General features: G+C 37.7%; 1 protein-coding gene and 1 long non-coding RNA gene across 3 annotated transcripts; one reads left to right on the plus strand and one right to left on the minus strand.

The window, feature by feature from the left end:
• The first annotated feature begins 13,010 nt into the window (after positions 1 to 13,010).
• On the plus strand, positions 13,011 to 24,834 carry LOC145996756 (uncharacterized). The gene is made up of 3 exons (XM_083133285.1): positions 13,011 to 13,098; positions 19,084 to 22,362; positions 24,434 to 24,834. Exons 1-3 carry the CDS (start codon positions 13,011 to 13,013, stop codon positions 24,832 to 24,834), a joined length of 3,768 nt encoding a protein of 1,255 aa, XP_082989411.1.
• A 36,064-nt stretch (positions 24,835 to 60,898) lies between these two features.
• On the minus strand, positions 60,899 to 68,387 carry LOC145996926 (uncharacterized). Of its 2 annotated transcripts, none has more exons than XR_014442836.1 (3): positions 68,258 to 68,387; positions 65,683 to 65,877; positions 60,899 to 61,026 (listed from the first exon to the last, which is right to left on the minus strand). It is a non-coding gene; the product is annotated as an uncharacterized LOC145996926 (long non-coding RNA). The 2 variants fall into 2 exon arrangements; XR_014442837.1 differs by lacking the exon at positions 60,899 to 61,026 and adding an exon at positions 64,801 to 64,879.
• Positions 68,388 to 105,982: the final 37,595 nt, after the last annotated feature.

Genomic DNA, 105,982 nt, shown 5'->3' on the forward strand with positions numbered 1-105,982 from the left:
TTTGAAAGTGTGCGCCGCGGCGCCCTAGGCGCCGTAGCTGGCTTACAGGGGCGCCGCGAAGTGTTCCAATTTTTTTTTTTACTAAAATGACACTTTTTCCAAATATGTGCTTATTTGGTACTTTTTACATGTAAAATGTGTCTGAATTTGAAATATGTGTTTATTGTTTAACTTAAGGCTAGCAACCTAACCACACTAAAAGCATTGCAAGCGTTATACGGCGTACGGTTTTAGAAGCGATATCGGGCGGGTTCACGCAGATCTTGTCCTTGGCGACCAGCCTATGGCAGGAGTGCACCGCTGTATACAGGGTGGCTCAATAAGTCATATAACACCCCCAGTACAAGGCCACTGCAGCGCGCAACATGGAAACGGTGATGACCAATCGTTATCGGGCAAAGGGGGAACCACATTGACGCCACCCACACGGTCGGCGGCCATCTTGAATTCAACTTCAGAATTTTAAATGGGAAGGGGGTCGTGCGACATATCAAAATGGGCTAGAATTTCACGAGAAATGCAATAGTGAAGGTGTTTTCGACGTATCTTTAACCAGTAAAAAGTTATGACTGAATTCTTGTACCAATTTGCTCCTTTTCGAGGTGTTAGAAAAATGCCTTAAAATTTGTTTAGCGCTTCGGTAATGCATCGAGATCAAAGTGACGTCTATGGAGAGACGTTCGCATTCCATTGCACATTATTTTAATCGGATACATCCATGAAGAGCTGTGCATTATGAATGGTTGTCGCGAACAATTTACAGTGTGACGCTTCCATTGAATGAAAAGTCCTTCACAGTGACAAGGCTAATGTTTATGTTCATAAGGCAGTTTATAAACAGAATATGTGACCCTTGTCATCTGATAACTAACTTTGGACAAAAACTGGTTCATAACGTTCCCATAAGTGTTCTGGTGTTCTTCCCTATTGAAAAAACTCTGTAAAAAGTACCTACTTCCATAAGCAAGGATGAAAAAAACTGTTTATTTAACAAATCCAAGTAGCCCTAAGCATTTAAGGTTCCGTTGATGGAAAATTGACTAACCAATCGTGTTCCACACAGCACGCCACACTATTAACTTACCAACACTAACCATTCAGCTTTGATCTGTCAAAAATGGGTTATCAGATAAAAATCATCGAATATTCTGTTTATAAACTTCCTTATGAACATAAACATTAGCCTTGTCACTGTGAAGGACTTTTCATTCAATGGAAGCGTCACACTGTAAATTGTTCGCGACAACCATTCATAATGCACAGCTCTTCATGGATGTATCCGATTAAAATAATGTGCAATGGAATGCGAACGTCTCTCCATAGACGTCACTTTGATCTCGATGCATTACCGAAGCGCTAAACAAATTTTAAGGCATTTTTCTAACACCTCGAAAAGGAGCAAATTGGTACAATAATTCAGTCATAACTTTTTACTGGTTAAAGATACGTCGAAAACACCTTCACCATTGCATTTCTCGTGAAATTCTAGCCCATTTTGATATGTCGCACGACCCCCTTCCCATTTAAAATTCTGAAGTTGAATTCAAGATGGCGGACATCAAGATGGCCGCCTACCGTGTGGGTAACGTCAATGTGGTTCTACCTTGGCCTGATAACGATTGGTCATCGCCAATTTCAAATTCCATGCCGCAGTGGCCTTGTACTGAGGGTGTTAAGTGACTTATTGAGCCACCCTGTAGTTAGGAAATTGTGGCGCACATGTTAAACTCCATGTTCTGTATTCTCCTTGGCCGCAAGAAGTTTTCATAAAACTCGCCACTTCAAGGTTCATCATAAGATGGGGCACGACATTTTTTTTAACATGACTGTCCAAGTCCCATAAATTTACGTCGCCTACAACCAGAGTTATAGTTTCTTGAAGAAACACTGGACAACAACACGTCTCAACACACACATATATTTAATTACAACTTCATTTTCATTTCGTGTTTTTTTTTCGTTGCCACCGTTTTAAGCCGCTGAGTTGCGTCTTCGAAAGGCTATGGGTGTTAAATTCGGCTGAATATACACAATGACCCTTCATTGTCGTGGGCGTTCACGAACATTGCGAGTCTGAGTCAGTTTTAGTTCAGCGTTTTCTTAGCAAGGGCGGTGTAAAATTATTTTACTCGTACTCCACGAAGAACAGTTGTGAGAGGATTCAATAGAGCCCTTATTTATTATTATTATTATTATTTTGATAGGCCTATATTCTGACTTGAAACTCTAAGGATGCTGTGAAGCTAGATTTCCCCAATCATATCTCGCAACAATGCATGTTAATTACGCTCTTTCATACATAGTGAAATAAATGTGAATTGGGTTTAAGCTCGTTTTACATCAAGTTTTGTCCCTCAAAGGTAAAATTCATCGACAGGCCACACACTGGATTCAGTAACCGGGCTGGGAAAGTGGCGAAAAATTACATTATTTTGTTCATAATTTCATTGCATGCACTTGTACATGTAGTTTTTATCACATTATGAGTTTGTAACTGAAAGGAGTGTTCTTTTCTGGTTTAGAGTTATTAAATACTTTTCTTGGTTTGCGAGATTTTTGCAACTTACAGATGTATTTAAACGATTGGATTAAGATCAATGTCTTGTACGGAAACTTTCTAAATGCACGTGGAATAACCAATTCTTTGTAGATTTTGCATATGACAAAATAACCGCAAAATAACAATTAACGTAGAAAATCTGTTAGGGATTGGAGTTATTATTTACTAATTTGCTATTCGCCCACTAAAATAGTCCGAAGTCTTGGTCTCCGGTTCGATGGAAACTTCCATAGTAAATAAGGTAGCCTAACAAGTAGTATACATTTCGTAGAAAGCAATATGGACACAAGAGTTCTAGTTTTTGTTTTAAGTCCACTTTATGCACAACTGGAGACCGGACCTACAATTTAAAGTGGGATCCGAATCCCTTCAGGATATGGAACCTGTGACCCCTTGATTTCAAGGCGACGACGATACCATTCGGCCATCGGGGAGAACATGGACACAAGAAATTCATTAAAGTTGATCATCTGAGCTACTCGTAAGTTCCTCTCTTTTTCACAGATTACTTGGGCTGTATATTTTATCAACACTCAATTGTCATCCTCCTTCCCGCACACCCAGTGGATCGGATCTCACGTTACCAGTCCCAAATAGCATTACTGTGCATAAAGTGAACTTAAAACTCCAACTCAATCAATCAATCTTTCCCGCGCAGTACTGCATTCTTGCAGGCCAACGAGTCTGGCGCCTGGAAAGACAGTCAAGATAATTCTCTGTGTTTGTGTTTAGGCGATGTATATTTCTTCCTTCATCACTTTCATCTAATCATTCAATCTCATCGTCCCCTCAGGGCCTACCCCGTAGTGTAGTGGCAGCGTCGTCGCCTTGTAATCAAGGAGTCCCGGGTTCGGTACCCGGTGGAGGCACGTAGTTGTTCGGATCCCACTTTAAATCCAGTTTCGATTAGCCTTACTGTGCATAAAGTAGACTTAAAACACTAAATCAACAAAATCGTCGTCCCCTCAGTCAGGATTAGCAGAAATGCGACGTAAAACATGACACATCAATCAAATCAGACACAGTTTACTTTTCCACAAATTTTATTTCACTACTTCATAGCACTTTGGAACTTGAAGTAATAATTTCAATTTCACAATATTTAATTTTTGGATCAAGGCATCTACTAACTACGTTGTATTCTGTAAGTCTCAGATATTTGACTGTAAGTGAACAAAGGATTTAATCCTCAGGCAATTCAATTCTCCTCTCAAATATACCCATCTTCTGTTATGATGAAATGACACTGTTTCTGTGAGTTTAGTCTGTATATTTTCTCTCCGATAACATAAGCTGTCGTTTTGTAATGAAGGAGCTCCGGGTTCAATCTCAGTTGAAGAAAAATGCAAACCGATTATACCCCCACTTTAAAGTGTGGCCTATCTGAGCATTATAATGGACTTTAAGAACCGAAAACGTTTTCTGATTCTTCTGTGAGATATTTGATTTTTTCTTTCTACTTCAATTGTATGTTCAAATATTGTTCAATTCTTTTCCTGAATTTCTGATGCTTGTAAAATCTAAACACTTCTAACCGTGCCTGATTAAAGTCTCTAACGCCTCCGGCTAAATATTTCCTTTCACCCCCTCACTCCTTTGAATTCTATGTAAGTTAATCGCAAGAAAATCACATAAATGCGTAACTGGCAGGGAGAACTTGTGTGTAGAAAGATAACTTCTAAAGAAGTTAGCCACTCTTTATCGACTCAATAATTCTACAGTTCCCTTTCACACCTATATCTGTTCTAACTGTTGAATCAAAATTTAATACCCTTCTTACCCCTCTATATGTAGTTTCAGTTTTAACTTTTAGGTCCAATGATTAGTTTTACTCTTCATAATTTTAAAATATTCCAAGTATCCCCTTTTTATTATGTGTCCTTTTCAAAGTATTTTTTTCTCCAGTGGAGGCTTGGAGCTGAAGCCCTTAGACCCTTAAATCCGGACCTTATGATACCGAACATAATTTTGCTACTTCTATCAAACTGACGCCTGGCTACATCCTATTAATCATCGAAGTTCATTAGATCACAATTTTTGTTTCAAGCCCTCTTTTGCTTTCCAATAACAAAGTTAAAGGAAGATGAAAGAAAAGTTTAAATTAATTTAATTGAACAGGATATTTATTCCAACTTTCGTAAAGTTATTCACTAAACAAATATTTGACTAAAGGACAGCTACGCTTGTGGTGGGATGATAAGTTGTTATGATGGGATGAGAAGTTGTTATTATTTCAAGGACCGAAAATATTCAAAAGCAAAATATTAACAAGGAAAACACCAGAATTCCACATTCTGATTTTCATAGTGTTTATGTTTATTAGATTTGATCGGGTGGCCAAATGGGTGAGCAGAGCAATCTTTGGGTGGGCGGCCCACCCCTGTCGTCGTCTCTGTTTCAGTGCTACGAACGTTCAAGAGAGGCTGTTTTGCCAACCTAACATTTATGATGTTGCTTCCTGTGGTGAAATCGTGCGTGCCAGTTTGCAAGGAACACACAATCATACCTCGAATATTATGTTTCTTACCTTTACAGATGAAGAGAAATAACAAGTTAGGTCCTTATGTATTTTTTAAGGCTTTCAGGATTTTTATATCTCACACATAGGTATTTGCTTGGTTTCGTCGAAAAGTGTTCCATGACTTAACGGCTTAACGTGTTAGAAGAATACTTTCTGTCGATTCCATGATGTTATTTGAAAGCTCCAAACAAACCGAAATGTCTGGCGCCACTGTTACGTGCTCGGTCCAAAGTGCAAACTTTTGATCCGAATGGCCCGTGCTCACTTTTGCGTCATTTGGTCTTTGTGGCATCCACGTCTTGCCAAGTAACGTTTGAGCATTCAAATTTGCACCATTGACTAATGATTTTGTTGAAAGATCATTTTCAGCAAATAAGGTGGATAACATGAAAAAGATTGTTATGTATTCACGGTGCCACTATAGGATCACGAAAAGCATCAACTATAATTCTCGGTTTTGAAGGCTCGAAATAGACCGGAGGGAACCGGTACGGTTTTCCGGTTAGTGAATATCTGTAAACTTTCCGTCCCGTCTTGTCAGGTATTGCAAGGGGCCGTTCCGGCTTTCTCCAATTGAACATTCATCAAGGCTTTGCCCAACTTAATCAGAAGATCTGCTCACGCCTAGAGTCAATTCTAAATCGAATACATTTTTGGGGGACATAATTAACAACTAGACAATCAATTCAACAGATTGTTATTGCCAACACTGATAATAAAAACACAAATGTAAGGTTGTTTTACTGCAGTTAAGCCTACAGCAATTTAACCCATAGTAATATATTTCCAACATATCACACTCAAAATTCTAGAATTGTGGTGTGAATCTTTGTCTGAAGAAGACCCTGTTATAGGATGGAAAAGTTACGTTTATAGTGTATCTTTTACAATAAATTTTGCCATGATCAGCGTTTGACTGTTTTATTAAACATTGAAACAAGGCTTAACAGTGTTACCATATTTTCAAGGTCAAGTCTTCTTAAAATCATCAGTTGTTGCAGTTGCCCTATAGATGGCGACGGTCCTGTCCAGTCGATACGAGCCACATTTCGTTTATTTCCTCTAATCATTGGCGGCGATTGGGTTCCAAAACCGGGGAGCAATGTGTCAAAACTGGGGAGGGAGGGAAGACAGTATATTTCCATTTGTAGATAAGGTTTAGCATAAGGCAAAACTCGCCCCCTCTAATCGTCGCCACTGTCTCTAATCATAAAAAGCCGTTGGAGTTATTGTTTCTCTTCAGGGTGAGCAAAACCGCTTAATAGTGTTTTATTTTGTATCTGTTTTCCAACCGGTACTGAGAAGCAGGAGCGCCGAAACGGGGGGGGGAGCAGGGAGCCCCCCCAAAAAAAACTTCGCTTGCAACTGAACCTGTAAGGGGCCCAATGTTTCATTTTGGAACAACGCATTGTTTGGGTGATGAAAATTTCATAAAATAACAGGATTCTGTGTGAGAACATTTTTGTTCCTTATTTTCATAAGTTTTCCAATTCGAATTATTTATTCTATTTATGATCGTAAAACTTTTGCACACAGGAACTTTGCAAAGAGGCGGTAAATTATGCAGGATTTTCATCTGAAATGGGTAAGTCAACAATGTTGAGTCTATCAGCCAGCTGAGTCTTTATAGTGTCCAGCATGCCTGTGCATTTACTCTATTTCTGTATTTCATGTTTCGAGTACACAGTCAATGTAGGGAAAAAACGCATGGTACGTATATTATTTTGATTTAAACTTTGAAAATATAGTATCCACTTCTTGTGGAGGCCCTTCATCCAATATTAAACCTTTTTGGCCCAACAAGATACCTAGCTCTTGCTTCGTCAATTTCAAGGACAATACAGTAATAGGGACTTGTTCTCTCTGCTCTTGAACTTACGAAGAAAGATGGCAGCAGAATGGCTTGTGGACTATTTAAATGTTTCACAAAAGAAAACACTATTCTCAGCCTGGGAATTTCTTATTTATATTAAACTCCAAAAAGAATAGTAGTAATCGATCAATCTCTTTATAGTGTCAATCAAAAGTTACATATTGTGTTGAATAATTATGCAATCAAAATACAGTTAATTTTTGTCCAGCTAATAAAGTTTCATGTACCATGATATATATGTTTTATTTTCAGAGTGAGTTAATAGTAATTGCAATTTCTTTAAATATTTTTCTCAAGTGTGTCCCTACTACTGTAAAAAAAACTTTCCCCCACCCCCGCGCTGCAAAGGGAAAAAGTCTGTATTTATGCTCTGCTCAGCTTTGGGCCTCCGCAAATATCGGAAGAAATCGGCACCTATGCTAAGAAGGCGAACAGCGCCGAAATCTTGCCCGCTCCACTCCACCCTTCTCAACCTCCTTTTCGCGCAGGTTGGTGTGTAGACCAGGGGTTCCATTACTTTCTAGCTCAGGGACGGCGACAGGGATGGGCACGGGTGGGCGAGCGCCCACCCAAAAATTCCTGTGCCCACCCGCTTGCCCACTTGGGATATGTGAATGTTTCAATAAATAAGTGTATTCTGGTATTCATTACACGTATATTTTACTCATGAATATTATCTATACTAGAAATGTTCACATATCATCATCCCATAAAAAGCTGTCTTAACTTTATCATTAGAAAGCAAAAGGAATTACTAGAGATTTTGAAACAAAAAAGCTGTGATCATTTGAATACTTCTATGATTAGAAGCAGCTACTAGGTTAGGAGGTGCAAAATTATGCAGGGTATGATCATGATGAGGTCAGGATTTAGGTGACTTTGAGGGCTGCATCTCTGGGCCTTCACTGGGAAAAAAATGCTTGGAAAAGTACCACATAAAGAAAAAAATGAGGTACTTCGGATGTGATGAAGAAATGTAGAAATACGTATAACTAACCACCTCATGTAGCTTGGCGAAAAGTTATAACTGAAACTGTGGAGGGGATTGGGGTGGGGTCTTGGTGTTGTAAGCTCCGGGCCTTCACATAGCCTATATAAATTCCGGCCTGCGTATGATTAAAATAATCTCTAAATAAACAAATAAAACCCCATCTTACCGTTGCTTCCTCCAGCAACACAATAAATTATTTCGACTTTTTAATTAGGTCTACATTGAAATTCCAGAAGTGTATTTTTTTTTATTTCATTACAATTTTTACTTACATGTCATCTTCAAATATCTACATGGTTTACAAAATAACAACTTTGGACCGAAGTGTATAAATTTTGATGTAACAGTTATCTGGGTATGGGAAAATCTGCAGAATTATTGAATTAATAATGGGTGGCTACTTCTATTTAGAAATCTTCGTTCCTCACATAAATTTAACCTATCAGTTACGTAATCATGCGATTTTTCTTGTGATGAGCTTACGTAGAATTAAAAGAAGAAGAAGTTGGTAGGAAAGCTTTGTTTTGAGGGCGTCAGAGAACTAACCAATCACGATGATAATGGTTTAAACTGTAGAAGCATCAGATGTTCAGCCGAAAAGGTCAACAGAATCTGTAGATGAAGATGAAGTAAAGAAAAAAGGTAATATCACGAAGTATCTAATATAACATTTTGTTTCTTTGTTCTTAAATCCACTTTTATGTTCGGATAGGCTAATCGGGACTGTTTAAAGTTTAAAGTTTAAAGTGGAGTCCGATCCACCAGGGGAGGGGGCAGTTCAACCCAGAACTTCTTTATTTATTTATTTATTTATTTATTTGTCTCTTATTTATTGTTATTTATTTATTTTCTCATTTCATGTGAAAGTGCATTCCAGTCCCTAACCACTGATACAGTAAAAGAGTTACTAAAAATTCAGTTTTGTGAGTTTTAATTGTCAGAAGATTGGAACTTTGGGATCTTTTGTATGATAACTCTGGGTTTCCTTAGGGAAGCAATCTGCCTGTGAGATATAAAGGACTTACTGTATAAAGTATTTTATTTTCTTCCGTTGACCCTTGATTAAAAGAGCATTATAAGGCGAAAACATTATGCCAGTGAAGAAAAAATATATACAGAAAGAACTCAAGGGGAAGGTGTCATCTTATCACCACAGAAGATGCTTTCATTTAAGAGGGTGTATTGCCAGAGGGAAGCATTTAAGACTTTCGGAAAACAACGTTATTGTTCACGGAGATAGCTGCCTTGATCCAACAATATAACACTGTGAAATTGAAACTACCACCTAAACTTTGGAAGGGGTATGAACTAATGCAACTCCACTTTTGTAAGAGTAAATTGTTGCTGATTCGCCTGATTTGTTCATGTGAAGTCACTTTTCTGCTAATTTTGGCTAAGGGCGGCGATGAGGTTCAATGGTGATTAGATGAAAGTGACGAAGGGCGAAAACAAATACACGCAGACACTGAAAATACAACACCCCACAAGTTATTATTTTTAGTGTGGTTTCAGGCGCCAGAGACTCGTTCGCCTGCAAGATTAAAGTTTCCAGGGTATACTGGGTAGGATAGAGGTTGACATTTGAGTGTGTTCGAAAAGGTCGCGCCATACAACCCAAGTCGTCTGTGAAAAAGAGATGAATTACCGGGTAAAGTGATCAATTTCGATGAATTCCTTGTGTCGAAAATCACATTCTACAAATGTAAACTATTTGTTACCAGTGGCGAAGCGTGACATTTTTACGTAGCTAGTCATCGCAAGATTTGCCAAATTGCAAGAAAATTTTATGAAATATATTTTTATTTCCATAAAGTTTAAAATCTAGGGGGAGAATTGCCCCCTTGCATGTGCTGGAAAAAAAATGCAAGAAATATATGAAAAATAATTCCATCATGAGTATCATTTTGTCCTGCTACTCTTACATTTTGCTAGCTTTGCGTTTTTTACTTCAATGTTTAACCCACTAGATTGGTTTCCGTCCAGGATTGGGGGCAATGCCTCCCCTGCCCTCCTGTGGTTGCCCCACTGTTTTCGGAGATATATATATATAAAACAAGAAACTGACATCTACTTATGACTTGATTACCCAACGAGATTGTTCACCTTGCTGGTCTGCTGATGTGTGCTTCACATTCCCCTCAACATGTTTACATGTAATCGGATACCATGAGCAAGTGGTAGCAGTGCAGAGAATAGTTCAAACCGAAAAACATCGGCTGAAATTATATTTCCCCGCCATAATGTAATCACAGTTACCTCCTCCATAGACATAACACTAAGACATAGTGGATTTTTAAGCCATAATATAGTGGAAAAGGCTAGGATTGGATTCCAACAGTCTAAGCTTCTGCTATGTTTGAATTGAATTGAATTGTTGTTATAAGTCCACTTTATGCACAGAATGGCTAATCGGGACTGGACCTAAAGTTTAAAGTTTGATCCGAACCACTGTGTCATGTGCCTCCACCGTCTGCTATGTTTGGTTTTACTTGGACGGAACTGTCACAAAATTCAAAGAAACGTACTTTAAGCACACATAAGCTAATCGGGACTCGACCTACAGTTTAAAGTGGGATCCGAACAACCATGTGCTTTCACCAGGTATCAGACTGACTGACTAATATTTCAAAGGTTGTCTGTGACAAGTAGTTCAATAGTTATTTTTAAAGTTTTTTTTTGGGGGGAGGGGTATTAAAACGTTTTTTCGTTATGTTACAAAAGCTTATATACGTAGTTCGAATCCAGAGAGGGGGCCGCGAGGCGGTGCTTGTGCACCCCTTAATTTTCTTCCGCACCCCCTACATCAACTGAACAACTGAAAACACTAACCCTTCGAGTTTCATATTATGTCATATCATATTGAGCGCCGAATGTTAGGTACTGAAGTAAACCATTATTATTGTATGGAACAGGCAAGCACTGAAAGAGATGCCGATGTACATACTTTCCTGTACTGGTGGCAGCCTCTATAAAAAATAAAAATCAGCGGCCTTTTTTTTCTTTTGTCAGCATTGTTGTTATGAATTTTTTCTTCTTTTATTTCTTAAAGTGGTCTGTTCGTGGTTTTTGATAATGCCTATAGCTTAATGTGAGTTATGTTGATTTTTCTTCTTTCTTGCATTGTTGATAAACGGTTTATTTTTCGCATACTTGTTCTTGCTCACACTGGACCAAGAATGTCAGCTGCATTCAAGTCAGTGTGCAATGTGCGTTTTGTCCTGAAGTGGCATACAATGTACTATGTATTTTGTACCTCCAATGGTTACATTGAAAAGGTTTACAAATTGTGTTTTTAGAGGCAAGGATGATTTTATTTTGTATTTCACTACTTGCGTAGTTCAATAAGAGACTGCTAAGTGTATCTGATTGTTTACACTTTATGACCATTTTCTTGGAATATAAGACTTTGTACATATCATCATGGACGTCCAGGGGGAGGGCAAGGGTAAATGAATGTCAATCTAAAGTTATATTTATATTTTGTATATTTATATTTGTATATATATATATATATATATATATATATATATATATATATATATTTACATTTATGTATATTTTACACATACAATTTAATTTCAGTCAGTAATTTATGTTAATTAGTGGCGGTGATTGGGGGTGCAGTTACTTTTATTACAACTTACTTACATTGGTGATAATTTTTAGGGTAAAATGTTAAGAAATATAATGATTCGTTTGGAGAAGAAGGTGGTAAGAAGACGACGGTCGCCGACGTATACGGCTACATGATGATATAATGGTTAAAATTAATTTATTTCATTGTTTGTTTGGTTTACTAGTAATGACTATATCTACTCGACAACGCACACCTAAAAGTGAGTTGAATACTCAGTTATTGCAGATCCAGTGGCCTTATATTAATTAATCTTAGTACAAAATCAAGCAGAAAATGAATAACACATAATAAAATAAAATATTCCTTTGGGGTAATTCTACACGTACGTGTATTTTCATAATTTTATGTCTTGTCCCCCAATTATTATGATTTTTTTTTCGCTCAATGAATTGGGAATAGGGCTGCAGCAGCTTCCCCCCCCCCCCACCCGGTGGACCTTGACTATATCCTCCGGATTCACTCTCGTAAAGAAAAAAAATATTTTTTAATGGTAGATAGTAGGGAATTCCCAATTTCTCACCCCTCTCCCTCCAAATACATGCACATTTTATTGTCATATCGAATACCTATGCTCACTGCCAAACGGAAACCTTACTTCTACATTTGATGAAAAATTAGCGTCTGAATATTTTTCCCATCTTTTTCTTTATATATGAACTGAAAAAAATTACGTATATGTTCAAAAATTTCGATGGTGCGGTTGAACCACGTTACTCCGCTGTGGACACTCTTGACAGCCTGTGCGCGGGTGTTCAACGGGAAATCCTTGTAAAAGGTAAAGGTAAAGTGCTCCCCTGTGCATAGCACCATGCCATGAAGGCATATAGGGGGTGTGATTGTAACGCCCCACACTTTCTTGATCCGGTCGTGAGTGGGGGTGATGTGATCAGCATCACGCCCCTGACCGCCTTTACCCCCCAGGGTTTCCCTCAGGTACCCATGTTATTCGACGCTGGGTGGGCGCCGGGGCCGCTTCCATCCCGGATTTGAACCGGCCGGGGATCGAACCCGGGACCTTTAGCATGGTAGTCAGACGCGTTACCGACTGAGGCACCGCGGCCACCTTGTACTACTAACAAATATAATAAATATATTGTGAACAATGCATTTTTGCTTGTTGTAACACTGACGTCTTAACACAGCAGAAACTTTCTTCTCTGTCAATTGTGGAAATCGAGTATTAAATGTTCATGTAGTTGGCAACATGTAATTCGTGGGAGGTAAGGCGGGTTTTTTAAACCGCCAAATATTTTGCGCGCACTATTGAGTCCATTGCTTCGGTGAGAGGGCAGTCGTGCCGTGTGTGTGATAGGTGAAGTTGCAAACATGAGACAAAATAATAAACGGAACTTCAAGGTAATGAAGCCTATTTCAGTGCGATTCAAAGAAGATGGTGTTATTTACAAATGTACTGCAGCGAGAGTTAAGATGAAGAATAAGAAGTTGTCTGTTGGTGAAGTGCATGATGTTCGCTGGATCGACGGACAGTTCTATAAAGCTACAATTTTGGAGATAGGTAAGTGTCTTGTTCTTTTCACTGTTTTTATATTAATTCTTTAATTTTTAGCAATAATAACACATAACACGAGCATATCTGGGTTAATATAATTATAATTTTCAGTGGGTCAGAACTTATGACTATTTGCAGTTGCGCCTTATAACTATTTACAGAAAAAAAACTTGTTTGGAATCAAGTTGTCATCCTTGAATAGCATTTGTTCGACTGGGCCTAGGTTATTTTATTAATCAAGTTGACATATGACTGTCGTTTTATTGCAGAGGCTATGGAAATAGCGAGTGGTGTTGCACCCAGAGAAGGAATTTCGTTTAGTTCCCTGACAATTGGGGTCGAAACGTGACCAGGATGAGAATAATACAAAATTGTGTATGCGGGAGGCAAGGGGGGTGGGGGGGGGGCAACTACTGGTCAAAGTTAAAGGTTATGCTGATTATATTCATACTTTTAAAGCGTTAAAAATCCTAGGCATAGATTTACCTCTGTTAGGTTAAATTATAACCCGTGAAGAAATATGGCTGATAAGGCAGGTACAAACTGCAGTTTGTTAACGTAAAGGCTGAGGGAGTTCATGTGATTTTGGCTGATTAAAATAAAAGAAGGGAAATGTTTGAAACGTTTTAATAGTATTGTAAAAAGTAGCCCTTTTCAAAATTACATTACGAATTTTCTTAAGCACGCTTACAAACTCGGCACATAGAGTGCGAAAGGTTGTCACAAATTATTAAAAATATTTGCTTTCAATTTAGAATCTCGACGTTGAAACCCTGTTGACAGGTATATTGGAATATTTTCTTCCACTAGATAGAAAGGCAATTCTATTTTTTGGATACGTAATTTTAAGGAATTGGGTCCATATTGGAGTTTCTCATTGGGAAAATTGATTAACGAACGTTTAACCGAATACATGGGTAGAAGAGTATCATGTTTTCCAGTAGACGTTGCTCTTCCTTTGTGAAACAGAGTTTAGAAAAATAAAGCTGTTTTGTGATGAAATGCAAGTGCTTGTAACCCTGAAGGGACCAATCTCAAGCTGTCATAATTTTCTCGGTTATGTCTCACGTTTATAAACAACAGCTGACTGCTTGGGTATTGCTTTCATTTTTGACCTTGACAAAGACGCAACAGAAAACTCTCGATATTCCTGTCTGCGTTCTAATGCTACGCTATCCACCGAAGAATACTTCTCTAACATTTTTTTTTTTTTTAATGTTAACCGGTCATTTTTGTTTCACATGTCAAGAAATGCTCTTTTCACCTTTCATCTGCCTTGCTTGCAGTATTGTACAGTCACTAGCAAATATAAGAACAGGCGGATTGTCAAGCACTATTGTCGTTCTTTTTTCTTCTTTATAGCATGCTTTTTAACGAATGGGATTGTGCTGTTGCTGCAGCAGATATTGCATTCTGTCTATTGTTTTTTTTTTTAACTTCAAATTGCGACAAATTGCTAATGAACATGATGGTTGATAATATGGGTAGTACATCCTTTGTCACAAAAGTTCCAGGACTGAGCTCGTAAAAAATAATTGATTCAACTTACGGACTAATGGTCCTAGGTCTTGTCAAATCTTGTCGGCTATCTATGCACAGCCGCTCCCGTTTCTGGAGGTCAAGGAAGCAAGCAGAGAAAGCTTCATCTGGAATGCTTCTCAGCACATCTGTCACAGCCGTTTGGATTGCTGCAATATCTTCATCTTGACGCTTCCATTTGAGCGGCGTTTTCACACTGGGAACGGGCCTCCCCGATGACGCAGTGGTAGCGTCGTCACCTTTCAATCAAAGGATCCCGGGTTCGATACCTGGTGGAGGTACATAGTGGTTCGGATTCCACTTTAAACTATAGGTCCAGTCCCGATTAGCTTAATGTGTATAAAGAGGGCTTAAAACGCCAACTTAATCAATCAATCACACGGCCAAACAAAAGAAATCACACGGCGACAGTACGGGTTAATATGGGTGATGTGGTAGAGGAGGAATACGATGATTGGCCAGATATTCCTGGACTGATAAAGCAGTATGGGCCCTGCATTGTTGCGCAATAAGAACCACTGCCCTGATGTGCACAAATCAGGCCGGATTGCTGGACGCAAAACGTTTCAGGACGTCAATATAAACGTCTTGGTTTATCTTTTGTCCTTCATGCAGATATTCATGATGCACCAAACCTTTAACATCAAAAAATGCGATAGCTTCTGTAGCTTTCTGATAATCCCACCTTCCTCCCAAACAAGTTTAACACCGTAATGGTATTTCCAAGGTTTTTTTCCATAACAAATTTCAAAACTTTCCAAAAAAGAAAATAAGATCAATAAATAGCCACTAGTTATATTTATTACTATCATCCAGAAATATGGACAATTAATTCTACATCTGAAAAGCACGCATTTGTTCATCATATTCTCTTCTTTTGACAAAATTTGCAGAATTGTTGTTCAAGGAGTTTCTATCTGAATGTTTTTCTTTCATGTACGAAGTTCTAGAAATTTGATACAAATGAATCAATACAAATTCGGAACAAGTGAATCCATAGAGGTCGTTCTGGGCCCATTTCCAATTGGATAGATTGGAAAAATTAGACGAGATCTAAAAAGAATATAACATTAAAATGTGTTTGGATACCTGATTTAATTAACGTTTTTCAGTTATACCGTTAGGTTAACCGCGATAGTGGACGTGCGTATGATAGCCAGGGAAGAGGCAAGGTTATGTGTAGTACGTTAGTGTAATTACATACAGAGAATAAAATATAACTTGGAAAATCAGAGTTTACATCCTTGTAGTTCAGTTGTAGGAGAGTTGAAGAGGGTTGAGCAAGTGACTCAACAACGGCTGCATTTGTAGCGGCCACAGCTTTTATACTTTTCGTGAATCGCAAATTGAAAGAACGACATCAATAACTACAAGCCCTCTAAGTTACATATTCGCCTACACATCGGACAGCAAGAGTTTCGTGAATTGTTCTGCAAGTCCAATTCTAATTTTGCCAGTATCGATCAGCTTTAGTGCAGAAACTGAAGCAATTAAGAGCCAAGAAAACGACGGATCATCCGTTATTTAGTGCTACATTTAATTCAATAAATCTATTTGGAATGAGTCCTTCCAATGTCTCTAGGTTTACGTCTTGTTTACAGAAGAAATTAAAAAGAATATGAAACAGAAGTATCACACCTACGTATTTTGTTAATAGGGCTTAGTTTGTTTGTTGGAAGTACAACGGTTCAGAAAAAAAAAACAGAGGAGGATATGAAGAACAGATGCGTGTTCCACAGACGTTGAACCTATTTATATGAATGGTGAAGTTAGTACCCTCCAAATCAAAACACGTTCATGAGCTGTTGTTCAGAATCACCACAAAGCTTTAGCTTTATGTTTGAGCATGATGTAAATTGTGTAACTGAGAAAAGTGAGAGGCTTCCGTGACGTCATAATTGATAATATCTCAAGGATGTCAGCTGCTTTTGAGAAACGAAAAACTAGACCTGTTAAAAATTAACTTCGTTCTGGGACATGGGGCTGTTCGCTGCTACGGTATGGGATTAATTCCTTAAGTACCTCTAGTACAAATACTGCAATTTTGAACATTGACGATACAGTTTGAATAAAATATGCCATATAATATTTTATACTAGAAGTATGTAGTTTCTACAAATTTTGTTAGAATATTCGGAGGTTAACGTTTTTCGTATTTTGTTCTGAACCATATTTATATAATCTTATCATCACTAACTTGTTTAGAAATGTGTATTCCACTCCCTTTACGAAACCGTATTTAATTGTACGATGTTTCACTCATTTTGAACAATTTTCTCAAAACGTTTTCAGAGAGACATATCATTCCAACAGACAAAGTAACAGTAATAGGTTTAGTAGGGTGGGTGGAAAATGTTAGACAAAATAACGCGAGGATATTTCATCGGCTGCTTCTTTACATTTCTTTCTTAGGTACTCTTGTACCCCCCCCCCCCTTCCCAGTTCTTCACACTGATTCTGAATGATTTACGGAGCATTTTTCATGTTTCCGAGAACTCTTCTTTTTCTAACATCCTTTATCTTTATACTTAATTACGTAGTTGAGCATACTTACCATCGTCCTCTGTGGCCTTTGTAGGGAGGCTATAATAGAGGCGATGTGATCACACCAGATTCCAGATTCCCCGCAGGTACCCATTAATGAGAAACTGGATGATTGATTGATTGAGTTGGTGTTTTAAGTCCACTTTGTGCACAGTAAGGCTAATCGGGACTGGACCTACAGTTTAAAGTGGGATCCGAACCACTATGTGCCTCGACCGGGAATCGAACCCGAGACCCCTTGGAGAAACTGGATGAGTCCCAGAGCCACTCGTGCTGGGAGTTAGCTAGAAAATTCGCATCTGAAATCACCCATGCTGGGAATAAATCCCGGCTTTCCTACGTGGCAGCCAGACACCCTTCCGACTGAGCCACCGAGTCGAATTTGCAAGAAAGAACAGAAGTTAATAATAAAGCAAGCACTGCAAAAATAATAGTATTTTCGGTCATTTACAATATATTGCCATTCAGACCTCCATACAAATACGTTAAACTGTGATTTTACTTGTACAGGAGCATAAAATCAACAACGACGCCAGGGAAAAGTGACAAGAGAAGCAGCAGGCGCAAAGACGGAGGGGGGTTACGCTTGAAATTGCATTTTATATACTTCTAAATATCACTTGTATTAAGGTTAAAAATTCACTTTGGAAATATGAAAACCCCAAAGAAAATTGGGTTTTCTACTGAGGGGCTCCACCCACAGCTTTTTTCCAGGCGCCGTCACTGCATAAAGCAAATTTTACACTTTAAAGCAGTGCTTTATTTTGAGTACTAATCAGTGAAGCTGAGGAGAAGTTTCCCACTGCGTATTCTTCCGCCTGCCTGTCTGCCAGTCCGTGTCAACTAGCCGTATCTCAGAAATTACCAGAGCTCCAAATACGAAACTTGATAGGTTGATAAACCTAAGAAATACCAGCAAAAAGCATCATAGATCATCTCGATCCGAGCACCGTCTTTCCGTGAGGGACAATCGAAGTCACGTTACGTGCCGATATCTCAGAAACTGTTAATGCTACGTAATAAAATGTAATAGATCATCTCGATATAAGTTATCTGAATCGACATATCCGTCTGTCTGTGGTAGCAAATAAATCGAAAGTCAACAATCTATATATTTTTAACATTACGATATCACCGGAATTATTAGAGCTAGAAATTTGAAACTTGGTAAAAACTGAAACATCTTGGAAATACGCACCTGATGTAGTATATACGTTCTCGATTGGGCTATCCATTTGATTTTTGTAGTCAACAGTCGAAACCGATTGATAAATATATGGTAGTCAGAAAAATTATTGGAAATGAAAATAGAATTTGATGCACTGGCAGACCTACTCAATACTACTCTGAAGTGACATAAATAATATGAAGGTCCACGTATATAAGGGGGAAGGGGAGGGTCAAACAATTGAAACTCAACAATCAATATATATTTGACCGTTGAGATCCTGGAATTACTGAAACATGTAATACGTGCAATTTTGTGTTCTGAAGGCCATGTTGAACAGTCACTTCTTTCGTGAAAATGTTCTCTATTGATCCGCCCATTATCCGTTCTATTTAACAATCAAACTAACCGATATCTCTTTATTAGAGATACAAATAGAGTAGTCTGACTGTTTATAAGTTTAACCGTGGATATAACATGTTCTGATTAGTACCCATTAAGCACATCACGGTAAGATTGTGAATGCTGCTCCAACTTGATTTAAGTATTTAACAAAGTTCTCTTCGGAAAGGAAATCTGATAAAATTGGGGAATATAACCCTCCCGGTATCCCTCTCTGGTTACGCTTGTTTTCTATTTTACATAATATATAATGTTATACAATATCGCATAGAAATATTAATTACGAAGAGAAAGACGTAGTCATTTCTCAAGAAATGTTGATTTCATTAGTTTCTAAGGTGAACAAATTGTTAATATTTTTACAGGACCATCTCTGGATGACGGTGAAGAAGAAGACTCTGCCAGCAGACAGCATGCTCAAGTGACATTGGAAAGTACTGTGAAGCAAACATCTAAGAAGAGAAAATTCGAAAACATACAAATGTCACAGACAGTGAACAATTCTCCTGTAGAAGAGAGAACTGAAATATCTAGTACTGAACATGTAGTAAATGGAATTGAAAATTCTTACCAACAAAGGCAATCTTGTAAAGCAACTGCGTGTGATGAGGTGAAACGTCCGAATTATCAACCGGATTTGACAGAGATAAGCAAAGCAAAACATTTAGATAATAACCACAGAGTGGAAAATGCAATTATTTCATGTTCAAGGGAAACTGAGTGGCGTGAATGTCAAACAGACGTATATACATCCAATGCAAACAACGTACCATCTGTGAATGAAGATAAAGAAGAAGAATGGATCAACAGAAATGCTCAAGAGGCATTACAAACGTCTAAGAAGAGAAAATTGGAAGATATGCAATTGCCACATGTGGAGACAGTGAACAATTCTCCTTTACAAGATAAAACTGAAATATCTAGTACTGAACATGAAAATTCCTACCAACAAAGGCAATCTTGTAAAGCAACTGCGTGTGATGGGGTAAAACGTCCGAATTATCAACCGGATTTGACAGAGAAAAGCAAAGTAACACATTTAGCTAATAACCACAGAGTGGAAAATGCAATTATTTTATGTTCAAGGGAAACTGAGTGGTGTGAATGGCAAGAAAATATAAAGGTATCAAATTCTAACAGTATACCTATTGCAAATAATCAGTTTGAAATGGAAGACTACTCAAAGTGTTCTGATAGAAACAAAGAATATGCAAAGAAAAATATAATTGGAAACATTTCATCAAGAATAGAGAAGGATAAAACAAGGATGGTAGAAAGAATGCAACAAAATCGCAAAACAAGTAAAATTCAACAAATAAATAGATCTTTGAGACAAAAACATTTATCGTCGTCCGTGGGAAAATTTAAGAAGAGCAGTACTAATAAACACAACGGAAAAAAGGTAGAAGTGTGTACAACAATCAAGCAAAGGTCAGGCAAATCAGAGAGACTTAATTTTAATGATCAGAAATCTACATGCAGAGAGACAGCTCCATCCTTTCCAAAATTATCGGAATTTAGAAAAACAGCTATATATAAGAAAGGAAACATGGTGGTGGATGTGCTTTCTGTGGAAAATACAACAACAAACGAAGCTGGGTCATCCCTTCATGATGACTTACAATTGCAAGGAAGAGAACATGTTCAATCAACCAATCGTGTCTTGGAAAGTAACGAGGTCGAGGAAGATTCTTCAATAGACTTAACTCCTTCAGAATCTGAATATCTTCCAGACACAGATAATTCTGATACTGAAATTGAAAATTGTCTTGAATCAACTAAGAAAAATAAAGCCTTGGCGTCAGTTAATTCTGATAAGGAGAGTAAAAAGTGTAGTTATAGCGATACTTGTAATAGATCAAAGAGGATTAATGAAGAAGACACTTTGTCTTCCAGTAGTGACACGTTGGAAGTAGATATTACGAGAAAGAATGGAACTAAAAGAATATTTAATAAGAGACAACATTGTTTTTACTGTGGAGATACAATGATAAAACTTTCACGGCACCTACACAGAAAGCACATAGATGAATTAGACGTCAAGGCAGCTTTTGCATTTCCTAAGAACTCAAAGGAACGAAAGGAAGCCTTAACATTACTTAGGAACCGTGGAAATTATACTCACAATGTTGAAGTTGTGAAAAATAAGAAAGGAAAACTCATTGTTAATAGAAGGCCATATATCCAATTAGCAACACCAGAATATTTGCCATGCGAATATTGCTTCACATTGCTTGTAAAATCTAATATCTGGAGACACAAGAAAATTTGTAAATTTGCTCCGAAAAATGGACCACCTTCCAAGTATCGCCACCAAGCACGCGCTTCGCTACTGATGCCCATTTCATCAGTAGCCACTGAAGGTCTGAAGGAGAATGTTCTTGGTAGGATGGTTCAGGACAGAGTATCTCTAGTGGTTCGAAATGATGAATTGATTCTCAAATTAGGAAGCCGACTGCACAATATCCATGGTCACCTAAAACATATGCACAGTACCATCAGTAGCAAAATGAGAGAACTCGGAAGGTTTTTGATAGAAATTAGAAAACTTGACAATACAATAATCACACTACGAGACTGTATTTCACCTGCAAAATTTAAAAGTGTGATTCAAGCTGTACGTATTCTTTGTGGTTTCCAGGGAGAATCTAATACATATAAAGCTCCCTCCTTAGCACTGAAAATTGGCAATTCCCTATCTGAGACGGCAAAGATAATGAAGGCCGACGCTATAATAACTCATGATATACAAATGAAGGAGAATGCAGATGATTTCCTTCATTTGATGACATCTGAATGGAATGTTGAAATTTCAAGGAATGCCTTGAAAACTTTGGAGGAAAAGAAATGGAATACGGATGTTTTGCTGCCACTAAGAGACGATCTGCTAAAACTACAGTCGTATCTTAAGAAGGCCAAACAGGACCTCACACAGAAGATGAAAGACAATCCCGATGAATATACATGGACTTCGCTCTGTCAGGTTGTGTTAACGTACCTCATATTATTCAATCGGAGAAGAGTTGGTGAAGTTCAAAGACTGTTAACAGAAACTTACACTAAGCACAGGGTAAATAATAAATTTAATGAAGATGTATTCAACAGCTTAACTGATCTGGAAAAGAAATTGTGTCAGTCTTTAATAAGAATAGAAATACGTGGGAAGAGAGGCCGAGGCGTTCCTTTATTTCTAACACCTGGCATTGACGAATGCATGCAAATATTAATCCATACTAGAACAGTTGGAAACATCCGTGAAAGTAATCCGTATTTCTTTGCCATTCCTTCAACCCAAGATAGTTGTGTGAGGGCACACGATTGCCTAAGAAAGTTTTCTCAGGAATGTGGAGCAAAGAACCCAGCTGCATTAAGATCTACACGTTTAAGGAAACATATTGCAACCATGTCCCAATTGCTTAATCTGAAGGACTGTGAACTGGACCAAATCGCGAGACATATGGGACACGATATTCAGATCCACAGAGAATATTACAGATTGCCAGAGTCAACTGTGCAGCTCGCCAGTGTCAGCAAATTACTCCTTACATTGGATCAGAGAGGAGGACTAGAAGAGTGCAGGGGCAAATCACTGAGCGAGCTTGATGTTCAACTCCCAGGTATGAATACCACATTTATAATATATTTCACTTATGTTATATTTGTAGCATGGACTAAGTTTCCACTCGCAATATACTCACAATTCCATATTATTTTACTATCATCGTACCTTCAACAACATAAAACTTATGCATGCCTTTAAGTTCTAGATGCTAATTTTGGTTATTTTACTACACTTTGCAGCCACTTGGGGTAATCGCGATGATAAAGGAATGAAATAGATGACGGGACAAACACACACTCATGTATTGACCAGGATTTGAATCTGGAACCCCTTACGTCATAGCGCGATATGTACACCATTTCGCCACGGGCGCGGAACATGTTAGATGATGTCACATTCATTGATTACATTGATTCAGTCAGGTTTGGCAACGATAAAAAGAACGAATGACTATAGCCACTATTCTTAAAAAGAACTATTTCTATTCTTACGTTACACGAATGTAATTCCAAGAACACATGTTTGAAAACCTGAGTGTTGATCATACGTATTCCTTTCCTTTGTTACAATCAATAGGTAACACTTTGAGAGCCTTGCCCAACTCACCGACTGCTGTTCATACTTCCACTTGCTCTCAGCAGAGGTGGGAGTCACGTGTGGTCAGTACGACGAACCCCCCAGCCTGTGCAGGCTTCCGTGATCGGATTAGGCTACTCATCCATAGTTCGCCTGTTTGACACCGGTCTCATTCTGTTAATGACTCTGTTTCACAATATTAATTGAAAGTTATTGTTATTTTCAGACTTCGAGGGGGGAGGTTATCATCTTTGTAGCATAATTTACTTAAAATGAAAATCGAGACCAACTTTTATTTATAATATATACATACAAAATATCAAGTAATTATACGTTGAATGCAGGGATATCAAATATGTAAATGATTTTCGTTTTTACAAATAATCGTTACTTTATACAATGATCAGAGTACCATTTCTCAAAATTCTTATTCTGTATCAGACATATATATACATGCACATGCACACACTCCCATAATTTTGGTTTGCAAGTCATTGGTAAAAATTTAGATTATTTTTAGGCAATATATCTAATAATTTCAAATTCATCTTTTCCTTTGAATCTTCTAAATCACGCGACAGTGTTCCATTTTCGGATGATTAGGAAACCTCGATTCATGTACTCTTCAATGAATATTTCCTTTCATATAGTGTAGAAAGATTTACAATTTTCCAAATTACCACATAAATTTATAAACCCATGGAATGGGTATATTTAGGGCTGGTTTTTTTGTATTATTTTTTCAAGAATTTCGTGAAAAATATATGAAATATCGTGTTTATAGTTAAAAATATGGCAGTAATTTCGTGAAAATTTCGTGGTAATTTTTAATGCCATGCACTTATACATAATGTTACTAAATCAATGAATTATTAATTTATACAAGGCTTAATGTTTGCAACATTTATGGGAAAATAAGCTTAAAAATAGTAAATAATAAATTTCACCTTCTGAAAATCAGCCTTACTCAGTTATATTTATATTTTAGAAAAAGTGGAATGTACAAAACAATCTGTCTCTCATTTACTTTCATTCATAAAACAACATAAAAAATAATAAACTTTCAGGTTACTGTGCCTTTCCAAATGATTTCTCATTCCTTTGCAGCCAACATCTTCAAATCGAATATATTTCTTAAAAAGAAATTTGTAAAAAATGCCATTTTTTCGTTTTTATCGTAAAAATGAAAATGTTCGCAGAAACGGTAAATTTTCGCTAAAATTCGCGACAAAATTACAGCCGTGAATCAGTCACATTTGTTATAAATCGTGCATATACTACTTGCTGCGTCTCTCCGTTACATTTCGGGTTTATCGCTAATAACAAAAAAAAAAAAAAAACCCTGGGCGTATTGTTATTTTTGGAGCAGGAATACATGTGTTGAAATTTCAATGAAATTATGTTTATAATTTATAGTCATTCATTACGCTGACGTTGATTTTATATCATACACGTCCCGTCCTATGGTATCTTAAATTCAATTTTCAGTTAGAAAATTGTTACCTTTCTTACATGTACACAATTAATAAAAATCACTTTTCATTTGACAGATATGGTCAGCAATGAAAGATTTGAGGAACTACAAGGCAATATTTGCAATAGCGTTGAAGAACGTTTATCTGAAACAAGTGAGGAACATACAGATATGCATACATTTGCCGAAAGTCATCCTGAAATAGAAAACATTTTTAAAAAGAAGAGAAAGCCATCTAAAAAGAAGTGGTGGTCAAGAGAGGAAGTAGAAGTAGTGTCGAACTTTTTCAAGAGGCATTTAGTTAGGGAAATAATTCCCAAGAAGGATGAGTGTGAGAGGTGTATTCAAGAAAGTAATGGGATCCTAAAAGATAGAGAATGGAAGGGTGTCAAGTATTTTATTTATTCCAGAATAACTCAGAACAAGAAATTTAAACTCAAACAATTCTCAAGTAAATCTGAATTTGAAAGAAACTAGAAAGTATTTTCATGTTTTATTAAAAGAATCAGTTAACAATGAATCTCTCATGTGATTGATGCATTTTATACACAAGTTTAAGGAATAAATTGAGAGTAAATATAATGTTTATATTGTCCGACGCATAGTCAGAAAGAGAATAACATAATGCTCAATTGCACAGTTTTCTAAAATTATAGAAAGAAAAATTATTTTAAAATAGCAAATAATTAATGGTTGTTTTTGTAGAGTGTGAACAACTACTTCTGATCTTTGTTAGAATTGTGATAAGAAAAAAAATATTTGCAGTCACCAAATTTTTATTTCGTTAATTTTAATATTTATTGTCACAAATATCACGTGCTTGAATGCAAACGTTCATACATGGTTGCAGTTGCAATTGTAGAAAATTGCTAAATATTGACAAGCAACACCAACTGCAGTGAATGGAGGAGTTAAGAACTCTTGCAGAAGAAATAAAAACTATTAGAGTTTCTCTCTCACATGAAGCTAGTGTTCTTTTTGCATTAAATTGAGAACTTTCTATACGCACAAGCGATATTTCTATAGGAGTGTAATATTAAATTATTAAAACAAATGTTTAAATTCTTTTTTATGTCCATAGTTCATTAATCTTCAATCCAACATGAAACTGTAAATTAATATCATATGGCAGAGAATTTTGTGTAAACACATAGAAGAATATCTTGTGTTGCTATGATAAATAAGTGTGCATTTTGGTACAATAAGATTCACCATTCTGCGCCATAAAAAGTAAAAAATACTCCTCATTGTAGCTTTTGTTAGGAATAATTTATTCCTAATTTGTTTGCAATTAGTTATTTCTATAATGTGTGTAAAAAAACTTGCTTTGAGTAAAGCGTTTCTAAAGCAAATATTCATAGCTACATGTATTCATATAACTTAGTATTTTTTAAATGTTAATTCATCAGATATTTATAAATATAATAAAAGCCTGCCTATTAATAATGTTTTCCCTTTCAAATTTGAGATGTAAGGTACGTAATGTTAAGTAATTCACTAGAAGTGAAGAGGGAATTACAATATTACTATATCCTATTAGTCAACCAATGCAATAGAGCGCTCTATAGTCCGATATTAATAGTTAAACGCAGCATGGGGTTCTACGCGAATGTCACAGTCACAGATTTTCTTTAATTTTAACTTATGTTTTGGGACAATAAGTATTTACCTTCAAAATGTGAGTCTTGATGTTGTGAAATAAGAATAATCACGAACTGCTACAACATCTAAAAACCTCGTGGTAATAATTAGTTTTCAATTGCTTAGTTTATGTAAGTGTGTTTACAAAATGTCTTACTCCAAATACAGAATTTATTGGGGCAAATATTCATTCATCCGTTCACATAATTTTGTAACTTTTTATATTGTGTTCGCAAGGTGATTTTTTAAAAATATAAACGTGTATGTTACTTACAAGTGTCATAGTCTACCTACATCTGATCTTGTCATACAATGTTTACATAATATCTCTACTTTGAATGATGATAGAAGTTACTAGAAATTGATACGTGTGTATCGGAAGTGTCGATTTTAGAAAATATACAGGGTGGCTCAAAAAGTCATTTAACACTCCCGGTACAAGGCCACTGTAGCGCGCAACTTGGAAATGGTGATGACCAATCGTTATCAGGCCAAGGGGGAACCACATTGACGCTACCCACGTGGTCGGCGGCCATTTTGATGTCTTCCATCTTGAATTCAACTTCAGAATTTTAAATGGGAAGGGGGTGATATGATATATCAAAGCAGGCTAGAATTTCACGAGAAATGCAATGGTGAAGGTTTTTTCGATGTATCTTTAACCAGTAAAAAGTTATGACTGAATTCTTGTACCAATTTACTCCTTTTCGAGGTGTTAGAAAAATGCCTTAAAATTTGTTTATAATGCATCAAGATCAAAGTGATGTCTAGGGAGAAAAGTTCACATGCCATTGCACAAGATTTTAATCGGATACATCCACATAGAGCTGCGTATTATGAATGGTTGTCGCGAACAATTTACAGTGTGACGCTTCCATTAAATGAAAAGTCCTTCACAGTGACAAGGCTAATGTTTATGATCATAAGGAAGTTCATAAACTGAATATTCGACCCTTGTCATCTGATAACTAACGTTGGACAGAAACTGCTTCACAACGTTCCCATAGTGTTCTGGTGTTCCTCGCTATTGAAAAAAAACCCTGTAAAAAGTACCTTCTTCCATAAGCAAGGATGAAAAAACCTGTTTATTTAACAATTCCAAGTAGCCCTAAGCACTTAAGGTTCCGTTGATAGAAAATTGACTAACCAGTCGTGTTCCACACAGCACGGCACACCATTAACTTACCAGCACTAACCATTCAGCTTTGATCTGTCGAAAATGGGTTATCAGATAAAAAAGCATCGAATATTCTGTTTATGAACTTCCTTATGAACATAAACATTAGCCTTGTCACTGTGAAGGACTTTTCATTTAATGGAAGCGTCACACTGTAATTCTTCGCGACAACCATTCATAATGCACAGCTCATCATGGATGTATCCGATTAAAATCTTGTGCAGTGGCATGCGAACTTCTCTCCCTAGACGTCTCTTTGATCTCGATGCATTACCGATGAGCTAAACAAATTTTAAGGCATTTTTCTAACACCTCGAAAAGGAGTAAATTGGTACCAAAATTCAGTCATAACTTTTTACTTGTTAAAGATCCATAAAAAAAAAACCTCCACCATTGCATTTCTCGTGAAATTCTAGCCTGATTTGATATATCATATCACCCCCTTCCCATTTAAAATTCTGAAGTTGAATTCAAGATGTCGAACATCAAGATGGCCGCCGACCATGCGGGTGGTGTCAATGTGGTACCCTCTTGGCTTGATAACGATTGGTCATCACCATTTTCATGTTGCGCGCTGCAGTGGCTTTGTACCGAGGGTGTTAAGTGACTTTTTGAGACACCCTGTATATGATTCGTAGTGATATTGAAAAGATGTAATATTACATAAAGAAACTAGCAATATTGTATAATTTGTTGAAAGGTACAATTTCAAAATGAAAGGTAGACATTATTCTGTATTTGCTCTATGTATATGCCATATATGTAACATTCAATCACTTAAATAAGTGTTTATTGTGCATTCTGATATTAATAGTTTAACAATGTTCTACATAATATGTAAATTAACTTCAGAGCTAGCATTAAAAAAATCCTATGGAATATACACGGAATTAAATTCCTTAAGGAAATTATGGGTTTTATTGCACAATGGATATCACTATACCTTGCTTTAACAATTTGTGAAACCTTTGAAGTAGAGTAGTGCTGGAAGAGGGTTTCTCTCGAGCGCCAAATAGTTCGTACGGACGACGCTGGATAGCGTACGGAATTGAGATCAGCTTCGCTCGAGCTAATAACTCTAAAAACGAGTGATATAACCATATATTTGTAGTAGTGGACCCTTAAATATGCATCGTAAGGTGAGAGACGCATTGAAATTGAAACGTAAGTAAACATTGTAATTATCTCCTTGATAAAATGTATATGGTATTTGAAAATGAAACATATGGTTATGGGCTGAAACTGAAAGCACAGTTATTTTACATACATGTGTCTACGTTTATTGTCAGATTAAAATGTTATTCCATTGTAAACACTCGAGCGTGGGAGCCTCGAACAAGTACGAGCGAGAGAAAGTAGTTCCCACAGTACTCTACACTCGACCCTGCAGTATGGCTGTGGGATTTGTTGAACTTAAAGATGTCCAAAATACCAACCAACATGACGTATTATTGCATTTTAGTTTGGACATAGAAACTATGTAAGATAGAAAAATCGCAATGCCTACCTAATAGAAGTATGTAGCAGCATACAGCGTAAAGGATGTCGATATCCATTTGTGTATTAGTATCAAACAATCCATGGGCAACCATTGAAATCTCATTAATTTTTGATATCTTTGATAATTTTTTATCTCACATTTGAAGACACAGATTGAGCGAGACATAAAATATGTTATAATACCATATCATGTAATACAACTTTCAGTACACAAAATGTTATATTTGAATGTCCAACAGTTTCCGATCAAATAGAAGGAATTTATTGTTTGGATAATTGACTAACGGAAGGAACCAAAAGAGAACATTTTGACGAGAGAAATTTATGTTCAACGCGTCCTCTCGCACACCAAATTACACGTTTTGGGACTTTATTGAATTCCAATACACAAAAGATTAAACATCTTTCGTTTTGTCGATTCTAATAGAGAAGAGGACACATAGAATGAAGTCCCTACAGACCTACTTCTCGATAACACCAATGCTACCTTCTATTCACAAAATTAATCAGGTGAAATTCATGATATTGATATGTTGTTTTTTAAGTCCACTTTATGCACAGTAAGGCTAATCGGGACTGGACGTACAGTTTAAAGTGGGATCCGAACCACTTGTGCCTCCACCGGGTATCGAACCCGGGACCCCTTGATTACAAGGCGACGACGATACCACTGCACCATGGGGAGGCCCTGTGAAATTCATGAGAATGTTAGAAAGTTGCCGCATTGATTGATTGATTGATTTGCTTTATTTTACTTCGCTTTTTGTGCCACTGTTAGCTCATTTGCAAAGATGGGAATGAGTGATGATATGATGAAATGGATGAATGGACACTCACAAACATTCATGTCCAGGCCCGGAATTCGAAACCCGCGACCCATGGCGTCGTAGCGCGATGTGCTAACCACTCCGCCACTGGGGTCGGCTAATTGAATAAAAGTAATGGCATCTGTATGATAGTATAATAGCTGCGGTTGCTAAGCTAGCGTCTCATTACTATGCGAGAGACTCGGTCCGATCTCCGGCGGGGAAACCGGGATTTTATCCACCTGTTCAAGCGGCTCCGGCACACACCCAGCGTCGTATAAAGTGGGTATCTGTAGGAAACTCTGTGGAGTAAAGGCGGATAGGGGTGTGGTGCTGATCACATCAGCCCCACCTTCGGCCATGATCAAGAAAGTGTGGGGTCCTAACTCCACACCCTGTATACGCCTTCATGGCGTTGTGCAAAGCACAGGGGAACACTTTATATTTTGTGTTAGTAATAAAACGAAGGTTGGGGGGATGTTTTAAGACAGGGGGTAAAGAGTGGAATTTTATACAGGGGGGAAAAAGAGTGGAATTTTATGAAGGTTTTTAAATGAGTTTCGGAGTGTGCGAATTAACGGGGGTGGTGAGGATGCCGGGGATTTCTCCGCCGCAATAAATTTTATACCCTGCAAAAGAAAGTTGTTATTATCCATGCCAGGGTGTTTTTTATCCTTCTAAATGAAAATGGAATTGAAAGAATATATGTAGTATTCCTTGTCCAATATATAACGTTATATAGCCCCAATCCCACTGACTCACTGACATAAATGTTCTCCATGAAGGAAGCCCCGGAGGCAAAAAATGCCCGATTACGACCACCCATGAAATCGTCCCAAAAGGCCGAGAAAATTAAGAAATCGCTCAATCGGCCCTTCCTTAAGGGTGAAAATGCCCTTTTTTCACGTCCTTAGCAACCGTTGCCACGGGCATTTTTTGCAGCACACATTGTTTCCTTCAATTCTTAATTGTCGAGATACATTATATTTCTCACAGATCTACAACACACAGATGAATCAACTCCTGGCTTTGAAAAAGTGGCTCAAACAAGGTTGGCGTCTACACAAGAAGAAGTTTCAGCCCAGACACAATTACGTATGCATTGTTATACTCAATGCGAGAATATCTACATCGCGCTTGTTTTAACTAAATGTTTAGGAGTATAATAACACAATACTTTATAGTTTGCCGTGCCTGATGTTGTCCAAGGAAACGGTCGTTGTTAGAGAACTTAAAAGAAAGTTTATTTTTACTCCAAAAACTACTGTAAGGGAATTATGCTAGACTTTTCAAATTTCAAAATACGAGCGTCAGAATTTATTACAGATGCAAGGTAGGAATTTGAGGGGAATGAAGGAAAACAATTATTATCCAATTACCTTTAAAAATGTGAAAATGACAAAAGACGTAAATATTGCATTTTCAATTTAGTGTCGCTAATGAATTCGTTTATGCAAAACATCCAACTAATTATCTTGAAACGGCTATTACTTACTCATTTTATTATTAAGAAATTAAACAATACAATTTTGAATATTTGTACCTTATTAGAGCCCATACACACATAAAGTTACTTTCTAAACTTTTCAAATTAGCGAACATATACACTTGTTCCCTTCATCCAATACAACATGCAGACATTTTGCCCCATCTACTAGCATAATAAGATTACGCCCACAACGTGGCCGAAGGTCACGCATGTGAGCGTACAAGACGTGGCCAAAGGCCACGTCGAAAGTACTCTAGTCTTAGCTATATAACAGACACGATTGAAAAATCATTTGTCCATTAATGGTCCAGTCATAAGATTTTTCTGGCCAAAAGTATGTAGCTTTGTGGATTAAGGAAGGACACCATTCTGAAACTGACAACCTCACCGTGCCGAGACAACAGAAGGCTGTTTTCCACTCAAGTTTTCATGGCATAGTCCTGATATTTTACACGTATTAAAGTGTTCACAAGAAACTTGTAGGTAGGTAAGACTGGCATTAAGTATGAACTTGGCATTATAAATTTGGTCACGTTTTCGGTGTTACTAATTCGATAGCTTTCTTCGTGTATGAGTTTGGGTTTACTTAGAATCAGGAGCGCTGCCAGGATCCACTGCAGCACCCTTGTTCAAAACCCATGATGAAAACCCATGATGAACCATTGCCTCCCCGATGGCGCAGTGGTAGCGTCCTCTCCTTGTAATCGATACCCGGTGGAGGCACAAGTGGTTCGGATCCCACTTTAAACTGTAGGTCCAGTCCCAATTAGCCTTACTGTGCATAAAGTGGACTTAAAACAACAAATCAACCAACCAACCATGATGAACCGAACTCTTATTGTTACGAATACGAACCCATATATTACATTATTACTTGTTAAACCATGTCATATTCAGCGTAGAACACTTTCGAAGTGAGACATACAACAGGTAAGCAAGCCATTAATCCTAATGTGACATTAAAGCCACATTTACTTTAGTGTTGGCAGCGGTCTCTACAAAGATCAGCAACTGTTGTGCTTCTTTCGTCATTATTGTTTTAAGAATTGTTTCCACTTATGTCAATTCAGCTTCTGGCCCTTGTGTGTTTTTCATAATTAATTAACTACTACAGCTTATCATTATTTTGAAATTCGAACAAAGTGAGGTAGTTATATTTTTTGTTTCGCTTACTTACCATGCGAGAGACCCGGGTTCGATCCCCGGGGAGGGAGAAACGTGATTTTTTTCCACCTGTTCAAACCGCTAATGCGCCCACCCAGCGTCGTACAAAGTGGGTACCTGGAGGAAACTCTGGAGGGTAAAGGCGGCCAGGGGTGTGATGCTGATCAGTATCACATCACCCCCACCTTCGACCGTGACCAAGAAAGTGTGGGACTCTAACCCCACACCCCCTATACGCCTTCGTGGCGTGGTGCATAGCACAGGGTTGCACTTTACATTTTTTGTTCCTTTTTTTATATCTTGAAGAATGTCGTGAGAAATGAATATTGTGCAATTTCATACCCTAAAACAATTTTCCCTCCCGTATAGAAAATGTCAAAATTCAAGGTATCACAGTTCATTTTTCGTGAAAGTGAAGCATGGTAAGTTCGGAGTACTATATCTTTTGGAAAGCAACAACAACCTGAACTTCTATTTTGATATAGTACATACATTCAAGCGTTTTGATGGGGCATTGTTGCTTTCCATTGTTATGTGGCAACAAAGAGAGTCCAAAATACAGTTTTTGACTGATTTCGGCCCTTAATATCTTGGTTAAGCAACACTACCCAAAATTTTGTTTACTAGACATAGAAGCTTACTATTAGAACAAGATTCCTGAAATAGTAAATTACTTCGATATTGACGCTGTTAGCAGATATAACCCTTTAAATACAAAAGATTTGCAAAATCGGAAACTTTAGAATTAGAGTTATCTCAAAACAGCAAAAGGGAAGGAGAAAACTCGGTATAACATCTTGTAGCTGAATGTATGTACTAACACATGAGAATGAAAAGTCAATATGGTCTTCTCCCATTTTTGAGAAAATGTTTTTCAAAATGTTAAGAAATAAATGTCAATGTAAATTATCACACTTCCTCCCATATCGGAAAGAGGAACTGCCCTTTCTCCTCTCCCTCTTTGTTCCAAATGGAACAGTTCGTGTCTGGGACAGTTTTTCTTTCTTTGATGGGTAGCGTAGTATTAATGCCACCTCTTTCTAATCAACGGGTCCCGGATTTGATGCAAGGTGGAGGTACAAGTTGTTCGGATTCCACTTTAAAGTGCAAGTCACCAGTCTCGATAAGCCTTTATGTGCATAAAGAGGGTTTAAAAACTAAACTCTACCTAACTCTACATACAGTGGCGTACCAAGAACTCTGAAATGGGGGAGGGGGACATGTGCATTTTTTAATAGTCAGCCATCATTTTGCCACCTTTTCCTGCCTTTGACATTCTTTTTACTGGGCAAAAGGGGGCTATGATATCCTCCACCAACCATTTTTGGCACGCCACTGTATATATATATTTTTTGGAATTTATGCGATAAGAGTATGTTTGTAAAAGATTCTGTATTATTGTACCAAACAAAAGAGAACTTTCTTGTAAAAGTCTGTACTTGTAACACTATACTGTGTGCGAGATTCCCAAAATAAACCAATTTCAATTCACGGAAGGCCTTGAAGCGGACCTTCGTGGCGGAGTGGTTACCACAATACGTTACGACACCAGGGGTCCCGGGCAAGAATTACGCTCTGGTCCTTGTGATGATTTATCATTGTGAGTGTATCTTCATCAATTTCATAAAATCATCACTCATACTCATTCTCGAGATTAGCCAAAAGTGGAAAAACGTTGTAAAATAGCCTATTATCAAGCAATCAATCTCAAATAGGCCTAGGAAAAACAGGGTTAGGATATTTCTATCATCTTATTGTTACTGCAAATAATGGTCATGGCCATTTTTGCAAAGAAATGTTAAACATCTGACACATATTTATATTTTCGAGTGCTTTACCTTGCAAGTATGATGGCGTACTCCAGATGTGCTTGGCTTTCTTTGGATTCTGGTGTGGACAAGCCATCAAAAAGTGATCCGTTCTCCCGTCTGACAGAATTCGATCTTGCAATCGTGTTATTTTTATTCACCATTCAACTATTGACTCACTGTGACTCTTAAATACCAGAGAACGCAGATTAACCCGGGATCCCTCGATTACAACGGGATGCACGCACTTTACACTTTAGAAATGCCAGAAAGTTAGTTAATATCTTCTAATTACTTTCACTTTCAAAACTTAAAGTTCAACTCATCTCGACTTCTGTGGTATAAAAGGCAGAGGCATTTGTGTCAAGAAGTGTAACTCAAATGGTAATGTGGGTCCGAGGGACGCCAAGACAATTTAGACTCACTGTAGCTCATTAAATTTCACTCGGGTCTGTCAGAACCCATGTTAACTTTTAAAGTCTAAGAAAACGGACTCATTTTTTGAAATAATCCGTTGTAATTACACGAGTTAAGCTTAACGCCTAATGAGAAGCTTGTAAACGGCAGCAGAACGCAACAGACGCGTTTCCGGCGTGTCAGTGGGCGTGAGTCTTTAAGATAACCTGCAGACTTCTGGTACGGAAATTCCCGCTTCGGTTCCGCGTGTTTCCCTGTAGTGGGCGTTCCACCATTTGATTTCAATAGAAGCAGACAACAGAAGATCTGTTTCCGCGTCTCAGTGGACGTTAACTATATGTTTCTCCGTGACTTTCCACCGTCACTTGAGACAAACGCTTCTCATTTTCTTATCACTTTCTCCATCACTCTCTTAGTTTGCCGCCACGGTTAACCACCTGGTACACATTATCAATTTAAGTTGAATGCATTGAGCAAGGAAGAAGCAAACTGCTACATGTGAAACTTGTTTGAATTGTGTTACATCATAATTTAGCATCGACATTCACTTGTTCGAGAAGTTGTTTAATGTAAAATTGTAAGTTGAGACATCTTGGAAATAGGGTCATTAAGTTGGCTATTAAATAGTTGTTGTTATGAATCCTCATGATAATATTTAATTCGGCTTCCTCGATGGCGCAGTGGTAGGGTCGTTGTCTTGTAATCAAGGGGTCCCTGGTTCGATACCCGGTGGAGGCACACACAGTGGTGCGGGTCACACTTTTCAGCTGTAGGTTCAATTCCGATTAGCCTTATTGTGCATAAAGTGGACTTAAAACACCAAATCAACCATAATAATTAATTCATGAAGTATTTACACGTGTGCATAATTGAACCTCTACGTACACACAACAAGTGATTCTGGTTGCCATCAACTTCATTGCTAGTTGATACTTCACACCTACACATCAGCTAAGTTAGAGTAAGGATATCCTTTTCCCTGACGTAATCAGTCCCAAACACTCCTATCAAAAAGAGAGCGCTTACATCATAGGTGACAGGTCAGCAGTTCACGTTTCGCTGCACACACTCACGCGACCCTGAATCTGTCGACCTTGACTTTATTTGTCGACATTAACTGATCAGCAACGAAAGATCGCGAATGCAGCTCACCTGTCGCCACTTTCATTCCAATGGGTTTCTTTCTGAGTTCGATCCACGTACAATTTTTTCAGGTGTTTTGAATTCAGATATTTAATACCAGTAATGCATCCAACGAGTTCCTTTTTTCCAATCACAATTACATTGTCAATAATGAAATATGTAATCATCCCCGCAGCTAGATATTCTGGCACCTTACCCACGGTTACCCTCCCCCGAGCGCCGGCATTTTGCGTGCGTTCTTCGATATTTTCTTCTTATGAGATGGTTTGTGATATTAACATAAAAGGCCGTCCCCAAGATTTTTTCCTCAGGGGGAGCAGCAGTGCTCAAAGTGAGGAAACATACAGTAATGCTATCCTCAGTTAAGATAATTCTCACAAAGCACCCACTACAGGGATAATTTACATAGGCATTCCTCCACCTTCAGCATTTCTCAGAATTGCTCCATACAACTACAAGCATCCCCAAACTGGGCAAAGCATTTTTATTTCGAGCACTAAGGGGCAGGGTAAGATTTCATATCTTGCCCGTCAGTCATACAAAATCACCTTTACATTTATTATTATTATTATTATTATTATTATTATTATTATTATTATTGTCGTTGTTTTACAAATCATAAAATTTAAATTGAATTGAAAATACGGTGGTGTTGTTGCTAAGTTCAGACTTGAGTCCAATATTTAGATAGAAACTGGTTTCGACTTGCTTCCTTTCCATACACATCTATCAATTTTTTTATGAACAGTTCAGCGTCTATTTGTATTTCTTCACGATGCTCATGTCGGAGACTAGGGCCTACCCTATGGCTTAGTGGTAATGGCATGTCCTTGTAATGAAGGTGATTCGGGTTCGGTAGTCAGCGTAGGCACACAATGCTTCGGATCCCACTAAAAACTGTCGGTCAAGTTCCGATTAGCCTATCTGTTCATAAAGTGGGCTTAAAACAAAAACTCAAATATTAGAGACCACCAACTCTGGGTCTTGAAGACACACCTTGTCCATGTTTTCACGCAACAATTTCACTATTGAAATTATATTAAGTGTTCCCAGACATCTCAGGTAGTGCTCCCCTGCTCCCCTGCGATCCTCCCTCCCTTCCCCAATTGGTACGGGACGGGATCGAGACGGTAAGGAAAACTATTCCACATTCAGGACAGAAAATTTCACGTATTTCCAAACCAAATCAGGAAATTTTAGGGATGGGCAATGTTCAGAATTTCCAGACACTCCTGAAATTATTGAGTTCGACGAACATTTTGTCCCCAAATATATTCTTTTTGGGATTGTGATGCCATTTCTAGATTTCCCTTACTTGCAGTAAAGAACACTCTGATATATCCCGAATTCTTACATCGCGATCATTTCAAATTCCTAACCTATCGGAAATCCCGAAAGAAGGGAAATCATTTCCCGAAGTTTGGACCGGGACAGGATTTCTGGATCCCGCAAACTGTAGCCTGCTTTCCGTTGGGTTACCACACGTTTCTCTTGATAAGTTAAAAAATCATTTTGCGGCTGGTAGTATGTCAGAGATCCCATTTTCGAACCCTCGTCATTGTGTTTGTTCAATCACCATGTTCCTGAGTTCGTCAGTCATCCCCGTCATTATAATTAAACCGTAACGTCGAATGACGTGGAATTTAATAAACAAACAGCGTATCCGACGCAGAGGCCGGCCGATTAATGTCTGTGCATAAATTGGACTTGAAACTAGGAATCGACGTTATCGTAAATTTGATATCCCGATATATTGTCAATAAAATATAGTCACAGAGGATACGATACGATATTTGTCGGTATCGTCTACCTCTCGAACTATATATATCGCAAAAATATCGTGACGTAATATCGTGTAGTTGATATCGTCTGGACAATAGTATTTTCAAAATTGCGGTATTATCGTCTGGGCGATATGTCGCCAAACACTACTTGAAACAATTAAAATGTCGGTTCTGCTAACCGAAGGCTCGATGTTCTGATCACGTTGTTGTTTTTTTTTGTCAGAATATGTGTTACTTGCACCACTAGCACGCGCGGTTTCAACACAGAAAGCAATGTCATAAAAGCGGCCTCTTTTGAATGTTCGTAGTGCCGAATGGACGAACCGAAGACAAAAATGGCATTTGCATTAAAAAAAAATCATTGTAACCTGCTTTCGACTCGATTACCCACGAGATCTTTCACTGTGGCTGAACTTCCTTCTTCATCTGTGATATGTGGCGCCGTTCTTTCCCTTCAACATGTTTACACGTAATCGGATATCATGAGTAAGCAGTTGCAGTGGAAGGAATGTTTCAAAGCGTAAACAACGATATTGGTTAAAATCATGATTGTTTCACCTCCATAATTAATTCACAGTTGCCTTATCCTTAGATATAACACTGACATAGCGGATTTTTGTAGCCAGAATATATGTGGAAAAGGCTACACACAGAAAAATAAATGTATCATAGTAATTCATGCACCAGAACGCATCAGGTCTTTGCGAAGAATAAGATTCATATTTGATGCAATTGGTTAAAATATATTTTTTAATCGTAAAAGAGACACACCACAAATGCATCACATGACGCAAGTGGAGCAAAACTGTGCATCGCGTCAGAGAAGGGCAGGCCCGTAGCTAGAGGGGTAGGTGAGGCAACTGCCCTACCTGAGAACTGGCTTTGCCCCCCCCCCCCTGTGAAAAATATCGAATACATTCCTACTATATATTCTCACTGATCTTTACAATTTTATCCTAAATTGCTCTAGCAATGTAACAAAGACACTTATTGATTTGTTGATTTATAAAGATGTGCGTGATTCCGCAATACCATACCAGTGTTGGGGGAAAAATCCCTTGAGATCCAGATTTCGGGATGGCTTCCCGATTTTCGGTACCTCAGTTGGTACATATTTTAATGGTCTTGCTCTGATTGGATTCAATTGTCAGAAGTATTCTAATAGTAAGTACAATGTTCCGCAAATTATCAATGATTTCAAATTTCCTTCAATTTTCTTATAGCAGTACCGTCGAACAGCCATGATAATTCTATGATTAGAATGGCCCCATGGCGCCTCTCCTGGATACCGGTCTGTTAAGGAAGATTTGTTTTTTTCATAATGTAAAGGCATACAAAATGTCCATGAAACTTAATATAAAACCATTGGTTAATCACGGGGATCCTATTTCTTTGTCCTACGTCACACAAATGTATTTCAATAACAAAATAATACTTTTCTAATAATGTACACAATATCTTGCAAAAAGACAACCATACCCAGCAGGCCTACATTGCCAGTACTGATGAAAGAGTCTCCCTTTGTAGGGAAAAGGATCTGAATTAGACTAAGAAACCCATATTTCAGCGAGGACAAAAAAAGAATGCATTACATATTTTCATAGTATTCATCCAAGTATAAGTAACGTAACCATTGTTATTTAAATTGTGTTATTGGATTTCTAATTAGATTTGGGGTGTAAAGGTTGACCTTTTGAGAAGGCACCCATATGTCAGCCTCACTTCCACGTAGTACAGTCGTGGAAATAAATACTTCCGCCACATGCCTATTGGTAATAAGGCTGTATGGGGAAGTATTTTCTACATGACTGTACACCCGGGTAACTGTAATGTTGCAGGCCAACGAGGGTCTGGCGTCTGGACCTACGGCCAGTATAATCATCAGTGCGGGTGTGTTTTTCTATGTTTTGCCCATATATGCGCTGAGTTACAGCCCCAACGTTTAACTAAGAAAGATGATCTTTTAATTTGAATTTAAATTTTTTGGCTGCGTCAGCACTTAGGCTATTTTGCACCCCTCATACTGTAACAAATATGAAACCGTGTTTGAAGACTAAAATATCCTTACCTGGACACTCAGCATATACAAGGACGAATCACAGGAAACACACACACACACTCCTAAGAGGATTATATTGGCCGTAGGTCCAGACGCCAGAGCCTCGTTAGTCTGCAAAATGCAGTCCAGGGTGCACAACGTGGAAGTGAGGTTGACAATTGGGTGTACTACGTGGAAGGTTCACCCCTTACGCCCAAAGAAGATTTTAGTTCTCAGAGACTACGGTAAGGGGCTAGACCCCGTATAATGTAACGGGCTAAATAGCCTAAGTGCTGACGCAATAACAATTTTAATTGCAATCAATCAGGTTGTTATTAGATTTACTTATGTGTAAGAATATTACGTACTAAAAAATAAAGGGGAAAAATTATGAAAATCGATTTATAAAGGGTTCCCTTAATCAGTTATGTGCAAAAATGCTGATGTGTATTAACGCTATATATAAAGTAACATTATCGATCTGTAATCAAGATGCCTCAGATTGAGATTCGATTTTCAGTGGAGACACATTTAATTTCGAAATAGAACCTGTTCCGAGTAGCCTATTCATGTTAAACTTTTTCGTTGTATTCCTTGACAGTCCGATAAATGTTAATATCAAACCCTTTTTTTTTCGATCTTGCTTGGGCTCTTTCGTTCGCTGGAGTTTCACGATATCACCCCTTTCTGGTTACTTGTCACTTGGATGGAGGGGGTGGCACTACAGGGCTGTAGCCGAAGGTATACTTTATTCATTAGGATCTACCTTTTCTACAGTGCGTATTTCATCTACTTTCGTTTAATTTACTTATTTAATGTAACTTGGCCATTACTCCAGTGAGATTATGACTGTCAAATTGCTATTTCTGCTTTCTCATGATCATGAACATAATGTCGAGAAAGTCAACCATCGATCAGTTATAGCCTCGGAAATAAATGTTTAATTGATTAAGTGATTGAATTAAAATTTTTGGGTGCGTTGGCACATTAGGCCGTTTTTCAACCTTCAATGTATGGGGAAATATCACCTTATCTAACATTCAGAAATAAATGAAGATATGGCTAATTCAATTCAAGAGTTTGTGCAAATCGTTAGTGACAAATGTTGAAATGTATCAAAACATACATTTTTTAGGTATACAAACAGTTCTAGAATATCACTTTGTTGCGTAATGTAGCCAATGCGGTCTTCAGATGATTGTTTTCAAGTTTTAATTTTTTTAGTGCTGTTCTTATTGATTTGTTTTATTTTACTTCGCTTTTGTGCCACTCTTGGCGAGTTTGCGTATATGGGGATAAGTGATGATATGATGGAATAGATGGATGGACACTTAGAAACATCCATTCCCAGGCCGGGATTTGAACCCGGAACCCCTGGCGTCGTAGTGCGATGTGGTAACCTCTCCGCCACGGGGCCGGCTTTTTTAGTATTGTTAGAAGTATAATTAAAGTTATTAACAGTAAACAAAAAGGCAGTTCACAAAAGCAATATCAACAAGAAAATAAAACACAATAACATGTAGCACTGCATCCCTTACTTTCTCTGGCGTAAGACTCGTCCGAAATTATGAGAAATCGACATTTCCAAATGAACGCCGTAAAGAACTCAGGGAAAAACCGAACTCTTTATAAATGACCCCAGATTGCCATTTCTGTCATTGAACAACTGTCAAATCGAAGGTTAAAAATTTTAATTACGGAACATTTGATTGTGTATTCCGTTCCTACTAGAAAGCAGCCCCCTCCTAAAGAAATATCTATGTATGCCAGTGCTTTAATTCAATCATTGAAATACGCATTTCGTATTTTTAAAATGCCTCCTCTTCTCTTCTACTCCTCATTTATGCCAATTCAATTACGTGTATATCATCATTAATATTCCATCATCAACAGCATTTTTTATCTTGCCCTAGCGTTTGGCTAAAATTAGCGTATACTCTCTGAAAATGTTGGGACTATAGCACTGGGGGGGGGGGGAGGATGGTTACGTATCCACATACCTTCCGCTAAATTCACCAATCCAACACCATATATTAAAAATTTTCCCCCTCTTGGATTAAGTTTGCATCCCCCCTTCCCCTTCTAAGAATTCCTGGCTAAGGGCGTAGAGAACAATAAAAATCCAGTGGGTAGAAAGAAGCAGTACACGCTGCTATGAAGACTGGTAACGACAGACTGTCTTCCCTCTCACGCAATGCCATTTCCTCTCACCTGTTCATTGGTGGAGCCGTCTAGCGTCACCACTTGCGCAGACACTTGCTTTCCTTCGCTTGCTCCAGAGATTATAGAGCACATAAAGTAAATTGATCAAATTTGTGAGAAGTAGATAATGCATGCAACAATAAAATATTATCACATCATCACTCATCCCCATTTTCGTAATTAGCCAAAGTTGCAGAAAAGCGAAGTGAAATAAACAAAATCAATAGTATATTAGCATAAATAAGTAATATGCAATAAATGTTACAATTACTATTATTTTGACATATAAAGTTACATTTCAGCTTCCTCACTAAAATATTGATTATGCACATGAGTTATGTTCCCCTCCTTCTTTGTTGGAAAAAATTTAAGCGCTCCTATATTATTTGAGCGCACACTATAATTCTTCAACGAAGGCAGCAACCTTGTGTGCGTTGGGACGACGCTACTCACTTTTGCATGAGAAGTAATAAACCTTGTGAGGACATCATACACTTCTTCAACAGAAGATAACAACCTTGTGGGGACACTACTCGCTTTGCATCAGAAGTAATAAACCTTGTGAGGACATCATACACTTCTTCAACAGAAGATAACAACCTTGTGGGGACACTACTCGCTTTGCACCAGAAGTAATAAACCTTGTGAGGACATCATACACTTCTTCAACAGAAGGTAACAACCTTGTGGGGACACTACTCACTTTGCATCAGAAGTAATAAACCTTGTGAGGACATCATATCACTTCTTCAACAGAATATAGTAACCTTATGGGGACACTACTCATTTTGTATCGGAAGTAATAAGCCTTGTGAGGACATCATACACTTCTTCAACAGAAGGTAACAACCTTGTGGGGACACTACTCACTTTTGCATCAGAAGTAATAAACCTTGTGAGGACATCATAAAATTGTTCAACAGAAGATAACAACCTTGTGGGGACACTACTCACCTTTGCATCAGAAGTAATAAACCTTGTGAGGACATCATACACTTCTTCAACAGAAGATTACAAACTTGTAGGAACATTACTCACTTTTGCATTGGCACTAATAAACTACAACAAAAATATAAGCTTGTGGGCTAAAAGTTTCTTAAACGTCTATAGAATTTCTATCGCAAATCAAAGCCATGACCTCGTTATTTCAAAACAAGCGAGCACATAAAGTAAATTGATGAAATTTGTGGGAAGTAAATAATGCATAAAAAAATAATATATTATCATAAATTAGTAATGTGTATATTATAATACAATAATAATAATAACAGTTACTTTTGATAATTTTATGACTTGTAAAGTTACATTTTAGCTTCTTTGATTAAAATTTGTCAATTTATATTGACATTGCTCATGTTGTTCCCCTCCTCCTTCTCCTTGGAAAATGTCTGACCGCTTCTATACCTTTGAGAGCGCTATATATTTCTGCAATGGAAGATAACGTTGTAGGGACACTACTCGTTTTTCCATCAGAAGTTATATCCCTTGTGAAAACACTTTTTAAATGATTAATTTAATGTAGGTATAAAATAACATTCGACTTAAAGGAAAGCATGATTTGAAATGTATATAAATTAAACACAAATAATGTGTGAGAAGAATTCAAGATACTTTGTTTATATATCACATTTTGAATCGTATTTTTCTGCCTATTTTGGCTAATCGTGACGATTAGATAACATTGATGAAGGGACACTTAAGAAAATACTCGAACCCAGAACTTTCGTGAATCGATCACAACCGTGCTCGTCACTTAGGCGCTAAATTCAAGTCCTACATCTCTCTGTATGATGCTGAATTTCCACACAAAATGATATTATTATTATTTATCCGCGTGCTATGTAGCTTTTCACTTTTTGTCTTCACTTTACAAAACAAGAATATTTATTTTCTACCCAAAATAGCACAACACTCGTTATTATAATTATTTTCGTAACTTTCTTTATCAGTCATTTAATTTCATCCAAATAATTTTATCACTGCTCTTGTGTCCGTTAAATATCTCCTATTTCATGTAATATCTGTTTCTCTTTTCTAGTGGTTTATTCTCTGCAGGACAAGTATTTACGATTTTGTTTGTGAAAAATATCATATCCGACAAAAACTGCAAAAATCCACACCGACTAAAAGTATTTTCTATCTTTTATTGTGAAGTACCAACAAGGTAGCATTTTCAAACTTATTTACACATCGGTCCCCACAGCGTCTGTACAGAATCAATCGTGTGTATGGAGTGTATGTGCAAATTTTCATGAATCTAATGGACCTTGTGGGGACCCGAGGCCACCTGATTTCACAGGCCTTGTGGGTACTGGTGTCCCCACAAGGATAGGAAACGTTTTTCTTGTATAATTTGCTCACAATGTAGGTTACCTCTAATTTTCGGGAGTTTATAGTTTTACTGTGTTATTTGTCACATAATTTCAAGAAACACATCAGACTACAACTGTGCTTTACCCCGGTCCCCACAGTGTATGTGCACTAACAGAGTCCCCACAAGGTAGCATATGCACGTATGTGTGTGTGTGTGTGTGTTTAGCACTGGTAGCGTCGTCGCCTTGTAATCAAGGGGTCCCGGGTTAGATACCTGGTGGAGGCACATAGTGGTTCGCATCCCACTTTAAACTGTAGGTCCAGTTCCTATTAGCCGTACTGTGCATAAAGTGAACTTGAAACACATCATTCATTCATTCCTTCATATATATTTTTAATGGGGGCATGCATTTTGAGCGTGTAGTTTTCCACATCTTTTAGACACTACACTAAACTCAGCATACCTAATATGAATTAAGCCTGTGAATTTTACCCCAAAATAGTTAGATCTCGTTTCCTCATTTGTTTAATGTAGTAATGGTGCACCGAATGTAGGTGAAAATTTACTTCGAACATTTCATACTTCTGAGACATCCTGTATATGATGAGATGTCTATCTAGTTTTCATAATTGAAATAAAATTTGCCGACATCTTACTTGGGTAATATACCTCGAACTACATGTGACATTCTCAATAAATAGAAACGCAATTTTATGTTGCAGAATCTGTACAATAATTATTTTCATTAACTGATAACTCGTATTCTGCTCTTCAACTGCCTATTAGATTGCCGTGAATAATCAAGGAGGTAGAGAAGCGATGTTACGTAACACTGAATGCGGTACAATATCTTCTTTCGTACACTTGGTTGTTACTGTATTATCATTTTGCTAATTGTCTTTCCTTTCCGATGTTTTTTTTAAAATTCCTAGTTGAATTTCTCAGTGATGCCAACCTTTGAAAAACATTAGGTGGGGTCAAACACTTGAGTTATAAGTTCTCAAAAGGAAAAAAAATCTTAAATCGTCCTCTCCATGTGTATTATGATACTAATGCACATCAACAATGCATCGTTGCGTATTTTTAAATAAAAATATGTTATTTACTCGATCCCTACTTGCCCAAGTAAGTTGGCGTTACTGGTACAGTAACTTGCTTATGAAAGCAAGCAATAAATGACAGCATTTTGTAAAACTAGAAGCTATAATGTATAGGTTGGAAACCATGTTCACCCATTGTGTAGGGATTGTCAGGCGGGACTGCATTATACAGATACAAACAATTGAATACATTCGTTGGTTATTGCCATTTTTTGTGTTGCGCAACAATAGCAGGGGAATATTCGATGTTATCCACTCTTGTGGATCATTGTTCTGTTATTCGTAAAGTTAGCGAGAGATGGCACTGCTTACCGTAGATGTTAAAACTCGACTTACAACCCAAGGATTGCTTCGTGTGAATAAACTAATGGCAAAGGATATTTCCATTATTGTATTCCTGTATACTTCATCTTTCATAATTTTAGGGAGCCAGTGTTAGTTCCTTGCATTTGTAAGTTACTACTTTACACAGTAGTTGCTGGAACACAAAATGATTATGTAAAGTCCGCTTATATGCAATACAGTGTGTATCAAGAGTAACATAAAATCCTTAACGGATATCTACATCGGGTTTTTCTGCATTATAAAGTCTCATCTGTTGAGATATTTGTCAATGCTTTACACTATCGGCTTACTCTAAGGTCCGTTGACTTGTTTGCCGCCTGCTTTGGAAGGTCTGTTCATAACGGCCCTTTTGTGCAGGCCAAGGTGGTTGTAATGACAGATCGCTGGGGAAAGTTTGGTATCCGCTAGTTTTAGCAAGGGAAACTTGTTTCTCTGTTCTTTCCTTGCACTTATATTCGTGTATTTCCAGTATTTTTTTTATGGGTTTCATATTGTAGTGTCTGGGTGACAATATATAATGTCTCACTGTGCTGCAAGTGCATAAATACGACTACATAAAAAAAAACGAAAAATTCCTCAATTGATTACCGTATATTTCCGTCCGATGAAAAGTTCCGAGCAAATGCTATTGAAAGACAAATTTCAGGTTGCTATTTTTCTTTTTATACCAGTGTGTTACGAATGTGATTTATAATCCGAATTAGTAGGAATTATAGCAAAGAATAGTCTGAAGATAGGCGCCGTTCCTACAGTGATAATCCCAGTTACACTAGCTTAGTGACGATAACATTGTTCTTGCAAGACGTGTGAAGTTGGGGTTGCCAGATGCGAACTTTTTCTTTTTACGGAGTATATGGTCTGACTACCATTCTGGAGACTCGGGTTCGATCCCCGGTGTGAAAACTGGGATTCTTTGCACATGTTCAAGCGGCTCCGGCGCCCAGCCAGCATCGTATAAAGTTGGTACTTGGAGGAAACTCTGGGGGATAAAAGCGACCAGGGGAGTGGTGCTGATCACATCACCCCCACCTTCGGTTAGGACAAGATAGTGTGGAGTCCTAACTCCACCTTCCCCCCATACGCCTTCATGGTGTTGTGTAAAGCACATGGGAGCACTTTAATTTTACTTAAGGAGTATAAGATTGTGACATGAGCAAGACGATACTTAAAGTGCAGCACATTGAGAGCTTTGTTAATAAATTTGACCTGAAAAATGGAAAGTGGTTATATATAAATCTCCATCCCCGAAATTCAAATAGCAAAATTTCCGAATCGAGATTTTAGATTTTTCGGAATCTGGATATTTTTGGCCATCCTTAGTGTGAAGGCAAGGTTGCTAGCAAAAATGTTCTGAGTAAGTGTGTCTGTCAGATCGAGAACAAGAATCTTGATTACTCTATGATTCGTCTGTTCAATACAGACACGTATCTAGAAATATGTTTCGGGGGATCCAAACCAAGTGTCTCAGGATAATAATAATGTTTTAATTAAAATAATTATATTAAATCAAATTTATACTAATTACAATACATAAATTAATATTATATTATTATTATACGAGTAGATAAAAAGACTGTATAAGAATATAGATATAACAGCGCATATTCATTACGTAGCTTACCTGTAGTTAAGATCGGAATAATTTACATAAAAGCAAGTGCCCTGGAAATGAAATTAATGTCAAATAGATGAAGAATTGAATATTTATTGAATAACAAAAATGATGTTACATGTAGTGGGAGAAAAGGAAGTTTCTGATTAATATTTTATGCATATTATATTGGGTAATAATGTACATACATTTTCCTTTGAATGTAATTGAATGCCGTATGATCCCAATATAATCCTTGTCTTCTAAAAAGTTCAAAGGGAATTAATAACCATCGATTATGCAACAAATGCTAATATTTTAATTGCTTAATTTTTGTACTTAATAAGTCTTTTGGGTGGGAAGGGGGGTTCGTAACCTCCTAAATACGTCCTTCCTGTCCTTCAAAGTCGTATGATCCCAATATTGTCTTCCAATAAGTTCAGAGGATATTATACAACAAAGGCTAAACGAGTAGGCTATATTTTCATTTATTTTCGTACTTCATTAGTCTTTCGGGTGGGGAGGGGGGTCCGTACCCCATAAATACGTTCTTCCTGCTCTGATTAAATTAAGTTTCTGATTAATATCTTATGCATATGTTGAGTAGTAGTGTATATTAATCTTCTTTGTAATGTCCTTCAAAGCCGTATGATTCCAATATAATCCATGGCTTCCAATAAGTTCAGAGGAAATTATACAACAAAGGCTAAAGGAATATATTTTTCATTATCTAATTTTACTACTTGACAATTCTTTTGGGGGGGTCCGGACCCCTCTAAATATGTCCTTTGTTTAATACAAAACGAAAAATATCGTAAATACAAAACAACAGAAAGTATTTCGTGTTTTTTCAAGGAAGAACATTATTTTTTTCCGAATTCTATATTTGAACCGCAGGATCCAAAAATTAAAAAGAAAAATACCATAAAGCAAAAACAATGTGCTGCTCTTTTTCCAATTCCTTCCAGCACTAACCGTGAGAAAATTTGTGATTTTGCTTACTTATAATTTTTTTCTATGCACCATCACATTCATGTATTCTGTGTAAGTTGTGTTGCGATGCTCTTCAATATGTGTTTTTCTCTTAAAAACAAGAACATTGAATGCTTTACAGTGTTGGAAATAGCAGACACTCGAAGTTTCATCCTGATGACGTCACAGAGACCCTGTCGGGGCTGTAAACATGGGGGCTGAAAAAAAGGCGAGTTATGACCAGACCTTCAAGAGCGTGGGAAACTAGCTGTCTACGGACCTTGGGTTTACTCCATACATAAATTTCTATTAGTTTAATACCAGGTGGAAATCAACGTTAATCCCCACCCCCAGTAGCGCTTGTCAGCGGAAACAATATAAGGTAGGTGAACCAAAGGTGGCTCTAGTTAACCTTCTAGGATAATTTACAAATTTCTAATCAGAGAAAAATTTCTGAAATTAAAATAAATAACTCCTATAACTAATCATCAACGTGTAGTAAATGAAAATTTTGTAACATTGTTTGTAACTTTAAAAAAAAATTACAAAATCGTTACACTTGTTCCCAAGGTGGCCCACGGTTTATAGATGGCTAAAAAAAGAATGATTCTTGTGCTCAAGAAAACATATTTATTCATGTATATTCACGTTTCTACATCTTATTAGAGAAAATTGTTGATACCAAACTTTTGATTGTTGACATGCATTATATACATTAACGACGAATAGCCGACCTCCGTGGAGGAGTGGTCTGCACAGTTCCTACGACGCAAGGGGTTACACAATAACTTAAATAAAATTACTGCTGGCAGCCCGAAACAGTTCGTTTTCTGCATCGTGCGCCTGAGGGAACTGGGTTTATTAATGTAGTGTCATTTGTTAACTGTGTTAAATACTAATATGATTCGTAAACAAAGTCTCGAATGAGATCGAGAGTCTCAGTAGGTCTCGTTCTCGTCACAATCTTGAATTTCGAAATGAGACGGGGCGGGCGACACCCGAACTGTGAAGTAGCTGAAATTTACCAATTTCGTCGTAAAATCAATAATTTTAACAGCTGGCCCATTTAATACAAGGTGGTCACGTACTAATAAAGTTCTAACTTTAATACATAGTGCATTTTGGTTACTTGTGGTCACAATTAAGGGGGCCAAAGTCAAAACAGAACGAATAGTGCCTTGTAATCAAGGGGTCCGTGATCGATTCCCGGTGAAGGCATATAGTGGTTCGGATCCCACTTTAAATTATAAGTCCAGTCCCGATTAGCCTTACTGTGCATAAAGTGGACTTAAAACACCAACTCAATCAGAACGAATAGTAACTCTATAATTTAGTTTTCAGATATGAAAGTATGAAAGCGATAAATGCGATAACGAGATTTGTACTTGAATACTTTTGTCTATACAGGATGCTAAATTTTCAAATTTTTATTTTTCTCAAAATTTCGAAGTCTAAGATATATTTTGGGAAACATGAAATGGTCATATTTTCTGTCGGGTTGTTACTACTAAATAAACAGTAAATATCCTGAGTTGCAGACCCAATTAGGGAATGATGTAGGTGGGTAGAAATGTGAAAAAATATTAACGGAATTGTCAACACTGAAGTATATCATTTCAAAAGAAAATACTGTGATGAATAGAAAATATAAGCTAAAATAAATACACTTTGTTAACAGTTATGGTAATGTAGTAGCTAGATAAATAAGAATAAGGCATATTATTTTAATTAACTTGTAGCTAATTAGCTAATTCAATAGATATAATTTAAATCTCGCCTTGCCTTTAGATGCCTTTCCACAGATTGTTCCAGATTTGAATCATGGCATGAACATGGTGAGGGTTACTTCACTCATCACCATTTACCATCATCGTACAACATCTAATCGAAATTCCAACTCTGTCCACATGCTCCGTAGCATATCCCTGTCCATAGGCGTAACTTGGCGGGGGCAAGGGGGGCGCTTGTCCCTCCAAAATTTTAAGGTTTATTAAAATTTGTAAGTTAGGTGACCTGAGGATCAAAGTAATGAAGAGAAATATTTATGATTTCACAAACGTCGCAGTTATTTAGCAAATAATCCTGGACGCTGTTTTTATTGGATGGAAAACTTTTTCGAATCTCTTCCCCAAACTTAAATCCCAAGTTTGATTTTATCACCTCATAATTTGACCTCAAATCTGATTCTGTCCCCTCAAAATTAGGCCTAGTTTGATTCTGCCCCCTCAAAATTAGGTCCCAAATCTGATTCTGTCCCCTCAAAATTAGGCCCAGTCTGATTCTACCCCCTCAAAATTAGGTCCCAAATCTGATTCTGCCCCCTCAAAATTAGGACCAGTCTGATTCTGCCCCCTCAAAATTATGCCCCAAATCTGATTCTGCCCCCCTCAAAATTAGGCCCCAAATCTGATTCTGTCCCCTCAAAATTAGGTCCCAAATCTGATTCTGCCCCCTCAAAATTAGGCCCCAAATCTGATTCTGTCCCCTCAAAATTAGGCCCACTCTGATTCTGCCTCCTCAAAATTATGCCCCAAATCTGATTCTGCCCCCTCAAAATTAGGACCAGTCTGATTCTACCCCCTCAAAATTATGCCCCAAATCTGATTCTGCCCCCTCAAAATTAGGCCCAGTCTGATTCTGCCCCCTGAAAATTAGGTCCCAAATCTGATTCTGCCCCCTCAAAATTAGGCCCCAAATCTGATTCTGCCCCCTCAAAATTAGGCCCACTCTGATTCTGCCTCCTCAAAATTGGGTCCCCAATCTGATTCTGCCCCCTCAAAATTAGGACCCAAATCTGATTCTGCCCCCTCAAAATTAAGCCCTAGTTTAATTCTGCCATCACAAAATTAGGTTCCAAGTTACGCCTATGTCCGTGTCAATGTGCTAATAGCAGCTCTTATTCTGGCCTTCAAATCATCGAGATCAATGACAGAAGAGCTGTACACTGTGTCTTTGATGTAGCCTCACAAAATGGAGTTCCAGGGTGTAATGTCAGGGGATCTAGAAGGCCAAGCAATTGGACCATCTCTTCAAATTCAACATGCTGGAAATGTCCAGAGACCTGCACAAGACCCGGAAAAAACCCGTCTGCGAGGAGGCGCGCCTACAATAATATGCAACACGCACGTCAAGCCCAGGTGTTCGACATCGCGCAAGCGAGCTTCACGTCACAGTTGTGCACAGGCATCGATGCCTGCCAGGTTTTTCTATTACCCGGGTCTTAAGAAGACCCGTGAGACTCGATGTACGTTCTTGCAAGTAGAAGCGAGCACTCCTGTCAGTGTTGCCAACGGCCATTATATTTCACTACGCATGGAAATATTTGAATTTCTGCTAGGCGCAGCGCAGGTGCCTTGAGGTTGTATAACCATTGGCGTAGCAAGGGGTGGGTGAAGTGGGCGACCACCCTGGGCCTTGCGCATGTAGGGGCCTCCCGTCCCATGAGGTTGATACGAAAAACGTAATAAATGGAAGTGAGAAATATAGAAAAGGCTAATTTTTGTGGGCAATAAAATTAAGACCTTTTTATCTGGCTTTATATTCTAGTTTAACGTTATAATTTGAATGAATACTTCAAATCAGAGGCGGGCCGGAGCTCTAACCATAAGGGACCATGGTTTGTGACATTTACATCCTACAAACTTTGAAATGAGGAAACAAAGTAGGACTCATTAAGTAATATATAGGTTATATTTCAAGATTCTTACTTTGTACTTCTGATTTTTTTTAAAAAAAGTGTAGCACATTTAAGGATATTTCAGTTGTCTTACTGCCTAAAGAACATCGGGACTGGACCTATAGTTTAAAGTGGGATCCAAACCACCATGTGCTTCCACCGAGTATCGAACCCGGTACCCCTTGATTACAAGGCGACGACACTACCACTGCACCATAGTGGAGGACCCCCCCCCCCCCAAAAGTAAAATGTAGAACCACCACAGTCACACAAAGTTCCAATATATTTACGATGGCACTTTTTGCGAGACTTGGTTCGTACTCCTTTACAGGTGACAGCAGTGGCAGCCATTAGGGGCGGAACCGAGAGAGTGCAGTTGCCCCCCTCCCCCCACTTTTTGCCACTTTTGCACCACGCTAACCTCATATACCAAGGGAAATTAAACTGGCCTTGCCCCTCTACTTTTGCACGTTGGCCCCCTAGTTTTGGAACCCAATCGCCGCCACTGGGTGTGAGTGATACAAATGTTTTCTAGTAAGGAATAAATGTCAAATTGATAAAAGTGATGAACATTTTAAGTGCTCCTTGATCATTTTAGAATCTAAAAGTTGGCAACGGTGACTGCGTGACTCATGTATCTGGAGACGGTGTAAAACCGGAATGAGCGTTCCCTGAAGATAAGCGAGCTTCGTCTTGCAAAGCCTTCCAGTTACCCGTGGGCTTTCGATGCTTGACGGGTCAAAACTCAGGTATATAGTTTTAATCGCCCGCCCGACCAGCCAGGCGGGCCTAGTAAGCGATTCTGGCCGCTGTGCAGCCCTCTGGAAATGTCCTGTCCAGGACATTTCTCAAGTTTAAGGCTCTAAGGGTCCCAGGTTCGAATCCCGGTCTGGGCATGGATGTTTGTGAGCGTCCATTCATCAATTTCATCACATCATCACTCATCCCCAAAAGTGGCACAAAAAACGAAGTAAAATAAAGCAAATCAAACAAGCAAACGTCTAAGGCTCAGTGAGGTGGTGAACCATCTTATTCAATTCCTGACACAAAAACCTTTAGGCGTTGGTGAATCATCTACAACAAAGTATATTCCTCTATGTCAATTACAAGTTGTGTTGTAAGACTTCGAAGTTGTAGAGTACCTTTTGGGACACGGTGTATATATGGAATTCCGTATGATTTTTCCACGGGGGTTGGTGTGGAGGGACAAACGAGGCATATATCCCTCCAGAAGAAAAACATTCCTTCAGTTTGAAGTTATCATGTTCCTGCAACATCCTTATTAAGTAACGTAAATTACTGTGACAAATGAAGTTACATGTGGCTCGAAAGTTTATGACCTAAAATGATCTATGGAATGACCTTAAAATAATTATTAAAAAATGACCTAAACATAATTTTCTCTCCTAAACAAAAGCTTGATTTTTCATAAATTGCAAGAGAATGCTTGAATAAATCGATAAAAAATCATTTGTTGTTTGGTGGTTTAAACTACCGAAGCAGAGAGAAAGAGCAACTAAGTGCTTTTCTTTAGTTTTATTTCAAAGTTAGATAAAATACACTCAAAGTCATTCTCCTCCATTCAGAGTGGACCTTGCACTATACAATAGTCGGTAAGCATTTATGTTTCTTGTGCATCAGATTAACCTTTTAGTGATTAATTTTACTTTAAAACCACACATTAAAGCGAGAACCTCACAGTAGACTTCACCAAACGTATTTTAAGTTTTCTGGGAGAAAAATGAATTTACAATTATTTATTTAATCCATTGTCAAAGATGTCAGTTAAAAATAATATTAAGGAATTTAAATATATAAATTGGGCTATGTGAATTTAAAGTTCACGAAACAGGGAAGGAGCGAAAATAAACCTAAAAACTATTTTAAAATGCACCAAGGCCCGGGAAAGAAGATGATTTTTCATCAACTTCCTAGCCCTACTCAGGGGTGTCCATCCCCCCCCACCAAGGTCTATGACGCACTCACTCAAAAAGGTAGAACATCCCCCCCCCCCTTTTATACCGAATTATTTTCTCAAATTATTTTGATCGGAGGAAATTTACGGAACAATATAACACAGACATATTTAAGCAATATATGCTTACTTTACGTATTGTTTACAACACAGACATTTACATATATATTGTATTTTACTTTGACATTGATCAAAATAACATTTTACATAAATGATAATAACTTCTGATGTTGCAAAGTTGTTGCAGCATATTTATTGGTATTTTTCTCAATTGGCTCCACTTGTGAAAAATATCGGACTCACAGGGTGGAATGAAGCATTAACCACTCATCAGCCATACACGGACGTATTCTGTTTTTAATAATTCTTACGACACACACTCATTGTGCGTTCTGCATACGGAGATCAGAATTTTATACAATATAGTCGACGCGCTAGCTACGTTAACCAGCGGCTGGCTTTGAAGTCGAAGGAGCACGCCCTCAAGCTCCAACGATACATTCACAGCACGGTTGAGACTCCCCGTGGACTAGACGAGCGTAATGACAGCTGCGCCCATTGGCTCAAGGACTCCACGTGAAGTGGACAAGCAGTGTTGCCACATGAAGGGAAATTTCCCTTTTTCAGGGAAATTCGGACAGAAATTTTAGTCAAAAGGGAAAAGGGAATTTTGATGAAAAAAACCACAATTTCAGGGAAATTTTAAGACAACTGACTATACACAATTACAGTTTTATGTTAATTTACAATTTCATATCCACATTTTAATATACTTTTAATATTTTTTTTCTGTTTCTTCTCATTCTGATCCCTTGAATAGAAGCCTGTATCTATTTCTGTTAAGTTTATTGTACGATTTAATGGTTGTTGACCAGGATTCAAATCTGGGACATCTGGCAAAGAAAGCGATGAAGCTGACATGTAGGCCTATGTGAAAATTTTGTTTAATATATTTTATTTATTCGAAATTGACCAACGTAAATACTACTACTACTGCTACCACCACGAGCACTAATACTAATAATAATAATAATAATAATAATAATTGCAACTGCTGCTGCTACAAGTTTTTTATTATTGTTATTATTATTATTTGATATTTTTGGGTGAAGGGAAAAATTAGTCGGAAAAGGGAAATTTTAACTCTTAGAAAGGGAAATTGTGCCCTCATATTGTGGCAACACTGTGGACAAGCAGAATGATAATTGCACCCATTGGCTGAAAGTCGAGTGTGATTGGACGAAAACAACTCGCCCGCTGTTTATACCCACCCACGTTCGTGGCGGCATCTCGCTTCACATCTTAACCAAGAAAACGCGTCAACTATACCTGCAAATTTGGCAAGGTCGAAAACTGGACAACCAGACAGTGATTTAAGATAACCAAAAAGTTAGGTTTAAACGTTAGTGCTTCCATCAAAACTACGGATTCCGTTAATCATCTCACAGCATTCGTACGGTACAGCTGATCGTTTGTTTGCCAGAACTGCATGAACTCACGTGCTAACTACCCTCAGTACAATGGGCAGATGACGTCAAATTGAATACCATCCACTTCTTCCAGTCTTCTCAATCCCATATTCCCCGTTCTGATTATCCACAAGGTAAAAAAGCTACATTAAATACCTCAAGGTGAATAATGTTTCCCATTGCAAAGCTTCAGAAACACTTTACATCATGTGAACAGTTTAAAAAGTTTTTTACAATAATTACCTGTCATGTTTCTCGTGGCTCACATCATTAGGCTAATTTTGTTCACCTGGTCCTGAACCTATACCTGAAGCACTTTCATCATTGGTGTGATTTTTCAAAGGTCCACTTCCACAATTTTGTACTTTATGGGAAGATTATTTTAAGTTTCATGTACATGATTAAGATCACAGTGTTTATTCCACTTATCCTGGCGATGAATGGTATTACACATGTACTGCATACAGCTGTGTTTGAACTGCCTTGTAAGACTTTTTGGCATGACTGTTCCTTTTCAAATTGCATAGTCAACAATCGCAAGTTTTAGACAAGGCTTACAATTATCCAGTCAGTCGTAGACAATAGCTGAGATGTCGACAAACGAAAGGCGCATGACATTCGAAACCTTTCATTGCAGTTCAAATTAAAATATTATAGAAAAGAAAAAAGCACGGCTCACTTTCATGTTTGCTAAAATAAAACGTGCAAAACTGCTCAGTCTCATTGCCATTGTTAGTGAGAACTTTATTCACAAAGTTTGTCTGCTTGACTACTGTATAAATGCGTGCACTACGTCCTCCTCACCTGTCCAAACCGATTCTAAAGGCATAAGGGGTGGTGTTTCATTTAAACCCCATAAACGAGATCACAAACAGGTAGGTAGAAAAACTACATAATAAAAATAATTAAAAATCAATAAGAATTCAATCAAATGAAACGATCCCCCCATTTCTGTGTGAAGGTATATTGAATTGGTAGCTAAATTATATAATTTTGTCCCCCCAAAAAATTCCCATGATGCAGATGCGTCATGAATCCCCACTGTGAGCAAACCTGGCCTTATTGATATATATTCTTTTGGGTTGACATTCATTTTTCAGATGAGGGACCCGGCCGCATATTTCACATGTGCACATTGAAATAGAGATTGGGGGCGTGGTTTGTGTACGAATGCTCCCTATTGGCTAGCAGACTGCCTCAATGATATAGGATAGGATACTGGCATTTATTTCATTGACTTGTGCGAACACTTTCTGTAAACCACAGACTACAAGCAGAACGATCTAGTGGAAAAAATACAACGCAATCGGATAGTAATCAATACTCGAAAAGCGAATAGACTTTCTTATTGGAAATAAAAGAGGCAATAATTTTTAAAATGTTGCGTTGGATAAAAATTCTTATACAATTATTTAATATATTTGGTTATTTTCCGCTTTTCGCCAGATGCAAACAAGGAGCATTTTTAATTCTTACTTTAAAAATCTGTCAAAACCTTAATTTCGACTATAGATATAAGCGCGTGGCTATTTGTTTTGTAAAAAGTTGTTACAAACCAGATATTACATACTGGAAACAATAACACAAGATGAAAAGAGAGGAGCTTCAAAAAAGAAAAGTAGATGGCAGGACAAGGTGAAATAATATAAATAAATCTCTGGAGAATAACTGTGGATTTAGTGAAAGTGAACTACAATAAAAAGATGTAGAAAAGATCAATGCAATGTATAAAAAGTAGAAATAGATGGAAAAGAAAAATGTAAGTGGTTTACATCATTCAACAAGTTCAAGCCTGTAGTCAATTGTTAGGCACGCCATAGAAGTACTCAATAAAGAAAAAATAGACCAGCCAACCAGAAACGTCTCCATTACAAGCCACGCCCCCAATCTCTATTTCAATGTGCATATGTGAAATACGCGACCCGGCCCCATTGCTCCCCTTCTGAACGTCAGTAATTTTGCTTAGCCTATATAATACAGTTCAGCTATGGTTAATTGCGAGGTGAATGTAAATTTGTGCATTCTTTCCGACCTTCGGCGCCAGGGGCATGGGTTCGAAACCAATTGTTCTTTGTGAGTGTCCCTTCATCAATTCAATATATCATCAGTTCATCCTCACCATCATGATTAGCAAAAAAAAAGAGTGTAAAAAACTGTCAGTACGGAGACAAAAGTCTTAAACTAATCAAACCGAATCCTCTTCGTGCTGTTCTGTTTTTTTTAGTAGACTGCCCGACACCATTAATATACGTGCTGTGAAACAAATATGCCTTATGGAACGAAAATTCTTTACATATGAGATCAATTAAAATTAATTGTATCTCCAAGAATTACTTTTTATTACTACAGTAAATTTTTCTATTATAAATTCAGTTGTAAAAGAGCAACATTGTTATGCTATAATATCTTTTATGGTAGTGCCATCTTACGTCATTCTTTAAAATGATTTTCCTGCAGACGTAATTTCTTTTCTGGAAATTACACATAATTTGATAAACTCATACATTAATCAATGAAAACCAACGCCCTACTGCAGTCAATATTACTGGACAATTGGGTCATGTTCAGAAAACGAGGAAAAAAAGTAAAAATTAATAACTGAGATCCTGCGAAGGTCATCAGCCTTGAAATCAGCAATGACCTTGAAGGTCATCGAGACCTGTTCTTTTTTTCCTCCCCCAAGGTAGCTTGTATCCTTCCTTTCAATGGAATACCTTACGTAACGCGTCTAAAACACATTTTCGTCCTTCGACACTGATCTTAAGTGTCCTGCCTCACGTGTTTGTTCACTTTTATCATTCATTCTAGCTTTTTTGCTTGCTTACTTCTGAGTGCTTACTTACCGTAATAATAGGCATTGCGTTTTAGCTTCGCAAGAACCCGTAAGTCGCCGAAGCAATTCCGGTTTATCGTCCACCCCTTCCCCCTTTTCATGCGTGGTTCTCTTAGACATGACTCTGTAAATAATTTGCCACATGTCGCTAGCCAAGTACCAAATGTTGTATTGGGTTCATAGAGATCAGATTTTCTGATTGTCTACCCGGACGTCCTAATTGCTGCTCATTCATGTTTAGAGACGAACCAGCAACGCACCGGATCCAGTGTTGAATTCAGCCACTTTCCTCCGGGTGAGGAGGGGGGGTATCAAACTTCCCGGCGAAGTTTCATTACTATATATAATACTAATAAAAGCAATTCTAACGTTAATAAATTGTCCCTTACTTCTGATATGTAATGAAATTAAATAAATTGTAAATTTCGAAAAGACTTCACAAGCACGTCACAGCAAACTGTTGACAATTGATACCTACATCAGCCCTACTGCTATGCACGTGCCCATTGCTATAATTTAAATTCTTTCATTATTTTGACTTTGAATTACAGTAAAACCTATGAAAGTTGATCACCCAAGGTACTGAAGGAAACTGGTCAGGAAACGGAACATACCGATGCTTGGAAATCTGATACCCCGAGCTCCTTTGCGAAATGTTTAGCAATCTCTTGGATCATTGGCCCAAAGATACGGACGTTAACTGCCCATATTTGTTTGAATCAACATAACTTGGCTTCTTTAACTTCATCTAGCGAAGATTTTTCTCGTTTTCCGTTGCGGAAATTTCCGTTTTTTTATTCAAGTATTCATCCTCACGTTCTTGGATGCTGCTTGTTTCGCTGTCTGATCTTTCAGGTATTTAATTCTCGTTTTCCTATCCTCAAAAGGTCCCTCCTCCCATGATGCACCGCCCGTTGCGTCACCATGCGAGGAATTGAAAAATTTCCAAACACCGTTTGTTTGTACATAGTGTTTTTATCGTAATATTATTTAAGGGGTGAATCTTTTGTGATTTGATTTGCTTTATTTTACTTCGCTTTTTGTGCCACTTTTTGGCTAATTTGCGAAGATGGGGATGAGTGATGATGTGATGAAATTTGATGAATGGACACTCACAAATATCCATGCCCAGCCCAGGATTCGAACCCGAGACCCCTGGCGTCGTAGAACGGGTGAATCTTAATTTATTATATTAATACATATTGTTTTTATACAAATTCTCTTTGCTTCGTTATTTCGTTATTACGATATGTTAGCATTCTCAGAACGCAGTTTCGTGCAGTGTTGAATTCAGCCACTTTTCTCCGGGGGGGACATAAAACCTCAAGGAGAATGTCACGGGCTTCAAATTATAATACTAATTAAACAGTACTAATATTTTAAAATTGCTCCTTGCCTCTGATAGATTGTCTGTCATCTCAAGACTATTCAGCACTTCCTTCAGGTTAACTTGAGCATGGCTAGGAAATAATTCATTCTTCGCTAGAATAACCGAATATACACCAAGTAATTTGCAATCACTAGCACTTATTTCAATAGGGGAGTGGAGTGGACATAGAATTTTATTATACACTAGCTGATTGCCCGGCGTTGCCCGGGTATTTATTTATCCCAATCTTGTATTTGACAGGAAAATAATGAATTGTAACTATAGTGTAAAATGTAACTAATTTTAAATGTGATCGTGAATGTCACCAATTAGCTTAGCGACTCCGAAAACTATGGATTCGACACTAATCTAAGTAATTTGTGATATTCTATTTTTCACCCCGATAGGTGATGAACTTGAAGTTGAACCGCATTGGAAGTGTCACGAAAACTATGGATTCCATTCGCAACACAGCCTGAATGTTAGACAACCCGAGAAACACTATCGTTGTGCGGATTGCATAGAGTCACGGATGTCTGTGCGGAATTTAATATCGGTGGTTCTCGATTATTTTTACATATCACCCCTTCCCACCCCACCCCTAGGGGTGTCTTACCCACAGTCTCTTTCCAGGTTGCAAGTGCTACGTGTACCAAGTTTTGTTGATATCGCTCCAGGCGTTCGAGAGTTATTGCTGAACAAACAAACACACACATATACACACATACATCCATTTCTATATATATATTGTAGCGTGACGTCGGGTAAGGTACGGGATCGAGTCACGCCGGGACGTAGCTCAGATAAATACAATAGGTCTTAAGTTTGACTTGGCTAACCACCTCTACCCTTAAGGAGGCTGATGAAGGATTGTTGGGAGCCTGTGTTGTTGAACGCTACTCACCCCTTGCTGTTGGTCTGGCCCTCGGCTTCTGGCGTCGGCGACGGTGACAGGTGTCCGCTGGAGAGATCGAAGATGACGATAAGAGACGGCAGGCAATTCGGCGACTTGTTTTATTCTTGCAGATTCTTCGGTTGGCTTAATCCGGACTGCTTATGGACTTCTCGCTTGTTGCCGCCTCGTAACGTAGGGATCTCTCAGCAGGCCGTCGTCGTCTTCCCGTCGATCAGTTTGGTGGTGATATTGGAGCGAAGTGAGAGATCGAAGATGACGATAAGAGACGGCAGGCAATTCGGCGACTTGTTTTATTCTTGCAGATTCTTCGGTTGGCTTAATCCGGACTGCTATGGACTACAAAGGGTAGGTGGAGAGGAAATGAAACAAAATTCGTACTTGGTATAGCTTCATATGTGAGAAATGAAAGAAATCACATGAGGTGCTGGAAAGGTCCTCTCCCAGTGTCTAAACACTTTTGAACACGAGTTGCAAGTTTGTGTATGTGTCTGCCAGAACATCGGGTGTCACTGCCTGGATTTCACGGCGGATGATCTTCCGTAACTCATGGAGGGTGCGTGGTTTGTCGCGATACACCTTGCCTTTCAGGTGACCCCACAGGTAAAAGACTGGTGGGGGCAAATCTGGAGACCTGGGAAGCCATAATCCTCTTGAAGTGACTCTGTCAGAACGTGTTTCGGGATAGTCCACTTTCTTGCGATAAGTGTCGAAGAGATTTTGTGGGAGATGCCAACATCGTCCACCACTGATTCTTCCGACAATTTTGGGCGGCCCCTGCCGTGCTGATCCAGCACTGTTCCACTGGTTTCCAGCTTCTTCACTAGCATTTGTATGCATCGTTTAGACGGCGGGTGTCTACCACCAAACTGTTCCAGAAACACTCGCTGACATGTCTTAATGGATTCACTAACCCAATAGTGTTTCACAAGAAACACGTGCCCTTTAACAGAATAGATCGGACTTCAAAACAAGCAAGCACTTCACAATACTTCCCACATCACACCTGTCAGCAAGCAAAGCAAATTACAGAATTTTTATTGCCCCTCCCTTGCTTCAACCTTCATTCATATTTAGGCCTGGATTTATGGCACTTACTCGCTACTGCAGGTCAACCTCGCCCCTATGTTTGGTGTTTACCCCCTGAAGAAACGGTGTCCATTGTTCAAAGCGAAACCTCTGTCAGTGAGGAACGGCGAAAAATAGTCTCGGAATACACCCAGGCCGTAAACAGGCTCCCGCCACCCTGACATTGGTGTCAGCTTCCCTCTGAAGTTTGATAAAACTACTTTGTGAAATTTGTTTAGTAACGATTGAAAATGTAGACAGTAGATACTACATGTATTTTGCTCATAAACTTGAAGGCTAAATTCACAGAATAAAAAGAACAGCTACAACATTCCTTCATCTGATTTACAGAAAGGCTAATCGGGATTGGACCCACACTTTAAAGTGGGATTCAAATCACTATGTTCCTTCACCGGGTATCGAACCCGGCACCCCTTGATTACAAGGTGACGACGCTACCACTGTACCATCGGGGTGTCCCCATAGAACAACGTTTCCTTATACGACGATTATACAGAACTTAGTGCACTTCCTTAATTTGAAATCTATTCTATATCAGGCTCAGTATTTCGTTATTACAATCCAAGGAATAGTATTCTCCTTAAATAAGAAATAAATAAATAAAATAAAGCATTGGAAATAATCTTCAAACGGACGTAAAAAAATCGAACCCAACCACCTGTAGAATGCCTGAGGGATACAACAAGAATTTTCTCAACAAAGACATTTCCGAAATTTCCATAACATTCTAAAAATTTCGCAACCCGTGCAAATAATCATGTGGTAAAATCTTGTCATGGTTCCCTGTAAACACTAAAATTACCAAATTACTTCTTTCCATATTTCCCGTATTTTCTCCTCCTCTTTAGCTCTCAGTTGTTCGGAGTGGAATAATGCAAGATTATTTGTCCCTAATTATCTCTTTCTCTTAGTCTTGCTAATATCTTGGACTCCTTAATAACTTTCCCAACAACTCCTTATCAATTTGTACTGCCATGTTTCCCACAATGTTTTTCCTACTTCCTAATAACATTCACTTCTGTACACCCTTTGATGTAAAAATTAAATAATAATAATAATAATAAACCCTATCCGTCGGTCCGTTTATCTTTCCAACCTATAGAGCTGAGACTATGTTTACAAGATAAATCTCGGACTCAGATACTCCACGATCTTTTGGCCCCTCCTTCCACCTTCTCTACCGGCCCCTCCTTCCACCTTCTCTACCTGCCCTTTTACTTGATGTTATTCAGAATTGCTTTAGTATCTGGAGTACTATCTCAACATAAAATTATTAACCTGGAATAAATTGAAAAATAAAAATGGGGAGTAACCCTGTGTTTCGAAAGAGTATAGAAAATAAGTTTAGGTATTCATTCATTCATTCCTCTCTCTAGAATAGTCTTCTTTTGACTTAACACGCGCTTATCAACGTTTCTAATTGAAATACCTTTTTCCAAGCAAACAAGTATTTGCAACTGATTAAATATTTTGCTTTTATTTTTTCGAGACATTCGAGACGAGACGAGACTTTTCAAAAGCCGTCCCGTCCCGTCTCGTGTCTCGCCTCGAAAACGAGACGAGAAAGGCATTCCGTCTCGTCCCGTCTCGAATTTCAAAAGGCTTGTCCCGTCTCGTGTCTCGTCTCGAAAACGAGACGGGACACGAGACGAGACGGGACATGTCCCGTCCCGTGAGCAACACTAGTTGTCCTCTTTGCCATTATTCAAGTAGGTGATACGCAAAAATTTCAAATCCGTTTCATTGGCTACACATAAAATTAAAAACTCATACTCCCCGATAGGAGATAGGAGTTCTGGGATCGAGTCCCTGGTATTTCTTTGTGTGTGTCCTTTCGTCAGTTTCGTCTTTCATCTGCATTGAAAGGATTAATTAAAAAGTGAAAGAAACGCAAGGCTGAATACACTAAGTAAAACAGACAAGACATTAATGTCTTGTTCATCAGGTGGTTAGATAGACTAAATATTTTCAAGATATTTTGGCTTTATTTGGAGACCATGATTTTTGGGTTCCGAACTTACAATGTTTTTTCATGTCACGGTACAGTCGATAGTAAATTGCAGTTGTTAGGAAGTTATTGAGAAACACCTTATTCTGAAAACAACCTTGCATCGTTGGTTGAGTATTGCTTAAATGACACCAAGCAAAATCGTTCCTATTCACGTGCATATCCGTTTGCGTATTTACAAACCCTATAGTTAGGGACATTGAATTTTCGCGATGCAATTTTGAAGATTCTGCACGTAACTACACCCCCAATGATGAAATATCCATGAGTTTCATTCGCGAAGTAATGCAAAATGTGTGTTTTTCCACGAAATGAAGGCTTTTCGCGAAATAACCGTGAAATATCATCAAATTAAGTAGAAAACACGCGAAAACACGCAAAAACCGGCAAACTGTCTATTTGTAACGAAACGTTTGCCTAAAGTTTCCTACCACTTGCACCTGAAGAACTTTTTATCTTCGATCACATCAAAAAGACGCTGCAAATTGGGATTTCCCATGCACATAATCTCAGTTCGAAAACTTCGCTCCCTGTCAAGCTGCATTCCTTTCTTCCCACGAATGTCTACTCAACTTCCAGTTTCATTGAACTTGCTAGCTGTAGCAGCGATAAGATTAGTCTGATCCAGTACATCAAGGGAAACAATGGGGTCATTTCTGTTCAGTCGTTAATGAATTTTGTTTATCATCATGTGATTTTCAACATGTGTTTGTGTATGTGCAGTAGTGATTATTTTATTTGTTGGACAGCAAGGATATCCTTTAAATACATACAATGAATAAATCACTTGAGATATGCAATTTAGAAATGAAGTGATTTTGTGTTGATGTTTTCTTTCTGGTTGGACAGCTAAGTACAGCTAAGTACAGTATATAAAAATGAAGTAGATTATCAATTTATAGCTGTTTTGTATGTTTCCTCTCATAATGAAAAAGTGTGTGCCAATTTTTTTTTTCACCGCTGGTATATACCGCTGAGCTAACATTTTATTTACCGCTCTCCTCAGTTTTTATTTACCATAAATTTGTTTCCCTACCTATAGTATTGCAGAACCTCCAGCGATATTTGGCTACTGATTGGCTGCCATTCCGGAAGTTGATGCAGCGTTTCTTCAAGTTAACGCTAGATGGCAGGGTTCAAATTGACAGTGTAGATTTCAGATATCCATCCCAACAAGACAAGAAACCCATTTACAATAAGGTTAAATTTTTTAGCAAAATTATTTAAATTAATGTTTTAGAAGACAGAAATCAGAACTCTTCTTGAAGTGAATGATTTTTCTATTTAAAGTCACATCAGTGCAAAAATTGTAACTACCAATGACTATTGAGAAAATTGTGTATATCCAACGTATAACATTTTAAACATTATATTTTATTACATAAACGTATATTTCTTAACATAATTTCGACAATCTGTTTACAAACTTTATTACGATATAATCACAAGTCTAATTTTTTCCATACTTTTGCTGTAAATGAAGAAACAAGGAACAATGGACACGGAACATAATCACTTCCGGTTCACACAGCCAATAAGAAAGTGTTATATACTTCTGGTTCTGCAGCACTATAGGGTTTTTGTAAATACGCTATCCGTTTGAGTAAGTTTGTTAAGTGCCTTTCTTCTGACTTTTGTGTTTTAGTGTTACGTTTACTTCTTGTGTGTTCTCCTTTGGCAGAACACCCACAGGCCAAACCTTTAATAAGGAAGAATTGAATTACATGAATTTTTTGCATAACCTGGCGTTCCTGACAAAAGGAATATCAATTTAAGCATTGTCTGATTTCATGCTTGCATCACAAGGGGCAAATTTTCGCCCGAGTGTACATCTATACATGCTTCTACGAGCAACATTCTCTGAAGCCACACAAACGTCACCCTCTCTTCGAGAAACAGAAAACTGAATTCATCAAATTTATTTGATGCTCCAGAAATGCATCGATTGATACACTAAAGTGATATTCTTTTTACCTTTGTCAAAAATCAGATTAACAGTTTGATGAATTTTTGTGTATAGTGCATTGCATGATGCAAGTGAGTATATTTCCTGTTTCGAGTCGTACTTTAGCGTATCAATATACGTAACATTTCTTAGATGCTGCACTTAAACATTTGGTGTGACCTACAGACTTTAGGAATTTTTGTTTCAACGGATGCATTTACTTGTATGTCCAGGTAATGCACCTTGGACTGCATTTGTGCAGGCTGACGGGGTTCTGGAGCCTGGACTAAGTCAGGATAAGCCTCTTAGGGGCTTGTGTAGTGAGAATGAGTCAAAGCAAGGACTTCAAGAACTTTTTCCTGCTCCCTCCAAAATAGGCAATAGTTATGCTCGAGAGGTCAATGAACTAACCGATCACTAACTACGATGATTATTCCGAGAGCACTGTATTTTACTGTTAGGTTGTTAGTTATCGATATATACATACTTAGTAAGATGTACTCGTAAATACTTAGTGTAAAATATTAATGCAAATTTGTTTCTAGCGTAACAATTACCTATTGTTCCTTTGACTTCTCTTGGGAGCGTCGAGCCTTGATGAATGCTGCCATCTGTTGCTGTTGTTCGTCATCTGTGCAATTTCCACCCAGGTTTTTTCCTGTTTGTCTTTCTATGGTGATTGGGCAGATATTTCTGGGTTCTCTTCGCCTTGTGTATGGGATATCTTGCCTCAATGTATCCATTTTCAGCATCTGAAACAAGAGAACGGATTTACAAGTAAATACATATATTCTTATGATTTAACAATACTATGTTGTATTATCTTTGCGAATCGGGTAAGCTGGAAAAATCCTTTTACAATTTTTCGCATTTATGTGTAATAGCGTTAGCACAAATATTTGTTATTTTAACATACTTTCCATATTTTGAAGCATTTCTCGACACATATGCTATTTTATGTTTTCCGTTATTGTGTTAATTACCAAAGGTTATCCGTACGTCTGTATTTTGTTTTGTGAAATAAAGTGCTCCCCTGTGCTTTGCACCTCGGCATGAAGGCGTATAGGGGTTGTGGAGTTAGAGCTCCATACTTTCTTGATCACGGCCGATTCTGGGGCTGATGTGATCAGCACCACGACCCTGGCCGTCTTTATCCTCCCACTCCGAGTTCCCTCTAGGTACCCACCAATACGACGCTGGGTGAGAGCCGGAGCCACTTGATTTTTAATTTGTAACCTCTGTTAATTTCATATCTTTACAATTGGCAATGCATCTGTTAAACGGAATCCTCAAAAACAGTTGTGAGTGACAAATGTTAGAGGAACGAAGTGTTATATTTAACATTCATTTTCATGCATTACAAATTCAGGCAACGTTTTTCAGAACAGGCATTTTTCTCCTTCTGAACGTTTGTAAAATAAATCGCGGTTAAGGGCATGAGGGAAGAATTTCCGCGCGGCTGTTCTCTGTGGCGGCTAGAGCGCTGTTGCCAACTTAGCTCTTTTTGAGCCAGGTCTGGCTCTTTCGTGCATTCCTTTTGCTGTGAACACCCTGCCCCACTATGGTGCCATCAGTGGCTCCGGCTTACATAGACCAATTTTTGCCATAAGTATACATTTTGCACTTGATATTGTTATATTTGTTTCGTCGACCCACCCTCTCTTATCACCCCAGCTACCTTTTTTATATAGAGCCTTGGCTGACGTGAAGAGGACGTAATATTGTCATTCGGGAATTCTTTATTTTTGATTTCATAATATCATCGGTGAATTATTGAGATGGGTGGTGCCGCCGGATCTACACGGTGAAAAACTAAGAATAAATTGCCATCACTTTAAAGCTAACGTGAATAACAGCGCCCTCATCCCACTCATTTGACACCTAACATTACCTAGGAGCACTTTATACAGTTTCGTAAATATAGTTATTTGAATGTTTTTACTCCATTTATGGTGAAATTTAGCTCCTTAATTTGCATAAGATTTAGCAACACTGCCACAACGGTCGTAGGAGGCAAGGTGAAATGCAATGAGCTTATGAAAGTATTATTTTACTTGTTCTCTTGGGAATATCACACTTCCGATGGCATAGAGAAAGATATCAAGGGGAAAAGGACAGACTGAAGTAGTAACTTCCATTTGATTAGCCATAACTTGAAGTTGAAGTTGATTTCCCATAAGGAATACATGGGTTTCTCAAAATTCGTATTCATCATATTTTTCAAACATCGTATCTAAATTAATAATCAACTTTAGAAAACGCTTTCACTTGCAACATGTGAAGAAATTCATACTCTCTTCAACACCGGCGATTTTCTTCAGTAGCATTGCCCATTCGGACGACATTAAAATAAATGCACAAGTGGTGCGAAATTGTCACTCCTCTTCATGTTTTCCATGAACCATGCGTATGAAAAAATTCAGAAGGATAATGCAGTATTACTTGCTGGTTCAAATGTGAATATAAGCTTGAACTTAACTTCAAAAGACATTGAATATTTTAAATATTTCTTCACGCGATACTGTAGATAGTTTCAGTCAATGTAATTATATCTTTTGGAACAACAAGAGAAGATTCATGTTTCAGCTCTTAAAAGAAATTGTGGTATATCATTATTCTGCTAACAGAAAATAGAGCACATTTTGTATTTGAATTTTGCAAGCCTAATGCATTTAGTATATAGGTGAGCCGATTACTTAAATTTATTATTGTTCACAATTGTAAGTCTATATTTCTTTAGATATTTTGATTAAAATAACTAAACATGTATTTACATATCCAAATACATATTTAGTGCATAAACATCCGTTTCCTCCTGAACACGTTTCTGCACATCTTTCTTGTTTATCTCTATAATTGCTAGGAATTACTTCTAGCCATCTAATTCCTAAGATGAATCGAACATCTATTTATGTATATTTGCGCGCTTCTTTGAATTTTACCTGGATACCCAGGAATTGACAATGTATAAAACAGTAAGGAAGAAGCCCGATCTAATGAAAAAACAACCGTAACATAATGCAGCAAGGTTAACCTAATTATCTTCTCGGACGAATCTGTTAATAAAGCTCAAAATTCATTGTGCAATATATTCATCTTGATTGTGACAATTCAGGAATGTTTATTATTTACCTTGTAAAGATGTCGCTTGAAGACAAAGCGTCTCATTCCCATGATTTTACAGTTGATTCAAAGGGTATGTTCGGTATTCCATGAACAACAAATTGAAAGTATCATTTCTTATTAACTGATACAACTTCTCGCTTCTTGTCAGTTTGTTTAATTGTGATTCCATAGCAACAATAACACGCACAATGGTGTATGTCAAGATAAAGAGTTTAATTGTGATTGTTATGTTTTGCGACCAGTTAACCAAGTTCAAAACTATAAAACTTATTTGCACCCGCAATATGTAATCGTGGACTGACGTTTCAAATTTAAATTCTTTATTGGGTGGTCGAAGTTCAACCTGCTACTTGTCTGCCACCAAACCAATGTCATGGAGTACATTTGCATTTCTGATAGGAAGTTACGGTAGTAATACAGTAACATAAATTGTACGATTTAGCTACAGAACACTACTATTGATCGAATATATTAAATGCATAGAATCAAACATAAGCGGTGAAAATACAAATACATGAAAAGAAAAAGAAGGAAAAGAAAAAAAGAAGATATAAGCATACAAGTTACGTCATATGTTGAACACAATCTCTGGTCTGCTAAAAGCAAATTTTTACTTCCATTTGAAAGTATTCTAACGGGTGTCCCACGAACGGCGCAACTGGGAATTAAGAGTGGTGTTACTTTGTAACCGAAACCTGTACATACATAAGTTATACACCAAATGTTAGCCCTGTCCAAGTAGATATTTTTAAACATAGAAACAACAAACGGGGTGCAGTGTTGTTCATGCAGTGTTGCCAAATGGAAGTGAAAGTGTAAATTTATATTTCCACAAAGCATGGAAAATTGCATGTCAAACATTCGTACGGAAATTTAGACGTCAATTTCCACCTTGGGTATGTTATGTATGTATGTTATGACCAAAAGAGTAGAGTTGATTGTTCCGATACGCTAAATATTATGACGTAATCGAATGAACACCAATTAAAAATTAGAAAGATGTAGATGTACTAACCTTTATGTAGGGGAAGTCGGGGGAATATGAGTAGTTGGGAAATATGAGCAGGTTGAAGCATTATCGCGCACACCGCCAAGAGGAAAATCGCGTTTCCGAGACCGACAGTTGGCAGCAGTTCATTGAAGCAACACCCACCAGTGCCCCACTAAATGTCGTGAGCCTAGCGACAGTCTTTGTCGTGTCAGCGTCATTTTAATGTAAGTCTGTGAAAAGTTTTGTCAAAATGTAGTCTAATAGTTATTTAGGAATATTTGTATAGGCTAAAATAACATGTAAGTTGTTAATCTGACAAAATGCCATAATAGTCATTTGAAAACGTAGTGATTAAGCTTTCTATTTAGAATGAAACTGTTTCATTGCATGTAAGCATTGTGGCACAGGAGATGGTAATTCAAATCATTGCGTCTGGGGAAATGTGAGCAGAGGTATTCGGGGTAATATGAGCAGAAATTGGGAAATATGAGCAACTATTTTCGACTGTACAATATTCCAAAATTAGATTAATAGATTAATCGTCTATTCTAGTCCTTAGAACATTTAAATGAAAGAAATGAATGTAATTTAACAATATTATAAACAAATAAGTAAATAAACAAATAACAATGAAATACATTAATGAATGATTACTTTAACTGATGACGATTGTATGTGTCCTGATTGCGGAGGAAACAATGACTTCAATGGAGAAAAATGGTTAAGGTGTGAGAATAGCAGCGAGTGGTTACATGGGGACGGTGTAAACATTGAGGAAAATGGAGTCACCTTTGTATGTGAAAACTGCAAATGATTTTTTGGCTGGTGATGATGGAGACATTCCTTTTGTGGTGGATTGTGCTTGTGTAGAGTATAAATGGTAATAACTACCAGGTGGACTAAGAAAAAATGTAAAAAAATTGATATATCCAGCTTTATTTGCAATGGCCCATATTACCCCTGGTCTAGCTCATCTTACCCCGTGTCTGGGGTAATATGAGCAACTTGACATTATTTTGTAAAATATTGTTTTTGCAATTAACTATCTGTTTATTATTTTATCTGTTTTGGGTTAAAGTAGAAAATAAGCTGAGGAATCAAACGGAGAAGCGTTTAAAACTGTAACAAATACGGATTTTTAGTTTTTTAATGAAAAACCTTAACTATGCTCATATTCCCCCGACTTCCACTATGGAACTAATGGCGGAATGTTTAAATTTTATACTTATCAATGTACAAATATTTGTTAACTCAAAAGTATGTATCAGAACCTGTTAGATATTTATCAAAGCTAACTTATGCATAAACTTCACATTTTATTTTAAATTGAGAATGAGTTTGTCTAAATAACTTGCTAGACAGGGGTTCGAGATTACAGAAAACGGGTATAAATACGCCGAATTTTTGTTGCTATAGAATTTGATTCTCGGTATCCGCACCTGCGTGGGTCTGTTTACAGACCTAGCATTAAGTCCTCACACTCGGCAGGCTTTCTATACTGAGTAACGTTCATAAGGACGATCTCAGGCGGATATCATATCCGTAATTACCCGGTTCCTCAGTCTCGCGCTTCTTTCTACCCTAACTAACTTACCATAATAAATCGTTATAAAACCTATATACGGTAGTTCGACTCGTTCTTTCTGCGCACCTGAGATGGTTCCAGCGCGGACTCTTAGAGTTCCCATGATGCTGACTACAGGAGCTGAGGGAAATTAACTTTGTTTCTGCTTCTGTGTGTGTGTCTGTTTACAGCCACTCACATCCCCCAGTTATGGGAATGTAACAAATATCTTTTCAGCATCTTCTTGTAACTCGATAACTTGTATTATCGAGAGGGAGCTGTTCAACGTACAGTTAAATTGTTTACCAATATGAACATTTTAATATTATGCATCTAAATATAAATGAAGTTCAGGAAAGTACAGTCTTCTTCTTTTCAGGACATATATGCATCCAGAAGAAACTATTCGGGACACCAGGACAAATTATTTCATTCCGGGATTATCCCCGAAAATCTTGGACGTAGAGCAGGCCTAGGTATGATCAGGCTATCACAATCCAATCTCTCAACCAAGCCATCCAACATTTTGACACACTGTTCCTATGAATGTGGGATAGCCATTTAACATTTTTGGAAGAAATTGTTGCAATTCTGCAATGGGTCGACTGTGTTCAGGGAAACGTGGGTTTAATTCTACTACAACATTGTTAAGAAATGGACGATAATGGTTTATTTTGTAATATTCTCTTGTTGTCTCAGAAACAATTAGACATATGAACACAAAATGTTAACGTAGTCTCTGAGTATTAACATATTAGCACAGGTTTTCCCTTTCATTGTAACGGTTTCAATGAAGAAAGGAAACAAATTAAACGTCAATATTTGTGCAGAATCACTAACTCTAACAAATGTAATACAATACAATATGGTACGCACAGCTGTGGATCATCGAGCGTCGTGCTTGTGTTTTGTCGATTTGGAGTGGGCATGCAGTGTTTCAACCTTCTTAACCGAAAAATACCTACTTTCGTGTTCATTATGTAATCACAAACCAGTGACGGATAGCCCTAAAAACCATTCCCGATAGCCCCAAAAACCATTTACGATAGCCCCAAAAACCATTGACGGATAGCCCCAAAAACCATTAACGATAGCCCCACGAACCATATCCGACAAGGTTAGGTTAGGTAAGCATAGTTAAAAAAAATAAAAAATTCTGGTAAAAAAAAGGCACGTTTGGAAACACTGGCGAGACCGCGTGACTTTCGACGCTCGCGCCATCTGCAGGTACATAATGGAAACAACGGCATAATGTTGTCGCTTTGCACAAAATTCAAGTTTATTATATCAAAAGTGCTTATTTCTTGTTGTGCAGCATTCTACGGTGAGAAAATACCTCCACGAACTTTCAAAATACTACAGAAACTTATTTCCGTAAGTAGTTTCTTTTGTAAAAATGAAGAAATGTGTCTCCGATATAACGGACATTTACCACGTACCACTACCATATTTCTCACTTGATTGGGTTTGTATTTAAGAAATTATTATTATGCAAGAGAATATTAGGGTGGGATGGAGGGTCATTCCACCTCATTTCGTCCAGTGTTTCCAACAGAAGAAACTCAAAATACAAAGAAAATTGCAAAATATACTACTATATAATGCTTTCATCTTACAAAATTTCAGACATCCCGAAGAACACAGCACAGCCAGCTATTAATGTAACAATATTACGCCATCTGTACGTAAGAAATTCAGAATATTGCGATATAAAGTTGTAGATAAAATACATTTAATTGTACTGAATTTTTAGTACTTGTATGTCGAAGATATTTCGGGGGTGTTTAACTCCAAAACTCCCCCCTTCGGCATGTCCTTGTTAGTGCTGTACAGTCAAGGACACTTTTGGGTTGTAATGATTCCAAAGGAAGTCAATGGGATTGTTGCAACCCAGAAGTGTCCGTGACTGTACAAAACACTCAGGTCGAACTTTCTTACGAAATTCAAGCTTGCTCATGTAATCATGATTGTACTACTAATAACTAATATATTAATAACAATATAGTTTGTTGACCTCCGTGATGGTGTGGTTAGTACGAATCGCTACAACGTCAAGGGTCCTGGGTTCGAATCGTGGGCTGATGTTTGTATTTTATCCTGAACGAGTAAAAACTGATACAAGAAAGCAGAGAAAGGGAATGACTGTGGACACTAACGCTTTAAGTTGTTTTTTTCCTTTTTAGGAAGAAAAAAAGAGTCGGTAGGTCTTCTGATTACCACGCGAGAATCCCAAGTTCGATTCCAGAGATGTGTGATTTCAGGTGGCAATTTTCCCACCAATATGTGACTCTGGGTTCCACCAGCATCTAATAAATTTGAACCTTGGGCAGCAAAGATACTGTGCTGTTCACGCGTGTTCCAGCTTTACGTTTAACTATCAGTGTGCTCTTATCTTCAATAGGCGGTAAATGTGCCCACGTTCTGGTGAAATAATGACAGAACATGAAACTAGATGTCAGTCTAAACCATTTAACCCAGTAAATGAGCCTTACTGTAGAAAAAATCCAAAACGACTGCATTTGCAGGATCAGGAAAGAAACATTTTTAAGCTAGATGTTAATTTGTACAAAAACGTTAAAAGATGGTAAAAATGTCATTGCGTTTGTTACATCATAACATTCATCTCTCGAGTATCTTCGACATAATGGCTGCGCTGCGTAGACAAAGGTCCAATGTTTTCCGCTTTGGGTCGTAATGACACGCTGGGCGGCGTGAAAATGGTGAAATCTAGAAATATGAACCCAAGACGGGCACGCCCGTAATGTTAATGATACAGTGTGATATTTCCTAGAAATTCGTGAATTCCTGTTACGCTGCAGGCGCGAGGTATATAATCATTTCTTCTTTGTTGATTTGCGTTGCGTTGTTGTTAGAAAGTTCATACTTGCAATAATGCGTTAGATAATCCTTCTTTAGAAAAAAAATGATACATTAGGTTTGATTAATTAGTTTATCTTATTTTAAGTATTTTTCCCTTTGGGCTCTCAGGGAGCTTTCAGACCGAAGCGACAAGTTTTAGGCGACAAAAGACACACATCCAAGCGACAAGCGGCACGATCTGCTTCAGCCAAGAAGCATTGACGTCGCATGCGCGAACAACATGCCTATGCGACACGCCGTTGAGGAAAAGGCACAGTCGGATCCACACACAAGCGACAAGCGACACATGAAGCTTGATATGTCGCTGCATTAATGACTGGCGGTTCGCTTCGAAGCGAAGAGTGTCGCTTGTCGGCTGTCTCCTCATATCTCTCTCGACACGTCCATGGTGTCCAGTCGGCCTGTGAATTCCCGGTGAGTGCTGAAAGGGCTATTGTAGGTTGTTACTCGTGTAACGCGCTGTCGTTTGTCGCTTCTCGCTTCGGTCTGAAATAGTAATGAGGAGATTTCAGAAGCGACAATCAATACGCACCCCTACGCAAGCATTCACAGCTCATGTGCGAACAACAGACCGAGACGACACGATGCACGTCATTGAGAAAACGACCCAGTTGGAGCCAAACGTAAGCGACAAGCAATACGTACAGTTTGTCTTGTTGTTTCCGTTCGAAACGTTCCATTGGTTACTTAGAGTTCGTTTCCAAGCGAACTCTCCTTAACCCTCAACTACTATTGTGGGGTCACGGATTACCCCACCCGAAGTATTTTCTTTGCGTGCAGCTAGGTTGTGTTTCTGTTCGTAACGCGCCGTCCTTTATTCTCATCTAGGCCGTGTGCATGTAGATCGGAGACTATTCGGGTAGTGCCAACTTTCGCGGTAATATAACGGTGAAGACCCACAATAGTAGTTGCGTAGCCTTTTTTATTTTGTGATCAGTGCGTTGATTTCTGTAAAGGCATGTCCAGTCGCCTAACTGGCCGAGGTATTTGGACTTTTTCACAACAGTCAGGTAGTGACGAGAGTGACAGTGAATCTGAAGCAGGAACTTTTGCAAATGTGAACATGGAGGAAAGTGACAACGAATGTGTGTATCATGTCCATGGTACAGACTGAGAAATTGAGGCCGCACGTGTGAGTGTGTGACAAATATGATACAAGTGTGCGTAAGGAAGGCACATTCTCATGTTCTCTTCATATTTGAAGAATGTCCTGGGGATTAAAAAGTTGGTTTTTGAATGTTGTGAGTGACAAGGAAGACTGATAATTGTTGTGTAATGGTACATTTTACCAGGGATATACCGTATATTCTACATATATTTTATATCGAAAACATGTATGTCATTTTCTTTCCTATGATACATCCCATACAGCAAAAATCTCCAAGGGATATCCATTATATCCACAATCTCCAGATCAGATCCATGGATATTATGGATATGTATTGGGGGATATCTGAAACTCTACCAATTCTAGATATCTAATACATAGCCCAAACATGTAGAGATCTGGCTGTCAGAAACATTGTCCAATTCCAAATATCCAATACGTCTCCAGATCTTGTCTAAAATGGAATATCCAAAACACATCGAATTCTGGATATCCAAAACATATCTAGATCTTGTCCAAAATGGGAAATCCAAAACACATCCAATTCTGGATATACAAAACATAATAATCATGACCTGATTATTATTATTTTATTCTAAGATTAGTACTATTACAACAATCCTTGAGTATAATTTCATTGTCATATTAGGTTTTCACGATGTTAGGCATAGTTAAAGAAGAGTTTGAATTTCGTTTTAAAAACTGTGTAACTGTTTCTACTATGTTTCAAAAATTGAATTTTGTACAGATTGATAATTTACTATACTTTTGACTGTGTACAAGGAATGTTCACAGTGTTAACTAGAACCTTAAGAAAGTATGTAGTCCAACCTCAGTAAGTTTTAAAAAATCGGGGTCTGTCTTGACCCAACCATAGTAGTTGTGTAACCAAAATAACACGATAGTAGTTAAGGGTTAACGATACTACTTGAAGTAGGTAGGTAAAGTTAGCAGGTGCATGGTGACGACCATGTAACTCTCACTTGCAACCAAAACATTTTTGTATTATATAGTTCGCATGACATATTGTTATAATGTTTAAGTAAGATGTTCGTGAAGGACAATTAAGGAAGTTACCATAAAGAAATCAGACACCGATGGAATGTTTGCTTGAGATTTGCGGGAAGAACGTGGATTTTTTTTCGCAACTTTTGCAGCTCAAGAACCACACCCCTGCCAGGAACACCTTCTGGCCTACTACAGTGAAATTAAAAACTCTCATTTTTTTTTCAAGGCGGATTCGTTTTGGAGAAACGGAAATCGTTATTTCCATTGGAAAGACCACACGTAGAGAGATTATGGGCGTGAAGATAATGTGCTGACGAAACAATGAACCAGGAAATATAATTCTTGCGATACATTTTGGGATGGTGGAATGTACTGTGAAATGGAAGGTAAAGGTGGAAAGCTCTAATTGTCCCAACCAGATGTCATAGTGGATGAGGAGTTGCGAGTGGGATCAAGTTCCAAGATTCTTTCAGTTTTTAACAAGATTCATTCTTTCCAAACATTTGGAAGTTTTGCACCAATCTGGCCAATTCGCGCGTGCGCAAAGTTTGCTTCGCTGGTTTTCTGGTGTTTGGTTGAGGTGGTCGGGGATTTTGGAGGGATTTTTCTTTATTGGTGTTTATGCATACCTTGTTATGGAAGTTGAAAAACGATTAATACAGTGACAGGCATGCGTAGTCAGTGCTATGAATAAGGTATTGACATGCGTCGCGTAGTGTAACTGAGTGCAATGAGGGAATATATGCGCAGGAGTTGATAAGGGCAGTGCTCAAGGGAGGACCCTCCCCACTCAAATTTTCATGTTTATTAAAATGTACAATGGTAGAAGATTTTTTTAAAGAAACCTTTTGCAACCAAATGTTCATGTTCTGCACCTCCTTTCCAAAGTTAGGCCCCAAGTTACGCTGGTGCCGGAACCTAGAGGGGAATTTTTGTTGATTTCATGAACTGGATGAGCGATAAATAATAATCAGCATGGACTTTATCCGATATTTGAACCAAGGATTTCAGATTGCAAAAATTGATATGTAGAGTCATGAAGCTCGTCATACTCTGCTACATCACGCAAATATTCATACCTCATACGGGATTCGAACCCATTACTAGCAATATCGCTAGACACTAGTTTGCTCGTGAAGCGTGCATATTTGTAATATGACTATAACAGGCCTAGAAAAATACGTGAATGCGAAAGTAATGAACTCACTTTCAAATACTCTGTTCTCGGAACCAGGCACGTATCTAGAAATTTATTTCTTGGGGGGGGGGGGTCGAACCAAGTGTCTCAGCAGTAGAAGTAATAGTAGTAGTAGCACAGTAGTAGTATTAATAATAATAATAATAATAATAATAAATAATAATAATTATATTAAATTAAATTTAAATATTAAGAAATATGTAAATTAATTAATATGGTATTGTTATTATTACATGAATAGGTAAGAAGACGATATAAGAATAGAGATATAAAGGTATGTATTCATTATCTAGCTTACGTGTACTCAAGATCGCCAAAATATGTATGAAACAACTGCTATTGCAAAAAATAATTATGTCAGAAACAAGAAGATAAAGAATTTATATTTATTGAATAACGAAAAAGAATGTTACATCCAGTTGACAAGATATAAAGTTCCACATTAATATTTTATGCATATTATCATAAGTATTAATGTTCACTAATCTTCTTTGGTACTGTCCTCCAAAGCCGTATGATGAATATAATCTCTCCTTCCCAATACGTTCAGAGGAAATATATAACAATAATTATACAATAAATACAATTTTCATTGTTTCAATTATGTACTTCGTAAGGCTTTCGGGGAGGCGGGGTCCTTCCTTAGAACAGAATAAATTGCATGGCATGTTTCCGAGATTATTCGCCCAATTGTTTGTGGTGCAATTACGCACGTTTAATTTAATTATGATATTATTTCCACATATTATTATTATTATTATTATTATTATTATTGTTCTGAGACACTTTGTTCGGACCCCTCTCCCAGAAATATTAAGCTTCCTCCATATGTAAACACTTTTCTCTAATTTTCTCTGTCGTTCAGTTTTAAAGCAATCAACATATTCGTATGGCTGTATGTACAATTCTCATTACAAAAAAAAAACAACAGAATCTATACCTTCTTATCTTTTTTAAAAGGGCGCTATCTAAAGTAACATCGAAATAAGCGGCTCTGTGTCTTGAAAGGATAGGAGCCAGGTCTCACCGCGAGAAATTGGCAGAATGCAATGGATGGGCGAAGCGAAGAAATCGCAAGGAAAAACGAGCATCGTTTATCTTTCAGCTGCAAGTGTGCAAGTGTGCAACTATTTGACTCCAGTTTTTGGCGGTCGCAGGGTCTCGTCAATGTACTGGGAGCATTTCCCTCTCGTTTTCTTTGTAAATGGTTGGCCGCTATGGAGAAGGAATGAATGGAATAAGAGAAAGAAAGACCGAGGAAGTGAAAGAGAGAAATAAAACGCAAGAAAAGAGTCAGATGAAATGGAGCAAAATAAATAGAAAGAGAATGAAAAAGGGAGAGAGAGAGAGAGAGACAGACAGAGCAAGAGAGAACAAAACAAAGTGATACAAATAGAAAGAGAATGAGATAAAGAGCAGAGCAAGAGGAATAGAGAGAAAGGGAAAACGAAAGAAAGAGGAATATCAAGAGAATGAGAGCACAACAAGAAGACAGAAATAGCAAGATAATGAGAGACAAAAAACGAGAGAGAGAAAGGGAAGCAAGAGGAGAAAGAAAATCACAGAGATGAAGTGTTAGGATGGGAAAGCAAGAGAAAAGAAGTAGGGAGTAAACGAAAGGGGTAGAAAGAGCAAGCGAATGAGCAGATAAATAAAAAAAAGAGCAAGGGAATGAGAGAGAGAGAGAGAGAGAGAGAAAGAAATAATTTGAGAGAAAAAGAATGGTAAACAAGGAGATAGAAAGAGGAAGACAATGATGGAGAAAGAGCGTGAGAAATAGATAAGAGAGAGAGAGGACAAGAGAATGAGCATAAGAAAGAGATAGAAAGAACAGTAGAATGAGAGACAAAAAGGACAAGGGAAATCGAAAGGAGGAGAAAGAAATAAGGAGACAAAATAGAATTAGATAGAGAGAGCAAGAAAAAGTGATAGAGTTTATCTGCAATATTTTAAAATGTCGATAGCTGATATTTTATTGATACCAAAGGGGTTGCTGTCAGGCCTACCACCTCTATTTTTTTCAATTTTTCAGCTCAGAATTTCTTTTTTCAAGAAAATTAAAATAAATTGCATTATTCCCTAGGGCGTTCGGCATTAGTTTTGTTCATAAGATACATAAATGTAATGTAAATAGGAGGCAAAATGGCGTATCATGCGCCATCTTCAAAAGCGTGTTTTTCGAGAAACTCATGCTAGTGAGAGTGTACAATTTTTTTGTCAATGATGGCATTTTTGTAGTTATTATTATTATTAATAAACAACTGCCCCTCCGTAAACAAAAAAAACATTAATAAAAATTGTTATGGTTTTTGTGAGTTTTAACGACTGGTAAAATATGGGTGTGACACTCACGCAATAATTGGTTATTATTTTTTATTAATTATGATTTTTTGTAATTATTACAATCAATAAATAGCTGCACATATATAATCAACACAGGAAACAGTGTTTCAATAAAGAAATGGTTTCTTGAATTTTAGTAATAAAAAAGTGTTGGTCTTTGAGACACCCCCTTCCTCCTTGATGTAAGTAAGTTTCTCGTACGGCACGGATAAGCTAGGGTTGTAATACTGGGTAGCCAGAATTAAAGTTACCCAACTCAGAGCCCTCTGTAGCCTGTTTGAGGCATCGTGGAAATCTGAAATTTGGTGAATCCACTATGCAGACCATTGGGAAGAGGATGGCGATATAAAAAAATAGTTCAATTTTCCGCCACCAGGTTAAAATGTGGATCTGTACTTCCTTAATGGGTTGAACAAATAATCACGTTAAGTGATTTAGCTGAGCTATTAATTAGAAAGACATTTGTTAGTGGCTGGAATTTGCGAGAAAATAATCTCTCGTTTATTGCAAGATTGCAAGATAAAGGCAAATACATAACCAATTGGAGCTGTTTACGTCATTATTACAACCCATCATGAAAGTACAGCGCCACATTTCAACCTGGCGGCGGAAAATTGAACTTTTTTTTTAAAAAAAAAATCGATATCCTCTTCCCCATGTTCTGCATATTAGACACACAACATTTCAGAGTTCGAAGATGCCTCAAACAGGCTACAGAGGGCTCTGAGTTGGGTAACTTTAATTCTGGCCACCCGCTACATCTCTTCATGATGCTGAATAACAGAAAATGGTTTGAAAAAATCAGACTATATTAATATATTCGTAAGACCAATTAAAATCAATAAATTATACTATTTGTTGGTAATTGCGCCTATTAGTTTATCAGCATGCTTTTTTATTATTTTACATTATATGTAATAATGAGTGGTTTGATGCACAGTTCTATTATGTTACTACTAGCTGATTACCCATCGTTGCCCGGTGTTTAAAACAGCCTGAATGTTAGACAACCTGAAAAACACTATCGTTGTGCGAATTGCATAGAGTCACGGATGTCTGTTTGTGCGGAATTTAACATCGGTGTTCTCGATTATTTCTGCATGTCACCCCTTCCCACCCCACCCAAAGGGGTACCAGGGGTGTCTTAACCCCACAGTATTTATTTCCAGATTACAAGTGATACGTGTACCAAGTTTAGTTGAAATCGTTCCAGGCGTTCGAGAGTTATGCCGCAACAAACAAATATACACTCCCACACACACACACATACATCCATTTTTATATATATATACAGAGTGTCCGAAAAGTCACGCAACCCGGTGTTTACGACCATATAACGGAATAGCGAAACGGAATGAGAAGAAACGCTTTCTGCCAAGAGAATGTCCTGTATATTGGGAAAATTTAGAGAGACAAACATATGTAAGAACATGCATGTTTTAATAACAAATAAGCAAAGTGTTGCCAAAGGCGGAAAAAAAATATTTGCAAATCGTGTATATTGATGCACAGAACTCACTGAGGTAAATTATTGCAACATTTCACAATACCAACGAACAATTTGGATGGCCATCTAATGAATTTGACAGAAAAAGAACTTTGACGAAGTTTCAAAAACATTGCACAAGGGAATAAATGGGCTGTTCCAAAAATCGATGTTTTCACAATATTAAGAGGGACACTGGCAACACTGTTGGTGTCACGTGTCACTAACAGATGTGTCTCACCTCAGGCTATCACACTAAGGCACTTTTAACGACAAAGGAGAAAGTTGGTTATTCTCGAACATATGCAATAAATTACATACACCTTGCAACCCTGAAATGTGGGTATCACTACAAATTAAAGCAAATGTTTGAAGTGTCCACCATTTTCTTGGATACATAAGTTGGTTCGCTTGATCATGTTCTCAGATACCTTCCTGAGGGTTGCAGCACCGATATTATTAATTTCCTGTGTAATGTTTCGTTTCAGCTCCTCCAATGTTCTGGGTTCCGTTTGGTATACTTTCCCCTTTAAGTAACCCCACAGAAAAAAATCTCCAGATGTTAAATCGGGCGAAAGACTGGGCCATAAATCCTTGGATATTAGACGATCACCAAAAAATTATCTCAGCATACGAAGAGATTCTTTAGATGTATGGCAAGTTGCTCCATCTTGTTGTAGCCAAACATCACGTTCGTCTTTTTCCAGGAGAGCAACGAATTGCATTATGAGATCCCCGTACACAGCAGAATCCACTGTTGTCTCAAAGAATAACGGTCCTACAATACGACGTCGCGATATTCCACACCATACACCGATTTTCGGAGAGTGCAAGGGTAGTTCATGCAACTGATGTGGGTTTTCTGTCGACCAATGCCTGTAATTTTGGCTTGACATACCTATCCAATTGAAACCACATTTCAGGGTTGCAAGGTGTATGTAATTTATTGCATATGTTCGAGAATAACCAACTTTCTCCTTTGTCGTTAAAAGTGCCTTAGTGTGATAGCCTGAGGTGAAACACGTCTGTTAGTGACACGTGACACCAACAGTGTTGCCAGTGTCCCTCTTAATATTGTGAAGTAGTGTAATTGGACCTACAACCAGCGCACTTATAGCGTACAAATGATGAGCCCCCCCTCAAGCAGATTTGGCTACACTTGAACCTAGCTCAACATGCCCATATGAGTTTTTTGCTCAAGTGTAGCACCTCGTCTAATCCAAGATTTTTGTAAAAATGCCCGAAACTACAGCGTACAAATGATGAGCCCCCCTCAAGCAGATTTGGCTACACTTAAACCTAGCTCAACATGCCCATATAAGTTTTTTGCTCAAGTGTAGCACCTCCTCTAATCCAAGATTTTTGTAAAAAGGCCCGAAACTACAGTGTACAAATGATGAGCCCCCTCAGATTGATTTGCCTACACTTATAAAAGGCACTTCTGTGAGATTGTTGTCCATAAATTTGTTAAAAATATGCCCCTCTTGATATTTTTTTTGGATACACTTAAAACTAAGCTAAGATCCTCATAAAACCCACACCCATCCACACATATACACATACACGCACACACCTACCCACACACATACATGCTTACTTCTGGTTTATTTCTATTGCATCATGCTGTGCAACAAATTATTATCCAATATTATGCATGTGTTGTTTTCTGATTGGTTAATTATGACATAATGTAATGATGTGTTATATTCTAATTGCTTTATTGTTTCAGATGTTTTAATCCATGCTTAGGGTATATAAAGAGATTTTACATTGCATATCAGCCAGTATTGTGAGAGTGGCTGAGGAGAACAGATGTGTTGTTACAGTGCTTCTCATACTTACAGGCCTGTTTGGTTTAATATATAATTCATATTAAATATATTTCTGGTATATTGAACAAAAAGGGCTTATATTTTGTATAAAAAATCTGATATTTGTTGCATCCAGCTTGTTTGTTGTAATCCACTCATATTTAGAGTCAGGCTTATATCTGTCCCAGCCTGTTATACAAAAATCAATACATAACACTCAGCGCTAGGTCATTGCCATTCTAGGACATGCATGTCTGTGCATTCATTTGCGGAAGGTCAGTGTAGATCAATATTTATTCTCTTTTTCCACTTGTAGGCTATTAGCTTTACAACCTGTCATAATAAGCATAGAGTTTTGGTTTAAAACCCAAAAAATTTTGTATAATATACTGAGAATAAAAATTAATAATATTAACATATTAAATATACACAAGAAATATACAAAGCACACAGCTGAACAAAATATATATATATATTAAGTACAAAATTTTGAATTGAACCCCAGGAAATCTTATATAATAAACCAACAACAAAAATGCCAAATCAAAAATATTGCAATCAGTGTAATAAGAATATATCCAGCCCCAATTGGGCGAGACACCAAAAGAATTGTGACCCAGACAAATGCAGAACTCCCACTAAAATATGTCCTAAATGCCATAAAATATTTAGCAAGGCATATTTCAATAGACATGTGGGCTCTTGTTCTGTACAGTCATCAACATTGCCCCCTCAACCATCTACATCTGGTCTGAAAAGGAAGCATGAAACACCTGTTAATGCTGGACCGGCAAAGCAGCCACGCTATGAACCCATCCATAGCAGTTTTAATGGCCAATTAAGGGATCACCGTTTTGTATCAGAGCCAAGATGTGACATTAAGAATTTTTTGAAGAGTATAAATCCAGATGTGCAGGCAATTCTAAATGCACAAAATGGCTCTTATAAGCTGTCTCTCAAATTGTTTACACAATATAAGAAGCCAAATGGCACAAAATTTACACAGCCCCACATAACAGAAACTGTACCGGTATATTCAAATGTAAATTCAGACAAAATAATAAGCAGTTTGATAGATCAATTGAATATTAAACACTCTGAATTTGCAGCAAAAGAGTCTGGATGGAGCCTATGCGGATCTTCACACAAGTTATATGTTAATATTTCTGAATTCAACCCATTACAAGGTTCCACTTATGTGCCATTACCTGCCAATATTAAAAACAAAACAGCCGTGGTTAATATAAAAAATAATGATGAGAAATGCTTTTTGTGGTGTATTTTAGCTGCTTTGTTTCCAGTTTCAAGGAATCCTGAGAGAATAACTTATTATAAACAACATGAAAATGATTTTGATGAGGCAATGGAGGGTTTAGAATATCCAATGCCTGTTCAGAATATTGATAAATTTGAAAAAAGGCCCAGGATATTAATGGTAAACAATTATCTATTAATGTATTTACTTGTTCTACTGGCCGTGGCAATTGCTTGATAGAACCTCTCAGAATAAGTACATTTGATGATGATTCTGCTGTTCCGATTGATCTGCTCTTAATTGAAGAGGATGGCACTTATCATTACACTTTGATACATAATCTTGAAGCTTTAGTCAGAACACTAGACAAATTTAATAGAACATTCAAGTTGTGCAGAAGATGTTTGTCTGTATTTGATGGTAGAAAAATGGTGAATGGGGTTCGGGAAGTGAATACAGAAATTGCTAAAAACAAGTTAATTGAGCATCTGAAATACTGTGGCAATTATAAACCTGTTCATATGGTGATGCCTAATCCAAGTGAAAATGCCAAATTCAAAAAATTTGAAGCCTTGTTGGAACACCCAGCATATATAGTCTGTGATTTTGAATCAAACCTCAAACCCATTGCATTCTGCAGCCCAGATCCTGATGAACCTTCAATTACATCATACCAGCTACATGAACCTTCTAGTTTTTATTATGTGGTTGTACAGGATGGGGTTGTTAGTAAAGAAGATTTATACATGGGAGCAGATGCCATCAAAGAATTTGCACATAGAATAGAAAATGAGTGCCATGACATAGCATCTAATGTATTATTAAAATCAAAACCCATGTTGCCTTTAACAGAGGATCAGATTGAAGATTTCAACAATGCAGAAAAATGCCCGGTATGTGATTCTGAATTTTCAGATACAAATATCAAGGCTCATCACCATTCTCATACAGATGGTAAATTCTTAATGGCCCTGTGTAATAGCTGTAATATTAAGATCCAGAGACCAAAATTTGTCCCTATATTTTGCCATGGTGCATCCAATTATGATTTTCATCATCTGATCAGGTACGAGGGGTTTGACAAGCAGAATTTAAATATTTTAGCTGAAAATAATGAGAAATATATTGCCATTAGCAAAATAATTAAAGTTAATGGTGTTCCTATTCACTTAAGATTTCTTGATTCATACAGAATTTTATCGGCTACACTGGCCACTCAATTATCTGATGATCAATTCAAAATGACATGTGCTTTGTTTCCAAATCAGGACCTGAAATTAATTAGGCGAAAGGGTGTATATCCATATGATTATGTTACAGATTTTTCTAAATTTGATGAGTGTTCTCTGCCACCAAAACAACAGTTTTACAGCAAAATCAGAGCATCTGGAATCACTGATGATGATTATCACCATGCCCAGTTGATGTGGAACAATTTAAAATGCCAAACATTTGGTGATTATCACAAGGCCTATTTGGCCACATTGGATAATTTTCAAAGTTTAGAAGAAGCTGTAGCAGCTCTTCAAGCCAAATTTAAGACCCAGGCCACCAACTCTGAGCAATTGAAACAGCAATTGGAAGAGCAGATAAATAATATCCAGACACAGCTCCAAACAATTGTCAAAAGCATAAAAGATTTTGATCTAGTGATTTCCACTCTAAAACAACAGATTCAATCACTCCAAATACCTAATCTGGACCCCTTGAACAATGCCATAGCCGAGGTTAAAGAAAAAATTGAGACACTTGAAAATTTTATGAACAACTTGCCATCTTCTGATGCTTTGAGTGCAATAACTCGGAGTGTTGCAAACATCAAGCTGCAACTTGAAACATATGAAGATTTTGGAAAAATTCAAAGTACCATAACCCATCTTGAGGGTACAATAGCAGCAGTGCAGAGTGATTTGACAAATGTACAAGAATCCCGCCTGCCCGGTATCGTAGACACACTTGTCAGTGTCCAGGAACAGATCACAAAGCTTGAAAACCTCAACACTGAATCTGAGCTATCTCATTTTCATCACTTGATTGATGATATCCAAACAAAGCTTGAAATTTTACAACAATCAACACCCACTCAGGCAGATATAGCCCTGCTTCAAAATGCTATGCAAAATGTGGCTGATGCTTCTGAATTAAACAATGTGAAATTGGCACTTGAATCTTTTCAAAATACTGTGTCAAATCTGCCTACATCACAGGAACTTAAAAATAGTAAGAGAGCTGTGAATCGCATATTGAAATCAGAAGATATCAAGAATATCCAGACAGAGATCAAACAACTCACTCAGACAGTGGCCACTCTACCAACTAATCAACATATTAATGAACTGCATGCCCTGTTTGAGGATATCAGAAGACAGGTCCATGATCTTACTGCTCAAAATTCAAAATTGGCAGTTATTGAAAATTTGCAACAAATTGTAGCTATTTCAAGCAACAGCTAGGGACCATGGAATCCAATCAAGCAAATGCTTTGTCTGTTTTTGCCACCCAGCTTCAAGAGATTGTGCAACAATACAAGAAACTTGTTGTGGACATAAAAATCAAGCCAGGCCATGATGATGTTGTTACGACCATCAATGAGCACCTTGAATCTGTAACAAGCAGATTGCTTACAGCAGAAAAAGAAATAACGCATAATCGAGAATCCAAAACATACAGTAATTCTTGAATTGTACAGCGCATCCCCAACAAAGAATATGATTCACCATTTACACCAGGTGGCAAAATATATATGCTGTCCCCTGCACAATTTTATTACCAATTTTTTGTTGGGGGCACACTGAGACCAATCAAGATCAAATATTGGCTTCAACCACAGGCACACCACTACCCCACCTTATCAATAACAAATGCTGACAACAAACCAAAAATCACCAGTGTAGAGTTAGAGGATTTTACAGATCCCAATACATTAGAAACAGCCTATGCTGAAGATCATGGCTCTCTGGAATTTCATATAAAAATAGGAGACAAATTATATTTAGAAAATCCTGTAGTATCAGCTGCTGAACACCCCATAGTTGCAATATTCTTGTTTTCATATTATGTCTAGACAAATTATTGTTGATGAGTTACACAGACAAGCCAGACATAATTTTAAGAGACTGCCAGTAGTCACAAAAGGCATAGATGATTTATGGCAGAGCGACTTGATTGAGATGGCAAGTGGACAGCTGAAAAACTTAGACAAAATCAACAAGGGCTACAAGTATCTACTTACTGTAATAGACACATTTTCAAAATTTGCCTGGGCTGTACCACTCAAATCCAAGACTGGAAAATGTGTTACAGAAGCCATCAGGACAATCATCAATCAGAGTGGAAGATCACCACGCTATTTGCAAACAGATAATGGCAAAGAATTTTATAATTCTGTGTTCCAACAATTTATTAAAAGCCAGTCAATACAACATTATTCGAGTTACAGTGATCTCAAAGCCTCAATTGTAGAGAGATTCAACAAAACCCTAAAAAATCTTATGTATAAACAATTTACACTTCAAGGTAATTATAAATGGATTAATATTCTTCCAGAACTTCTACATAAATATAACAACTCGGTCCATTCCACAATCAACATGAAACCCTCTGAAGTAACTCCATCTGATGAGCAAAAATTGATCAGGACTGTTTATTATCCTAGATACCAGCCAACAACAAGAAAGGCCAAATACAAGGTGGGTGATCAAGTAAGAATCAGCAAATATAAGCACTTATTCAAAAGAGGCTTTACAAGAAACTGGAGCACTGAATTATTTACAGTGGTTCAAATTAAACCTGGGACCCTTAACACATATATAATAAAAGACCACCGAGGAGAAATTCTCAAAGACCGGTTCTATGAAGAAGAACTCAACAAAACTAAACAGCCTGACACATATCTCATACAAAAAATCATCCGCAGAAAAGGCAACAAGTTATTTGTCAAATGGCTAGGACTTCCAGAACACAGCTGGATCGATGCAGACAAAGTGATAATATGAGCACCTGGGATGTTATAAAAAGGCTGCCAGAACCTGAACAGCAGATTAAGAGAAATGGCAAGTTGCTGCCTGAAAATATTAGATGTCTTATTGTTGGGCCATCGGCTTGTGGTAAAACTACACTAATGATTTATAATTTTTTATTGGCACCCAACTGGTTAGATTGGAAAAACAGGCACTTGTATGTCTTGTCTAAGAGCTTGGAACAATTAAAATATCAGCAGCTGATGAAACTATATGATGGATTGGATATTGCCACTTTTGAACCAGATGTTAAGCCACTTCATGAATGTCTTGATAATTCTGTTGTTGTGTTTGATGACATTATACTGGATAATCAAAACAAGGTTAGAAATTTCTTTACACAGGGCCGACACAAAAACATTTATTGCTTCTACCTTGCACAGACTTTTTCAAAAATACCCAAGCAGCTGATCCGAGACAGCAGCAATTTTATATGTGTATTTCATCAAGATCATACCAACCTCAAACACATACATGATGAATATGTAGGTGGGGACTTGAGCTACAATAATTTTTCCAAGTTTTGCAGTGGGTGCTGGAACCAGGACAGTTATGGGTTTGTCACAATTGATATGACAAGAAAACCCAATAGTGGCAAATACAGAAATAAAATCAACAATTTTCTAGACATTGAAACATATATAAATAACCATGAAAAGGCCAATCATTGATGATCTTAAATTAAGAGATTATCTTGTAAAAAGATTTAAGGGATGGAAATCACAGAACCGAGGAATTTATGAAAAACACAAACAAACAGAACAGCCTATTATTGATGCTATTAGTGAATTAGGTAAAAATATCAAAACTGTTACAGAGCAAAATCAAAATTTGATCAGAGAGCTTGTACCTGTAGCTGCTAGGAACATATTAGATTATCCAATCACCCCACTTTCCAGTATTCATACACCTAGTCCTATTGCTCCTCGAAGAATTGAAGCTACTCAGGATCCTATTGAACTGGGTCTTCTTGCTCAAAAATATTTAAGCACACCTAAAGACAACAAAGATGAGGTCTTTGGCTTATATGCTGACACAGAGCGTGATGGTAGCATCATACATAGAATTGGCAATTTCAGAGTAACATTTATGGGAGATGATCTAATTGTATATTCAGAATCTCATCTTGGACAAAGAGGTGGTTTTGTTAAATATCCCGGCACACCTGGATTGTGGGAACTGATGACTAGGAAAAGGCCTGGCAGCTATACAGATCAAGATTATGAGCACTATAAAGATATATTAATAAAAACAGATGCTCTATACCAGAACAATGATCCCACACAAAAAAGAGTCAAGTCTAGCAGTGGAGCAAAATATAACAACTTAATCAAGCCCATATGGTCACAAATTAAGACTGGCAGTGGAATCAAACAATACAACACCCTGCCTAAAGAATTTGTGTGGGTTGATGATGTCAGGAAACTTGTAGATAGGTTATTGGTGATAGCTGGGGAGGAAAATGCTGGCAACCACAATTTTTACAATGAAAAAGTTGGAATTATGGACATGATAAGCACAAAATTGTCTAATTTTATAGTGAATGACACTAAGGGGATTGGATATCTTATAAAAATTATTAATACTCTACCACCTAAATTTTGGAATATTTCTGAGGGTCGGGGGTTGGTTAATGACATTATAAACAAGCTGCCATTTGAACTACATATTCCAGGCTATCAGTATTGTGGTCCCGGTACAAAATTGGACCATAGATTAAACAGAGGGGACCCTGGTGTTAATAACCTAGATGCTGCCTGTAGAGACCATGACATAGCATACAACACACATTCTGATCTTGACAAGAGACATGTTGCAGACAAAAAATTAGAAGAGGCTGCATTTGGTAGATTTGTAAGCAAAGATGCTTCTTTGAGTGAGAGAATAGCAGCATTGGGAACCACCATAGCTATGAACACCAAACAAAAACTGGGGTGGGGGCTGTGAATATGTATATAATAAACCTAGAATGAAGGCCAAGGGTGTTATGTATCAAATACCTTATGCAGGTCTTAAATCTCTTAAAACTATTGATAGTCTTTTAACCAAAAAGCAGCGCAAGAAAAAAAATTCTTGTCTTGCAAAGGGCCATGGTATGAAATTGTTGCTTAGTACCCCCCAATTAAAAAAATTACAACAATCCAGGAAAAAATCACATGTGGGGGGTTTCATATTCACTATCCCGGCCATCTTAGCAGCACTTGGGGCTGTGGGGAGCTTGGCTGGGGGATCAGCCGCCATAGCAAAAACAGTAATAGATGCCAAGAGGAATAGGGCAGAATTAGATGAGCAGAGGCGCCATAACCTGGCCATGGAGAAACAAGGCAAAGGTGTTAAGAAAGCCATGAATAAGTTTTAAAAAAACAAGAGCCGCTTACAAACCAAGATATTGAAGCTTTAATCAAGCCACTGGGCATCAAAAATTTTAGAGGTGTGTACATGTCTGATTCTTTACCAGAACAACCACTCAACAAAGAGTGTGGCATTGTTAATTTGGATAAGTACAAAAATCAGGGCACTCACTGGATCTGTTATCTTAAATATTTAAACAATGAGGCATTTGTGTTTGATTCATTTGGAGATGTTCCACCTGAAAATTTAATAAAATATCTAAAATCAGCTAATCTTTATTACAATAATGCCCGTGTTCAAAATTTCAAAGATGTTAATTGTGGACATTTGTGTTTATCTGTTCTCAGATATATGTCTCAAATAAATAAACCATCAATTGAAGATTTTCAAAAAGCCTTGTGGTATCTGAAACATCATGGGGGTATTCCATCTCACCAGCCAAAATTCAATATTGAAACTCAAATTGCATGATGACATAGTGTATCCCAAAACAATAGCTCTCAGAGCATTTTATGGCATGTACTTGATCCCTAATATTACACACCACAACAACACAATTGCAGTAGGGGATCAAAAAATTGTCATCACTCCAGGGCAGTATAATCTGTCCACTCTAAATGCTCAATTACCCAGAGGTATAGTGTTAAGTCAAAATTCTGTCACTCACAGAGTAGAGATTGTATCTGCTACAGAAACAGTGGATCTGGGTACTATAGGAGAGCTGTTAGGCTTTGAGAACAACACAAAACTCGAACCGGCCATCAAACACACTGCTATTAATATACCTAAATTCTTAGCCATAGAGACTCTGAATATTCACTGTAATGTGGCCGAGGGTATGATCACCAAATCAAATGGCATAGGCACTCACAAACAAACTGGCATCATTGCAACATTCAAACCTAATTCTGAATTTATGGAGCCCATCATCTACACTCCATCCCCAACATTATATTTTCCTGTGTGTCATAATAGAATAGATAACATTGAATTGATGGTCACTAATGAAAAAGAAGAATTAGTTGATTTTGCTGGAGCCACAACAACTGCAATCATAGAGATTAATATTTAAATAAAAATACATACAAAAAAATGGAAAATATTGAGAGTTATGAGCTACAATCATTCCCTCCAAACAGGAGGACATTTGCAAATTTAAATCAACCCAACACAGAGATTGAGGTTGATCTTGATGTAGGGGATGGCTTTATACACCCCCACAGAGCAGATCTATACATCAAATTTGATGTTGTAAAGCTCGATGGTACAGATTATCCGGCAAATTCAAATATAAGATTGGTAGACAATTTTGTGCCGCATCTGTTCTCTGAAATTGAGATCAGAAAGCATGGTGTCGTTATAAACAGAGTGGATTATCCCGGCATTACCTCCACAGCTTTGGCCACACTAAAATTATCCAAAACCGAGGCTTCTTACTACAAAATAGGTGGATTTGAGGCTGGTGATAAAATATTATCCAAGAGCCACACAGTGCTGTTTCCTATGCGCCTGTTGCCAGGATTCTTCTCAGATTACAAAGATATTATGTGGAAGGGTGGTTTAAGAATCACATTTAGAAGAGCTGCCAATGATAATAATGCTTTGATGAGGTACAGTACATTAAACTCTACAGGGGAAGCTCTGCCTAATACCCTACCTGATGAAGGCAAATGCATTATTCAGACTATGGAGCTAAGAATCCCGGTTGTTGAATATGAAGCCAGTTATGCTCTTAAATACAAAGCAGATATAATAAAAAATCAACAGATTCCTTTACAATTTTATACATATCAATGTGTACAGAAACCTGCCGCTGGTACTTATTATGAGTTTGATGCTACAAATTCATTCTCCAGTATACAATATGACATGCCGGATTTTGTGGTGGTATTGTTTCAGACTGGAAGACACAATAATCAGGAAAAAAATTCAAGTAGATTTGATAACTGCAACATCAAGAACATTTATCTTAAAAATGGCAGAAATGAGGTATTTCCTAGAGAAAATTATAATTTAGACAAGTCCAAGGATGATTTCCTTAAATTATATGAAGCATTTACAGCATACAAAAGGGTCACTACTGGCAATACTGACATGTATTACACACCAGATGAATTCAAAGCACAGAGACCCATGTTTGTCATCAACACTTCAAAAAGGAAACAAGTTGTGGTTAACGACAGGACAAACATTAAAATTATCTGTGAATTCCACGATACACTCCCCGATGACACTATATGTAGTGTTATTCTCATAGGTGAAAAATCATATGTTGATGATGTAAGAAATGAGAGAGTCACAGAACAATTCTAGAAGAATTACATTGTTTTAATATTAGATAAACAAATTGAACCTGGTATCCAATTGAACTTAAACCAGAAGTAAATATGTGTGTGTGTGCGTGTATGTGGGTGTGTGTGTGTGTATCTTAGCTTAGTTTTAAGTGTATCCAAAAAAAATATCAAGAAGGGCATATTTTTAACAAATTTATGGACAACAATCTCACAGAAGTGCCTTTTATAAGTGTAGGCAAATCAATCTGAGGGGGCTCATCATTTGTACACTGTAGTTTCGGGCATTTTTACAAAAATCTTGGATTAGACGAGGTGCTACACTTGAGCAAAAAACTCATATGGGCATGTTGAGCTAGGTTTAAGTGTAGCCAAATCTGCTTGAGGGGGGCTCATCATTTGTACACTGTAGTTTCGGGCATTTTTACAAAAATCTTGGATTAGACGAGGTGCTACACTTGAGCAAAAAACTCATATGGGCATGTTGAGCTAGGTTTAAGTGTAGCCAAATCTGCTTGAGGGGGGCTCATCATTTGTACGCTGTAGTTTCGGGCATTTTTACAAAAATCTTGGATTAGAGGAGGTACTACACTTGAGCAAAAAACTTATATGGGCATGTTGAGCTAGGTTTAAGTGTAGCCAAATCTGCTTGAGGGGGGCTCATCATTTGTACGCTATAAGTGCGCTGGTTGTAGGTCCAATTACACTACTTTGTGAAAACATCGATTTTTGGAACAGCCCATTTATTCCCTTGTGCAATGTTTTTGAAACTTCGTCAAAGTTCTTTTTCTGTCAAATTCATTAGATGGCCATCCAAATTGTTCGTTGGTATTGTGAAATGTTGCAATAATTTACCTCAGTGAGTTCTGTGCATGAATATACACGATTTGCAAATATTTTTTTTCCGCCTTTGGCAACACTTTGCTTATTTGTTATTAAAACATGCATGTTCTTACATATGTTTGTCTCTCTAAATTTTCCCAATATACAGGGCATTCTCTTGGCAGAAAGCGTTTCTTCTCGTTCCGTTTCGCTATTCCGTTATATGGTCGTAAACACCGGGTTGCGTGACTTTTCGGACACTCTGTAGAAGATATTCTTATGCATTCTTTTTATTCTAAATGCGGTGATCTTTCTTCCTACAGCATATAGACACACGAATATACTATGTGGTTTATTTAGTAAAACGAACTTGAAAGATGCTTGATTGAGGGGTGGAAGAGGCAAGTGAATTAACAGAAATTTGTAAGTTGTTGTTGATTTTGGTGTTTTAAGTCCACTTTATGCACAGTAAGGCTAATCGGGACTGGACCTACAGCTTAAAGTGGGATCCGAACCACTTGTGCCTCCACCGGGTATCGAACCCGGGACTCCTTGATTACAAGGCGATGACGCTACCACTGCGCCATCAGGGAGACCCTAGAAATTTGTAAGAGTATACACAAAATTTGTCAATTCACACAAATATGTTGCCTCCAATAACACCTTAAAATGCATAATCTGCTAATGAAGCACACAGAAATTCATCAGATGGTACTTTGTTCAACTACTATTCTATGTGATGAATTAAAATGCATCAGTTGAGAAGATCAGACACGATCATTTTAGAGAATGCAAAATTACACATTTATCTGTGCTAAATAATGCATAAAAATTCATCAACTTTAATTTGATGCATCTCAAGTTTTGCGTGAAACTGGCGCAAACATAACAAGGAAATGCATAACCGAGAAGAGACTGTTAATTTTAGCTGGTGTCGTTAACGTGCTGCGAAGCCGAGAGTCCTTTTTGGCAAGGTTCGAATCCTGGGAAAGGCATATTTGTTTTCTTTGTGTTCGTCTCACCATATTCGGGATTCAGATAAGGGGAAGTAAAATAAAAGAAGTTAATAGCAACCGAAATACACAAATTGTTATTTTCTTCCACACATTGCAGTGTGCCCAGCTGTCGCATTTTCATTAACAGGTCCAGGTTTCGATTCCCGGCGGAGTTGTTTGGATTTAGCTTCAAACTGTAAATCCAACCTTTATGAGAATAAGCCACACTTAACCCAAAGTATTTTACCACTATATCCATATAATCAGTTTTCGTTACTCCGTTGTCACCGCTCAGGAATTTTAGGGTTGTAAGGACACACAAATGCCAACCTCACTTCCACGTATTACATTCTGGACTGTATTTTGCAAACTAGCGAGTCTCTGGCGTCTGGATGTATTGTCAGTATAATTCTCTGTGGGTCACCGTGTTGTGTCCATACATGTCTGTGATTCTCCTTTCATGCATTTCACCTTATCACCGTTCATTCCTCATCTTCGCGGTTAGTCAAAAGTGGCAGAAAACGAAACATAATAAATCAAATCAATAAATCAATCAATCAATTTTAACTAGGTTCTAGGCTAACCGCGACGACGACGGTGAATAATGTGATGTGTGAAGCACAAGACACTCATTTCAAACCCAGGATTCAAACCCAGGTCCTCTAGTTTCGCATCGAGATAGTTCTGCCTGCCACGTGTTGTAGATCATGACATTGTCGGTGCACTTTCATTTTTTACAATATGGTGGAGTGATGAGGTGCATTAACTATAAAAAAGAGCAACAGTGTTCCTATTAAATTTGAAGGACATGGAGGAAACAACCGGTCCCCAGCCTGTGGGAACATTTTTTCCTGTTCCCGTGGAACATATTCAAAGCAGAATTGGTTTAGGGCAGAGAGGTCAAGGTCTGCGATCTCAAAGTAAGATGTTCCCATATGACCAACTTGCCGAATAGGCTGTAATTATATTTTGTGGTTCACCGTAATTGCTGACGGCCTGTTAGCATTGAAATGTTCATATGGGTAATGCACAGTTGAGTCATTGCACGATTTCAATTGGATCTGTCATGTTTGATTAATAGAACTGTCTCGCGTTCATAATATCTGTGGATTTAATCTTTAAGCTGGTCAGATAGTCTAAACGTGGGTGTTCTTTGCGAATATCCCTTCATCAATTTCACGTAACCATCACTCCTCATCGTCGCCATTGGTCAAATGTGGCAGAAAGGCGACGTTTATTTGCAATACAAATGCAGTTGTTGCAGAGACGAATGCGCCGTGGCATGCGCAGTAAATATCTACGCATGCTCAGGGAGGTTGAGTAGCTTCCAGTAGGCGGAGTCTGTTGCATGATGTCAGTGGAGAGACTCGCACAGAATCTATCCATAAGATACGCCCAGAAACGTCAGAACATAAGCTGTCTGCACATCGTGTTAACTCTCCTTTGTTCTGTCCCGTACTTACACAACATAGCGGCCTCAGTTGCTGCGTCCCCAGGCGGGTGCGATGGGGTGCTTGCAAACCCCTTAATTTTCTTCCGTACCCCCTTCAGCAACCCTTGTTCAAATCAAGAAACTGTTACCTCTTCACAGAGAAACAATTGAGATAAAAAAATGACAGATTACATACAAATAATTATTCACCAGTATTAAATGCTCTTTAATAAACGGGCCCATTTTGGTTACAGTTGCCAAAGTATTTGGTCAAAAATTACCAGATTTAGTAAAGGCCACTATTATTTTTTTTGTTTACAGTTACTAAAAATAACTTAACCAAACGTGTTTTGTTAATGTGTTTGTCATGTTTTAAGAGTGACTAGAATTCTAGGTATTGGAGGCCACTATTATTGTATACTACAGGCATTGTTATTGATGCTAATATGAACGAAAAGCCACATTTACTTCTCTGTACGTTATTGTGGTGAATGCAAGCAAGCAAAAGTTAATGTAATCACTAGTAATTTTCAGTTTCATTGGCATAATCTCATAAAAACCTAGTAAAAGTTGATTGATATTTGATGTAGAGCTATTCATGTATGTTTAATTTTTCCTGTATTTTTAACGTCGCGCCCCTTAAATTTCATTACGCTCTCCCTCAGCACCACTAGATGATTAATCTTGGCGCCGCCGCTTGTTACGGAGTGATTAGAACAACGCGCTACAACACCAGGGGTCTCTAGTTCGAATTCCGGCCTGGGTGTGGTGAGTGTCCCTTCATCAATTTCATCCCATCATCACTCATCCTCATCTTGGCAATTAGCCAAAAGTGGCAGAAAATCAAAGTAAAATAAACTAAATCAATCAATCATTCGTACCTAATACAGAACAGTTGGAAAGTTTAGGAAATTTAATCCATGCTCGGTAAATTACAGGAGTTTCAACCTTCTTTGAAATATAATAAATCTGATGTGAAATTCAAATAACAATAACGTTAAAAAATTACTTTTCCTAGATACTGAAAAGATAAGAAAATGTGACGTCACTTTCCTTTCAGCCCGATTTTCATTCATGTCTCTAAAGGACTGTTTTAAATCATCTACAGGAGTGGATTTCGAACAAAGAAACTAACTGCACTTTTCTACTCATTGCAATTTAACTCCTGTTTTTATATTTTTAACAACGAATTAATCAAAATTACAGGAGCACCTCAAAAATGCTCAAAAGATGGCGCCAGGAACGTATTTCAATATAACTACCTTAGAAGACAAGAAGTGAGGACAAGAGTAATATAATTAACACAATAAAGTTTACAAACTTAAGTAAGCTCTTTTATATTTGTGAATTACGACAATCGCTTTATTCTATTGTAGAACTTTAAGGGTTATGGAAAGAACTTACACTTAGTATACTATCTAACGGTAATATTATAACCATAAGTGAAATTGACATCGAAAAATTGTCTCCAGGCACAGAACGTTTCTTATTATGAAATACAATAAAGTATAAGTAATTATTGGAATTTTTGTGTGATTTTTCGTTATGGGATATTTAACATACAAATGACAAGCAACACACTACTTGTGAACGAACCAATGAGCAACATTTCGCACCGGTGCATAGCTGCAAAAACGGGAGTTTTAAATTGATAAATTAGGATGGGCAGGATTCATACGTAATATGTACAGAGTGATATTTGACGAGGTATGAGGGGAAATTCCTCCATGTTTTTCCTGAATTCAAGTGTTTCTTACGCAGTATCAGGACTTAAACTATAGAAAGGAAGTATCTTTGTAAGAAAGATTAACTGTAGGGTAGTCGCCACATTGGTCAGACTTTGGAAACGTCTGTCTGGGGCCTCAAGAAACTATAATCTCATTGCCTCAGAACCGGAAATAAAGTCTTTCTCCTGGGATGGTACATGTAGGTAGATCCATATCCTGACCCAATACATCGACTGGATCTCGCGCTGATGATTGTGTTGAGCAGTTATGACGCAGCACACAATTGTCAATGACAATAACTATTAGAAACATAACTTTTAGGAATTGTTGAATTTTATCGTTCCGAAATTACCTTCTAATAAGCAATTCTTCAATTTCGTAAGAAACGAACTTTATTAACATTGACAAATTCAATCAATTGTCATCAGCGGCGGCTCCTGACTTTTCAAATATGCGTGCTACAGGTAGATGCTGTTTCGTGCATTTGCAAAAACTTCACTTCCCCCTCCCCACACACACATACACACTCACTTGAAACCGCTAGCTAACGCACGATTTTCCCCCGAGGGGACTGGAATTGTCAAACTCGGTATCACATACCTGCTTCCTAGGTTGGGGGCGAAATAAAATTTGAAATGTTTTGCAATGACCGCTTAAAACCTTTATTTTAAAGCTATTCAAAGTCAAAGGGGTGCTCGCCTTTAACACTGTTTTCTTTTTCTTTACTACTATCTTCATAAAACTCAAAATTTCAAGATGGTATGTAGCCCCAATCAACTCCCCGCCCCAAAGCACAACTGGTCCTTCACAGTGACTGCTTCACATGCCACACGCTTGACAATGAACCGCTCGAAAAAAGGAATCGTGTCTGAATCTGTAAAGCTATCCGCAAACTTTCCTCTTATACTGAGATGACAACACTTAAAGTGCTGTGGATCTGTGTAGCACGCTAGCGGACGGGTTTCCCCAGCCGAGACCCTACATCCCCCGTAAGAACCGAAGGCCAGGTGGCGAAAACGTGCTATTAAACAAAATCACACTATTCGTTGTAGCTCAACATAGCGTGCTGCAAATTTTTGAGCCTCTTAACGTGAGAAGTTTTATTCCACTTCAGCGTTTTACTGAACTTCTATAAAATGTCTTTATTTCTCTCCATTTCAGGAAATACGTGCTAGAACACGGTAGCACACATTAAGCAGCCGCCGCTGATTCAATATTGAGAAAATATATATCTGAAATTTTAAAGTTTTTAAGTGAGTTTTATTTCTCACAGAGAATTGAACTCTTGGGAGGATTTGGTGAGTTCTGGAAACTGAGGGAAATGTCAAAAAAACAATTCGCACTGTAAAATGAGTGCACAAATCAGGAAATTCAATATCTGTCATTGAATTTTCAGTTATATACTCTTAAACAAAGGATTGTATACTATATCTGAGCTCATAGAGAATGAAGCAGACACATGGGTAGGGGGGATACTGGTTCATATTCAATATGTAATATATTTACCATGTTCTACTTTAATCGAGCCTGGAAATAAGAAATAGGCTCACATCTATTAATTAAATTAATTAAATTTTGTCCATGCCCGTATAATGAGCAAAATTTTACTTTTCTGAATTTTATATAATTTCTTGTAATAAGTAAGTGTGATATACGTAAGTAACGGATCATGTTATATTTCAGCACTTTTAACATTTTATTGTTATGATAAAATTTAGCTAAAAACATTATATATATTTTAACATAGATAATGGTGTTATAACGAATAACATGTAAACATATTGTGTGCAATAGGTGCAATAGCTGTTTACCATACCGTAATTTCGACGAATGCAAGTAAATGCAGCTATCATGCTAAGTGCTTGTTTTCTGTTCAATAAAATAATTCAAGTGTAACTGATATTGGAAACAGCTGCCATCTAACAATCAAAATGTAAGTTTCATCGTAGAGCTTTTTGCTTCTTTTAGTTGTCTTATTTTTCTGTTTCTCCTCTCTTTCCATTTCTCTCGTCCTCTTTGGCGGCATTAATTATCTTACTTTTTATCATTCTCTACCCTTTCTATCATCTTTTCCCATCTCCCTTAAAACACTTCTTTCTTATGATGGCATGTAAACATGATGCCAAAAAAATGTAACTTACCCGTGTAAGAACCACTCAAAATATTGTGGTATGCCCATAAACAATCGTGCATGTAGTTACACACACATACACAAAAACTTTATTTTCTTTATTCTCACCTATAAGAAAGTGCAGGTACGGCGAACCGTTGCCTACCACCAGACAAAAAGGCACTGGGGTTAAGGCCCAACAATCCCCCCCCATGGGTAAGTCACTGAGTGAAAGGCAGGCTACGTAGTCGACCCATTTCTTACCTCTTTCCGAATATCTGGAAACGAATAAATAAATTATGGTAAACCTTGTTGGAATTCAGGGTCACAAGAAATCGTGCGTTGAAGGAAGACAAGTATTTTCCCCTTCACTCCAGAAATGTTATAAACAACCACGTGCGCAGGCAAAAGTCACCGTGGACCAACTTCTCTCACGTGAATATGATCGTCATTGCCGCTTCAATGACAAGAGTGTATTGGGCAAGAAAATTCATTTTCAAGACATTCACTCAGATTTCTTTTTCGACTTGAGGAAAAGTTGACTTCGTGCGTACCCCGAGCGACCTTCAGACCACTCCGACAAAATTCCAAATGCCCAGATGTCATAAAAACTTACTTTTTTCTTGTGTGTCTGAAGTAGTATACTTCTTGTTTGGCTTTCTGAAGTGAAGTGAGAGATTCTGAGTTGAGACCTTGGACTGTGAAAGTCAAGAAACAGACATTCTTTCGGTTCGTTGGTCCCTTAGGTTTAGTGAAGTCACGTGTCTGTACGGTAAAGTTAGGCAAGATGGATTGGTGGATATTTCGTGGCCTTCGGTGAAGATGGCATTGCAGCATTTGTGTTTGATTGATTGATTCGGTTTATTTTACGCTTTCCTACAACTTTTGCGTAATCATGAAGATGAACTGTGATAAGATGAAATAGATAAACGTTCATTTGATTAGTTAACATGCACCACGTGATGATACACCACACCAGGGTGCGAAATCATTGAAAACTGGTAGGGGGAGAAAGTTCTTCATCTTCAAACCACCTCCCCCACAAACATGTGTGTATATTATACGATATGCATATTTTTGTAATGTTAATAAATGTACAAATAAATTACTCAATTAAAATATATTATTATTATTAATACTATTATTATTAATTACATAAAGGATATTAATTTGTTACTTTTATACTCTATCAGATATTGCAAAGAAGATAATTTCTTTACCAACTGGTTAAAGATGTTAATAAATTATCAAATAGTTCAAGTGATTTTATTATGTGTACGTTTTTGTTTAGTTTGTGCTTTGTTATTATTGTCTTGAATTCTTGCTTTACTATTGTTGTGCGTATTGATGTAGATTTGTTAATGATCTCTTGAGAGATAATGCATTCATTACTCACAACTACTCTAATTTGTGTGTGTTTTCGATATTATTCTTAGTACAGTATATTTGAAATTAAAAGTAATTGCTTATCTTTTGTTTGTTGTAACAAAAACTCTCCCCCCCGGAATTTTTTGGTTGTAAGGTTCCGAGCCGATGAACCGTCGTCGTGATCAACACATATCAACAGGTGAATGACTATGAAGAGCGACGCTTAGCGTTACGCAAAATTGGGAAGGAAAGAAAAACGCTCAAAATCAAAATAAAACAAATACCATCCTTTTGAAATCATCACTGCTTAACTGCATGGCTGGGGAGAGACCTGCGCTCGATCGCCAGCTCTAAACTTCGAAGGAGACGAAGAAAGTGAGCGGAAACATCCATCGCGACACTTTAGGCTGCTCTCATACTGAACTAGGCTTCGTGGCGGTTCCTCTCTCGAACCTTTAGGCAACCCTCTATCGTCAGCGTCCTCGAGCATAAATCGCCTTCGAAAAACTATTCAATCGCAGCTATTACATTTAAAAAAAATCACGAAGACAAAGCGTCCATCCTCATCTTTACCTTCCTATTTCTTCAATCACCTTTCAATATCCTATGTCATCTGTTTCTTCACCTCGGCTAAAACTCAGTGGGCTAATGGGATACTCTGATCCCTCTCAGGTACGGGTATAGTAGTAGAAATACGTGGGATATGAAGCTTCGACTGTTATGTACTAAATCATTTGACACGCTATGGAAAAGGGAGATTTTGTAAATGAATAACATCTGTTTCCGAAGAAAGGTCTGCGTCTTCAGTAGGTTTCTTTATGGGCAATTATTTTCCTGAAGATGGTTTATTTTCAAGATACTTTTATAAATTTACATCTTAGTTACAGATCTCCATAAATAAAGGACAGAACAGATTTCCTTCTTATAATTTAATCTACTCGACTTTTGCAGTTTATTTACATATTATGGATCAAGCTGTCATATCAGTTATATAAAGACGACCAGGCGCTTGCTTGGAACTTTATGAACGCTCCTTGACATAATGAAGCATGACTTTGACGTGACTGGCGAAGGTTTTAAGTATTGACTCCGATCTTAATATAAATTGGACATTATGGTCTGGCTTCAAGATATATGCAGAAATACAAACGGCTATAATTCGTAAAATATTAGAGACATCGACTTGATATCGGGTATGGCAACATGTTAGCATGTTCACAGGGCGAAACCTAACCATGCCAGATATCAATAATGAATAACCTGATCAATAAATAATAATCATGGAGACGAAATAATCTGAACTTATTCTTCCGTATGATGGCATGTTAGCATGCCCACAGGGCGAACCTACTCATACGGCAGAATAACATTAAGTCCTGTTGCTTTGGTTTGATTGGTTTGATTTGGTGTTTTAAGTCCACTTTATGCGCAGTAAGGCTAATCGGGACTGGACCTACAGTTTAAAGTGGGATCCGAACCACTTGTGCCTCCACCGGGTATCGAACCCGGGACCCCTTGATTACAAGGCAATGACGCTACCACTGCGCCATGGGGGAGGCCCTATTAAGTCCTGTTGCATAATGCATATATTACGTATAAGTTTCGGAGAGATGAAACCGAACTATCACAAAGGTTGAAAGAAATCGTAAATTAACTTATTCTCACGCATGGTGACATGTTAGCATGTCCACAGGGCGAACCTACCCATGCGTCAGAATAACAGTAAGTTCTGAGTCGAAATTTAACATTATTTTGTGAAGATTTTATTTAAAATTTCAGAAAACTTGAAAATAAAGTTGAAATGAACTTATTCTTTCGTATGGTGACATGTTAGCATGTCCACAGGGCAAACCTACCCATACGACAGAATAACTATGTCTCTAAGCTAATTTGGGAACGAAGACTGAGTTCTTGAACCCTCCCATAAAGGGAGCTGAGTATTTAAGATGTTAATCCATCGGAGTCGGTGATGAAAATGCCCCTGAATTAGGTTCCGTAGCTGTATTTATACCCCCGCATGTCAAGCAGAGCGCCTCCCGTGACACAAAAGATAAACATAGCTACAGCTGTGATATGCAGAACTAATTTGTGTATAATGGCAATATTCTAAAAATTCAACAGTATGTTCCATAAGGTTCATTTGTCTATGTCTAAGACAACAATTATGATCCTTGAAGTTTCTATAATATTCTCTACTACAAAGTTGTCACATTCTTAAAAACTTCTTTCCAATGTCCATAAGGCTTATATTACTAATAACTCCAACTGAAATTTAGCTCTTATGGCTTTCATAATACAAGTAGTTTGATTCAAAAACTGAGAACACATACTTTTGACTAATTGTCAACAATGAAAGCTTTTGCTTTCAAGAAGCTTGCAAATAACAAATTCTAAACTTCTCGAATGATAGAATTAGGTCATTAGTTCAAATATTAAATAACTCATCTTTCATAACGTTTTTAACAGTGAATATATAAAAAGTAAAATAATTAAGAATAATATTAAATATGACCGAATCCTTGATATGGTTCGGGAGGATCATATCATGGTGGAGGGGATTTTTGAGGCCAATATTGTTGGTGGGGAAACCCGCCCTCCACGTTACCCAAGATTCGCACCCTGCACCACACTCTGCACCGCTGCAGAGCGTAGTGCAAACGGTGCAGACGCAAAATACTCTTACTTGACACCAAGTCGAACCAACTAGACGTATGAGTGCAGAGAGAGTCTAAAAGTGCAGCGAGTGCAAAAAAGTGCAAAATTCCATTTGGTTCACATTTGGGAGTCTCTAGACAGTGTCGGCCCTTTACACTCCTGCAGCATCTGTGTGGTGGGACTGAAGAAGTGTGAAGCGACCCGGGATGGGCATCTTTTCTCTGGTGGAATTGTTAGCGTGAGGCCCGCTTTAGACGAAATCATTTCCCTCGGCATTTTTCTTAACATTTATACCATGACGAAAATGCTATCGTGTAAAGTGAAAAATCTTATGGCATTTCAGATGTCATGGCATATTTCATGGCATTTCCCAAGGATAGGATCGGTCCTATTTCCGTAGCATAACCATTCAGAAGCGACCTCTAGGTCACGAGTGCCGCCGCGTGAGATGTAATCAAAGTATCACTTCACATCTCTAAAAGCCGATAACTATTCAACCGAGAGGAATAACGTTTCCAATAAACCGTTATTAGGTACAAAACAATGGCGCTGCTTAAATATGACACGTCCTTTCCCATTGCACAAATATTTATTGTTATTAATTATCTTTTCTCTTGTGCAAATGTTTATTGTTCTTTAATATTAATTTCTGTAATTTCCTATCACTGATAATGTCAGGATAGTGACTAACCTGTATATACTTGTCTTGTTAAGAGCTGTTGCCATGTCATTTACGAGTGTCTTCGTCTTGACTTGGAAGTTCGGGCTCGGTTTTTGAAATAGAGTGATCAAGTTGAATTATAAGAAGTTTAATTTATTTGAGTGACATGGATTATATGTTAGAAATATAAGTATTTAGTTTGCAAAGAAGTAAAATAGACTTCCTTTTTCTTAGTGCAAACTTAACTTTGATTTTTATTTGGTTTGAACAACGAAGAGAGATATTACCCCATACCCTGAGAGGCATCACGTGTATGCTTTCGAGCCTTTCATGTGAATTTATTATTTGCTCTTTTAGTTAAATCATGTTCTTTTGACTAAAGAACGTGTCAAATACAACGTTTACCGTTCACGTATGGAAGAATATTTTATTTAGTTGCTTCAAACTCAAACACCGTGCACTCAGCGTAGATGGTGTAACTCAACGTGCCTTTCGTGCTGTATATGTTATACATTGTAATCTCAAAAGCTAACCGAAACGTTACATGAAATGCTTGCGTTGATTGATTGATTTGGTGTCTTAAGTCCACTTTATGCACAGTAAAGCTAATCGGGACTGGACCTACAGTTTAAAGTTGGATCCAAAACACTATGTGCCTCCACCGAGTATCGAACCCAGGACCCCTCGATTACAAGGCGACGATGCTACCATTGCGCCATCGCGGAGGCCGAAATCCCTGCGTGTAATGTACTATCTGCTATAAGATTTTTGGAAGTATGCATAGCATTTATGCTAGCAAAAATGTCAAAGGAAATGCTTCTGTTTAAAGCCGGCTTAACAAAAAAATAGGTTCAAGGTTCGATGCATCATGGTTCTTGCCCCATCTAATTTATCTCTTGTTCTCAACGTTGTAAAACATTACTCCTTCCGGGAACTGAATCGCGTATGTGCTAACTAAAGGAGAGATGACATTCCTGCATTTAACCATTCTCCTCCATGTGGGTACTTAATAAACCAGATTTCTCTCCAAAACCGCACATTTCGTGTGCGATTGTTCCTCCCATAGGAAGGAAGAAGGCCATTTTAAGACCGTGGCATTTCGTGTCTCGTAATTTCAGTGAAAGTCATCTTCCTTCGATCCTTTCTAGGTAAACGATTCTCATATTATGCTCCCGTTTTATATCTTATTTCATTTGTTTCAGATCCGCAAAATTTTTGTCGAGTTGGATTTCTTCCCTAAATCACGGTTTTCGCTGAAATGTTGTGTCCAACTTTCACTCGCTGAACTTTCCATGTGTAAATATTATCTTTCTTGTAGCAGTAGCCTATTATACATAAAACATAACTAATTTTTACTGGAAGATAGTCTTTCTGTATTAGAATCTTTGTCTCTCTCTTCACTTATCTATAGCTTTCCTTCTCACCTCTTTCTCATCCTGTTTATCTTTCTCTTTTACCCTCTCTCCCTCTTATTCTTTCTGTCTCCATGTTTCCTTTCCCTCTCTCTTTCTCATATCATCTCTCTTTCCCTCCCTCTATCTCTTATTATTCCCTTTCCCTCTCTCTCCTCTTATCTCATATTTCTGTATTCGCTCTTCTCACGTTCTCTACCTGTTTCTCTTTCTCTTCTTCTTCGGCCTCTTTCTATTTTTATC

This window comes from Lepisma saccharinum, chromosome 13 (genome assembly GCF_977018435.1).
Source record: "Lepisma saccharinum chromosome 13, izLepSacc3.1, whole genome shotgun sequence".
NCBI classification, from domain to species: domain Eukaryota; kingdom Metazoa; phylum Arthropoda; class Insecta; order Zygentoma; family Lepismatidae; genus Lepisma; species Lepisma saccharinum.

Excerpts from the sequence above, each read along its gene's own strand:
- LOC145996756 (XM_083133285.1), top strand. The coding sequence starts at position 13,011 with ATGAAGAATAAGAAGTTGTCTGTTGGTGAAGTGCATGATGTTCGCTGG. Across the intron at positions 13,099-19,083 it reads AGCTACAATTTTGGAGATAG|GTGAACAAATTGTTAATATT; the intron begins GTAAGTGTCTTG and ends TTAGTTTCTAAG. Across the intron at positions 22,363-24,433 it reads GCTTGATGTTCAACTCCCAG|ATATGGTCAGCAATGAAAGA; the intron begins GTATGAATACCA and ends TTCATTTGACAG.